The sequence below is a fragment of the Lampris incognitus genome, chromosome 20 (genome assembly GCF_029633865.1).
Source record: "Lampris incognitus isolate fLamInc1 chromosome 20, fLamInc1.hap2, whole genome shotgun sequence".
NCBI classification, from domain to species: domain Eukaryota; kingdom Metazoa; phylum Chordata; class Actinopteri; order Lampriformes; family Lampridae; genus Lampris; species Lampris incognitus.
This window is the reverse complement of record NC_079230.1, coordinates 24,455,881-24,600,059: the sequence shown is the minus strand read 5'-3', so window position 1 is coordinate 24,600,059 and position 144,179 is coordinate 24,455,881. Positions and strand designations below refer to the sequence as shown.

Genomic DNA, 144,179 nt, shown 5'->3' with positions numbered 1-144,179 from the left:
TCAACCTTAACACCTGGGAACAAGCAGCAAAAAACAGGGAGGCCTGGAGACTGGCTGTCCGTGAGGGTGCTGGGCACTACAACCATGACCTCCACCGTATTGCTGAAAACAAGTGCAGACTCAGAAAGGAGCGAGTTACCAGAAAGGTCCAAACCATATCCTCAACCACTTCTTCAAAACCTTGCCCACATTGCCCCAAAAATGTGGCTCGAACGTGGGCCTCTACGCCCATTTGAAGACCCACAAGGACCTAGAAGGAGGACAGTCATACTCAACCCTGAGTGACCGCCGATGACACCAATCACATGTATCACTGTCTTCCAACTGAACCCTATGAAAACCTTCTCTCTGCCTCACTGTTTTCCAACTTATTTTCTAAGTTTTTGCCATTGTGCATAACGGTTATGATATTGTTTTATTCACCGGCTTCACTATGGAGATTTCTCGCTCTATTTCTCTTTCATAATGTCTACTGGATTGATGCTTACTGTCACTGGCAAGGTTGTGGATGGCCTCTCGCCACTCTTCCAGTTCATACAGGGAGGACAGGAGGAGACAGCGACTCTGTGGGAGGACAGATCACATTTGGATTCATTGAATTTAAATCTATTTATTTTTTTCATCAATGCTCCTCTCAAAGCACACTCTCATTTTCAAAGTATCCCTGTGACCAAGAAAAGGGAGCGCAATAGCACAAGTTCAAGTTCAACTTTGTCACATGTATTTAGAATACAATGACATTCGTGTGCTCTGGCTCTCTCTGCATTAACACAAGGGACACACCATCCCCAAAAAATACAGCACATGATAGCACAACAATGTAAGGTGCATATGGGTGCATCAGCTGTTCAGCAACCTGACTGCCTGTGGAAAAAAACTACTACTGAGACGGGTGGTGTGTGATTTGATGCTCTGGTAACGTTTTTTAGATGGAAGGAGCGAGAACAGAACAAGAGCAGGGTGGCTGGTGTCCTTAACAATGTTTAAGGCGTTCCTTTTGCAGCGAATGGTGTAAATGTTATGAAGTTGTGGTAGTTCTACGCCAATAGGTTTTGCTGCTGTCTTTACAGTCCTTTGAAGCAAGCAGTCTGCAGTCCTGAGCAGTCAGGCTGCCAAACCACACTGTGATACAGCCTGTCAACACACTCTCCATGGTACTGCCACACAAGTTCATATGAGTTTTGATAATCATACCAAAACTCTTGAGACGCTTCAGAAAATACAGTGTCTGCTGTGCCTTCTTCAAGATGCAACTGGTGTTGAGAGACCATGTGAGGGTGTCTGTGATGTGTAAACTGGGAAATCTAAAACTGTCCACATTTCAACAGATGGAACATTAATGGAAATAGGAATGTGATTTTCTCCAATCTTTCTGAAGTCAACAATGATTTCTTGTTTTACTGACATTTTACTCAAATTAGAAAAATAGACAAAACATCTTTAATATAGAGACTGAACAAAAAATAATCTTTACCAAAAATAATCACATTTTATTGTTGTAATTGTTCAATTTTTCTATTTGATGGATAAAGATACATCACCACTTCTCTGGTGCCAAATGTATGAACCCTGTTCAGGAGCATAAGTGGTGTATGATGTGTATGAGAGACACTATGATTATTTGTTATGAATCAAACAGAGTGCCCAATGTGCTTGCATGAGTGAGTGAGTGTGTGTGTGTGTGTGTGTGTGTGTGTGTGTGTGTGTGTGTGTGTGTGTGTGTGTGTGTGTGTGTGTGTGTGCGTGCGTGTTTGTGTACCTTGCAACTGGGGCTGTGTAGTTCCAGGCGGTGGACAGGGGAGTACGTGAGGATCATCAGCTCTATCTGTTCCAGTTTCTTCCTTTGGCGAACTGCCATGTACTTGTTTTTACTCTTAGAACACACACACACACACATGTTTTACAACCTCAGTAACTCATCAAATTACTTCTGTTATGCCCTTGAGCAGAGCCCTTCACCACTAGGGTCATGAGAGGGTGTTACAGGAAAATTTGACAATTTAAAGATACACACACAGACACACACACATGCACTAACTCTTACGTACTGCACGGCTAAAAACGATGACTGTTACAATTATAATAAAACACACACACACACACAAACAAATGACAGGTTTTCAAATTAACATTTTGGCAACATGCCAAAAACAATTTCGGAATATTCAGCTTAATGCATTCTGTGAGATTCCATGCACACACACACACACACACACACACACACACACACACACACACACACACACACACACACCCTTGGATTTCATCTTCAACTATTCCTGTAACGAAGTGTGTTGTGTCTTAGCCCTTTTATTTCTCTTTCTTAATAAACTTGTATTGATGATTGATTGACCTTCGGAGGAGAAGATGTCCCAGAAGTTAACGAATTCAAGTACTTAGAATCAACAGTACAGACAGAAGGCGGTGGAAAGAAGAAAGTCAAGAAAAGGACAATATCTGGGTGGACTTCGTGGAAAAAGGTAGCTGGAGTACTTTGTGACAAACGGATGCCGTTGAGGGTAAAGGGCAAGGTGTACAAATCAATGGTCAGCCCTGCCGTGCTCTACAGCATGGAAGCAGTGACGACAACAGAGAGGGTAAAATCTACATTACAGGTAGCAGAGATGAACATGCCGCGTTGGTCCTTGGGAGTGACTAGAAAAGACCAGAAGAGAAATGAAGAAGTGAGAGTTATGTTCAAGATCAGAGGAATGGATGAGAAGCTGAGAGAGACTAGATTCAGATGGTTTGGACATGTACAGAGAGGAGGCATAGACTATATGGGAAAGAAGGTACTGGTCCTGGAAATACATGGCAAAAGAAAAAGAGGAAGACCAACGAAAAGATGGCGAAACCAGATAGAGCAGGACATGAGGAGGGTTGGACTGCGGGAGAGGGATGCGTCAGACAGAAAGCTATGGAGGGCAAAAATCCACTGTGGTGACCCCTGAGAAACAGGGACCGAGCCGAAAGAAGAAGAAACTTGCACTGATGGTGTTCAAGACAGGAAAGCAGAGGTTTAGCTTCAAAGCAGCCTGCAGTTCACAACTCAAGTCTTTTGTTTAATTCTGCATTTCTCCTTTGTATAGTCTCCTTTGTATACAGCAAATTTTTGTGTTCATATACCCCCATGTAAAGCTATCATGAAGCCTTATAATATGACAGGAAAAAAAACTATTCAAACCACCACAATTCAAAATAAGAATCACAAGTAAACGTATGAACAGGCTGCTTTCAGAAGTTGTGAAACCGTAAAAAACAATTAAAGGTCAGGTTGTTAAAAGCTTTGATACGTACACACACCGTGTGCTGCCGTAGCTGTTCTCTGAGGAGGTACATCTTGGCTCTCATGCTGTGTATGCGTGTGTGTGTCTGAGGACTTCGCTCCTGGTTAGCTCTCCAGTGCATTCTGAGACCAGCCAGGGGGACGTACCAGCAAAACCTGTACTGGGACTGCTTCCTGGGAGAGAACACGAACGCGCGCGCACACACACACACACACACACACACACACACACACACACACACACACACACACACACACACACACACACACACACACACACATACACACACACAGAATGATCACTCAAACCTGGCACAAAAGGTGAATCTATTTATATGCCTTTGAGAATAGTAGACTGAATACCTCAATATAAATGTGATAACATTTTGGGAGTGACCATAACATAACATAACATAACATATTTACATATGAAAAAATGTTGAGAAATGACCATTAGTAATGTGGATATGATGCCGAAGCAGGTAGAGACAATCGTTGTTTGTTTCACTCGGCTAAAACAATCAAATAAATTCAGAAAACTGTACCACTTTACTCTTATGCAGCCATTAAGACCAGGAAAACTTTTTTAGCTACTATATCATATTTCATCCATTCATTATCCAAAACCGCTTTTTCCTGCTCTCAGGGTCGCGGGGATGCTGGAGCCTATCCCAGCAGTCATTGGGCAACAGGCGGGGAGACACCCTGGACAGGCCGCCAGGCCATCACAGGGCCGACCCGGTCACACCTTCGATAATGAATCTTTTGTAATATTTTGATAGTATTACTGACTGAGGGATTGAACACAATATGATAATTGTTTATTGCACTACATTTCTTCAGGGAATGGATGATGCAAACCTGGCCAATCTTACAGGAGCTGTGGATATAGCTGTTGGAGAACTCAAGTCTCGCTTTAGCTGTTTGCTGGGTCTAAAGATCAAGCCTCCAGTGCAGTCAAATGCTTCAGGGTTTTCAACCATGATGCATGGCATGAAGGTCAAACCGAACTGCTGGACTATGGCATTGAAGAGGCTGATGTCCTTTTGAAGCATTTTGGTGATTTTCACTCCTACCTAAAATGACCATGGGTGGTCAAAATGACCGCTGGTTTTTAAACTCTATATTCTGTCAAGATAAATACCCAGTTGAGATATTAATGCGTTGCATATGTTAGTATGTCTGATGGGAAACGACTGACACCAAAATTAACATTTTAACAACTATAATACTATTTCTAAACAATTTAAGCTTTAGAAAGACATGGTTGAACTTGAATAGCAAAATTGAAAAAGTGAAAATATTACCTGAAAAACAAAACGGAAAACACATATTGCTAATCTAACAAACGTAACAAGGCCTACAAAACGTGAAATGTTAAAAAAAAAAAGAAAAAAGAACTGTAAATAAATATTGAAACAATCCCAAACAACGACTGGGACTTAAAAACTACAAGAACGACTGTGGGTGGTCATTTTGACCGCAGTGGTTTTTAAACTCTATATTCTGTCAAGATAAATACCCAGTTGAGATATTAATGCATTGCATATGTTAGTATGTCTGTTAAGAAACGACTGACACCAAAATTAACATTTTAACAACTTTAATACTATTTTTCAAACAATTTAAAATGGCCGCTGTCCAACGCCTGTAAATACTGCAACGCCTGAGTGGTAGTCATGGTGCGTCTGAAACGGCATCTGTACCCAGACATGTTGGCAGTGATCAAAAATCACGTTTAGACTATTTCTCTGCACTGGAGAAGACTAGTGTGTTTCTAGGACAGAGCAGTGAACTTCGTGAAGGAAATCATGCAACCAACACACGTCATAAATAGTGACATGATGAGCACGATCACGCGCAAATTACATACGGTCATTTTGACCGCTCATGGTCATTTTAGGTAGATCTTATCATAACTTTTTTGTGCAATTGATCTAAAACTCATTTTAATGCAAATATATGCAACTTTAGGACCATTCGGTGAGCAGCAGGTCTGTATCTTTTTTTTCTCCAAATTTATTAAACTTTGAAAATCCAAAACGGTCAAAATGACCAGCTTGGTCGTTCTAGTGTTAAAAAGTGAGTAGATTGACTTAAACTCACACATTAGTAAAAGGAGGTATTTGCCTCAATAACTTCTTCCCCTTATATTCACACTTCTCACTCTGCCCCACCCACCCCCACCTTATTTATTTTCGTAGAGGAGGGTGCAGCACCAACAAAGTGCAAAAGGAGTGGCAGAAACTGAAGGTCCTTGTTGCCAGCACCTTCAGCAACAAGAGCTACTGAGCTCTGTGGCAGACTCTTTTATCAAAAGATCCATAAAAACACGATAATAATAATAATATCTCTAGAATTAGCTGAATAAATTTTAACATACTGTAACGTGCATGGATAAGTAGACACGTTGGTCCTTGACTAACGGGTCGGACCCTTTAGTCGACTGGTTAACGTTGTCGCTTGCGGTGGGGGAGATACGGGTTCGCGTCCCGGCTGTGGCGGTTCCCGGACTGCCCCCTGAATTCGCTACAATACCTTTCACAGAACTTACATATAGGTGCTGCTTTACAGAACATCTTGCACTTGGGCACCACCGTGAGACAGGCTTCTCTGCGCAGAACAGAATTAAAAATTCTGTCCAGAGCAGTCCACATGTCTCCATCACAAAAGATCTCATTCGGATCAGTGCAGAGGGATGTGCACTGGAAACATTCGACCCACCAAATTCTGCAATCCATTCGCTTTCCTCATCTAAACGTTCAAGGTGGCCCAACTGTAAGGAGTGGCCACGGTTTATTTCTGAAGTTTGAATATTTTTGTAAAGAACCAGTTCAAAAGCCGGTCAACAACAAGTAAATGTATTTTGTGACCAAAACAATGTGTTTAGCCATCCACCTGTGTGTGCTACTAAATTATTCTTTGTGCTACCGAAATCTCTAGCTTGCTAGCACCAGTGCTACCACCTAAAAAAGTAAGGTTCTGCCCTAAATAATGTACCAAAACATATATAGTTCCATGTACTTTTATCCATCCATCCATTATCTGAACCGCTTATCCTGCTCTCAGGGTCGCGGGGATGCTGGAGCCTATTCACACCTAGGGACAATTTAGTACGGTCGATTCACCTGAGCTACATGTCTTTGGACTGTGGGAGGAAACCGGAGCCCCCGGAGGAAATCCACACAGACACGGGGAAAATATGCAAACTCCACACAGAGGACGACCCGGGACGACCCACCAAGGTTGGACTACCCCGGGGCTCAAACCCAGGACCTTTTATAAGTCTTAAAAAAATATTATTCCGAGTAATGCCCAACAGATTTGCTCACTTATTCTGTTGGGTACAGGTTGCTTCCCTGACATGAACAAGAAAAACACGAGTACAGCGGCAAGCATGCAGCCATGAAACAGCACCGACAACAAAAATGACTTCTGGCGTCTGGTGGACTCATCTGAGATCCAGTCCATTGGCAACTGTGAGAAGAATGGTGGCATGCTACAACCGCCACTACACTTCTGTCTAAATGCCTTCTCCTGGCCCATGTTCCTTCTATATCATATTATGATAACCAAAATCCCAGGCAATATCTAGTCTCATATCACAATACTGATATCACATTAATATACTGCCCAAATCTCTACTCATACACTGGATTGAGGACCACTGGGTTTGTGCATTGGTGTCAAACTTGGTGCCATCGAAAATCAAAAGTATGCAGAAGCTGAGTTTTCAATGAATTGAATCATTAGCAATTTGTTTAAGTAACATAGATGTGGGGCGTCCAGGTAGCATCTAGCGGTCTGTTCCGCTGCCTAACAACATGGGGATCGGTGGTTCGAATCCCCGTGTTACCGCCAGCTTGGTCGGGCGTCCCTACAGACACAAATGGCCGTGTCTGCGGGTATGCGAGTATGTGTCCTGGCTTCTGCACTAGCGCCTCCTCTGGTTGGTCGGGGCGCCTGTTCAGCGGGGAGGGGGAACTGGGGGAATAGCGTGATACTCCCCACACGCTACTTCCCCCTGGTGAAACTCCTCACTGTCAGGTGAAAATAAGCAGTTGGTGACTCCACATGTATCGGGGGAAGCATGTGGTAGTCTGCAGTCCTCCCTGGATCGGCAGAGGGGGTGGAGCAGCGACCAGGACAGCTCAGAAGAGTGGGGGAATTGGCCAAGTACAATTGGGGAGAAAAAGGGGAAAAATCCAACAAACAAAAAAAAGTAACACAAGTGTGTCTGGTTACAGATGTGCTTAATTAGTAATCTGGTGTTGTGTGTTCAAAGTCCACTAACCATGTCTCTCCCCTGCTAATTCAATTACACTCGCTTCCTGTGTAACAGCCATCCATCCTGTATCCAAACCGCTTATCCTTCTCTCAGCGTCACGGGGATGTTAGAGCCTATCCCAGCAGTCATTGGGTGGATTAATTTTAAAATTTTATCATTAACATTCAAAGCTCTTCATAATCTATCCCCTGCTTATCTCACAGACCTCCTTCAGACTTACACTCCATCTCATTCCCTGTGGTCTTCACCAGCAGGTCTATTGGCACTACCAGCCATCAACCTCAGCACAATGGGTGCCAGGACTTTCTCCTATGCTGCGCCCAAACTCTGGAACACCATTCCCCGTCACCTCTGCTTACTGGACTCCATTACAGAATTCAAAACTGCTTGTAAAACCACCTTTTTAAACTAGCATGCTCATTTTAGCAGCATTAACAGCATTAACCGCATCAAATCCATCTTTTATAACTCCTGCTGATGTATGCTCTATTGCTTATTGTGTGCTTTACTGTTAATTTTACTGCTTTGTTTTATTGTATTTGATGTAAGGTGACCTTGAGTGCCATGAAAGGTGCCTTTAAATAACATTTTTATTATTATTATTAACATCCAATCACTGTTAGACTCTTTGTCTCATGATGGTTGGACATCAGTGGTTCAAAGACCTGTCACTCACCCTTTGGCCCCCGCCTTAAGCTTGGCACAAAGCAGTAGGTCCGTGTAGAGGAAGAAGTGGCGCAAGTTACTCTGTCCCTCAGACAAGTCCACCACAAAGCTATCACGAATCATCTTACGCCTCTGTGGTGATGACACAGACACACACACACACACACGAGAATACGTGCACATTATGTTGTTAAATTGCCCCATGTTGTCATTGTCAAGTGTTTTGCTCACACGTTGTCTCCCTGTGCGTTCATACCTCAAACACTAAAACTTGCATCGTGCACATGTGCAAGGGCCTATGTGTGTTTCTCACCATGCCGTGGCTGAGCGTGACTTCTCGTTTACATTGTGAGCTCTCATTGACCCCGGACAGGAAGCTGCGGGACAGCCTCAGGGCCTCCTGTAACGCTGAGTAATCCCTGTGTTCCTCTGGCGTCATGTTCAAAAGCTCCTGCAGGGCAAAAGAAAACACTTTTCAGTTTAAACCACATCTTTCCTTCAAGACCTGTAAGATCAGGCTGCACTCATAACATTAAGAGATACCTAGATATTACCAGATTTCACAGCTGTGTTGAAACAACACCAAATGACATCAAGACATCAATGTGTGTCATGTATACCTTGAGGCAAATGGTACACACAATGCCCACAACACCAGCTAATGCATGAGGTATCCATCCATCCATCCATTATCCAAACCGCTTATCCTGCTCCCAGGGTCACGGGGATGCTGGAGCCTATCCCAGCAGTCATTGGGTGGCAGGCAGGGAGACACCCTGGACAGGCCGCCAGGCCATCACAGGGCCGACACACATTCACACCCAGGGACAATTTAGTACAGCTGGTTCACCTAACCTACATGTCTTTGGACTGTGGGAGGAAATTGGAGCACCCGGAGGAAACCCACACAGACACGGGGAGAACATGCAAACTCCACACGGAGGATGAACCCCCCCCCCCTTCCCAGGTTGGAATACCCCAGGGGCTTGAACCCAGGACCTTCTTGCTGTGAGGCAACCGTGCTAACCACTGCGCCACCGTGCCATCCTGCATGAGGCATGTTGATAAATGGCTATAACGAAAAGAGAACAAGAATAAGGCAAAGAGAAAGAGGACGTGGGTGACGAAGCAAAGGGGGTGAAAGGGTGGAGAATAGGTGGAGAGGATGGAGTGGAGGCTATCATCCGTGAAAGGAAATAATCATACTTGAGAGTGATCAAGACGGTGATCAAGTATGCAAAGTAATAAAAAAAAAACTTAACAAAGTGAATATGGACAGAAAGTGATGAAATGAAACAGAAGGCGTCTTCTTACGTGTAACACCAATGTGGTCTTGGTTACTCTGTCTAGAGGCTTGTACAGCAAACCTGGAGAAAGAAGGGCCAAAATCAAAAACAGACAGAGAAACACTGAAAAAGACACTCGCGCAAATGTACGCACGCACGCACGCACGCACGCACACACACACACACACACACACACACACACACACACACACACACACACACACACACACACACACACACACACACACACACACACACACATACCCTCAAAAGTGTATTGGATCCTGGCTTTGTTGTTAGACATCATGCTCTGTTAAAGACACAATAGGCAAGTGTTGGACAATGAACAAAGAACATGTCTTTGATAAATTTGACAAAGCAATTACAACTTTAAGAAGACACTGTTCCTTTAATTCCATCCATCTTCTACCAGCTACGCCTCTATTTTTTGCAGCAGCGATGACCTTAGGTCTCCTCAGGGCGGATAAAGTTCATCTTATCATCTATATTTCTATATTTCATTTACATTTTATCACCTGGGCCAGTGTTCGGAAGCGAGGGTCAGAGTTCATGCACTTCCGCACAATTTCCAAAGCCTTCTCATAGTTATCAATGAAACCACCATACACACCCAGCTGACTCATCTGCAACAATGAATGGACGAAGGGAATAATGAACGGGTAAGGACAAATCAGTGCTCTGACCTTTCATGCTCGATGGTGTTTTAAGCCCCCAACGTACTCTTCCAGGCAGCGCTGCATGGAAGGCACTCCCCGCCCCCAACAGTTTCAAAATGTTTTTTTTTTAAAATGACATATGCTTGAAATATAGTCAACACTAGCTGCTAGGGATTTTCTTTGCTGAACGGACACCTCAGCTAGTTGTCTAACTGTAAACAGATTGCAATGGTAGATTTTAGCTAACTATTTTAAGCCAAGGTTAGCTCAAATGCAGTCAATCTGTTCAAATAGCTGGCAGTGGTGAGCATTCAGTTTATGTTGGCATGTGCTACTTTTAAACTTAGCCGTGCAGGACAGAGTTTACTTAGTAATGGGCTAGCAGTTAGCGCTAGCTAAGTTCCAGGCAGCCAATTCATTTTTTGGGTGGTTATGAGAGCGACTTAGCAGTGCTATTGCTATGTAGTTAGGCATTAGCCTATGTCTCCCAGTCTGCTTATTTAAACAACTATGAGACAACCTAGTTTTAAGTGAGCTGCACAAAGGCATGGTTGAGTGGGTGTCTTCCCAAAACTCCTTTAGTTATCCAGTTGTTGCTAGATAAGTTATAAGACATCTAGACATAGCAGCTAAGTAAGTTAAAGCAAAACTGTCGCCAAAATGCAATTTAGGGTCTTTTTGTGAATGTACACGAGTCAAACTTTCGTTTAAAAGGATATTTACATCAAACGCTGCACTTTTAAGATTGACGTTTGTTTGAGTCGAACTCCTTCACTGCAGGAGGGAAAAAGTTGAAATTAGCACCAGTGCTGTGATTGGCTGAAACTGTAGGGGGCGGGGAGTGCCTTCCATGCAGCACTGCCTTGAAGAGTACGTTGGGGGCTTAAAACACCATCAAGCACATTTCATGCATTCATTAGCTTGGTGCACCTTGTGCATTCAATAAAAAACTGATAAAAAGAAACTTGGAAATCATTAACATACCATTTTTAAGAATAAGTCTCCCACAGTCAAGTCGAACCCTTGATTCATAGTTTCCATTTCAGAGCCAGAAGCTGTGTCCTCCTCTGGGTTTGAATTTAACCTGGCTCCCCGGTCTGGATGCAGGCTGGTCCTGGTGTCGGGGCCTGATTCTAGCTGTGTGTACGGGTCGAGGCGGGCCTTCAAACTGGTGTAGAAGAAATGGTGCATGTCTCTGAGCTCTGGGACCTGGTAGAAAACCGTTTGGACCTGCTGACTGGACAGAACCGGCTGGGAGGTCCCGGCCGAGGCCCGCAGTGCCTTCATAGGCTAGAATAGCGGGAGGGGGGGGTAGAGTTCAAAGGAATTTAGTTTATTGGTTTTATTCAACTTTTATTTGATCAGTCAAGTCATTAAGAACGGTTTATTTACAATGGTGGCCTGGCAGGAGGCACAGAGTCTCATAAGAAAAGGGGAAGAGGAGTTAGAAGTACAAAAGTACACATTAAGGCACCAGCTTGCATATAAAATGGATAAGAAGACATAAAAACACACAAACGAGAAGTCATATTTGGCAAGAGTAGCATGCAAAGAAGTGGGAAGACTGGGGAAAAAGATGATAATTGTTGATAACAGATGTTAGTGGTTTGAAGTGATTACAAGTATCTTATAAACGGTCTTAAACGCTAATTTGGGAACAAAATAGTCTGACTTTAGTGTTTTTAGCAGTTCACTTCAGTCTCTGGCTGCAGCCAACAGGAATGATGCTAGGCCAGGTTCTTAGTTTTATGAATTTTCAACAGACTACAGTTAGCAAAACAGGTTTGCAGCAAACAACAAGTGGAAGACCGCGGGAAATCAGAAAGTGAACAAGGAGATTTAACGAAAAAATTGCTTCTTATCGTATCCCTTTTGTTATATGTGGCCCCTGCTATCTGTATTTTGTGTGAATCTTGTTTATGAAATGAAAATAAGGTTGACTTGAGATTTGGAAATCAGGTTAGATGCACAGAGAAGAAGTGAGAGAACAACAAATAAAAGTCCAAATGAGAAACCGGCTGTGGTGAAATAAGCCTGTTGAGAAAATGGTGAGAAAATGACACGTTTGTTAAACGCTCACGTTTCTCACACCCCCACCCCCCCCACACACACACACCTGTGAACAGCTGAGTTTGTGGGTTTTTTTGTTTAAATAAAGGAGAATGGGGGCGGCCTGCGTGTTTTAGCAGTTCCTCTATTCAGATGGCAGCAAAGCTGAGAAGCAAAGAGTAGAGATGAGAAAAAAGAGAGACACCGGCCAGCTATCTCTGACTACTGACGGCCAACCTTAAAATCAACAACATAACTAAACCATACCAATGCAGACCCACCGACTCACAACTCGTGTGTAATACCATTCATTGCGACCATTCATTTCACTGCGGGTTATGCAACGCATGATCGTGCATGTGACAAATAAAACTTGAACCCTGAACCGCCAAGCAAGAAGAACACTGAACACACCAGAAACATTTCACTTTCCGATTCACTCTTGACATCAATTTTTATGAGTTAAATGAGTCAAACTGCCATAAATGTAGAAGCTGGGCTCGACTTCGTGGAAAATGGCGGCAAACCAGAAAGTGGAAACAAACCAATAAAAAGGATTGAGTCATCTATTGTTGTGCCGCCATTTCTCGCCAGAGGCCTTTAATAAATGGTCCATTTCCAAATTTGGAAAGTCCGTTCATCTCTCTGACACAGTACACCAGAAACCAGTCCCTCGACTTACAAGTCCTCCTGTCACAAACACACAACAGCCGTTTTAAGTGTCAGTGGTTGCTGTGGTGTTATATTCTCTGTTTTCTAAAGCGCTACAGACACTGAGTGGGTGGGGCTGTTTAACTGTCTGGTCTGTTGGTTTGTTCGGTTGTTTGGTGGAGCTGTTTAACTGTCTGGTCTGTTGGTTTGGTTGGCTGTTTGGTGCAAGTCAGAAAAGGAGGAAGTCATCCTCAATGGAGAAGTACAAGAATAACCATTAGAGGTCAAAAAAGGGAAGCCATTACCTGATACTGTTGCATATAATCTTGATATGGCACAATATTAACCACATGGCTAGGGATGTGCACACATCTGACAAGAAACACCTACACATAGGTACACAGATTTAAAACATGTCTGTCTGTCTGTCTGTCTGTCTGTCTGTCTGTAAGGCAGCAAGAAAAGGTGCATGCTTACACTTGCTCGGTAATACTGTGTGTATATGTGTGTGTGTGTGTGTGTGTGTGTGTTTACAACAAAATAGCAATATGAACGTGTGTGTATGAATAGCAACACGAATGTGTGTGTATCTGTGTGTGTTTGCATGTGTGGACATGTGTTTGTGCATTTATATGTGTGTCTGTGCATGTGTGTGTAAGTGTGTGCACTATGTGCATGTATATCAGAATCAGAAACACTTTGTCATTTCATTTCATGCAATTGCGCACATGAAATGAAACAAAACATAATTTCCTCCAGCCCACAGCAGTGCAACACAAAGACAAAAACACATATCCAAAACCGGCTGGGCGGCAGTGGTGTTGTACGTAGGGGCTCTTTGTACTGTGAGGGCTTATTGATTTGGCAGAATCTGCACTGTGTAACTTTCCGGTAAATGTCCAATCCGATGCTGGGCCACCAGACAGACATCTTGGCTCTTTCACGACACTTTGTAAGGCCTTGGTGCCCTTCGTGAATCCTGTGTAGGATGTCTTCCTGATACGCGGGGGGAATTACAATCCTGTCTTGGTACAGGAGCAGCCCGTCTGCCTCGGACAGCAATGCCCTCGCAGCGTGGTAGCCATGCAGATAAAAGGGCACGTGCCTCAGCCATCCCTCTCTGGTGTACCCGATCACCCTCTGCATTGTGTCGTCCTGACGCGTGGCCTGCTTTAACATGTCCAGCTTCGTGCTCGACACCGGTTTGGTTTCAATCACAGCTTCGACATGCGCATGCATATCCCCGTCTGTGTCTGCCCCGCGGCCGTCCTGGAGTGGGTTCCTGGAAAGGGCGTCGGCCACCACCAGCTGTGAACCCGGAACATACACTGCTCTGGGGTTAAAACGCATTAGACGAATTAGAAGCCGCTGGCATCTCGGCGGCACTTTGTCCAGATCATATGCATTAATGAGGGGGGCCAGGGGCTTGTGGTCTGTCTGTAAGCTAAACTCGGCTAAGCCTAACAGATAACGGGAAAACCGCTCACAGGCCCACACCCCTGCAAGGCAATCCCTCTCTAACTGAGAGTATCTCTTCTTTGCATCTGTGAGAGTTCTGGAGCAGAAGGCAACAGGCTGAACTTTGTCCCCCTGAACCTGCAACAGTGCTGCCCCCAGCCCCTAACTACTAGCGTCCGCGCTCACAATGGTGGGCCTTGCTACATCATAGTATGCCAGGGCAGGAGTGGAAGACAACATTGCTTTTACCTTGGTGAAGGCTTGCTGTTGGGGCTCCCCCCACTGCCACTCTGCGTCTTTCTTCAGCAGCTCACTCACTGGGTGTAGCACAGATGACAGTTCTGGTAGAAACCTCCCCAGATAATTTACCATATGCAGCCACTGTCTCACCTGCGGGACATTCTTGGGGCTCTGCATGTCTGAGATGGCCTTCACCTTGCCTGGATCTGGTTTGATGCCGTCTTTGCTGATGATGTGCCCGAAATATTGCAACTCACTCCTGCTGAAGCGGCATTTCTCCCGGCTGAGCTTCAGCCCCGATGTTTTGATTGTCTGCAGTACCGCCTCCAAGTTTCTATCGTGCTCGTCCTGGTCCTTGCCATACGCGAGTATGTCATCCATGACGACGACCGTGCCCTTGTGGTCTCTCAGCAGAATGCACATTTCCCTCTGGAAGATCTCCGGTGCCGATGTGAAGCCGAACGGGAGCCGCTGGAAACAGAACCGGCCTCTGGGAGTAATGAAAGTGGTTAGTTTTACACATCTGGGATCTAGCGGAATTTGCCAGAAGCCAGACGATGCGTCTAGCGTTGTGAAAACCCCTGCCCCTGCTAACTTGGGCATAATGTCCTCCAGCATGGGAAGCATAAACCGCTCGCGCTTAACAGCCTGGTTTAACCGCTTAAGGTCCACACAGATCCGTATCTGTGGGCTCGGCCACTTCTGTGATGATCCCCAAGGACTGCATGCATTGCAGCTCGTCGTCCACCGTTGGCATGAGAGGGAAAGGGACCCTGCGTGGCGTGCTGAGGGCATAAGGCTGTATATTGGCCTTAAGCTCATTCATGACAAGTTCACAATTAAGCAATCCCATGTCCCCGAAAACATCTTCGCTAACCCGATCTGTTCTAAAAACTAGGCCCATTTCACATGCAGCTCTAATAGATTGTTGGCATTTGGCCCTTTTATCACAAAAATCCCAATTTTGTGCATCTTCCCCCGTCTCTCCGTGCACGCCACAAATTTCCCCGCACACTGCAGTGCTCCCCCTGGGCTTCTCGGGTCGATTGATGTTTTAACCAGCTGTGGCCGTTCAGGCAGTGACCTATGTGCAGTCTGTGACATGGTAGTGATGTCCGCCCCCGTATCGATTTTAAAATTAACCAACTTGCCGCAGATCCACTTGCCACTTTCTCTCAAAATCCATCCTCTCTATGCATCCGAGGAAGTAGGGGCGGCTTTCACTTTCCGCTTCGCCCTCATACGCATCATCCTGGTAAACGACCTCCCTCACGTCTCTGGTTTTGCATACGGCAGCAAAATGCCCCAGCTTGTCGCATTTCCTGCAACGCCTGTTGCGTGAGGGCATTCCTGCTGCTGCCCGTGCACGCGATTACATCGGGGGCAGGCTGTTTTGGGCCGCTGTGCGTTTCCGTCGTCCTTATTGTAGCGGTTGCTAGCGTTACTGCGGTCGTGGTTGGTATTGGCGCCCTGTGCTTTGCTAACTGCATTCAGTTCACCTGTAATTCCTTCCGCGTTTTGCTGTTTAACCAGTTCGAACTGACGGGGGGCCATTTGCACCGCTTTTCCTAGCGTGAGCTCATCTTCCATCTGCAACTTCTGTGACACGTGTCGGTCAGCAACTCCGATCACAACTCTATCACGAATGTGCACTTCCTTTAATGCCCCGAACTCGCAGTGTTCTGCCAACTCATATAAACTCCTCCTCACCAAGGCCTCGACAGTCGCTCGCGCTGGTGAAAACATGCACGTTCGTGGATGACATTTCTCCGTGGTACGAAATGCTCGTTGAGTTTACTGACCACCCTGTCATCATCGTTAGCGTGAGAAGCCTCTTCGAACGTAAATGAATTAAAAATAGCTTCTGCATCTTTCCCCATTGCGTATATCAAGGAATGGACTTGGATCTCACCATCCTCCGCATTTAGCTTGGTTGCTAGTCGAAACCGGGAAAACCTCTGAATCCAAATCGGCCATGCCGCCGGTTGCGTGAAATCAAATTAAATTTCGCCATTCCTCGTCTCACCGGACCAACTCCGTTCCCGATTATTGAGGTAAGTGGAGTCAAAGATCTTCTGACACCATGTCATGTGCATAAACGACAGGCAAGGGAGTCGCGATTAGTACCGTGCTTTGTTCAGCCATCTGCTCCCAGTACTGAGTAGACCAATCCCAGAATGCCCCAGTACAGAACCGCGCTAAAACATATTGTTGCGTGCCCCTCCTCTTACGCACACGAACGCCAGCCAGGATGACTGTCAGAACTGCCGGTCTGCATGGGCTAGCAGTTAGCTTAGCTTGCCCCGCTTCCACGTCCTGTCAGACCGTCCCTCGGTGTTTCCCCTTTGGGCACAGCTCCGGTCAGGGCTGTGGTCCTTGGGCCCACGGGAGGCAGCAGACCAAACTGTCTCATCCAATCCAGCACCAGCTCTCCCAGCCAGACACTTTCAACACACCTCCCCGCACTCAACACGATGACACTAAAAACACAGTCAAGGCTAGGCGAGGCCGCCGCCAGACCACCCTCGGTGTTATCGGAACTGCCGGTCTGCATGGGCTAGCAGTTAGCTTAGCCTGCCCCGCTTCTGCATCCTGGCAGACCACCCTCGGTGTTACCTCTTTGGGCACAGCTCCAGGCAGGGCGTGGTCCCTGGGCCCACAGGATGCAGCAGATATGTGTAACTGTGTGTGTATGCGTGTCTATCCTTGTGAGTATTTATGTGTGTGTGTGTGTGTGTGTGTTACCATCAGTAATGTCTCCAGCTGACTGAGGTAGAGCTCTTCACTCTGCAAGAAGCGTAGCAAGACCACAAGCCTCCTCCGCAGCAGTTCCTCTGGGCTGAATGACGCCTGAATCAAAGACACTCGCAGGTAGAAAAATAAATTCTTCAAAGCAAAGAAAGACAAGACAATATGCACCCGTCAATACACGATGCAAAAGATGTCAGTAGTTGACCTCAGATACAGCCTAAGTCGTTTTCAAAAAGTAAGATTGCCAAGAGAGTTGGACAACCTGGGTCGGTCAAAGATTCATCTGACTTTCAGTCTGATGAATTCTTTCATAACAGTCTTATGTCCCATATCTTTTTATGCAACTGAAGATAAGAAATGTGGTGGGCATTGGGGTTTTTCATGAGCTTTTCATGTGTTTACCCAAAAACACATTATAATGGACTTGAGAAACACTGAAGGAACTTGAAATGTTTTCTTCCTGTTCAGTTTGATTGACAGGTGACCAGGCTAAGTGCCTCTGAAACTTCATTAAGCCTCATTCAGCATTAAAATCAAACCCCGTTAGAGATTTCCCTCATCTTTTTGCTGTCCTTTTTACTTCTTAACCATCACAATCTTCTTCTGCTTTCAGCGTGTTCCCTGGTATGAAGCCTCAACTGATCCGGAACGGCCTTGTCAATCGCATACTGATTTGGCAAAGTTTTACGCCACATGCCTTTCCTGACACAACCACTATGGACGGGAGCACAGGTAGAGCGCTGGATGCCATTCCGGTATTCATCGACTTGCACCCATGCCTGTTGCCTGTTCTTAACCATCACAATAAGAAAAAAACAAAAAACACTACATTAAGTGAACTATTTGACCACCAAAGACCTTTTTAACTACCTCAGAAACCTCTGCCAGGGATATGGGTGGGGCTTCCCCTGAGTCTTCAGACTGTATCTCCTCCACTGTGGATGTGTTAGCCAGGTTCAGGAGCTCCTCAAAGTGTTCTTTCCACCGCTCGACAACATACACAGTTCAGGTCAACAGTTCCCCTCCCCAGCTGAACACCGCCTGAGTCAAGCCCTGCTTCCCTTTCCTGAGTCACCAGATGGTTTGCCAGAACTTCCTTAAGGCCAACCGAAAGTCCTCCACCATAGCCTCGCCGAACTCCTCCCACACCCAAGTTTTTGCTCCCGCGACTGCCGAAGCTGCAGCCCTTCTGGCTTCCTGGTACCTGTCTGCTGCTTCAGGAGACCCCTGGGCCAACCAAGTCTGAAAGACTTCCTTCTTCAGCCTGACAGCATCCCTCACCACTGGTGTCCACCAGCAGGTTCTTAGGTTGCTGCCTCGACAGGCACAGATGACCTTATGACCACAGCGCCTGCCTGCCGCATCTACAATAGAGGCTTTGAACAGGGCCCACTCAGACGCCATGTCCCCAGCCTCCCTCGGGATACACGAGAACTTCTTCCGGAGGTGGGAGTTGAAGACCTCATGGACAGAGGCCTCCGCCAGACATTCCCAGTTCACCCTCACTACACGTTTGGGTTTGCCAGGTCTGTCCGGCAGCCTTCCCCGCCATCTGATCCAACTCACCACCAGGTGGTGATCAGTTGACAGCTCTGCTCCTCTCTTCACCCGAGTGTCCAAAACACATGGCCGCAGATCTGATGATACGACCACAAAGTCTATCATCGACCTTTGGCCTAAGGTGTTCTGGTACCAAGTACACTTATGAACTACCTTATGTGCGAACATGGTGTTTGTTATTGCCAATCCATGACTCGCACAGAAGTCCAATAACAAGGCACCACTCAGGTTCAGATCAGGAAGGTCGTTCCTCCCAATCACGACCCTCCACATTTCTCGATCGTTGCCCACATGAGCGTTGAAGTTCCCCAGCAGAACTATAGAGTCCCAAGGTGGCGCCCTATCCAGGACACCACCCAGAGACTCCAAGAAGGCGGGATACTCCAAACTGCTATTCGGTGCATAAGCACACATAACAGTCTCAGGTTGTGTGTGCCAACTTGAGCGGTCCCTCTAATATACTCATTCCTAATCATGTCCTTCTTCTACACTCTGTCTACACTCATATGTGTATGTCTACTCTCCTAACTGTGTACAAAAAAAACTTTAGGCTGATAGCTCCATTATTTTGATATTAGCTGCAATTTATTAGTTACTGCCTGGCGGGGATAATAAAGTGTATCTCTATCATTATCATTATTAATATTATAATTGTCAACAATTATCTGTAAGGGGGAAGAAAGCAGTGTTAAACTCACGTGGATGTCAGCCAGGTCTGTACTTTCTGTCTGTAGGGGGGAGAGGAGACAGCTCACCACCTCTTCATTAAACACATCCTCCTCCAGGACATCACATTCTGTCTCAGTTTCAACTGACGCTGTACACACACACACACACACACAGTGTCCATTCACGCATAGATAACACACATGACAGAACGAAAAGACAGCAAAACAGTTAAACAATTTTGCATCATAAAGTTTACAGAGATCAGCTTAGCTCCCAAATAAAAGATCCAGATTACAATAAATTCAATGGAATAGGGTTATTTTTAAATGAAGCGTTATTGACAGCTAATGGATAAATTAAGATCTCTGATGACTAAATGGTTTAAGTTCTGCAGTTTGGAATATCTACAATTAGAAAAAAGTCATATATATTGTTAACTTGTTTTGCAAAGGACTGATCCCCCCCACCCCCTCTCTCTCAGACGCACACCTACCGTCAGCCATTCCTATGCCTGGTATTTGGTTAAAGTCCAGATAATCCATGGCCTCCTGATAGACATCCATGGCTCTGAGATTGTGTGCATGCACATGTGTGTATATATATATATATACATGTATGCGTGTGTGGTTTGGTGAACTTCCTCTTCAAATATGATGACGTGCAAAACGGAAACATAAACAATGCTGTGATGTCTGAACTGGTCGACCATAGAAGGAGCTTTGCTTACCCTTTCAAAGTGAGTAACGACGATGTAAAAGCATTTATGTTTTTTTCTTTACAATTTGTATGTCGCAAATAAACTTTCTTGAACATGTAGAAAAAAATACAAAACATTTGAGCTTGCTATGCTCCCCCACCCATGACTGTATTTCAGCGATATTTGGGTCGTTTTTTTTTCCTTCACATATTAGCCAAAAAAGTACAATGCTGAAATAAACATCTTTTAATCGTTTTCCATTAGTATGGTCAGACGAGTTAATTCATCGTTTTGTCTTGTGCACCGTCGACAAACTCCAAGCAGTGCAATGCAAAAAGAGAAGTGTGCATTACAAAATGAGGGCGCTCCAATATTCCTGTTCATTCAGTCGTTTGTTCGTTATACAGGTTGAGGCGCAGACAATAATGATTTGTACTGCAATATGGGATAGGCTCCGGCATCCCCGTGACCCTGAGAGCAGGATAAACGGTTTGGATAATGGATGGATGGATATTTCTGGTCCAACTCTGCCCTCTAAAGGATAAAGGAGGCGTTACTAATTGTGTGCATCCATCCATGCGTTCATTCATTCTCACAGTTTACAATTTCATTGAGCAGACGTTTTTAGCCAAACCGACGTACATTTGAGAGTTAATACAACACAAGCAACGGTCTAGCCAGGAGGCGACAATGCAAGTAAGTGCCAAAAAAACAGGTTCACGTCCAATAGGACATGTACATAGGTGTCAACAGGCGGTGCACAAAGGCAATGCATAGGTTTTCATTCTCCAATAATTACACCAAACGTGAGGACACGACAGAATTTAGATCATTGCTGAATTGCAGTTGACTTCATATTTTGTATAGACGTGTGTTTGTGAGCTGAAATGGGTCCCCCCTTTTTTTTCTTCCTTCTTCTTCTTTGTACGGTTTATACATATATTTCTACATATAATTAGAACAGGTGAAAGGAACACTAGAACCCTGTTTTCCGTAGTAAACTATATTTTATGGACCCTCTCGCAACTCACCTGTATTCAGTTGCTCGATGTAATGCTTTCATGACCTTTTTTAATGCCAAAATTGACAACATTCATCAGCAATTGACCTCGTCAAACAATACTGCATACAGTTCATCTTATTCACCCTCCTGTGTTTCCCTCTGTTCTTCACTATCTAGTTTTAAACTCCCAACTGTTGCAGAAATATCTGGTCTTATTCGTAAATCCAAATCATCTACCTGTCAGTTAGGCCCCCTTCCTACTCATTTAGTAAAAGCCTGTCTACCTTCTCTATCCTCTTTAATAACTGATATCATACATTCCTCCCTTACCTCTGGTCTTGTTCCCTCATCTCTCAAAACAGCTGCAATAACTCTAATACTCAAGAAACCTGGTGCAGACCCTAAAATTTGAATATTTTTTGCCCAATCTTCTTTCTTTCTAAAACACTTGAAAGAACAGTCGCATCTCAGCTACATGCTCACTATCACTATCAACAATCTGTTTGAACAACTCCAGTCTGGTTTTCACTCCATGCACCCGACGGAGACAGCACTGGTGAAAATCACTAATGATCTTTTGATGGCAGCTGACTCCGGGCTCTTAACCATGCTCGTCGTCCTTGATCTGAGTGCAGCCTTCGATACCATCTCACACAGCATCCTCCTAGAAAGATTAGCTTCCATTGGAATAACTGGCACCCCCTTGACTGGTTTCGATCATATCTCTCTGGCCGCACTCAGTTTGTCCAACTTAAAAATTTAAGATCTTGGCTCCGCGGTGGTGTAGCGGTCTAAGCATCGGCTTTGTGTCGATGCAGTTGCCCACTGGGGACCGGGGTTCGCGCCCCGGTCTCGTCAGATCCGACTATGGCCGGACTCGATGAAGCAGCAATAATTGGCAACGCTGTCTTCGGGAGGGGGGCGGAGTCGGCTTGTGTTCGTCACATGAATGCGTCTCTGGGTGTGTTGGAAAAAGCAGTGGTTCGGCCTGGATTCACCTTGTCACGAAAGTGGGGAGGCAGTCTCCTTCGAGACTGCCAGCCGGAGAGATGCAGTTGGCGAACGCATGCAGTACGAGGGTGGGTGTTTGAGCTAAAATAGGGATCGATTGGCCACTAAATTGGGAGAAAAAGGGAAAAATCAAAGAAAAAAATTAAGATCTCAGTCCTTTCCCGTTACTGCTGGTGTTCCTCAGGGCTCTGTATTGGGACCCCTCCTATTTATTATTTACCTACTACCTCTCGGCCACATTTTCAGGAAATCTGGCATCCAATTTCACTGCTACACGGATGACACCCAGCTTTATCTATCCACCAAACCTGCCTCCACTCTTCCGCCCACTTCCCTTTCTGACTGCTTACTAGAAATTAAATTCTGGTTTTCATATCACTTCCTCAAATAAATAAAACCGAGGTCCTTTTAGTTGGCACTAAATCTACTTTGGCCAAAACTGATAGTTTTTCTCTTACTATTGACAGTTCCCCCATCGCCTCCGGTTAAGAGTCTGGGTGTCATCCTGGATAACACATTATCTTTTGAAGCCCACATCAACAATTTTACTCGGTCTGCATACTTCCACCTACACAATATCAATCATCTTCGGTCGCATAAACGCATGAAAATACATGAGAAAGGGGGGGGGGACACACCCCCGTGTACAAAGAATAAACAGATCTCAATCCAAATCCACTCGGTGTCATAGAAAGAAAAATGAAGAGAAAAAAAAGTAACAAGAAAGGTTCACAGATCAAACTTAAACCGCTAGCGCAACTCTTCGTCATCCCTATATCTCTTGATAATCAGCCTTTTGTACTTCTTCTTGAACTGCGTAATGTTTGTACTTAGTGTGTAACCGGTTATTTTTTCGCCCGGTGCAAGAAAATAACCGGTTACAATAGCCTGTTGGTGTGTTCACGATATCCTACACTGTTAGCTAGCCTTACGGCTCTTTTTTCGTAGTATACGTAATAACACCAGCCATTAAAGGAAATTGGGGAAATTAAATAACCGGGGAAATAATTAAAACTTGGTAAAATTACGGCAGTTATGAATCAATACTTTAGACACTTACTCATCATTTGCAGAGAGGGTACGGAGCCGTACAGCCGCGAAACAGAGGGAGAAGTCTCAAACGGCGCCAAAACAGAAATTCATTCCCTCCTCGCGCTGCGACATCGCTCGTGGTGTGTCTGGACAAATTTCCCCGCGCCACCCGCTAGAGCTCGCTCGCTGGCTGGCTGGCTATGTGTTAAGGAAGGGGCGCCGCTAGATGTAAGACTGAAACGGTTATTTGGTTTTTGTGTTCTCAGCCTGTCAAGTAGTGATGGCGAAACGAGGCTTTCTGGAGCTTTCAACATTTTTTCTAACCATTGTTAAAACATTTCCCAATACTGTTTTCCCCAACGTTGTCATGATGGGAAATTGGTTCAATACACTTCTCTTTTGGCTGTGATGCGCCGTCATGCTGTTTACTCAACTTCAGTTTAACTGTAATGTTAAATTGTTAAATGTTAAAAATAATTGTTAATGTTAAAGATATGTATGTCCGTTTGCAGCTCTGATAGTATAAGCTCTTTGTTTTCTCTTTTCTATAAATATAATAATAGATATATTTATAGAAATTCTAAATATAGTAAACATTTGATATATATATATAGGACAGGGGTGCTTGGTGTACAGGTTGATATTGGGGGGGGGGCAAGCCTATTAAATCTTGTTCCTGTTTCATTCTGTTCCGTTCTTACCAAACCACAGAGAATGGATGGTTAAAGCACTTGAACTTCCTTATTTTTGATTTTATTAAAATAGCAGTTTTGCCATTACATACGGCTCTAGCCAGCATTACTTTTTTGTCTGTGTCTCACCCTAAAAGTTCCCCGGAACAACACAAACTAGGAACAACTTATCCTATTGTTACAGTTCCGAGTTTCGCCATGATTATTTCAAATTGAAAATGTCTCTCTGTCGGCAGATACTATCTACCAATTGTATAAGAACATTTTATTTAAAATGTTTATTTGGGCCTTCTGCTATCCTGGCTAATACAGCCTGCCTTCTTGGGATGTTGTACGTGGGATCCAATTTTGCCACAAATGCCCCAAAACCAGGGTCATCCACAACAGACAGAGGCTGTGAGTCTGGAACAATGACATTTACAAGAGCGTCATCAAGCTCTTTCCTGTTGCCAACTTGAAGAGTCCATTAGGTGTGCGTTGCAATACGACACTTTGTGAAATAGAGAGAATGGGAATAGGCCTACATAAGTAGTATATGATAAGCCTTTTAATTAATTTTAATCAATTAAGTTTCCTTTATTAATCCCCTTGAAGAAATTCAGTTACTGCAAATGAACCCATCCTAGCTGTGATCTGGGTAACTAGGAGCAGTGGGCTGCCGTCTTGATGCAGCGTCCGGGGACCAACTCCAGTTCTTTTCCCATTGCCTTGGTCAGGGGCACAGACAGGAGTATAAACCCTCACATGCAAGTTTCTTTTTGATAGTGGGGGAAACCGGAGCACCCGGAGAAAACCCACCGCAGACAGGGGGAGAACATGCAAACTCCACACAGATGACGACCTGGGATGGGATGACCCCCAAGGTTGGTAAACCCAGGGTTCGAACCCAGGACCTTCTTGCTGTGAGGCGACAGCACTAACCACTGCGCCACCATGCCGCCCACACTACTAAATCACTATTACATCACTATTGTGGGTTTTGTTAAATATATTGTATAACACTGACGTTTTCTTAGCATGCCAGTTGGTAGTAGGACTATAAACGGATGCTGAGGCCTACCTTGTTGTTGACATTATCCCCAGTTCTCATGTTTTGACCTGTAATGCCTCAGCATTGAAGATGTATTATTATTATTATTATTATATGTCAGCTGCTGAGGGCAGAGCAAGCATTGAACCTGTAAAACCATCAATGAATAAAGTTAAAAATAATTTTAGAGTCTTCTGTTATGTATCTGTGGACCATATTGTACCATGATCTATGAGTTTTGTATAATGTTGTGATTACCTTGTTCGGGGGCATCAGCTCAAAATGTTCCCACACTTGGGATCTCTCTCTTGATGGCGCCATCATAAAAACACTCAGAAATAATCAAGTGATTCATTACGCAACGACAATCCACGTCACCCTCGACAACAACCCACGAAGAATGCATCATTTCCGGCCCTTTTAAAACGCCTTGACTCCCACCAAGTCTCACAGCTCCACCGGTCATACCGAACCAGTCCGTCGGTGTCAGACGTGTCCATTCTCTGATAAGTGACAAGGGGGGGGGGGCAATTTACCCTGTCAGTCAGTCAGTCATTCAATCAACCAACCAACCAATCAATCAATCAATCAATCAATCAATCAATCAAAGGGTATCTATTATAAACTTTATTGATACTGCCCATTTTGTATTATGAAATGCAAGGCGCTTTTTATGCACAGATAAGGCGTCATGATAACAAAAGAAAACAGTAAATAAAAATGAATAAAGGAAAAATAACACAGACCTTGATTTTTTACAGTGAAGCAAATATGAAAGAACCATAAAATAGATTGACGGTAACAATTTTTTCCCAGTTCTTTCAGCGCAGGACACTCGCACAGCTAAAGATATGGCGAACTGATTGATTGATTGATTGTTGACACGGGTTGTAAAAGGCAGCATTTCCTCGGGTAGCCTGGAGGGGGCACTATCGACTCTATACACGGCGCTGGTTCTGAGTAACAGCAACAACTGTGGTTGAATTATGTCATTGGGATACACTACTGAATATATCCATCTACCATCTATGTATGAAGTTGTATCTTGGTGTGATGAGTCCTTTCTCTGCTTAAATGTGTCTAAAACTACAGACGTGATCATCAGTTTCAGAAAGACTCCTCCTAGTCCTGTACCAACCAGCAGTAACGGTGCTGACACCGAGCTTGTGGGCAGCTGCAAATATCTGGGGGTTGTTCTTGACAAAAAACTATGCTTTGAAACTCACGTTGCTTCCACTTCACAGAAGGTCCAACAAAGACTTTGCTTCCTGAGGAAAAGGTGGACACTTAATGTCTCCTCCCAGATGAGGACTCTCTTTATAGAAGTCTTACTGAAACCGTTTTAACGTACTGTATTGTGGCTTGGTTTGGTAACTTGACTCTGGCCTATAAAAAAACGGCTTGATAGACTCATCAAATGGGCCAGCAAGATTTCAGGGAGAAGCCAAGCCCAGCTTACTGACCTTCATCATAGGAGGGTGTTCAGGAAGGCTACTTCCCTTCTGGAGGGCCAAGGTCACCCCCCTCCGGCCACAGTTTGAGCTGTTCCCTTCAGGTCGTCGGTTGAGGATGCCCTGTATTAGGGCTAAGAGATACAGGGCTCCCTTTGTCCCCACTGCCATCCAGTTGTTAAATGGTAGACAGTATGCATCTGGTTGTCTGCAGTCTGCTTGTTTCCTTGGTCTGTATATTTTATATTTTGTATTTGAACTACTTTGGTTCTCCTTGCCCACTATGTCCTGTTGTCAGTTCCACCTTGGCGTTTGTATGTTTTGTCTTTGTGTGAGAGTTTTTATACCGGCTGCAAACTAATTTCCCTACAAGGGACAATAAAGATACTTTGACCATCTATCTATATCTATCTGTCTCTCACACACACACACACCACACACAGTCTGTCCATCTATCTATTTCCACTCCCACGCCAGTGTCAATGTCCGCACTTCATCACCAGGTTATCCCCTCATCATGCCCTTTCCACATGTTTTCCATCTGTTTTTCCACATCTGGTTTTTTTTTCTCTCCCCCCTCGATGAAAACAAGCGCAAGAGTTGCTGGCCACAACTCTGCTGTAGAAGGGCTCAGAATCAAACCAACGCAACATTAAATCCAGTGAAAGGCCATGGGACTCCAGTCATGCTGGATGGATGTTATACAATGACGTGTGTGTTTGTGCAGCTGAGGGGAGAGGAGGCCGCTGTTTCTGAGGAGCACGTCCCATGACAGCAAATCAGCATAACGATAACGTGACGTCGTTCAAAAAGACAGGCCGCTGAGGATGGAGGGGTGGGTAAGTGCTATAAATGGGACAAGGCAAGCTGGTCTCTCCGTGTGAACGGATCCCTCTGAGCTTGTTGGAGCCTTTCCTCGGGTAGGAGTAAATACAACTAGAGGTGAGTGGACTCCTCCCTTCCTTCCCTTTTTACCAAAAAAAAAAAAAAACCACATTAGAGGGGGCGTCCGGGTAGCGTTAGCGGTCTATTCTGTTGCCTACCAATACAGGGATCGCCGGTTCGAATCCGGCTTGGTTGGGCGTCCCTACAGACACAATTGGTCGTGTCTGCGGGTGGGAAGCCAGATGTGGGTGTGTGTCCTGGTCGCTGCACTGGCGCCTCCTCTGGTCGGTCGGGGCGCCTGTTTGGGGGGGGGGATAGTGTGATCCTCCCACGCGCTACGTCCCCCTGGTGAAACGCCTCACTGTCAGGTGAAAAGAAGCAGCTGGCGACTCCACGTGTCGGAGGAGGGATCAGCAGAGGGGGGGACAGCTCGGAAGAGTGGGCCAAGTACACTTGGGGAGAGAAAAAAGGAGGGGGGGCCAAAAAAACTACATTAGTGTTGGTTGAAGCTTTCAGCAACTTGACTTTTGTGTCTTTCACAGTTTCACAACTTCCAAAAGCAACCGGATAATGCCATTACTCGCCATTCACGTGTTGAATAGTGTTTTCTGTCATATGAGCGAGGCTTCGTGGCAGCCTTACAATAAAAGTGTATTAAAAAAAGAGAAGTAAAAAGGTGGTGCGGTTCCTCGGTCACCTCACAGCAAGAAGGTCCTGGGTCCTGGGGGTAGTTCAACCTTGGGGGTCGTCCCGGGTGGTCCTCTGTGTGGAGCTTGCATGTTCTCCCCATGTCTGCGTGGGTTTCCTCCCACAGTCCAAAGACACGTGGGTCAGGTGACTCGGCCGTACTAAATTGTCCCCAAGTGTGAATGTGTGTCGGCCCCGTGATGGTCTGGCGGCCTGTCCGGGGCGTCTCCCCGCCTGCCGCCCAGTGAATGCTGGGATAGGCTCCAGCATCCCCGCGACCCGGATAAGCGGCTTCATCACAGGAATAGCTGAGGAGGAAATACAAGTATGCCATGTGTGTGTGTGTGAGAGCGAGAGAGAGAGAGAAACATTGAATCCAATAATTTTTCAAATCTCATATTGTTCCCCGTGTTACCGCCGGCTTGGTCAGGCGTCCCTACAGACACAACTGGCCGTGTCTTGCCAAGGCGGGAGCAGGGAGAGGACCCAAATGCAGACACCAAGGACAGGCTGGGCTTGAACAAAGCCTAATAACACAAACACTTACTAACAGCAGGAACAGACAGCGGGAAAGCTCACAAAATGACGTGGCGATCTGGCGACCGAGAGTCTGTGAGTGTCTCGGGGCATGGCCGGATTAACCCACCAGGGGGCCCCAGGGCACGCACGTCCATTGACCCCACGCCCCGTCAGATAGGCTACGCAAACAATACTAAACATTGTTAAATGTAAAACTAATGCAAATACCCAAGATGGTAGCTTGGGGGCCCTGCATCAGTAGAGACTACCTTGGGCCCTCCATCGCCACGCAGGGTTGGAATAAACGTCCCTTGTAGGGTATGACTAAGGATCCCTACTATACGCGAACACAATACCCCTGACCTTTTAGGGCCCCTCGTGGTCTGGGGCCTCCGGGCACTCGCTCGGCATGCCCGGTCCGTAATCCAGCCTTGTCTCTGGGAGTGTCTCTGTGAGAGTGTGAGACGAACCGACAAACAGCCTGAGCAACCAAGGCTACCCGGGGGGGGGGGGGGGGGGGCAATCAGGGCAATCAGGCGCAGGACCCGTAAAGCCAATCGGCGAAAGGGGAAGGAGAATGGGCGCAGGTGCGCAGGACAGGGCAGGAACCGGACAGCCAATCGGAGAAAGGGGAGGGAGATTGGGCGCAGGTGCCGCACAGCCAATCGGAAAAGAGAACAGGTGAGTGAAGCCGGGCAATCAGGGTCACTCAGGCACACGGGCGCCGGTGAACTGAAACACCAATCAGGGGATGGGAGAGCCCCGATGACCCAGATCACACACACCCATGACCTGTCTGGGGGTGGGAAGGCGGATGTGGGTACGTGTCCTGGTCGCTGCACTGGCGCCTCCTCTGGTTGGTCGGGATGCCTGTTCAGGGGGGAGAGGGGGAACTGGGGGGGAATAGAGGGATCCTTCCACGCGCAGCATTCCCCTGGCGAAACTCCTCACTGTCAGGTGAAAAGAAGCGGCTGGCGACTCCACATGTATCGGAGGCGGCATGTGGTAGTCTGCAGCCGTCTCCGGATCGGCGGGCGGGGGGCGAGGGGGGGGGTTAGGGTTAGCGACCAAGACGGCTCGGAAGAATGGGGTAATTGGCCAAGCACAATTTGAAGGAAAAAAAGGGAGGGGGAATCATATATTTTTTTTTATCTCGTCCGGTGTCTTTAACTCTTGTGTTGCCTTTTTTGTTTGCGATTTGTTTTGTTTTTGTTCTGACAGTTTGCGAGTCTGTTTGCAGTGTTGCTGCTTTACACGTGAGCGACACAAATCAGGTTTAACCCTGTCTGACCCTCTGTGTACAGTGCCGCATGGACGGCCATTCACATAAGGTCAACAGAGGATATTTCTGTAACCTGGACTATAGAAGAAGAAACGGCAGCCTGTGTACGGAAGTATCAGCAGAACTTTCACTACCATTAACCAGCAAAACAAAACCACAAAAGAAGAACGAGGAATTCAAGGGAAGGGAAGTCAAGCAGTGACTCGTCTGTTTTGCATTAAGATCAGTTTTATCTTAAATTGGTACCCCTTTACAATAAGACTACCCTTACATAGTGTTTAAGAATGGTTCATAATTAGTTTATTAATTGGGTTGTGAAGGCTTTATACATCGTTAATAAGCTGTGATAACACATGAGATAAAAAGGGCATCAGTGACCCGTAGCTTGCCAAGTAGTGAGCCCACATTTATCTGTACTGTTAAGCCTCAGATCTCGTTGGTTACTTAGCTAGCAGCTAGCAAGACCTGCTAGCAGCTAGCAAGCTGTGAGATATAACAGAATATAGATGCAAAGTGCAGCAGTAATTTGATCTTGCCAAATAGTTAGCCTGCACTAATGTATGAAAACTGTTATAACTTGTTTGTTATTGTTTATTAATGATGTATAAAGTGTTTATGACCTAATTAATAACCTAATTACAAGTCATTTATAAGTCCTTCATGAGGGTAGTATTATTGTAAAGTGGTACCCTTAAATCTCATGGTTCCTTTATTTAGTTGCAAATTTCTAGTAAGACGTTGATAAAATATTTTCCGTCCTATTAAATAAAGGTGAGTGCCAGTCCATTTAAAGAAATACATGAATAAGGGCAGAACTCGTGACCTTTGTTAAATTTTATTAAGTAAAGTCAAGCAAAGATGCAAAGACATACAACAGCAACCAACTTTAGTATCATAGCACCCTGGTGAGTTATTATGTGTGTGGTTAAGCTAAGGTGTGGGTGATGTGAACGGCAAAGAACTGACACACAGACTTAACATCCACAAGCTAAGGTAGAGGCCATATTGTCAGTTTACATTATTCTACAGTTTACAAGTATACTGTATGACCAATTAACACACTCCATTTACCATACATATCACGATTGATAACTACAAAAAAAAAGTTTAGCTATGTGTAGTTTTCTGCTCTAAAACTCAGGAATCTGCCCTTCAGCATTGGAACATAGAAAAACTGATAATATTACATAACCCTTTAAAATATACGCAATTCATTATGCAGAAATTCACACACAAGTAAAGTAGATGTAATTAAACTATGATGGCCAGCAATTACCAAGTGATATATGAGTAAAATAGGGGCTTTTGGTGGCAAGGTGGCCCAGTGGTTATCGCCTTGCCTCACAGCAAGAAGGTCCTGGGTTCGAACCCCAGGATTGTCCAACTTTGGGGGTCATCCTAGGTCGTCCTCTGTGTGGAGTTGCATGTTCTCCCCGTGTCTGCGATGGGTTTTCTCCGGGTGCTCCGGTTTCCCCCACCGTCAAAAAGAAACATGCATGTTAGGCTTAATACTCCTGTCTGTGTCCCTGACCAAGGCAATGGGAAAAGAACTGGAGTTGGTCCCCCTGGCGCAGCATGATGGCGGCAGCCCACTGTTCCTAGCTACCCAGATCACAGCTAGGATGGGTTAATTTGCAGTAACTGAATTTCCCCAAGGGGATTAATAAAGAAAACTTAATTTTTAAATTTTTCTATATCTCTAGTTTGCTTCCAACAAAGAGCTCAACGGTGGAACTGGTGGAAGATGTCTCCAGGTCACAACGGCAGTGAAGGCGGATGAAGGCTACAATAGAGGGTGGTCCCCAATCGCCTTGGTTCTCCATGCCATTGGTGTGTGGTGGCTGCAGGCGCATCAGCCTCTCCACGTAAAAAGCTGTCACGCGCAGGCGTCCTCCCATTATGCGGCTCCAGGATCGGGCCTCTACACCCACCTGAGGACCCAGAGGGACCTAGAGGGAGGTTGGTCATACTCGACCCCAAGTGACTGCCAATGATGAGTTTGCTTCCTTGTCATTATGATGTTAAATATAATCTACATCAAACACTGTGAGGGATAGATTCACCCAATGTCGGAACCCAGTGGCTATTGTCTAATGACGATTTGCCTCTTGGGACAACGGTCAATATTTCAGGCCCCCCAGTGTAGCTGCTGGTGGCTCGCTTTGGTTTCCCATTAAGACTTACTCTTATGTGCACCCGTCATCGTTTATGGCCCCGAGAGAATCCCCAACCCCTGTAATTTTTCCAAAGGCAATTGTGTAATCTGACTCTGAAAGCAGTTCGTTTCTTTAATTACACGAACGTTTCTCAACACAATACACAAACATCGATGCTTTTGTAGGTGTTTTAGGTCCAGCTGACATTTTGACCAACACGTTCCGCCTCTTTCACTCCCCACACGGACTTTTTACCAACATGCAACCAACGCATGAACCCGTAGAAATCACCGTCTACTCAAATGTGATTGGTCAATACTACCCGGACTGATACAGAAACGGAAACCAGAATGCTTCCCAACACCAAAATATAGTCCCTCGTAATTATAGTATTTTGAATTATTTTGTTTCAGAGGGCGCCTCACAGCACGAAGGTCCTGGGTTCGAACTCCAGGGCTGTCCAACCTTGGGGAGGGGGGGGCATCCCAGGTCATCCTCTGTGTGGAGTTTGCATGTTCTCCCCATGTCTGCGTGGGTTTCCTCCGGGTGCTCCGGTTTCCTCCCACAGTCCACAGACGTATAGGTCAGGTGAATCGGCCGTACTAAATTGTCCCTAGGTATGTGTGTGTGTGGGCCCTGTGATGGACTGGCAGTCTGTCCAGGGTGTCTCCCCGCCTGCTGCCCAATGACTGCTGGGATAGGCTCCAGCATCCCGCGACTCTGCATAGGATAAGCAGCTTGTTTAATGGATGGATGTGTCACAAGGATGAACACTGATTAGCTGTTAAACTTGAATATAAGGTTTTGAATATGGTGCTGCCTTCACTATGGTTATATGTCTCGACAGGACATTCAATATTCACCTTATATTCTAGTTTAGCTGATAATTACTATTCATCCACGTGACACAAAGGATTCAAAATACTACAAATACTGTGTTTGGTACAGCTTGATTTTTGAATTTATTCCATGCAGTGTTTGATTTACATTATATTGCTGGGATAGGCTCCAGAATCCCCGCGACCCGAATTCGGATAAGCGGCTTGGATGATGGATGGATGGATGGATGGATGGATGGATGGATTATAATGACAAGAAAGAAAACAAGAGATAGAAACACCCCTATTTTACTCATATATTACTCAGTAAATACCATCAATCATTGTTCAATTACACCTATTCGCTCGTAAGTTATTCAGGTAGTTCTGTGTAACGAATGGCCTGTAATCTGAAAGGGTTGCCGTATATTACTATGACAACGGGGTGCATACTGGTTTGACCATAACTGAAACTCCTGTCACTTGGGAATCAGCGAGACATTGACAAATGATTGATATCTGAGCCCGATTTAAATTTCAAGATATAATTGGGTCTAACTTCTCGTGACCTGCGTGGTGATGGGAGACGTAATGGGCTGCTGGACCCCCTTTATTTTCAACTCTCGAGCCATCTGGCACCAGACACAACCGTAGCAGCAAACGATCTTACAGAAGTCGTCACAATATGAACCCTGGAAAAAGGGAGAGGAAGAAAGAGAGAGAGAGAGAGAGAGAGAGAGAGAGAGAGAGAGAGAGAGAGAGAGAGAGAGAGAGAGAGATCAGGGAAAAATTAATCCAACAACAATTTCAAATAGAAACACAACCACTGCATCTACAACTCTGTGGCTGCAGATGTGAATCATGGGACATCATTTGAAAGAACTTCTTGATGGAAATGGAAGCGAGATAAAATTGTAGGAACCACATCTGAGTTTCACGAGGGATGGTTTGCAAAGAGACACGTATATACTGAACTGCTTCAATAGCCGGTAAGGAAACACACATTATTGCGTTCATGTGAGAGAGGTCAGTTAAGGGATGTACTGAGGAAGTAAAAGTAGGATCACGTTTTTGTTTTTGCCAAGTTCCTTTATACAAGTACATAGCAGACATTGTCCAAATATTTCCTGTCCTGCCAGAGATTATCAGCACCAACTTCATACTGTATTTTTATACCTAACAGACTGAAAATAATTTCTACTGGACTTCCAAGGTTAACGTTGAATGTTTACAGGCTCATTAACCACAAGAGCAAAATGGCTGATGGGCGTTCATCAAAGCTTATTGACTGAATGTATGGTGAAGCTAAATGAAAGGCGTTTTTTTATTCATGATAGAATATGACAAATTGTTTGCATATTTTTTTTAATTTTGAGATACTTTATTGATCCCCGTGGGTAAACGGCTCTCTGCATTTACCCCATCCTAGCTGTGTGGCTAAGAGCAGTGGGCAGCCGCCGTGCAGCACCCGGGGACCAACTCCAGTTCATCTTGCCATGCCTTGGTCAGGGACACAGACTGGACTACTAACCCTAACATGCATTTCTTTTTTGATGGTGGGGGAAACCCACCGCAGACACGGGGAGAACATGCAACTCCACACAGAGGACGACCTGGGATGACCCCCAAGGTTGGACAACCCCGGGGTTCAAACCCAGGACCTTCTTGCCGTGAGGTAAAAGCACCAACCACTGCACCACCATGCCAAATATCATAACATATTTGCACGTTGAAACCGCAGTTCCCCAAAAACACACCCTCTATTGTTCCCATTGTCTACGCCGAGCCTTGTGGTTAATGCCACTGCAGAGTAAAACACGATTTACTGCAAGTGAGGGGTGTTCAATACATGTGTCCTATTTTAACATCTTAAAAGATAACTTATGCACCTATGTATGCATGTATGTATGCATGTAAAGTGCAGTGTATATGTGTTAGATCTTTTTTTTTTTCAAAAGAAATGCAGCATCAAATAAGTGCAACCAACAAACATACAGTAATATCACTAACAGGAGTTGCGTGCGAAGTTTAAATCTAGGTCTTCTGCGTAGGTCTGCAAGAATCTCCAATAACAGACCAACACGATGAGCGGCAAACTCTTAATAATGTGAATTTCCTTTTCATGAACCAGTCTGAACTAAACAAACCATCGACAGCTCCCCTTTGCGTCGACCTCGAGAGATTTTGTTACCCACAATTCACATTTCTGGCTCCCAGAAAAATGGAGTAAGGCTGCATAAAACCTCGACGATGCCCCCCTGGCTGGAGAATAGTTTCCATTGCAAAACTGTGTACTTAGTAAGAAAGTTTGTTTACGCTGCAAAACAAAACCGCCACGCTTATTCAAATCTAAAGTGGGAACTTGAAGGCTCAGAGATTTATCAAACATCTCATCATTCAATCATGATTATTCAAACTAGTGTAACGTGCATGGATAAGTAGACACGTTGGTCCTTGACTAACGGGTCAGACCCTTTAGTCGACTGGTTAACGTTGTCGCTTGCAAAGTGAGAAACACGGGTTCGCGTCCCGGCTGTGGCGGCACCCGGGCTGCCCCCCCCCCCCGAATCCGCTACATTGGTGTCAGAAGTGGGATGGTGAGACCGTGAGGTCCTCGGAAGCGCGTGCGCCCAGAGGCGCGAGAGAGCTGATATGCCCGGAGGAGGGGGGTAGGGTAAGGTGCATGGATAAGTAGACACGTTGGTCCTTGACTAACGGGTCGGACCCTTTAGTCGATTGGTTAACGTTGTCGCTTGCGGAGTGGCAGACACGGGTTCGCGTCCCGGCTGTGGCGGTACCTGGGCTGCCCCCCTGATTTCGCTACACTGCTGTGTAACAGACGGCTCCCTCAATAGACCACCGTGCCTCTTCCTCATTTAGTTTGCCAGTTGGTGGCTTTAGTTGAAAGGCTGTTGAGACTTTGACACTGTCAACCATTATTCCGTTTATTCTGAATACGATTTTCAACAGGGCTGGGGATCGGCAAGTACCTCTTCATTTTATATCACTATGAACTTTTAGTGCTGATGCGATACATATTGGGATTTTTAAAATATCATGATAAATAAGTCTGTGAATGTTCTCATTCATCCAGGTCATGGTTATCCAAAGGAGTTGAATCCAGTGCAACTGGATACCAAGTCCAGTTGCACTGGATTCAACTCCTTTGGATAATCATGATAAATACTTTGATATGACATTACGATATTTTGATGGCACCGTTCCCTCTTAAAAAACAGGGAAAATAATCCAGAGAAAATGTGCAACAAAACGAATCTACTTTACGCCCCACAATTCAGATTCAAACATGCAGAGATGTAGAAATCATCACATCAGACCTCTTCACGGCATCTGTTCATTGTGTCTCCACACTGATTCAGGAGAAACACTACGACAGTAACATTGTCCAGGCTCAGTATCCCGATTGTTAAACCGGCTCGATCCCTCGATCCCCCCCCCCAAATAAACACACACACACACACACACACACACACACACACACACACACACACACACACACACACACACACACACTTCGTATTCAGCGGTCCTACCAATAAGTAGAGTTTGATTCAAGTTTAATTCAGCCGGATATATTATGTGCTAGCTGAGCGCTAACGCGTAGCCGCCATGTTGAAATCGCATCGTGAGCTCGATGGGAAGTCGTGCTGCGTTCAAGACACCTCAGGGGTTGGCTGTTGAAAGAGACAAATGTTTGACTCACTTGTCCATGCTGTTTACGTGGAAAACAACAACATGGATGTCCGTAGGAACATTTTTACTGGTGAAATGCATTTATGTTAAATATTTTTCTTGTAATGCAGTTTCCTTCTAGAAGAACGATATATATATATATATATATATATATATATATATATATATATATATATATATATATATATATCTGTCACAGTGGGAGCAGAAATTGAGAACCCAAACGCAGAAGCGGTAACAGGTTAAACAAACTGACCGGAAACACGAGGGTGTCAGGAACACGCATGACAGAACAATGACATGGTGGCGGCATGCCACTCTGACAACTAATGAACTAAACAGAACAACATAAATAAACAGAAACTCCGATTTCCCTGACAACCTGTTTCCTCTTTTTATTCTTTAAACTTGTGTATATGCTACTGTTTGTCTGAACGTAGTGTAACGTGCATGGATAAGTAGAGACGCTGGCCGCTGGCTGGCTGGCCAGTCTGACCCTTTAGTCGAGCGGTTAGCGATGTGTCCTGCGGTGCGGGAGATACGGGTTCGCTTCCCGGCCGCGGCAGTTCCTGTGGTTGCGTTGGCCCCCCGAATTCGCTACAGTAACAATGAAATTTTGAGGAAAATGTATACAAATTGCATAATCAACAACAGGTTTGCGGTAAATGGGTAACAGAGGAAAACTGGGGCCGGATTCAGGACTGGGATGGCGTTGTCTGAGCAGGACAAGACAAGAGTGCCTGTAAACTGCTAATAAGACACGTTAGTCCCTAGCTAACGGGTCTGACCCTTTAGCCGAGCGGTTAGTGATGTCCCCGGAAGCGCGCTCCGAAGAGACTTCTGAGGATCTGCACACTTCCGGATCCCACCGCTGCCACCAATGTAACCGGTTATTTTCTTGCCCGGTGCGGGATTCGATACGGAGTGTACTGCACCACAAGGCGACATCACTAACCGCTCGGCTAAAGGGTCAGACCCGTTAGCTAGGGGCTAACGTGTCTTATTAGTAGTTTACATTTCTAACCTGTAGTTCGACCGAACGTTCCGTTCTTTTTTACACCGGATGTCGTTTTTTTTTTAATATATACTCGTTCTGACTTTTCTTGAACGTAGCACCAGCTTTGATAAGCGTTCGGGGCTTTTTTTGAAGGGGGGGGGGGTTGCGTCTCACCTGGATGTCAAAGCGTTTCCTCATGGAGGAGCGCAGGGCGCAGGAGACGGCGAGGCAGCAAGGGTCCAGCAGCGGCAGGAGGAAACACCAGCCGAAGTCGTTGGTCGTCTTGCACTGCATGCAGGGAAAACACCACAGGCCACAGCAACCTAGAGAAGGACGGATGGAGACGGATGAGGTCGTCTTTTTATTTGTCCTCTTACAGAACATTTACTTTATTTGATGAAAGGTTTGAATTTGGGAGACGCGCCACTTGTATATTTGGAGGTTTTTTTTGTGTGAAATCACAGGAGAGAGCAAGAACAAGCCGGACCAGAAAGAAGGAAATAATGGATGAAATAAAGACAGAGTTACAAATGGGAAGAAAAACCACAGGAAGAAAGAACGTGCAACTATCAAAGAAGAAACAAAATAACAAACACAGAACGACTGAACACAGAAGAAACCCTTTTTTTTAATTATCTGCCAGTCATAACAGCTGCTATGAGCAGGAACAAAGCTTCAGCTTGTCCTCCTTTAGGGAAATCATAACAAAATGCAAAACACGGCCTTGTCCTCGCCTCACCTCAGCCCTCTCTCCCAATTCCCCTGACATAAAGTCTCCCTCGTATTTCCATCATTACATATCAGGCTGGACTGGACACAAAATGCTCCGAGCAATGATGCTAGATTGTATTAAAGCCAAATTAACACAGCCTTAAATCACAACACGGTCCCTGAGGGTCTCTACAATCACATTACATTCTTCAACAGAGGAAAATAGAAGAGCCGCCAACGTGCGGCACTCCCCTGTCCTCAGACTCTCGATTGAGATGAGAAAAATCAGGAGAAACAAATTGGGAGAAACCCCAGAAGGCGTATCAGAGGGCCGATCCCTCTTCCAAGACAGATAGACATGCACTTGGAGTTGAGTGGACAGGGAAGATAAGCAGTAACACGTTTACAATAACCACAAGCCAAACAATGCAGAATATAAATTTACACACACACGCACACACACACACACACACACACACACACACACACACACACACACACACACACACACACAAAGACATGTATGTAACCAGCTAACATCTACTTCAGCATCTCTATATTCTCTGCACCATTGAAAATCATCACCTCTTATTTCACCTGTGTGTAATCAACCCTTATATCTGAAGATTGTTGTGTTGTAGTGCTGTTATTCTATGTTAAGTACACTGAGAGAGCCATGAAACCAGAGTCAAATTCCATGTAGTGCAAACCTACATGGCCAATAAACACAATTCTGATTCTGGGACAATCACATATATACATACACACACACACACACACACACACACACACTTATTTATATATCTTTATATATACATATATAGGATGTGCACACACTGAAGCATCAGGTGTTAGTGTCCACGTCTTACGGGTATAATTACATAGAGTGCGGTACAAAATGGGAGGTGGGTTGACTTACAGGCACCCATATCCCCCATACAGTCAAAGAGGCCGGTGCTCCACGTCCCGGAGCCCTGGGTGGAGGTCACTCCACTGGCCCACTGCCGAGGCTGGATCTGGACGGCCATGTCTGAGATCCAAAAGAGCAAAAGAAATATATATACGATGTGAGAGAGCAAATTGTTGGTGATGCCAAAATGTAGAGATGTCGTACCGCGGCCTACCTGCTGAACATGAATGGCTAGATAGTAAAACGAATCAACGCAGGCATGAAGACAAAGTGACCTTCGAGCACGAACTATTTTATTTTCCGTCTTATCATATAGTAGTTTCCTGAATGTGTTCAATCCATCAACTTCTTCATCACAACAAAAAGTTAACAAAAAGCTGATCGTACACTCTCAAACCACCAAATTAAAACTAAAATGAACCCTAAAATGACATTTAAAAGGGATAAATGTGAGGGGGGGGGATAAAGCTAAACCTCCATCTGACAGGCTGCATGCCATATAAACTAGTCTAAAATGCTTCCTGATATAAGGATAATAATATTCATGGATGCACGGGCTGTGTCAGATTCAGATACAATTTCAAATTTGGTGTAAATCAACCAAATATTGAACTCAGCTGAAAGTCAGATTTTGCTGTAGTCTTACCTTCTCCGACGACTTGTAAATCACTTGTGTTTCCTATGAGAAAATCAACGGACTTCCACAGTTTGCAGGGAGGGAGGCTGGAGGACTAAAGACACGAGATCAGGCAACTACACGCGACACAGTTCCACGTGCATGTATATATATGAAAAGTTTAGGACACGCCCACACCCACAGGAGAACATCTGTGCATGGGATTGTGTTCATTGGCCAAGCCCAGGTCATCATCAATCATTAATACAAAATCAAACTTGGCTGAATTTACAAAAACGTCTCCTGTGTAGCACACCAGATTGCGTTGCGTCACCGTTAAAACCACTGAAGGGGCCCAACGAGGAGGAGGAGGGGGGTCCTGACAAGAAACGAGGGAAATATCACCGCTCCCTCTCATTGTGCAAGCTGAAATTCATCTTTTATCGCTTTGTCTTCAAAGAACAGACTTAATGAGGACATGAGTTAAAAAAACAAGACTGGGAACTTAAAAAAAAACTGCAATGTTGAATCCAGCAGCAGCAGCAAAGGTATTAGTATACGTGTATTATTACATATAAGAAGGCTAAAGTTTGTTATTATTATCATTATTATTATTGTGGTTTTACTTTCATAATATATTGCTAATACTTTTTTTCCCGATTTTCCTTTTCTGTTGTTGACTCGAAAGGACGTTTAAACCGATGCACCCACACATGCACCTTACATTGTTGTGTTGTCGTGCACTTTTCTATATAGTGTACATAGTTTATGTAGGTCTGTAGTGTAGATAGTGTGGGTTTTTTGGGGGGGGGTGTTCTTGTGTCCTTTGTGTTCAGGCAGAGTGAGACAGAGCACAAGAATGTTATTGTATTATAATGCACATGACAATAAAGTTGAACTTGACCTTGTTCTGCTTGTGATTGTTTTAATTAGTCTGTTTCTGATGTGAAGCACTCAGTTATAATTATAATGGTATGGACAATGACTGACAATGGCAGTGAATGGCTACAATAGTTGGATGGATGGATGGATGGATGGATGGATGGATGGATGGATGGATGGATGGATGGAAAGATGAAGAGTTGAGGCTCTGCTCTATTCTAAACACACAGCCTATAGGCCATCATTTATACCCACTTAATCTAATTGGGGATCACAGGAGGCCGTAGTCCATCCCAGCATGCATTGTGCAGAAGGCAGAGAGACATTTTGAACAGGTCACCAATCCATTTCAGGGGTCTCTCTGTCTGTCTGTCTGTCTGTCTGTCTGTCTGTCTCTCTCTCTCTCTCTCTCTCTCTCTCTCACTCAAACACACACACACACACACACCATGTAGACTCCACATAGACGAGCCCAACGTCATTTTGCTGTGAGGCGCTAACCGCTGATCAGCTCTTCGATCTGAGGTGTGTCTGTGTGTTTGTTCAGCTATATTTGTGAGGACCAATTTGAGTTTTTAACCATAGGAGTGAGGACATTTTTTTTTCATAGTGAGGACATTTTGGCCGGCTCTCACTTCTTCCAGGGTCTATTTTTGAGTCAGGACTTGGTTTCAGTCTAAGGCTACAATGGAGATTAGGTAAAGGTTAGGGTTAAAAGACAGGGAGTGAATGTATTCAGTGAGGATACCTGACAAGTACTATAGGAAAACAAATGTGTGTGTGCAGGGGCGTGGCCAACGGGGTGGCATGGGCTACCCCTCAAATCTAAGTGGCCACCCCAGGTGCCACCCCCACAAGGGTCGGAATGTGATAGGCCATTGGGCATGTAAGTATTAATTGTCCATGAGCAGTACATAGTAGTTTTCTTAACCAAACCTAACATTTTGGCCAACATTTGATGTTGGCCAAAATATCTATATTTAATTTTAGACATGCACATCTTCATTCATCCTCCTGAGTGTTGTGGTTATGGAGCACCTGATGTTATACCCCTCACTGGGGAGGAACCAATGTACCAGCGACATGTTGTTACCGGAGTAAATAGGGGAGTGCGTCCAAAGTTAGCAAAACAGTGGGCGGACCAAGATGCCTTCGCCCAATGGCCTATACGCACACAGTGGTGCTTGCATAATTCTAGTAAAATCTCTGCCAGCTTGTTGACTTCCACTCCACTCCCGCTATCCATACTGTTCATATGATTTTTGTCAAATGGTGATGCCGTCTCAGAAAAAGAGGTTTAAGTTTCAAAGTACCGACAGCACGACAGCTGAACATTGCTGTGTGCCTTTGTGCCAAGCCTCCAGTAAGTACAACAAGGTACTTAGTTTTCATATGTATCCCTCCGATGCGGAAACTATGCAAAAAATGACTGTCACTATCCGGAGGGACAATTTCACCATTAGCCACCATACCTGTGTTTGTAGCCAGCATTTTAAAAAAGAGGATATTCACGAGTCAAGGTCCGAGACAGGTCGGCGAGTGTTAAAGAAGGGAGCGGTTCCAGCATTGTTTGAGTGGAACAATTTCTCCATCCCACTTCCAAGATCAGGGGTTCAGGAGAGGAGACAGCGACTGGTGGCAGAGGATGACACACCGGATGAGGAGGCTGAAACAATCCTCGGGGACCATGACTACGCTTCGGCTCTGGATCCTGCAGTTGTCGATTTAGCTCTCGATGAAAACATGTCTCTTAGAGAGGAGATGCGCCAGCTGAGGACACAAATCAAGATGCTTACGATGAAGCAGCAGTTTGGCATTTGGCAAGACACTATCCCCTCCATCCCCAAAAAGGCCCAGCAGAGGATGCGTATTGTCTTGAGGACAAAATGTCAATCCTGTAATCTGTTTTATATTGTTAAAGTTGTTTGATATTGGTTTATTGAAGTCATTTCACTTTGTTCAATGATGATGAAATGAGTTATATACTATCTTGAGGATAAAATGTGACTCTTGTAAATAGCAATTATTTGTATATACACTACATGAAATCTGTTTTATATTGTTCAAGTTATTGAATATTGGTTTACTGAAATACATTCACTTTGTTCAATTTAACTGGTCACGTTATGTGATCTGCCACTTCAGTACACTTTAACAAATATTAGTGCACAACAGAAAATAACCTAAACATTTAAACACAAGAGTATTACATTATATACACTACTACTGACTATCTCTGTAACAAATTGAGCTGAGTAAGGCAGTGTGCGGAGAAATTCTCTATTGCAGGGTAGCATAGAGGTAAAAATTAAAAAAGAAATAGTAAATTTTTCTTTGATTGTGACTGTGATTTCTTTGTCTCTGGGAATCCTCTGAATGAACATGTCACCCTGTGTGTAGACAACAAAGTCACACCATTCAAATCCGGAAATTAACAGTGACTTCCTTAGTGTATGTGTGCTCTCACTGATCTTAATTTATGGCCAGTCCACATAACTCAAAACATTTGGGCATTTAATTTCAACAAGTTTTCAATAAACAAACAAATATCCATAAATAAAATAAAAGTACCATTGTTATGCTCACGCACCAGAACCCGACCCGTGTGGCGAAACCCAAGGCAGACAGACACGGGATGACAGTTGTTGTGGATTTTCCTTTATCCTTTAATGGGCTCTTGCCCCAGCAACCTCTGGGGAGAACAATCATCGGACAAATATTAAAGCAAACAGAGAATCTTTAATGCCTCTGCAGATGGAGAGACATAAGGCCACACAGAGGTTCATCTGTGAGGATATGCTCTGCCCCTGAGCTGGAGATGGTGGGTTTTTTTTTATAGAAAAATCGGCCGCGTCATACACTATGTTTCCTGCATCAACTAAGGTGTAATCTGACAAAGGAATGCAGGAAACATCTACGTTAATCACGTTCTGTGCCTCGTGAGTGTCTGCAAGTCTGTCGCACTTGTCTTTTGCTGTACCAGGCCGTTCCTGGGATGCGGCAACGGGGAGGCAAGCATGATAACAGTTGCTATGTGGCCCCATGGAAGGCACGCATTAGAACAATGGGTATGTGTGTCTGCAGTGAGTGAGAAGTTTCATACACACAGAGAAGTGGGAAAACTACAGAGTACATACGGAGTGCATTTTGGACTCCACACAGTTCAAAATTCAAAAGGTGGTTTTATTGGGGGAGGGGAATAACAAGGAAGGGATATAAGAAATACTGCCACTCACTGGCGTAACATATTTATTATGGGCCCTGGTGCAAGCAACCCTCGTAGACCCCCCCCCCCCGGTATCTCTCGCACTCGCTCACACACACACACCACCATAGGTGGGTTTAGCTGAACTCCCGAATAAACTCCACTCATGTTCGCCGCTCCATCAGAGCCCTGCCCACGACATTTCGATATATCAAGACCATTCTTTGTGATGCAACCGAGTATTTTATTTTGCAGTTCGCTTGCCGAAGTGTCAGATGTCTCCTCAAAACCAAGAAAAGCCTCAATCACTTTGACATCGATTGCTATATCCATCGGATCTCTTACTATTTTGACATATCTGAACACTTGGCTAAGCTGGTCTCGCTTTGACACATCTTGTGTGGTATCCATAATTACCGAATAAAACGGTGCTTCGTTAATTTCATCAGTGATGGATATCAGTTCATTTTGGATGGTAGGGCTGAGGTATTTGGTTGACCCCTCAGGCCGCTTGATTAGTTCTTGCAGAACAGGGTCGTAGCTTGCCATCCTCTCAATAATAGCGAGGGAATTCCCGCTGTTCGGCTGCCCCAACATCTCTCTATGACCCCGGAACGCCAAATTACATGTCGCCAAAGTGAGTGTGACATTCACAATGCGCTCTAGCACCCGTCTCCAAAAGAGCGCTGCATTACGCACGTCCCTCTCCATCTGCGCGTCAATTGTGCCATTGAGCTTCCACTGCTCATACACCACACAGGCGCCAACGTGGATATGAGAGGACTCGTGAGTTTCGATCTTTGCTGACAAATGCGCCCAATCATTGATTCCCTTAACCCAAGCATTGTTGTAAAATGGCGAACTACAGTCTCCAAATAGCCAGCACGGCTCACAGTATACCCTGTCTAATTGTGGAGAGTAGCAAAGCTAGCTACGGGGTCTTTTGGGCGAGTCGGGCAGGCCTTGATGTAGTGGCCCGGCCTCCCGCAGTAGAGGCAGAGGTTGTTAAAGTGTGTTGTTTCCTTCTACTAATGAGACTTTACAACTCGTTTCAACCCCACTGGGCTATAAACTTTAATAATACCTTCGGCACGTAAGGTTATGCATCATGCTCGGTCCGTTATTCCAGGTGCAACAACATGAACGACCCCTGTGTAAACAAGGAACTAAACAATGGTGTTTCTGTAGGCTATCTTATAAAGAATGACACACACACGAGTTGCTCAGTGCAGCCAAGTATAATCAAAGTGTTTTAACCTGTTCCTGAGCGCGGGTCATGTGTATCTAAGGTAAACTAGTGGATAGCCGATGGCATCGATCTATCTAGACCTGTAACAAATGATCCCTAACAGTAGTTCCTATTGTTACAGAGGTGGTCACGCATCCTCTGCTCCCTAACCACCAGCGGGAGCCGTGACCGACCCAACTGCATGGGCTCCTCCTCCGGCCTGGATCCAGAAGCCACCCAGGGTTACGAGGGGGAGTGTGAGGGTGGAGAGAGCCCGCGGGATGCTGACCCAGGGAAGGCACCGGTAGAACGGACGGGGGTTGGTCTATGGGAGGGCCCAGTGCGCGGGGCGCGTTCCTGGCGCCGCTCCCGCAGCCGTTCGTCCATCAGGAGGGCGAGGGTGACGAGCTCGTTGAAGGAGGCAGGGTGGTCCCGAACGATGAGGTCTTTGATGGGCTCGCTCAGCCCCCTCCTGTACGCGCTCTTGTCATCCCACCCACTGTCTGCTGCGAGTATCCTCACCTCCAAGGTATAATCTGCCACCGACCTGGCTCCCTGCTGGATGGAATGGAGGCGGCTGACAGCGTCCTGCCCGTCAGCTGTGGTCGAACACCAGACGGAACTCGCGGCGGAAGGCACCATAGTCCGAGGCGTCTCGTCTCCTCAGAGCGCTCGAATGTTTCCGGCACGTCCGAGCTGGGGGAGTGGCTTGAACGTGCCGGGGAGGCAGCTAGGGGCGGTGTAACCACAACAACCATGCTAAGAAAGTCAGTTACCATGGTTCTTGGTTTATGCCACGTCTGTTCAGTTTTTGTGCAGCTGTGTGTTGGGGGAAAAGAGGTGATCTTCAGCTGGAAATAACGTGCAGTCTGGTAAAGAAGTGCTGCCACATGGTTGCATAAAGCTGTACCTGCCACACAGGTACACTGGCAGCTTTGTAGCTGCACAGGATGGGAATTCCTAAGTACAATCTTTGAAAATACACATATCTGTTACAACACATACTGTACTTGCTGCAAGTGCAGTTAAACATTAAAACATTCTTTTTATAAGCAATAAATTGGTGAACTTTTGTGGTAAAGGAGAATACGAGTACAGTGAGAAAAATATGACTGCCGTATGAATTAATTATATGAATGAGAAAAAACCCCACAGTTGATATGCACTAATGTGTAAATCAAAACTTGTAACCAAATCATTACTCATCTCACTTTACTCATTTAAAATAATAGGGAACACAGAACGTGTGTAAAAGAAGTGACAGAATTCAGAACGCAACATAGTTTCTGTGAATCTCATTACTTTTACACACTAGGGTTATGTATGGGGTATCAAACTATACATATATTTAACGTGGCCTTTAACAGTATTAGATCCATAGCAGTGATATGATTCACAGAAACTTTATTGATTTGACGAACACGAACCAGTCTGCACTGAACCTGCAGGATAACTTTCCCTTACGCTCAAACTGTGAGGCCTTTGGCTTTTCCTGGTAGATCTATAGCACTCAGCCCTAATGCATAGTTCTCCTGTTCAATCCTTGTTTGAAACTGAGATTGACAATGACGTTAAGAAAACTGTAACAGTAAGTGACACATAGAAACTGTTATATTCTTTGGTAGAATAACCACATGACGTATTGCTTAATAAACTTTACTAAAAGAATTGCAAGGCAGACCGTTAGCTTCCAACATGCTCCGACAGGTTCTCAGTAGCAACTCACAACAACATTCAGAGTCAACCTAACCTACTGCTACTAGTGACCTAAGAATGCAGCGCCCCCTAGCGGTTGTCAGTATAACTCAATGTAATATAGGGTAACTAGATCGCTGAACGCAACAGAAACATAACGTTAGCAGAACTTATCACCACGCTAACATTGGCTGGTACAAAAACATGCTAGGTGCTAACATCACACGTCCAGCTGAAGATCACCTCATTTCCCCCAACACACAGCTGCACAAAAACTGACGTGAAGGCATAGTTAGGGAAGTCAAGGAAAGTGAGTTCTTCTCTGTCATTGCAGAGGAAACAAAAGACCTAAAAAAACTGTCTTTAGTACTAAGGTACTATTACAATGGTACAATACACATGAGCTTTTTTAGATTTCTAGAGAGGTAGTGAATTAGATGCAGCGGGGCTCACTCAAAAAATAAAACACGGCATGGAAAAGTATGGCCTTGAATACAAATCTAATCTTGCAGGTCAAGGTTATGATGGGGCATCAGTGATGTCAGGGAAATGCAGTGGGGTTGCAGCCAGGATCAAAGCAGAGGATAAACATGCTTTTTATGTGCACTAATGCACATTGTCTCCACCTTGCTATTGTTGATGCAGTGAAAGCAGTCCCTGAGGCTGACTGTTTTTTTTTTTTCATTGCTGCAGAAATGTTATGTGTATATGTCAGGCTCTTATGTTCATCAGAGCCGGCTGTCAGCTGAAGAACACATGTATCAAGGTGCACTGAGAGAGCTACAGAGGCTCAGTGATACCAGGTGGGCATGTTGCTACCAGGCATGTAAAAACCTCATGAACAGACTACCAGCTGTATTACGTGTACTTCAAGAGATTGATGTGGAGAACAGTGGGAAAAGATCTGTGGAACCACGGGGCCTACTTACACAAATAGACCTCACCTTTATTGGAACTCTAGCAGTATTTAGGAAGATTCTTGGGGTCACCAAGTTGCTCTCTTGACATGCTGCAAGCACTATCACTTGATCTAGCTAGATCCGTGGACCCAATCCAGGCACTACAGGGCACAGGAATAGAAGTGAATCATGTTTCAATGAGCTACGGCAAGCCAGTGTGAACACAGCAACGCAGTGTAATATTGCAGTTGAGAGGCTAATGAGAAAAGGTTACAAGGAGGGAGCTTCAGGCTTAGTGGGTATGTTGTAGAATCCACTATAGGACAACATAGGTGTAAGGAAGGGGGCAAGGATAAGTTTAGGAAGGTTGTATTTTACCCCATTTTGGATCATGTGGATGCAGAGATGAACAGGTGTTTCAGCAAAACAAACTGTGATATAATGGGGGGTATACAAGCACTGAACCCAAGCACTGAATCCACAAACCTGAGGAGGTTTATGGATGTGGTGAAGGAAGACGTGCAGGTGGCTGGTGTGACAGAGGAAGATGCAGAAGACAGGAAGAAATGGGAACAGATGATCCGCTGTGGCGACCCCTAACGGGAGCAGCCGAAAGTAGTAGTAGTTGTAGATTTTGTTAGACAGTTTGCCCTCTGTCACCGTAACAGGCGTGGTGTAAATCTTACTGACTGACAACTTAAAAAATGTTCTTGGCACTGATGTAAGGCAGGCTTGAAAGTTGTCCCTTTTTTTTAATAACCTCTAAACAGTGTATGCCATACTGTTAATCTTTAAATGTCCTGTAAACACTGTATGCCATACTGCTTATATTTAAATGTAATATGGATAGGACAAAAAAAATTGTTTCATATTTGAATGTTTAAAACTCTTAATACGGGCACTATATTGTACATATGTGGGAAGACGGCGGTGCAAACTCGCCCAGTAACGATTATGCTGTGTCTTTGTCCACGTTTACGTCTAAATTGGTGTCATCGAGTGAAGTTTTTATTTTGATTGTCGATTTCGCTTGGCCGGGAGAGCTTGGTCAGCTGCGTCCTGTGGGCCCAAAGAGGAAACACCGAGGGCGGTCCGACAGGACGCGGAAGCGGGGCAGGCTAAGCTAACTGCGAGCCCACGGCCCTGCCCAAGAGGAAACACCGAGGCGGTCTGGCGGCCTGCCTCGCCTAGCGTCGACTGGGCAGTGTTTTTTTTCTTTCTGGGTTTGGGTCGTCGTGCGGAGTGCGGGGGAGGTGTGTCGAAGGTGTCTAGCTGGAGAGCTGCCGTTGGATCGGCTGAAGGGGCCTGGTCTGCTGCATCCGATGGGCCCAGGGACCACGGCCCTGCCTGGAGCCGCGCCTGTGGGAGAAACGCCGAGAGCGGTCCGGCAGGACGCGGAAGCGGGGCGAGCTAAGCTAACCGCTAGCCCATACAGACCGGCAGTTCCGACAGTCACCCTGTCAAAAAGGCCCCCTCTCTAGCGGCGACTCTCACCGTAACGGCCCGCCTCACTCCCTCTCCCCCCGCCGGAAGTCCGCCTCACTTTACACGGGCTTTGGGCCAATCAGAGTTGAGCTCGGTTTACCCCCCCCCCCCCAGTTTCCACCCAAGGTAGTCTGAAGTCGGCCACACATTAAGGGCTTTACAGTGTGCTAACGGTTTTCTGGTGTGAAGTGCGTCTAGCAAAAGTGAGGAGAATGTTTGTTGCAGCCGCTATTAGCCAGTGAAGTGTTCGTTTGTTTTAGCCGATCTAAGGAGGCTCATGTTCGTGTACTCTGCCGACTGTGTGGCCTCATATTAGCGGCTATTGTTACTCACAGTTAGTCGCTGTAAACAGGTGTCTCGTCCTAGGCATGCCGTTAGGATATTGTTTGGTTTATGCTGGTTTACGGGTACTGACAGAATCGCGGACCGAACGGCCGCGCGTAGATCCGCTTGCTAAATAACGAGGCGCATGCAGTTCATTAGCTAGTTCAGCCACACCGGGATTGATGCCTTGCAGTTCAAGCGTGTTGCACACTACCGGCCACTAGAGGGTGGTGTTGCACCGCTGATGGGCGTCAATCCACTGTTAAAGAGGACTCAGAGAGCAGGGTAAGCGGTTCGGATAACGGATGGACGGCTGTTGTTTCATCCCCAGATACGCCTGTTTGATACTTAGCCACATTCTTTATCTGCTGTTCTCCGGCTGTATTACCTTGTGCAGTGTAAATGTATACCTTCGTGAAAGCAATGTAGTTTACATTTTCTGCATGTGCCTCTTGTTTTATACAGGTATCTGATTTGTTATGCTCATTTACACAGAATCACCGAGGCATCAAATTGTTGTACAAGCATTGTGGTTGCAGTGGTGGCAATAAAAACGGTAACATTGAAGACATCTGCGAGATTCTGATCGATCACCTGCAGCGGGTTCTCCTCGACTAAATCCAACACATAGCTGGGAAACTACAACTTTCCCACACACCCGGACTGGCGTTCGTTCTCTGGACGGTGGAGTTTTTGGACTGGGTGGACTGGGGTGGACTGTGTTGTTGGCTGTTTGTGTTTGTGGGGTATTTTTTGTTGTTGTTTGCCTTGCTCTCTCTGTTTTTTGGTGTTGTTTTTGGAGGTTTTTTTTATATGCGTTTTGGTCTTTTGTGCTGCACTGCTGTGGGCTGGGGAAACGGAATTTTGTTTCTGTTGTGCACATAGTACGTAAGATGAAATGACAGATAAATTGTTCCTGATTCCTGATCCTATGTTACGTTGGGGAAACGATTTAGCTGCTACTTTAGCTGTAGAAATGAGGAATAAACACCGAGCTGCAGCCTCTCACTGGGCTCAAGAGGCACTTTCTGCTGTTGTCAATAAAATTGTTCTGTGCAAAACTATATGGTACCTTTATGGTGGGTAACGTTCTTGCTTGTTGCATTGCGTCTACCACAGGCTATGTGCCTCTAGAAATGTAAGTTATTTGCTGTTGATACCTCACAGCACATGTAAGTTCCTTATTTTGCATTCGTTTTTACACGAAATACACAATTTTGTTATCAGTAATGTACTGTTTATTATTACCTGGACTCTATGGCTGTAATTTTTTACTGTTTTCCTTTTTATACGTTATTTAAACGTGCCACGCTTCTCTTAAGTCTTTGTCCCACCGAGGCCACGCCGTCGAACGTTTTATAGACCCGCCCCTTTGTGTGTGTGTGTGCGTTGGCGTGTGTGCGTGAGAGACTTGAGTGAGAGTGTGCGAGAGAGGAAGAGAGAGAGGAAAAAAAGAGACAGACAGATTGGGGAGCGGAAAAAAACTTGAACCGGCGTTCCCATTTGAACCTCGGCGCGCGCATACATACACACACACACATACACACGCGCGCGGGCGAGAGCGCAACTATTGACGATGCGCCATCCAGTCGCGTCCTTCCCCCGTCCGTCTCCTCTCTCGCCGCACAGCTCTACGATGACCGACGCGACCCCGGAATGATGTCACTTTTCAACGGCACCGGGGGACCAGATGTTATAGAGGACTACGCCTGCGTGCGGTTTTACGTGTCCACCGTCTCTTTCTCGATCCTGCTGTTCTTCAACCTCGTCATAAACTGGACCATCGTCTGCCAAGTGCGGCTTCGGGGACACGCGCGGTTCGTGCTGATCTTCCACCTCCTGCTGTCCGCGCTGGTCTACCTGGGCACGAGCAGCATCTTCCACTATCAGATACACGTGAAAGCGCGGCCCGGCCTGTCCTGCTGCCTGGCCATGGTCACCATTTTAATCACCAGCGCCTCCAATATCCTGCTGACGCTGACGACCATGGCCTTGGACCGATATTTCGCCATTTGCCATCCTTTGCGGTACAGTTCACTGTGCAGCGGTCGACACTGGCCCTGGTTGGTCGGGCTCCTGACGTGGGGGCTCGCATTGATAATCCCTCTCTGTCTGCTCCCCAGCACGGACAGAAATGCCACCGGGCCGGAGGGGGAGTGCGGACGCGAGCAGCTGAAGAAAGGCGAGCTGCAGAAGGTGCTGCTGATAACTTTGTGCACTTTGCTCATACTGTACAGTTATGTGCGGATACTGATGGAGGGAAGGCGCCTGGGAGTGCTGAACAGACGCAACAGTGTCGGATTCAGGACGATCGCCCTGCACTGCACCCAGCTGGCCGTCTACATCCTGCCCAACTTTGTCAACTTTCTGCTCGCGGTTCTCCTGAAACACGGACACTTTCAGCCGCAGATGAAGGAGCTCTCGTCGGTGGTGGTGTTTGCCTTCTTCAGCTTGGCGCAGTGCATTGCGCCGGTCGTGTACGGTTTGCGCAAAGAGGAGCTTCTGGAGGAGTTGAGCGTGAGGTTCCCGTGCTGTTCCCCCTACTTAAAAAGTATCATTGGGTGGACTGTGCATGCAAATTGGACATACAGCCACCCCAAACCACGGTATGTATGACAGCTTTGACTTTGATCCAAATTTGTGCCAATTTCATCTATATTGGTTTTACGCACACATGACGCACGACAGCGGGTGGACGGTGGGAGGTGTTGCTGAGGTGAATTTAATTAAACTTCCTATTCCAAAATACTTTAGATATTCTGCTGTAAATCCGTAATAAGAAATATATGTATTAGTTTTTTTTTAATTGGGTTGCTTTAATAGCATGCAGAATTTCCACGGCAATAGACCTAAAGAATTGCGACGAATTCGGAAAGTCGGGCTCCTACTTTTTAACAAATTCGTGTAACTTAATCTATGTGAAACAGATCTGTGCCGTTTTTTGTTTTTTTTCTCCACTAAAAGCCATTTGGTTTTACGGGTTTCCAGTTCTTCACACCCACTTCTGATGAAAAGGGCCTATCTGTAATAATTGCCTCGTTTCTGAGCTGCTGCTCTGATTGGCTGGCAGTAGTTTTGCTGGTTCCGCCCCCCCTCGACAGAAACAATCGCAATTCAGTCAGAGGCGACCTCGCTTTCAAAACGTGCGGACGTTTCCTGGTGTGACGTCACTCGGGGGGGGCGGGGCAGATCGGCCTGTTCGTTTGATGCAATTTCATCACTGAGTTTCAAAGTAGGTTTAATCAGTTCATCTGGATTCGTTTACTGACATAAGTTTCAGCACTCAGCTAAGTGAAACTGGCTGCAGGTATCCCCACCCTTTATAAACAATACAGTAGCGTGACGACCAAGTTTCATATGCAAATATGAGTGTGACCATTAACTATCGTTTCAATGGCCATGTGTACTATTCAGAGGATTTGGGAATGTCTGCAGTCACAGCATTGTAAGATGGCAACAGATGTACTCCTAGACCCGGTTCAGGGATGGTTGTTCCCTCTCGACATAGATGGCCTCTCTGGCTCCCCGTTCTATGGACCAGGCTGTGGAGAAACACAAAGAGGAGAAAAGTAACCTGGTCGACAGCATATGAATCTTTTCGTGGTGCTCAAAAGCTGTGCCATGTGCCATGGACGCCCTTCCCAGTTGGCTGATGGTTTAAAGAAGTGCAACCTCTACCATCTTTTAATGACTTTGTATCAACGCACTTGGCTTTATTGTGTTTGCCATGGTGACAGAGTAAGGGGGAAATAACATCTTTCTAACAAAAACTGCCTTTTTCATAGTAAAAGCCGTCATTCAGGTAGTGTGGCGGTTCTGATCAGCGCTCCAACTGCCTCAGAGGATCACGTCACTCTTAAACTCTGCACCCGCCAGATGGTTTTAGGATCGGGTTGTCTGGGCTTTCATTTTCTAACGTACTGTAGCGAATTCAGGGAGCAGCCCGGGAACCGCCACAGCCGGGACGCGAACCCGTGTCTCCCGCTCCGCAAGCGACAACGTTAACCAGTCGACTAAAGGGTCCGACCCGTTAGTCCAGGACCAACGTGTCTACTTATCCATGCACGTTACACTACTCTTAACTAAAAGGTTCGCTTCGTTGTTGATATTTACATGTCTTTTGGATTTTTTTCTTTACATTCACAACTTGTTTTCCGGTTTGACATTCATATCTTTCAACGTGCCTTTTAAATTTGTTGGATATCGGCGGAGGGAAAATAATCCCCCGTTTTGCCATTTCATCTGGTTCAAAAGTGTTCGCTTAGATTTTCTTCGTTTTCAGAAGGGATGTTCACGCTAACCGCAAATCCTCTTTAAACTCATCCTCGGGGTTCAATTGTTCACTGAGAAGTAACTTTGTATACAGTATTGTTATTAAACTGCTGATTCAAACGGGGCGTCCGGGTGGCGCAGCGGTCTATTCCGTTGCCTACCACCACGGGGATCGCCGGTTCGAATCCCCGTGTTACCTCCGGCTTGGTCGGGCGTCCCTACAGACACAATTGGCCGTGTCTGCGGGGGTTGAGTGTCCTGGTCGCTGCACTAGCGCCCCCTCTGGTCGGTCGGGGCGCCAGTTCGGAGGGGAGGGCGGTAGCGTGATCCTCTCATGTGCTACGTCTCCCTGGCGAAACTCCTCACTGTCAGGTGAAAAGAAGAGGCTGGCGACTCCTCATGTATCGGAGGAGACGTTTGGTAGTCTGCAGCCCTCCCCGGGTCGGCAGAGGGGGTGGAGCAGCGATCGTGACGGCTCGGAAGAGTGGGTTAAGTGGCCGGATACAATTGGGGAGGGGGGGAAAGAGGTCATCTATGAAAGAGGGAACGGGGGCGGTGCTAAGAGTACACCTGTCGCCATCTTACAATGCTGTGATTGCAACCATTCCCCAGTCCTCTGTGAGTAGTACACATGGCCGTCACATCCATATCTGCATATGAGACCAATTGTTGGTTTCGGTCGTTATGACACTGTATTCTTTATAAGGGTGGTGATACTTGCAGTCAGTTTTTCCACTGCATGGTACCTGCTCGACTCAACTCAATTCAACTCAACTCAGCTCAACTCTGCTCGCTTTTTTTTAAGTTTCCATTGGGCAAAAGTTAGGGATAGTACCTGGTACTTTTTTTTTTTTGGGTACCAACTCCGTCGAGGTTCCAAGTGAGCTGAGCCGATACTAAAAGGTGACATGAAAATACCACTATAAATAAAAAAATATATTTATATTTATTTATTTAAATGTAAATAAAATCTTTAAAAAACTAGTCAACACGCCCACAGATGACCAGCGGGGCTTCGCTGTGTGGGGGGGGGGGGGGGGGGGGACACTAATCTGCAGTGGAAAACGAAATCCCAAAAAGTAAAGCGAGTAGAGTCGAATAGAGCAGAGTCGAGTTGACGCAGTACCATGCAGAGGAAAAGGGGCATTAGATGAGTGGAGTGATTAAACGTGTCTGTCAGTAAAAGTTGCATCCAGATGAACTGATTCAACTTTGATTTTGTGACCTGGATTACTGAGCAGCATCAAGACATCACAGTACTTGGTGAGACAGAAACGTCGCTTGATCACCGTGAAAGCATGAAAATAGGGACGGCAAAATCAATCCAGGGACTAGACAGATATTGTTTTTCATAATACCCCCCTCCCCCCCATCCCTCTTTAAGCTTCATTTGCAATTATTCCTTTTTCATCTGTTTTGGAAATGTGAGTATATGGAGCAGCCGTCCCACCACCACATCCTTACAAAACCATGTTTTCTTTTTTTTTGCAAGGATATATGGAGCTCTTAGCCAAATGTCTTCCATCATTTTTGGGGCTTTCAGGTAACATTCAGTGTCGCACCAAAATCTGCAACCACTGAAAATAGTGACCATGCTCAGGCTGTGTAAAAACTGGGGGCCAGTCTGACAGAGTTTGGCAGCAGGCTGGCAGACATCTCCAAGTCCTGGCTAAGTCTAGGTGTGGGTAAGGTCTGGGTCGCAGTCTGGGAAGAAGGTCGTCCTTTCAGCCTGGCCAGCTAGTGACGACTATGAGGTGGCACTTTCTGCTGGTTCAGGACAACTATATGGTCACGATTTTCCACGGGCACAGGTCGGTCCGCTCATTGTTGCACCTGATGAGCGGCACGAGCGGTTGGGCGGCACGGTGGCCCAGTGCTGTCGCCTCACATCAAGAAGGTCCTGGGTTCGAACCCCGGGGTTGTCCAACCTTGGGGGTCATCCCAGGCCGCCCTCTTTGTGCAGTTTGCATGTTCCCCCCGTGTCTGTGGTGGGTTTTCTCCGGGTTCTTCGGTTTACCCCCAAAAAGAAGCATGCATGTTAGGGTTAATACTCCTGTCTGTGCCCCTGACCAAGGCAATGAGAAAATGTATAAATGACCAGGACCATCAATATGAAGAATAGAAAGATAAAAAAGAAAGGCTATACTAGTAAAAATTGTCAGATAGCATCCCTTCCGTTTCTATGCACATTCAGTCTGTTATCTTAACGCCAACATCTCTATCAGAGATGAGATCAGAGACACACAATCATAGAAAACAGAAAATGTTCAGTTGCAAACAAAGTGGAGTTTTGTGTTAAAATCTCTAATTCTCCTTAAAAAAAAGAAAAATCCCTGTTTATGAGGATCTTCTCTCTACTGTTAAGAAGAGCAATCCATGCTGCTCTGTCGTGTCCGTCCCTTCTTTTTATTCCTCGTGATTTACGATGAGGAGGATGGGCAGATGCACATTTAAAATTATTTCAAGTTCAGCATCTAATATTTCAGCTAATATTATTTGGGCAGCACGGTGGCCCAGTGGTTAGCGCTGTTGCCTCACAGTAAGGTGGTCCTGGGTTCGAACCCCGTGGTTGTTCAACCTTGGGGGCCATCCCAGGTCGTCCTCTGTGTGGAGGTTACATGTTCTCCCCGTGTCTGGGTGGGTTTTCTCCGGGTGCTCCGGTTTCCCCCGCCATCAAAAGAAACATGCATGTGAGGGTTTATACTCCTGTCTGTGCCCCTGAGCAAGGCAATGGGAAAAGAACTGGAGTTGGTCCCCGGGCGCAACATGAAGGCAGCAGCCCACTGCTCCTAGCCACAGGTCACAGCTAGGATGGGTTAATTTGCAGTAAATTAATATCCCCCTAAGGGGGATTAATAAAGGAAACTTAATTTCTTTTTTTATGTGAAAATGAATAGGGCTTATAGATCCAATTTACCAATCATTGTGCTTTTTAAATATACCGAATAGAATAAGCAGAAATGACATATGACTCGATTAGTACATGTTCGTGAATTTTTAAGACTCATTTCGCTCATGACTATGGCATGGATATAGCGACAACTCTTTCCAACCAGCCTTGAGTCATGATGGTCATTTCCTGCTAAAGTAAGAATTTCACAATTGTACCCTTAAGTGAGACTCCTTTGTCCACCTTTCCCCAGAGAAAGGACTCTGACAGCCCAGGCCATCATATCTATGGAGGAGCCCCAGGCTGCACTTGAGGACAGCGCGCCAGAGTCACTGACCAGGTCCTCACAGGACCCATGCTCATCTCAAGGCAACGTCTGACAAGAAATACAAGGAACTAAATAAGGAGACTGCCATCGGCACACTGGGATGGATGGCCATGGAGGTTTCCTGTCTGGTGGGCGAGAACGACGGGATTTATGGAATAATAAACCTCTGGCACCAGAAGCCCTTTTGAATGTTGACATAAAAGGTCTTGTGAATCTAAACTTTGAATCTGCCAATGGACTTCACTGATGGCAACAGTTTTAAAACTTTATTTATCCAGGGAGTGTTGACTGGACATGCATACAGCTGTGCATATACACATCTGCCAACGACCCAGTGCAACTCCAGTTTAGGGTCTGCTGCCTTGCTCAAAGGCAATTTTTCAGTAGTTGCTGAGGTGAGCCTTCTTTTTTTTTTCTTTATAAATTTTTTTCAACCAAGGTTTTTTTTCCAATTGGTTTGGGGATTCAAACTAGTTACCGTTTGGATTGCAAGTCCATTTCTATAGTAGCTATAGAGACGTCGCTGTACTTGTTGCTTTGGATGTGGAACGGCATTAACAGGTGAGATTTGCCCCACCTGAATCATCATAGTGATCCGTAGGTTTGAAAATATGGCACGAAAGAGCGATTTCCAATACTGCATCAGCGACGGGGTTATTTTCATGGACATCTGACTTTCAGACAGGTTTGCTTCATGCACTTCTGTTCAGATATGAAGTATGAACACTTTATTAAATAAAACCTTAATGTGTACGGGTATTTTTTTCCACAAAGGTCGACTGTTTATTTCCAGTTCATAGAATATGCCCAAATTTTCATCCATATCAAAGCAGTTTGCACGTGCATCTCATGCTCACTCTCAATTCCCCTTCAGACTAATTTTAGTATCATGCCAGAACATAGCTGTGTCCATCTTTAGTGTTGTTAAGCCTTCGTTTGGTTATTGTTGAGGTGCTACCACAAGGTCAGGTTTCACAAAAGAGTCTTTTTTTAGCTTTTGGTCAGACGTGCATGTGGTCATGTTTAACAGACTTGAAAACCCGCACCCTTTCTCTCCACGTGGTTGGCCAGTGCACACCAACCAATACAGATGGGTGGGTGTAGTAATGAGAACAGAACTGGCTGCAACGGATTGTAGAAAAGGCCCATGAGGAATGGCATAGATTGTGTTAAAATCCCAGGCACAAATCTCAATCTTGCTTTAGTCACTCCCTGTGGGGCTACAACAATGAATGTATGCTTCTTCTTTTTTTTCCATTTCTTTTAAATAAGAGGTTGTGTTTTGAGTAAACACTGAGCTCCAGCAGAGCCAGTTCGAGTACATGAAGCTGCTGAGGTGAGGGGAATTCACACCCTCAACCACAGGTAAACTGCTGGCATGCTGTTTCACATACATCCACTGGGTTTGTCAGTTTGTTTGTGTGTGTGTGTGTGTGTTTGTGAGGCAGAAAAAGGGAGCATGTTTTGAAGCCGCTGTAGTAGTTCTGCATTATCAGCAATTAGGACAAATTCCTATCAAGATGTCAGCTATATCTTGTTCCGAGCGTTGGTGCAGAAGTGAAACTAATCTGAAGATGACGCCAACCTCCGTGGAAGGGAGAAGGGAGTTCACTGCGTAAAAACAAACAACACAATGTCAAACATACAGGGTGGGAGCGTGCTTCTTTCTGAAGTCAAATATTTATTGTGTTGTTTGTATCACCGCAGTTGATGTGGCTGCCATGCTCTCAGATAAAGAGACCAATCGCCTCTGAATTCACACACATCAGCATCACACGGGTAGCAGCGAGAACCAGACTCTGTTCTGACCAAGACCGACAGTACTTATGAAAGGCAGAACAAGGCTGTATTAATATCTGGGCAATGTGCACCACAATGCAGCTTAGCTGGACACGTAAAAGTCCCATCGAAGGGGAGGATGAGAGGGCACACACGTACAATAATTTAACCCACTATGTAATATGTACACACAATCATATAAACACAATGTCTGGGTGGCAAACTTTTAAACCTATTTTTAAAAAAAGCCCTCCATAAAACAAGTATGCAGACAGTTATAGTGAATTACCTACAATTACAGTTAATGGTGCTGGCTACTCTGGGCTGAAGGGAGTAAACACTCGCACTTGGGTAGTTTTTGTGACAGTCATTATGAAAGAATGAGTTAACCTGCACATTTTCATTTACATCTCCACGAGTTCCCCTTTTGTTTTGTTTTTTTCCACACAGGCCTGGAGAGGAACTTTATACAGCATCTGTGGATTTGGTTTCTAAGGCAACGGCTCAATTCCTGATATTTATGTTGTGACAAGCATCGAGCCATATTAGCTTAGCATGCAGAAAGGCATGAGATATGTACAGAAACACCACTGCATTTACTGTGTATCAACAACAAAAAAGATCAGCAAGTTATCATGTGGTTAAATACCTGTCCTTTGAAATACTAGCTTTGCTCATAAATTTAGCAGCCTAAAAACAGGCAACCCCACAGCCACCTTTAACTGGCCTTCTATGTCAAAGCAGTATGAACACTGATTTAATCATCTCAAATGGACTGATTCAAACACAGACGGACATCGCTGATCACTTGGCACAGTCTCGAAAATTTCGAGTTTGTTCAGATCGTCTGCAGGCGCGAAGATCAAGACACAGACGGCGTGTTTGACAGCCCCACCTGCGCTTCCTGACTTCCCAGCAGAGTCACCGTGCTTATTTCCCTGTTTGAATGACATTCAACTCGTCAGCCGTTTTCTTAAACAAACAACACGGGAGCGTGAGTATGTGATGGAGTGGCAGCGCTCCGTCACAAACCAAGTAAAGGAAGGGCGGGGGTGGCGGTGGGGAGGGTACAAAGTTGTTACAAAAAGGAGAATTAATTTACAGAAGGGCCCTGGAGTCTGGTCAGAGATCCGGGGGGGGGGGGGGGGGGGAGACAACCGGCCTGAAACATAAGCGTGGCTTGTTTCGTTCAGAAACCCAGGGGGTGAGGGGTGACCACGCCTCCATTCTCCACGACAGCTGCAGAGATGGCCCGCAAGTTCTTGAAGATCTGTTTGGACTGGCCGGAGCGCAGAGTCTTGATGTCCTGCATGATCCTGTCATGGGCCTGGAGGGGTGGGGGTGGAGACGGGTGAGCAGAGGGAAAGGACATGCTGATGACAAATCAATAGGGCAAAGTTTGGAGGATGTAATCCTTACTGAATGATATCTTTGCTGCAAGTTATACTCTGTACTTCTTACAGTAGTTTTAGTTTTGTTTTATTTGCAGTGAAAGTAATTGCACTGAGTCTGACTTGAAACGTTGGGGTGCAATTTCCTCACAGGGAGCATTCTAGTTTCATCTTATCTAGTAATCTTATCTATCATTCTGAATAGTCTCAACATGCAACAGCACTTTAGCACATCTGGAGGATGTTTATTCAACACTTGTGCAGATAAATATATTCTCGCTATCTCTCACAAAAAAAAAAGTGTCAGTTTGGAGGGAAAAAAAGCATCCAGGAAACAAGACAAGTGTGATATGGTACGTTTTTTTTTGTATCAGTTAAAACTAACACCGGTAGGGTTTGACTCTCCGTTCTGTTTTTTTTCTTGGGTTTAGAGGAAATCTTGCAGAGGAAAAAGTCAATCAAGTTGCATTTTATATAGCGCTTTTCTAGCTGCAACAGCTATTCAAAGTGCAACCCCCCCCCCCTCGGTGCAACCTCACGAACCTGCTGCACAGATGTATCCTAAATATAGACTGAAATAAAAATGTGGCTAAAATTCAGTCAATATTTGGAAATGTTTCATCAACTGCACCTTCAGTTACTAGCTTAGTGCTTATTACCAGCTTTCGTTTAGTCTTGAGTGGATGAGAGTTAAATCATCATACATCTCGCACAGAGGCATGCAAACAATTGGTCCATCTTGCCACTGGTAAGATGAGCACATCGGATGCCATCTTAAACACGACAAGTCTCAGTGGAAAATTCCCCTCACTTTTCGGTTGCCTGCTACTTCTGTGGCTTTACACGCCGCCACTGGGGTGGAAGTGTGTTTCACCTAAATAAGCTGGGGGCCGAATGCTTGCATGCACCACACGTTAGGTGCAAATTTAAGCAAGGAAACCCCAACTCACCCCGTTTCCCACACGTTTCTCTTGTAGAGCCAAGGAGAGGAGGTAAAGGAGAGGAGGTAATTTTGTCTTGAAATCCCCCAGTTTCGCAGTTGGACCCATTTTAAAAAACAAAAAAAAGCAACCACAATATATTGAAATGAGGCAGATCAATCCGTTGATTTCAAGGTGCTTGATGTGTTTCAAGAAAGCCCCTGAGAAAAGGCGCTGGTTTCAGGAAGTCAGAGAGACTCCGAGGTCGTGCCTTGGTTCAAAGGACGAGAGTACTGAGATGATTTTCTCAGTGGTGTGGCGCTCATTTGTGAAGCATGTCTTACCTCCACACACCAAGTCTCACACAGCATCTTCTCATGTTGAGCCGAGGGGTGGCCCTGACTCAGAGAACGGGAAGCCCTGCAAAGGGTTAAGAGAAGAAAAAAAAAACATCACAAGTTTGAGTGAGACAGAAAAGGTGAGAAAGGCTAAAGAGAGAAAGAAAGCGCGACGTGGGTGGGGGGCACAGACAAAGACTAAATGGGACAGAGGGGGTAATCATGTTTAAATAAGTGAAGGAGATCTTGTTTGAATGTGGGTTTAAAGTATACCTGGACAGGACGACCACCATGGCGTACAGATCAATTGCACAATCGGCAACTCTCTTCAGGACAAACTGTTCATCTGTAACGGGTACACAGACACACTGTTGTCTCACACCCTCATATCAAACCACGGCAGGTTACAAATGACTCATTGTGGTTAGCGATAAACCTAAACCGCTGGTTATGCTTAGTGGGCTTCCTAGTAGTAGTGCTTCGTAGGTCCTCCTGTGAGCAGTGGTTTCCGAATATGTGAAGTACTTATGGTAGTCTGCAGGGGGCGGGTGACCCATCTGTATGAAAAATTGCCCAAGTGATTTTAAACTCACCTTAAAGTAGTTTTTTTTGTGGCCTTTTCCCCCCTTTTTCTACCCAATTGTATCCGGCCAATTACCCCACTCTTCCGAGCTGCCCCGGTTGCTGCTCCACCCCCTCTGCCAATCCGGGAAGGGCTGCAGACTACCACATGCCTCTTCCGATACATGTGGAGTCGCCAGCCGCTTCTTTTCACCTGACAGTGAGGAGTTTCACCAGGGGGACGTAGAGCATGGGAGGATCACGCTATTCACCCCCGGTTCTCCCTCCCCCCTGAACAGGTGCCCCGACTGACCAGAGGAAGCACTAGTATGGTAACCAGGGCACATACCCACATCCGGCTTCCCACCCGCAGACACCATCAATTGTGTCTGTAGGGACGCCCGACCAAGCCGGAGGTAACATGGGGATTCGAACCGGCGATCCTCGTGTTGGTAGGCAACGGAACCTTAAAGTAGTTAGTCCATTGTAACTGCGATATCCGAAAGAGGAAACAAACTGTGATCTTCCTGACAAGATACCTACACATGGGAAACACTGCGAGAGCCAACCACCTTAACCCTTCCCTGCTAGGCCAGGCTCCTGCCTACGAGCCTGGCATGAAACCACAAAGATGCTTTGGACTTTGGGACACCAACAAAGCAAGCACAGACAGACGGCTGAAAAGATTCAACATCGGGCCTGAATTCCCCCACAGACCATCCTCTGACTGGGTGACTTTTTAATCACAGCTTCTCCAAATTCACATGATTTTCTCTCTCGCACACTCATAAAAACATACACAGACAATCACACACACACACACGCGCGCACTCACCAATGATCTTTTTGCCATGTTTGAGCAACAGCTCCTCGATGACGGCTCCAAACTGCTCAATGGCTTTGACCGCCTGCAAAGGAAAAGAACACAATCTTAAGCAACCACAACCTTTTCCAAAGAACCGAAGAATAGCCACACATCAGTAATGTCAGACTGGTTAAAATTAAACTCTCCTAAGACCAAAATATCACATGTTCAAGTCTCCAGTGGCCATTTGCTTTAAATCATGTAACTGTCACTGAGGAACACTCAGCAATTATATATTACCACTTGAATCCACTCAAAACCTTGAGCTGACGACATTTCTTACATATCACACACACACACACACAAATGAATCAAGTATGCAAAACATACCAGTTCACCGCTTTGTGCCAGCTCTGGGTGAACGGTACCCTGAAGGGTCAGACCTGTGCCCAAACCTGCCTTTCTAGAAAGATAAAAAAAGACAAGGAAATGTTATTGTACTATGGCTGAGGAAGAAAACACTACAGCAGGGCCTCTTCTTCAGCAGCTACCAGGAACAGCATTTTTACTAGCGAAACCCTTCTCGTACATATTGGGGATATGCTGACAGACAGCGAGAGTGTGAACTGACATACTGAAAGTGAGGAATTGAGACAAATTCAAAGAAAGAAGTGTGTGTGAAGCAACCTCTTGGCTCTTTTGGTGATCTCTCCAGCCAGCAACCCGGCATTGCCCAGGGGATTCTTCAGGGCCTTCTGCAAGCCTTTCAGCTGGTTCCCAGCATTCTGCAGCGCAGGATCGAGGGAGACAGAAATGAGCAACCCCACACGCACACACATACACACATGCACAAACTTACCATTTGATGGTGCGTGATAGTTCAATCGTACAGAAATTACACAGGGATTACTGAGAACACATGTCGGTAATTTTTCTAAGAAAAATCAGTTTAGCTGTGTCTGATATTACACATGAGAAGTGCCTGGCTTACTTTGAAACAGGAAAGAAGAGAAAACTTCCTATCCACAGTTTGGCAAATTTACATTCTGCAAGATATCGCTGAATTTCACAAAACCGAGGCCGGCTGTGTGCGTTGCTGAGGTCAACACATATCGGATCGGATGACACTGAGAAACCGCCAGGCAGAGAAATTCAAGTCTGATGTTTGGCTACCTGGAAGCCGTTGAGAGCCACAAAGAGCCTGAGGATGTCATTGGTGCCCTCGAAGATCCGGAAAATTCTCAGATCCCGCATCACTCTCTCCACTCCAGAGTCCTGCAGATGTGAAAAAATAAAGATATAACGAACCTCTATTTTTTTTTAAACCATCCAATGAGAGCGCTGGGCCTGTTCTTCCCATCCAACCACAACAATCCTGTGATAATCACTAGATAAATCAGCAAGGAGGCTCTTCACTGAGACATAACAAAAACGGATCCTTGTCCGCTCACTGGAGCTCTCTAGACTAAGAAAACGCAGTTGGTAAAATGATTTTGGAGTCCACGTTATCATCTGCAGTTGGGGTTTCACAGGTTTGAGAATGGCTTGATGAGACAGCCTGCTAGTGACCAGCAAACATTAGGATGACTGTGGGGGGGATGCGTCTCTCACTGTATCACACAAGACAAATCGCTTTTTATCTCATGTGGCATTGTGTAAAAGAGAAGTGGTGATGAGACAGCCTGGTGGAAAACCTGTCTGGCACATACACAACAGTGTCTGTTAAAAGGAAGCGAGGCTATATTTAGCAATGCACAGAAAAAGTTTGCAGCTCCAGAGACCAGAAGTGAAGAGTTCACAGAGTTAAGGGCAATTCATAGTTTGCCATTTCGGTGTGATGAACTCAACCAGTGGCCTCGCGAGGTGGACAGATCTGTAGTGTTATCCACTCATAAGCCCTATCTGGCCATTAAAATCATTAGAAAGCAAACCAAAAGAAGGAAAATGCCAGCTACCGCCGCGTGCCATGACTAAGTGCACAATTAATGTCCGAGTGCTTTGTCAACACTGGTGTAAAGGTGCGGGTTGATGCTCGTCAAAGACGCTTCCATTCATTTCAATATAAAATACCCGCTCTGGCTGGATCCCCTCTCCTGTCAACTACTTGACACACCGTGACCGCTCACAACCCTGTCCTGTTTCCCAGCACTGACACTCACACAAGACGTGTTTTCTCTGGGTAGAGCAGCGCTAAAAACAGCACTCAGTCATGTCTGACTCGTGTCAGTGGGCACTTCCTGTTTTTTTGCCCCCCCCCCTTTCCCCCCAGTTGTACCTGGCCAATCACCCTGCTCTGAGCCGTCCTGATCTCTGCGCCACCCTCTCTGCCGATCCGGGGAGGGCTGCAGACGATCATATGCTTCCTCCAATAGTGTTCGAACACATGACCAAAAGTCACCAAAGATGTATTGTCGGCCATGTTGGAGGATAAGAACGCTGCGGGCGAATTGCACTTTCGCAGCAAAAGTGTCGTCGTCGTAATCAGACATGCCTTCAATTCGTTTCATTTATAAATGTGGTAATAATAGCGATAAATGTAAACACTTGTCGTTTTGTCGTGTTCCAAACATCATTACACACCAAGGAGAACGAGCCGAGGAGCTGTCAACTGAGCGAGGTAGGCTACGGCAGGCTGCTATCAGTCGAGATGGCCTACCTGAAAAGGTTTTGAAAAATGACCATGTTTGCAGTGAGCACTTTTTGAGTGGAGCAGTGGCACAGCCATGGGACAGGTGGACTCCTGACCGGGTACTGAGCTTAAAACCTGGACATGACAGATTTGAAACCCAGAACGATAAAAGTTGCAGCTTCATTGATGCTCATTGCCTTAAATGGGTGCTCCATATCTTCCTTCAATTTTTTCGCAATTTTAAAAGGAATGCTGGGATAGGCTCCATCATCCCCGCCACCCTGACAGCAGGATAAGCGGTTTGGATAATGGATGGATGGATGGCATTTACCGCTGCATCACCAACGTGCCTGACACATGAAGGCAAAAGCCATGTGCGTTTCACTTGAGTGCATGACAATTTGCCATTAAAGCTGCAGTTGGTAACTTTGGAGAAAAGAACAAGAGAGAGATTTGTACTTTTTTTTGGTTTTTTGCTTGAATATTGTTGCAGTTGTTGGCAATGGAGGAATTGGAAATTTACTAGGAGTCGATTCCAACGCTGCCTGAGCTTCGTTGTCCGCCATTGTTATGGCTTTCTCATGAATGCTCAGGAAACTCAGACAGCAACATGACTGACAAGAAGTAGGGACAGCCCCTCAACCTATCAGGGCGGCGAGGCCAGACAGAGGCCCTGATTGGTCAAAGCTTACGGGAGCGGTAGCATTTTCAGATTCCTGAATACAGAGGCAGGGGATAACACCAAGATCCCGATTTATTCTCAGACCACTTGTATTACCGATAGCTGAAAGGGTACTATGGCCTTTTTACCAAATAAAACACAAAAAAAGTTACCAACTGTAGCTTTAAGTCGTATCCACACTTCTACATAAAACAAAACACTTGCTATGTGCAAGCAACATTCACCCAGTGTGGCCATACAACCAGTACAGTGGGCAGAAAGAACGACACCATCTTCAGTTGTTGTAATCCACAGCTGGACAAGTGGATCGTTCATCCGTTGAGAATGCCCAACTTTCGCAACCAGAACATATGTCTTGTTTATAATACAACCAAGAATGCCATTAATAAATCCAGAAACCATGTGATTGTAGGCTTGAAGGCTTCGAAATGCTTCGAACTAATTTCTTTGTGTAAAAAGCTTGTGTCCAAAACAAGATGTGAAAGAATGTCACAAGATTCAATTGGTGGTAGACATTCTGGACTGAACTTCTGAGCAGTGGATCCATTCCAATCTTTTTTATCTTCTCTTGGTAGCAACTTTTCACATCTCCTTCGCGTTTATCTGCATATGCCGATAGCATTAGTTTCGCGTTTACATCGTCACTCGCCGTTTTCAATTACACAAGTCCTCCAACATGGCCGCGGCCTCGTATTGAAAACAGTGACGTCACGTGGACATACACTATACATTTGGAGTCGCCAGCCGCTTTTCACCTGACAGTGAGGAGTTTCGCAATGGGAACGTAGCACGTGAGAGAATCACGCTACCCCCCCCCCCCCCCCGAACACGTGCTCCGACTGACCAGAGGAGGCGTTAGTGCGCCGACCAGGACACATACCCACATCCGGCTTCCCACCCGCAGACACGGCCTGTCTGTAGAGACGCCCAACCAAGCCAGAGGTAACACGGGGATTCGAACCGGCGATCCCTGTATTGGTAGGCAACAGAATAGACCACCGCGCTACCCGGACGCCCTGGCACTTCATGTTTGTGTTATTTGAGTCAATGCTTTGCTTCTGTGCCGACACATGTTAGACTTAACTTAAACTGAGGTGACCATCGCCGTTTCCTTCTTGCATCGCTCAGTTAAAGGAAACCATTGCAGTGTCAGAGAATGACGCTCTACCCCCTGGCTTACTTTCTGCTGTATCTGCAACTATTATTGCAGTGGAACATGGCAGATCTTTGCAGGGAGCGATCTTCATTATCGAGTGTATTTTCAGCATCGCCGTTTAATCAAACTTCACCCACATATTTTCAGGTAGGCTGTCTAACACAAAGCTTATAACCGTCGTATTGCGTCACTTTAAACCTACTACATGGGGCTTTAGGGTTTGTATATGTGCGTGTGTGTTTTGTACACAGGTGCTATGTGGCTTATCAACATACCACACCAGCAGACTAAAAGTGTGCCGTTTCTCGGAATACGACATGCTATCTTCTCAATAAATAGAGCAGCAGAATAGACTCGACTTCTTATTTTCACTTGTCCGATATTCGACATACAAGTTCTAGAAAAGTAGAGTACAGCATATCAAGAAAAAAGAACATGTAAAGGTATTTGCTGAAATCAGCGATGATTCTCAGTTCAGAGAGGACGGATCAAGGCATTGTTGGTTTTGCATAGTTTCATAACAGGAGTTTGCCCAAGTGAGACAAATTTTCCAGCAGGTTATATATCCTGTCACATGACTTAAACTCAAAACAACGAATTTCTTTTCATACATCCGTTATCCGAACTGCTTATCCTGCTCTCAGGGTCGCAGGACGCTGAAGCCTATCCCAGCAGTCACTGGGCGGCAGGCGGGGAGACACCCTGGACAGGCCGCCAGGCCGTCACACAGGGCCGAGACATACACACACATTCATACCTACAGACTATTTAGTACGGCCGAGTCACCTGACCTACATGTCTTTGGACTGCGGGAGGAAACCACAGCCCCCAGAGGAAACCCACGCAGACATGGGGAGAACATGCAAACTCCACACAGAGGACGACCCAGGATGACCCCCAAGGTTGGAGTACCCCGGGGCTCGAACCCAGGACCTTCTTGCTGTGAGGCGACCGCGCTAACCCCTGCAGACAGACAAACAGACAGACAGACAGACAGACAGACAGACAGACAGATTTTCCCAAGCAAAAACAACTGGGGGGAAAATGAATGCACAGAGAAAGTAAATCACAGAACATGAATAATACTTGAATGACTAATAGTAAAAGATGATTAAAACTTTAAAGAGTGGTTCAAGTCACATACTCCCAAAGGGTTCAAAAAAATGTATGCAAACAGAATTAAACACCAATTGCCCCCCACTGACTGAGCAAATGGCTGTAGTGAAACCCCACCGTGCAATAAACTCATCTAAGTTGTTCATTGCATGTTTTTTTCATAAAAGCAAATTCATTTTCTGCTTTTGTGATCCCATCATGATGTCAGCCATGCTAAATTTCTCTTCTAGGGACGCCTGCTCGGTCAATGTCAGTCTGGGAAACATGCAAATCAATGAAAACTGAAGTCAAGAGAATGGTGGCATTGCCAAATTGTTAGCTGCACCTTGATACTTTGGATCCCCCTCCCTTTTTTCTCCCCAATTGTATCCGGCAAATTACCCCACTCTTCCGAGCCGTCCTGGTCGCTGCTCCACCCCCACTGCCGATCCAGGGAGGGCTGCAGACTACCACATGCCTCCTCCGATACATGTGGAGTCGCCAGCCACTTCTTTTCACCTGACAGTGAGGAGTTTCCCCAGGGGGACATAGCGCATGGGAGGATCACGCTATTCCTCCCAGTCTCTCCCCCCCCCCCAATTGGGCATCCCAAACAACCAGAGGAGGCGCTAGTGCAGCGACCAGGACACATACCCACATCCGGCTTCCCACCCGCAGACACGGCCAATTGTCTGTAGGGACGCCCGACCAAGTCGCAGGTAACATGTGGATTTGAACCAGCGATCCCCATGTTGGTAGGCAACGGAATAGACTGCCATGCCATCCAGACGCCCCTATACTTTAAATGTACGCGGGGTTAAGCACTCACCTTCATGAAGCCCATTCCACCCATGACCTGAATACACTCGTCGGTCACAGTCCATGCTGCCTCCTGTCACACACATACACACACACACACAAAGTTAGTACTCTGCATCCACCCAAATGTGATCCATGTTCAAGTTGATTCTCTCACATGATGGTCGGTGTGCTTTCTACACAAAACACGTTATTTTACATAATAAATAACCATGAAAAAGCGCCAATCTCTTGTCTATTGGCCCATAAACAGAGGATTCAAATCCTCCAAAAGAATGGAGCATTATATAGTTGGTGACTGTGATTATGTGTGTATAACAACGAAATAGGTGTGAGAGACAACAGTTTCATGGCAACACTAAACAACCACTACTTAAAGAAGCACAATTCAGGAAGGGTATTTTGGCTTTTTAATGCATCCTTAAACAACAAGTGTATTCCCTGAAGTATTTTAACTCTACTGGTTTAACAGTCTATTCATGTCCCTTTCACCTTGTGTTGTGTTCTTGTTATTTTATAGGCATGTTTTTATTTAGTTGACTGGTAGAACAATCACTGTGTTTTTTTAAAGGATGTACAAATCAATAATATTGCTACAGTTGAAACATCCCCAACCAATGAAACTGCTTTGCTGAAACCACATTTAGTCGGAATAGGTACTCACGGAGGCGAAGATCTTACTGATGGCGGCTTCAATCTGAAACTCGGATGCTCCGCTGTCCATGTTGCCGCTGATCATGTAGGCCATCGACTGCACACAGACACACAAAGGCCAACATCCACCTTTTTATTCAGACTCAAGGGAATAAGACCAACCAACCTTAAGACACAACCACAAGGAAGAGGAATGCAACCACACAACAGACCTTAGCATTTGACCTTACGTAAGTTTAGTACCACTTTAACTGTATCTATGAACATAGCGGGAAGTTGCAAAGAGGATTTTTACAGAGGAGAATGTTGAATACGCAGCTATCTGACCTCAGTGACATAGTGCAACATGGCCATGCGGGCCATCTTCTCCTGAATGGCTCCATAATTGTGGATCTTGTTTCCAAACTGGGTCCTGTTGGCTGCGTGGTCCACCTGCATGAATGACAAGAGATATGGCAAGGTCAGAAACATTAAAGTCGATCAACAACACTTCAGTTTTCTTCTGCAACATTTTGCCTCCTTTGGGTAACTTACAAAATACTACTACTACTACTTTCGGCTGCTACTGTTAAGGGTCGCCACAGCAGATCATCCATTTCCATCTCTTCTTGTCCTCTGCATCTTCCTGTCACACCAGCCACCTGCATGTCTTCCCTCACCACATTCATAAAGCTCTTCTTTGGCATTCCTCTTTTCCTCTTCCCTGGCAGCTCCATTTTCAGCATCCTTCTCCCAAAATACCCAGCATCTCTCCTCCACACATGTCCAAGCCATCTCAATCTTGCCTCTCTTGCTTTGTCTTCAACCCGTCCAACCTGAGTGGTCCCTCTAATATACTCATTCCTAATCCTGTCCTTCTTCGTCACTCCCAGTGAAAATCTTAGCATCTTCAACTCTGCCACCTCCAGCTCCTCCTCCTGTCTTTTCATCAGTGCCACTGTCTCCCAACCATATAACAGCTGGTCTCAGAACCATCTTGTAAACGTCCCCTTTAACTCTTGCTGGTACCCTTCTGTCGCAAATCACTCCTGACACGGTTCTCCACCAACTTCAACCATTTGATCCTTGGCTCTGCCTTCAGTCTCTTCCTCTTCTTGATCCAAAGTCACCTGACAGAACACCATCCGATACTACCTGGCTACATTCTCCCCAGTCACCATCTTGCAGTCACTCCTGACACTCTTCTCCACCCACTCCGCCCTGCCTGCACTCTCTTCTTTACCTCTCTTCCGCACTCCCCGTTACTTTGAACAGCTGACCCCCAAGTATTTAAACTCATCCACCTTTGTCACCTCTACTCCTTGCATCAACGGAAACTATGCTACTGTCGGGCAAGGGAGAGGAGGAAGGCATGTCCAGAGGTAGACAGAGAGGAGGAAGGGTAGGAATGTGGCAGTGAGTCCGAACCTTGAATGTTGGCACTAGGCCAGGTAAAGGGAGAGCGCTGGCTGATATGATGGAGAGAAGGAAGGTAGACATACTGTGTGTACAAGAGACCAGGTGGACAGGGAGTAAGTCCAGGAGCACCGGAACCCACTCTCTCACACACCTCTTTGGGTTACTAACAAACCATCCACCCATTATCCAAACCGCTTATCCTGCTCAGGGCCACAGGGATGCTGGAGCCTATACCATCAACAAACTAACAAACTGCATTCTGAAGACCAGTACAACGAGAAACACCATGGCGCAAATGAAATGTAAACATGACACACAGCGAAGGCTTCTAAAGGAGGAAGGAAAACAAAAAACCTCAGAAAACAAACAAAAAAATACGACACTTAACTGATCTTTCCTGTGCAGCATTGCAACAAAACATCAAGCCACCAAGTTCAAGATCCTTGTCGACTCTGAAAGGAACGGCATGTGGAGCTCAAGCTGTATATGAGTGTCACTTTTAACTATGACCTTTTAATGTAATGCTCTTGTAATAGCCGTCTTTGACATTGCTGTCACGTGTTTCTGTCATTTTCTCCTCATTTTACTGTAGAATTTCTTTATTTGGATTTGTTTACTCGTGGGTGAAAGTGCTTTGGTGTCGTACGTTCGAAAGTGCCACACGAATTAAGATTTATCCTACAAAGATCACAACTGTGACACGTTGCAGCTGCTGCTGCATCAGCTGAGAGAGGAAGTTTTGACAGTCTGCTGGAACACGACGCCGAATTGAGCCGAATTACAACAGTGAGCAGAGACAGTGATGCGGTCGGAGCGGAGACCACGTTACCAATTTGGCTAGCAGCAAAAACACCACCTCAGTATCTCAGGCGTGCCAAGAAGAACACTCAGTTTGCAACGGTAGTTTTCTGATTATGTCGATATGTGGAACAGGAACCAACCCACATCAAACAAAGAGAAACTCTCCATCTTGCTTGGTCTTATTATTAAATTAGGTCTATCCCAGCCTACATTAACCGATGAAAAACCCCACTTGCTAAATTGTGATGTCAGCATTCACATGATTAAAACCAGAGTTTGAATGTAGTGTTCTTCAAGACAACACTCCTTTTTGATTTCTTTTAAGAAAAGGCTAACATACGGGACTCTAGTGGAGCATGCACATAGGGAAGTAGTGGCTCAAATGTTTAGCGAGAAGGGCACCCAAAGTTATCCTGAAAAAAAATGACAGCATCAACAAACATTCAAGTGTATAACGCTGAAAAACTTGCAAGACATTGCTCTGTGAAAATAGATGACAGTGTGATGCATGATGGGGAATTTCCCACAGACCCACAACAAAGGAAACAGAGAAAGACATAAAACTGAAAGAAAAAAAAGAGGTTGGGTTGTTAAGCGAGACAAATAAGGGAGGAAACACACATTAGAAGTCAAAGAGTCTAAGTTAGGCTCAGAGTTAAACCTATGCCCATTTTTCACAAGTTGTAAAACATTGATTTACACTACCGTTCAAAAGTTTGGGATCACCCAAACAATTTCGTGTTTTCCATGAAAAGTCACACTTATTCACCACCATATGTTGTGAAATGAATAGAAAATAGAGTCAAGACATTGACAAGGTTAGAAATAATGATTTGTATTTGAAATAAGATTTTTTTTACATCAAACTTTGCTTTCGTCAAAGAATCCTCCATTTGCAGCAATTACAGCATTGCAGACCTTTGGCATTCTAGCTGTTAATTTGTTGAGGTAATCTGGAGAAATTGCACCCCACGCTTCCAGAAGCAGCTCCCACAAGTTGGATTGGTTGGATGGGCACTTCTTTGAGCAGATTGAGTTTCTGGAGCATCACATTTGTGGGGTCAATTAAACGCTCAAAATGGCCAGAAAAAGAGAACTTTCATCTGAAACTCGACAGTCTATTCTTGTTCTTAGAAATGAAGGCTATTCCATGCGAGAAATTGCTAAGAAATTGAAGATTTCCTACACCGGTGTGTACTACTCCCTTCAGAGGACAGCACAAACAGGCTCTAACAGGTACTATTTAATGAAGATGCCAGTTGGGGACCTGTGAGGCGTCTGTTTCTCAAACTAGAGACTCTAATGTACTTATCTTCTTGCTCAGTTGTGCAACGCGGCCTCCCACTTCTTTTTCTACTCTGGTTAGAGCCTGTTTGTGCTGTCCTCTGAAGGGAGTAGTACACACCGGTGTAGGAAATCTTCAATTTCTTAGCAATTTCTCGCATGGAATAGCCTTCATTTCTAAGAACAAGAATAGACTGTCGAGTTTCAGATGAAAGTTCTCTTTTTCTGGCCATTTTGAGCGTTTAATTGACCCCACAAATGTGATGCTCCAGAAACTCAATCTGCTCAAAGAAGTGCCCATCCAACCAATCCAACTTGTGGGAGCTGCTTCTGGAAGCGTGGGGTGCAATTTCTCCAGATTACCTCAACAAATTAACAGCTAGAATGCCAAAGGTCTGCAATGCTGTAATTGCTGCAAATGGAGGATTCTTTGACGAAAGCAAAGTTTGATGTAAAAAAAATCTTATTTCAAATACAAATCATTATTTCTAACCTTGTCAATGTCTTGACTCTATTTTCTATTCATTTCACAACATATGGTGGTGAATAAGTGTGACTTTTCATGGAAAACACAAAATTGTTTGGGTGATCCCAAACTTTTGAACGGTAGTGTACAACAAGCCAAATATTCTTGTACCACTTGAGTATTAGTCCAGAAAAACAGGTTGGATGGGTGTCCTGAAATTAATAAGCTCTCCCTTCACCACATATTACCCCCCCCCCCCACACACATTCTTTAGTTTTCTGTCCTTATTAATCAGACTAGCAGTGAAAAGCTGCTCACCGCTTTGGTGAGAACTCCCTTCATAGTGCCAGACAGGGCAGCGGCCATGCCAAAACGTCCGTTGTTCAGGATGTTCATGGCCACCTTGAAGCCGCCGCCCACCTCGCCCAGCACGCAGTCGGCGGGCACGCGCACATTCTCAAAGTACACCTCGGCCGTGTTGGACGCCTTGATGCCCATCTTCTTCTCTGGAGGGCCGCTGGTTGAGAGGAGACGGAAGGATGGAGAAAAGAATAAATTGAAAGAGAGAGGTGGCACAAGTTCAGTGCGTGGGGGCAGGTGGATGGAGAATGGAATGAGAGAAGAAGAGAAATCAATAGAGGATTTTAAATGAGAGTGAGGTAAGACACTCTCAAGCCTTTCAGGGGATTCATCACTTTAACACGGAGCATGACATAACGGGAGTCATTTAGAAATTCTGGGCCTGTCTCAACACATTTTGTGATGGAACAGCGAGTAGTTTCACACTGCAGTCCACTCACTGCGTGACTCCACCGAAGCTCCTCTCCACGACGAAGGCAGTGATCTTGTCTTTCATCTCACCCGTCTTGGCATCCTTCATTGGGGTTTTGGCAAACACTGTGAAGATCTCAGCAAGGCCTCCATTGCTGCCAAAACAAGTGGTGGGAAGTTAGTTTTGGTGACAAATAAAAGGACCCTCGTGGAAATGGCTGTCGGGTTGCACTCCTGGGTGAGTGGGGCAGTACTGCCCCCTTGTGATTAAAGGAACACAAACATACCGGAAGACAGAGAGAAACAACCAATACAGACTACAGGACAAAACCAGGTGATAATACATGGTTAGAGAGAAAGAAAAAGACAGTATGTGAAGTCACCTGATCCAGATCTTGCCTCCATTGAGAGTGAAGTACTGTCCGCAGGGGGACTGCACAGCTATGGTCTTGATAGAGGCAGCATCCGAGCCACTGGCTGGCTCAGTGAGACAGAACGCCGCAATATTCTCCCCTGGACACAGAAACACACAGACACCCAATTTTCAAAGACACACGCATACACACACACAAAAAAAACAAAAAAACAAACAAAACAAACCAATGGTTTAAGCATTAAAGTTATTTCTTAATTCCTTTAAACTCTTACCAACTTAGACATTTTTAGATGTGTACATACTCTTTGGATGCTAAATACTCTTCAACAGATGTCCTTGCAAATTTAAAACGTTGTTTTATGTCTTTTCGAGTTTCAATCGTTTGAACACCTCAATAAGTCAAGTTGCTCGAACGTGCAATATCACTTAGCGAAACATAAACACAAAAAAGGGGGTTAATGGCAGCCAGTTAAAATGTGTGTTTTACCTGTGGCAAGCTTGGGCAGGTACTTCTCCTTCTGGGCAGGGTTCCCAAACAGCAAAATGCCCTTGAAGCCGATGGATTGGTGAGCACCGAGTGTGATGCCAACGCCCAAATCGTGCATGCCGACGATCTCAACCAGCCTGGCGTACTGCGATAAAGAATTGTGTTTGATAAATGTCACTGTTGGGTGCATGTACATATTAAGATCCCTGTTTGAAAAGCTGAGGTTGTCACTTGTAGGGTGCTGCTTTGAAATCTCACCCTGGAGGTTGAGAAATTAACAGTGGGGAAGCAAATCAAAAAGAGTTCTTTCCTCTCCAGAAACAGAGGAGTGCAGTAAAACTAGTTTTGTTTAAGTATCCCTTAAAAGCCCCTCCAGCTGCCCAGCTGCTCTCATGGTCCAAGTGGGTTGCTCCTAGGTGTGTGTGTGTGCCTGTGTGTGAATAGTTTGCATAATTGTTTGTTTTAGAGTAAATATCCTTCATCCTGTATCTATGCCTTACACCACAACAAGGATCAAGATTGTCAAAGACTGGAAAGAAACTTCCCAGCGTCTGCTGTAGAAAATCATGTGAATTTTGTTCTCTCTTATTTTGTACAGACCACATGTCCATCTGTGTCACTAAACAATGATCGGGGATCAGTTACAATCACCCAGCAGACCCAGAGGTTAGATTTTTAGTGTTAGGAGAGACATATTTCTGGGTCATCACTTAGAAGGAATCAGATGTGTACCTGTGTATTGGTGAGGCCGAGACCCCCGAGGTCAGCCGGCACCTGCAGGCCAAAGGCCCCCATCTCCTTCAACCCTTCCATGGTGTGATCCTCCACCTTCTCCAAGGCATCATTCTTTGCGGGGTCGTTTACCTCCTGCACAGGGACAGCAGAGAGAGGAAAAAAAGAGACAGGCAAGGGGCGTCAAAAAATAGTGTCAAGAAAGGAATGGGCGGTTTTACTACAGGCAAACATGGTGGACTTATTCACAAACTACAGCACTATATGCAGGCTCGAAGATTATCGTTAGCACTTACATCAAAGAATTTGCCTACTGGCCCCACGAGTTCTCTAAGGAACTGGTCCTGCTCCTCATTCAGCACTGTATTAGGAGACAGAGGTCATTACACTACAGCCTTCTATCATCATGTGGCATATTTACAATTACATGCTGTAAATAGTAATTATACTCTGTATTTATACCCAGAAAATAGTAAAACAAAGTTGGTTCACCTGAGGGGAAGGGGAAGACCTGGGTAGTAGTGATCTGCCCTTTGAACATGTTAACGGCAAATGATTTGGACTCCTGTAGGGGGAAACAAAAGTCAGCCTTAGCATTGGTTGTGCCATGTTGCCCAAGTTATGTCAACAGGGAGCATTATTAAAACCCATTGATGCATTATAACCTTGATATTCTATATTCATCAAGCTTGCTAAAACAATGTATTTTGCCCTGACCAATTATAATTGTGACTTATTTATGGTTCAGTTGCCAGTTTGAATGGGTGAGGCCACCAAATACAAAGGTTGGAAATTGACAAGATTTCATTAGGGTCTAGTACTATTTCCTTCTCAACAATCTGAATCAATAATATATTTTCATATTAATGTATTGCTTACTAATACACTTCCCTATTGTTATGATTTGATTATAAGGTTGGACTGAATAAATTGTGAATAAACATGGGAGTTGGAGAGTAAAATCAACATACTTGAGTGTTTGTCTTCTTCTCCACCTTGGAGGTGGATGCATCACTACCAACTGCTGCCTTCTCCAGCACCGCCTAAAGGACAGGTGCGATAGATAGAAAGAGAGGGACAGAAGCAGAGGGTAGGGGAGACATCAAACAATACTGTTTTGAAATAATGGATCCTAACAGACAGGAACAGAATGAAAATAAAGTATACCTGTAATAACAATACATCCAAAACAATGGCACAGCTACAAAACAAAGGTAAAATGATATTGGTACAGACAAGATTGACTGTTGTAGTACATTCAGTGGTCACATGTCAGTATTATGAGCTAAAATTCCCATGCCTGGCAGTTTGAACGATTTCCCCCAGTGTACTGTTCCAGCTTTGTGTGCTGCCAAAAAAGGGACATGATCTAGAGGCCTTAAATGGGTGAGAGGTGATGCCAAGGACACAGTGACCCAGTGGAGCCACACAACAGCAGTATAGTAGGCAACTCAATGAGTACGGCTATATTTCCACTGCACCTGAGTTTTCAAACACTTAGTAGTTGAATCTATTAACATTAGAAAGTTATTGACTGAGTTTATTCCATAGCACTGATTGCTGTAGATACAAAAGATGAAGATGAAAGATGGCAGCTATGACATTTTCCTGCTTCATATTGCTATTTAGATCTAAGGGAAAGAAACAAGGTTATTAGCTGTATCCTCTCTATCTCTCATGATATACAGATGTGACACATTTAGCATAATCAGCAATGCATCCATAAATACATTTTCCACTTAGTACTGGAAAATGGTTCATCGCTTGGATTGGTGTAAGCAAGCTTTTTTGGCGCGTTTTTGAGCGCATCGTTGCATCCCAGCGATCATTATGCGGTCCTCGTCATTACTTATCGCACGAGGGGCTATTCGCTGCATGCCTCGTTTGTCATTATATAGCTTAAGCAGGTTATAACACTGTTCAGTAAGCAGGAAAGCCATCTTCCATGAGGCATTTCTTCACAACAAGAGAACGGCACCTTATGAAAGAGGTTTGTCACGTGACCACTGAACTTTCCCCCAGTTTCCGCCCGGGTTGGAGGGGAGGGGAGGGGTGCTGTCATCGCGGGCAATTTTCCATAACAAGGACAATAAACAACAGACATAACAAAACCTGCTTGTGTTTGTATAAAGTGTAAATATGAAAGATAATTTGCAAGATTGCACGTCTACCTCTGCAGCCTGGCTTGCGTACGGACGAGCATTACTCTGGACAGCAACCACAGCCCCAGCTTGACGTCGAGCCCTGCATTGAAAACAAACGGCAGGTCCTGACGTGTAAACCAATGGGGGGGGGGGGTTCATCCCGCGCTGGTTAAAGGCAACTAACAGTGAGTCGGTCCAGACGGATCTCTTGACTTACCCGGCCAGCACCGGCGGAGTCCGGAGAATGGCGCCGCACAGTGCGGGGGACTGGCTCACTTTACGAAGCAGCATTTGTGTTTTTCCTTCCGAGTCTTCCACGCGAAAATCAACCGTGCGACCGGTTAGGTGCGACCCGCTTTGTGTCTTGAGGGCTTCGACTGCTTAAAATACAACTTGTGAGACGCAAAGTGGTGCGTACGAGCGAGGGCGGTCCGTTTGCGGCTGCCGGAGCCGGCGTCCTCTGCTCCAGAGAATGAACGGTAAAAATCGTCCCTCCGGGGAGAAAAATGAAAGGGTGTCCGATTAAAACCACGGTTTTACACGAACTGTAATGAAACAGTCACTGTCACACAAACCGTATTAAATCGTATGTCTTGTCCGACCCGTCCGACTAAATGACCCACTACGCCAAAAGTATCCAACTCTCAATTCTTTTTTTTCCTCTCGACGGTGCGTTTCCGCTGACGTCACCACTTTCTCGTGCATCCTGGGATATGTAGTTTACAATTACTTACCCGCCTACAAAAAACTACAACAACGACATCCAGAACTTTGGCAACCACAAATAAGATAAAACGAGATTGAATGAAATTTCGTTTCTCACATTTCTTACACCTTGTTTGTCTTGTCAGGTTATATCCGCGAGTTGGACAGTAGGTACGTTTATTTCCATATAATTCCCCAGGCAAGCTTGTTTTCCAACAACATCATGAAATGAACAGTGAGAGAGCCCTGTCAAAATGACGCCCTGTGGAAAATGAAATGGGCCAACAAGCAGCACAGGAACTGACAAAAAATGCAAAACGATAGCATAGTCTTCGCACCATTAACCTGCAGTGCTAATGCACAGCTTCCCTAAAGCACTTACAAGAGGCAAGAGGACACCCTGGAAGTAGTACCAATGTTAATATTCTGGAGGTGTAGATTTCTTTTTTTTTATGCTGACTGTTATTGTAACAGAAGAAAATTGCACGCAAAAAAATATTCTCAGCGTATCTGCAACTTCCGTTTTCAATTTATCATTATAGCCACAGTATGCCATAGACTCCCACTGATAACTTAAGTCTCGATTCTCTGCCTGTATGAAAGAGCAGTTCGTGTTTGTAATTATTGTTTGGTCCATCCCTGGCAACAACAGCAAGAGAAAGCTTAAGTGCCCCTACTGAAAAATAAATTTAACCCTGAATAGTATATAAGTATCAAATTTATTCTCAAATACACAAAACAAAGGTGATGATATGAAATCAAACAATGTGACAGTTCCAATGTCATTCTTTTGAAATGCTGAGTCTTCATTTAGCACCTTTATGATTTGGTTATACAAGATCTATATAGTCACTCATACAAAATCGAAATAGTTGAATATTGTGGGTCAGTAAGATACAAAATACATGTAGGGAGCTGGAGCATTTGGGTCACAGTAACTTGAAGATATACATTGTATGCAATCCCATAGTACCGCTTTCTGCATCACCCTTCTTTAAACCTAGTACCTTTACTATTCCACAGTCCCGTACAGATTCACACGGTACTCTTCACAATAACGGTCATTTGACGACTAGGCCTAGGCAGTGCTTACTAAACAGGTTGGCTGCCATTATTTGACCTACTTCTTTTCACATTAAAGCTTGCTATTCTGTACTGTTGCATCTACATGGGAGAGGTGGTTATATACAAAGAAGTTCATTTCAAACTTGATGTTGGTGCACCAACTTCATTCCAAAAATGATTTATTTTTTTGTACCCTTTGGGAGTGTAACAGTCTCATAAAATTTTGAAAAATAAGGCACTTTTGATATACTCCTGGTTACCAACAAAACTGTCAAAGAATGTTGGATGAAAAAAAAAGTACTCCAATGATGACTTCTGTTTAGAAAAGTAACAGAGTGTCGTGTGGTGCCAGCAAATATGGCAAATTATTGTAAATATATGCTTTCAAGAGCATTTCCATTCCAAAAGACCGAGTACTTGGCACCCTCTAGTGTATAAATGTGGTTAGTGTACTTCCTGGTTCGGCAGTTATGCTTTTGAACCATATCACTGACTTGAGAAGCGCTTCTGCACAAATCAAAGACTTAAATGTTTGTAGTGATTGCAGGCTGCAACTCTGATCTGCTCTTATAGGCAGTGTGTCCCCATTAAGCCAGATAATGACACTTCAGTGAAAGTCCTCTCCTGTTCCCCTGACCTGGCTGGCTATTGAGGAAAAACAAACATTATGCGTACAGCTCACTCAGTTTGAAAAACACACACAGCCATACAGATTAAAAGAGCCAGCGCAAACCAATACATCCAGCTTAACTGTGAACATGATACCGATGAAGTTCACTGATTCGCTTACAAGCTGTTGACATCAGAACAGAATGTGGCCATTTTGTTTATGTTTAACTGTGTGATTGCACATCTTGATAGTAACCTGGTAAAAGGGGGTAAAAACTAAACTTCGTATACAAATTTGGCAAGAAAATGTACTTTTACTGTGCAAAGATATTCTGTGATGTTTTTTTTGTTTTTTTTTTCTCTGCCAATATAAAACTCTTTTCTCACTAGACTTGAAGTAAGCAACCACAATCTTAGTAGGCCCTTGAGAGCTCAAAAGCTACCACCAGATACTCAGTCACATAGACAAGTGGAACTTGCACACTGGCTTCACATGAATGGAAAATTCTTGTCTGCTCTCCTACTACATGACATCCACAAAGAACTCACTGGGGTTGCCCATGGCCAAATGGAAAGACTGGCGCGAAGCTGTCAGCTCTGGGGGTACAGAGCCTAGGTCACGGGTCGGGGGTGCACCGGGTGGGCCACCTGGTGTGGAGGAGGGAGGCGGGGGTAGGGCGGGATGCATTGGGGCTGTGGGTAGCTGCTGTGCGTGTGGAAGCGGGTGAGGCCCCATGGCTGGGTGAGGGTGCTGAGGTACCATCATCACCATCATGGGATTGTAGGGCAGCGGGATGCCAGGTGGGAAGGGGGACAGGTGGGGTGGCTGGGGCATGCGGTGATGATGTGAGCGCTGCGAGGAGGCGTGGCTGTGCTCGCTAGGAGTGGCTGAGCCGTGACCACGCCTCAGGCTGCTGCGAGTGGAGTATTCCGATTCGCTGCCACTACCAGAGCGAGAGTCGGCCCCACCTCCTTCTCCGGCTCCACCAGAAGGAGACTTCTCACCTCCCCCCACGGTGCTGCCAGGGCCTTTACTGCTGCGACGCCTCTCCCCCTCGCTCCTTGTTGACCCGCTGCTCCGGCTCCCTGGGGACAGATACACACCTCCATAAGACTGGATTCAAACACTGAATCGGGGAAGCTGTGATGTCATAAATTGTCCTCGTCCATCAGTCACAGAAAAAGACATTTATGACGCAGTTACATCCACCCCCATCCTTTCAGATCTACCCATGCGTTCGAGGTTGGCCTCATTTCCTGTTAATGCTTACCTTCACTGTGCTGGCTGCCGGTGCTTCCGGGGGCATAGCTGTAGCTAGTGAGCTCGTGGTAGGGTGGTGGTTGGCTGGAATAGGGATGCGTGGGGTAGGGCTGGTAGGGGAAGGTGTGCATCAGGGGCCACGGGGAGGCACCTGGGAGGGGCAAGGGAGCAAGGGTGTCCTGGTCAGAGGCCCCACTGGAGCCATCATTATCGTTCAAGGAAAGGTTGGCCATATCTGGGAAAGATAAGGTAAAGTCAAGTCAAGGAAAGGTTATCTGTACATGTCTGTGAATGTTCTCATTCATCCAGGTCATTGTTATCCAAAGTAGTTGAAGGGGTTGAAGGAGTTACAGCTGCATTTTAAATTTTAGTAAACTAGGTAGCCATTCTATTCAGTGACAAACTCAAAAAGTAAAAATCCTGCTTTTTTTTTTTTAAACAAGCTTCAACACCAGACTTTATTCATCCACTATCATGGGGATCTTACTCGTGACATTTTCTTCCGACTTTTCCCCTCATAAACAAAGCTACATAATCTGTTGACCGTAAGGCTTGCTTAGCTTGGTGGAAAAGCATTTCCCTCTGGTTTTAAAGTGACATTTTTTTTAAAATGTTTGGAGTGACAGTGTAGGTCTTTGGTTATTGAGGACATTCCATGACTGAAAGAAATCAGAGGTTTGATGCTTTCAACAACATGTCCATTAGCAGCCATGCGTTCTATAGCAGTGTGCTGAAACATGACAGTCAGCCCCACATGCTAATTCATTACAACTTAGTCCTGAAAACAGTGTTATCTAAATGCCAATGACACAAATGAATAATCGCTCCTCCACGTGTAAGTGAACTACTCACAGTTCTCACAGTCACTGAAATCTCCAAAGATGTAGTAGCACTGTTCGGAGAAGGTGATCTTGTTGACTGTGTGTCGGATGAAACCCGCTTTCAGCAGGTTGCTGGCATATTTCCTGGCCTCGCGGCGGTCCTGAAAGCCTTCAATATGGTGGTACAGCCACTCTACCACATCTGAGCCTGTAGGTGTGCACAGAGGCAGCTTAACACAAACATGTAAGTGATGTGTGTATAGACAAACACACACACACAGAAAAAATTCCAATACAACAGCTATGAGCATATTTCAAGAGCACAAGCAACAAATATCGATAGATTGAGAGGCAAAAGTTAAATGGGGAGCTATTAATAGTTTTAAACGCTCATGTTTACCAGAGATGAGTTTAAAAATTTAGGCACAAACATGAATACAAGGAGACTAAATAAGTAAATTGTTGTCACAAGTTCTGAGTGGCCAATTGTGTTTTGGCTTTGCACTTTTGCCAGCAATTTAGCCTTGTTAGTCACAAGATGATAAAACGAAGGGAAATACCGTATACTGTGACTTCACACCGAATCTCAGTGTCTATTGCAGTCTATAGCAAAATTAACAAATGATTTAGCACTCACATAACTTTGCTATTCTACTTTAACAGAGTATCTTGTCCTTTTTAATGATGTATAGGGTACGTTTACAAATGTGAAGTATTGCAAAGCTGCTGAATTTTTTTTTTCTGATCTCATTACTAGTTTCTAAAAATGAGACTACAGATTGAATGAAACTCCTGTAACATTTATTAATGAACAACAAGAATGCTTTAAATTCTGTTAATTTTCTAAATTTATTTAGTTTAACAATATTTTTACTTTCTGATAGTAACTGGCAGGAAAATCTGTGAAAAAAAAGTGTTGGTTTGAAACATTACTTAAAAGCAGTGGTCACTTGCCACGGCTGTTACAGAATTACCATTTTGTAACGCTTTACAAACTGAGTTGCTTAAACAGTGAGAAATGAAAAGAATTCAAATTAAATTCAAATGCCGTATGGGGTGAAACCTATTTAAAAGTAAAGAATGGAGAGGCATGGAATCTATGCAACTTCTCAATGTGATTTACTTGCAGGTGATTTCAATTTAACAGACGTCCTCCATACTTGCGTTTTTTTCCTCTGCAAGTCATGGGTTTTCAATTCTGGGAGCATAATGCCTGCAGTTGTACAGATCGGAGAGGGTACAGCAGCTAATGCAACTAGCGAGCGTTTATCTCTAAGTAGCATCTTTTTCAGGTCCTACCAAGGAAGGCGTTGGGAATGGTGATCTTCAGCCACATGCGATCCCTGACCTCCAGGCCAGACTCCGGAGAGGCCATGGCCTTGGCGACTGATGCCATATCAGAGTGCAGTGACAGGTTAAAGTCATCAAAGCCTGGAAAGAGGATTAAATGACGTGAAAGAAGAGGGAGAGAGAGAGAGGAAAAAGAGAGATTTTTGATTTTCAAAAATACTTAAATAAAAATGACAAAAATGTTACAAAACACAATAAACAGGATAAAAATCAGCACAGTCGGTAACATAAGATTCACAGAATTTAAAGAGAGAGAGACAACAGACAGACAGTGAGACACAGACAACAGAGAAAAAGGCATTAAGACCACGAAGGAGGTGGATGGGAGAGGGGGAGATTAGGGAGATCAGAGAAATAAAAGTGTGCAAATTGGCAAAGATCAGGAGACAAGTGAAGGGGCTGGAAAATGGGAAGAAGAAAAATGGGATAGGCATGGGGGACATCAGAGAAGAAAGCAAGGCAGACATTATTCATCCAGTGAAATAAAAGAGCCGGGACAAAAGGAGAAAGACAGATGTGAAAGGTAATTCTTGTGCCAAGGTCACCAACAGAGGTACCTGGCAGATTACAATGGGAAAGAGATACTTATGATAATGAATGACAGCCAGGCCTTGAATGCCAATAGACAAAGAAAGCAGACGTTTACAAATGAAAAATGGATATAGAGCTATGTCAGGGGACAGTATAGGCTGCCTGAAAAACAGTAGGGAATAAAGAGACAGAGTAAAGACTGAAGAGGAATCACAACACGTGGAAAGAGGTAGGATTAATGCTCACGTTCTGTTTCAGTGACGGAGGATGAGGAGGTGATGGTGCTGAGGGATGAGCTGCCTGGATATGGAGGGTAAGCCCCGGTCAGAGCCACAGAGTGGCTGACCCACGCTGCTGGGTCTATGGGTCGGATTGGCTCATCTGCACAGGAAGAGGGGTATGAGGGTAAGGTTACAAATCGGGACATTGGTCCAATGCATTGTTTACCCAACAATAACAGAATAAAGACACGCTTGGCAACAGAATTGTTTCAGAGCACTCACTGCGGGGCAGGGTGAAGTAGCCTTGAGGAGAGGGGTCCCAACACTTGGCCACAGTCAGGATGATAGGCCTGGCAAACCAAGTGGTTCAGAGACCCTCATTAGCATCATCAATCAGAAGAACATTCTCCTTATGCTGGTCCAAATGCAATGGTGTGGTGTGATAAGATCTGAGGTGTTGAGTAAGAGGGCCGGCCACTCACCCGGGCTTGTGTACGATCTCCCTGAGAACCCGTACTGCATCATCATTGCTCATATTCTCAAAGTTGATGTCGTTCACCTTGAAGTGTCAAAAATTAAAAAAAGAAAATATCAGTCTGAGCTGACAGGTTTAACAAAGGAGTTCTTTTTTTTGGTTGGACCAGCTGGCGGGTCCCTGACTGAGCGACCACGTTAGCATGACTGAGTGAATGATCATGTTTGACACGATTGGGCCACTGGATCAGGTGACCAACAACGTTACATGATTGGTCAGCCGAGCGCCGAGAGGCATGAAGGAGAGCACACAGTACCCCAAATAACAGTCACTCTGACAAAACACTCACTGGCGAATTCACAAAAGGATTGTGCGGCTTTTGTGGCCACTAAACCTGTAATTCTCAAAGCACCCGCAAAGGGTGAAATGCACCCTTAACTGTGCTGCCAAGTAAATAGCATCTCGGTTCTCCAGTGCTATTTGCACGTATTTAAATTAGGTAATGTACATACAATTGGCCCCTTTCTATGCAAATGAGCCTAACTGCAAAAAAGTCAAATTCCCAAACACCAGCATTACCAGCCACATGCAGTTAAAGTAAAAACTATTAGTTCCTTCAGAGAGTCGGTGTTAACAGACGCCCAGACTTTCCAGTGATGATGGAAGCAATGATTGTAGACAGGTGAAGACATTGTCATGCCAAATGTGCTCGTGAAGGGATATTTTGCAGGGGAATATCAATTTTTGATTTAACTGAGATTGAAATCATTCGCAGATACATGTTGCCAGGTCAAACAATTCTTGCTATACTATAACCTCAAGGATGACACTGAACCTGCCAACTGTGTTGGCATAAAGCCACTATTTATACTTTGCTACATGGATAATTGCAATCAGATGCAAAACAAAGGCAAATTGCACTCAGGTGCAAGACTTTATGGGTGTGGTTGTGCTGTGACATCATTCATGCAATGTCTTTTGTTAATCGGATCTTGAGACAGGGCAGATAGCTGTTGCAAGTGATGCACAATTCATGGCGCTATCAGCGGCCACAACCCAATTTTTGTGAATTCGCCTGTCAATACAGTGAATCTTAGTAAAACGAGATATAACTGTGCATAGAAACAGATGAAAGAGGCAGGGTAGTTAACAGATAATTAGAATGAGTACACTTACAATAAGATATGAGTGGAAAGTATTGTTCTTGCAACTGCATTTATAACCTTTTTTTATTTTTTTACTCGAATGTAGCTTAACCATGTCTTGTGATATGTTACTTCAGTACACTTAAATAACAAATATTACTTGGACCACTACAGAAAATTGCAGATGAACATTTGATATCCAGGAATTCACAGTATAGATCCTAGAAGCTGCTGTAAACCGGAGTCAAATTCCTTGTATGCACACTTGCACACTTGGCCAATAAAGTTGATTCTGATTCTACCACTGACTATCCCTGAAACAAACTGGCCACATTTCAAATATTGACCACACATGGTCCAGCCATGTGCTAGATTTTGACCTAGTCTTGTTGTCGAGGGAAATAAATCATCTAAACTAGCATGTCCATTCATTTGATTTTGCTGAAGGGTCCCAGAGCTGAAAATTTTCTACATATTTACACACCTTCCATCCCCCCACTCGCGCAAAAAAAAGAAGAAAAAAAGAAAAGAAAAAAAGAAGCTCACCATCAACTAAAACAATTAATCCATGAGATTGCCCCAGGAGGAAAACTGCTCCTAAGAGCTCAAATTAGACTCCTGCCACGAGTACTAACTCCACAAAGAAATCTAACATCAAATCCTGCAGGAAATGCTGATCTAAACAGGAATGCAAAGAAAACTCTTAACCATGGGTGGCAGTGCATTCCAGTTCAGATTAGCCCGTGGATCTGTTTTCCTCACCTGCAGCAACATGTCCCCGGGTTCGATGCGTCCGTCCGCTGCCACAGCTCCTCCCTTCATGATGGAGCCGATGTAGATGCCCCCGTCCCCTCTCTCGTTGCTCTGACCCACAATGCTGATGCCCAGGAAATTGTACTTCTCTGTGTTTGAGAGGGAACGGGTTGAAACATAAGGGGACACATATGCTTCTGAATAGCCATTTTCCCCAACGGGCTCAAATGAAAGGGAGTACAAGACAATATCTGACTATGAGTGAGAAGGAAATGAATACATATGGAGAATACAGGTATTTTACTAACAGTAAAAAAACAAAATCCCTACCTCCTTTTTTTGGTGTGAGACAACTATCATTAATTTCTGAGTTACTCGATGTTGGCAACTACTCTCTTCATTATTGATAAATCAATCTATTCAGTTGATCAATGACAAATTGATCAACCATTTTGCGTGCTTTTGTTTTTGTGTGCCTTGTCACACCTTAGGAGGTTAGCAGTAGTTGTATTAACATTCAGACACAAGAAGAGCAGCTGGGCAGAATCATACTGACCCATGTTGAGAGTGACGGTGATGATATTGAGGGACATGGTGGAGTCTGTCACGCTGCTGAAGGATGAAGCCTGGGGTCAAAACAACAAAGGGATTACCAGAAGACACACGTGTGGACACAGCCTAACATAAATGCAAGGCTATTCAATGCAGACTCTTTCTCCCAGATCATTACCCAAGTAGCACTTAATTTTAACCTGAGGGACCTGACTTATTTAAAACAGACATACAAATGCACTTACACATAATTTTATTTTAATTTGCGGTTCTTACCCTCTCCAGGCGTGGCGGGCGCTGTTTCCTGCGTCGGCGGTGGCGTTTCAAAAGTCTGGAGGCCGTGCTTTGCTCCGTTGAGCTGCTGAACCTACAAGTTCAAGGGTCAGCAAAAGGTGAAAGGTCAGGGGGGAAACGAGCGAGCTTACATCTTTAATAGCCTTTTCTAACAGTTTCGTTTCTATTTTCACTTGCAGGAATTTGAACCCCCGACAGAGTGGCTCACTGAGGCTGTATGGAAGACAATGCTCATCTGAGATTTTTTTAAACAGATGCATACATTAATCTTTAAAATGAAAAGCCTTGCCAAGACACAACCAGTACCAATTTCTGATTATCTTTTTAGAACATCAAACAGAATCAGTACCAAATTTATATATATAAAGTCAGATTATGTTTGTATGTTCGCTTAAAACTCCAGAAATACTCATTGTAGAACAAAAAGAAAGGTATCTTTAGAATCAGCACTTTCAAAGGATTGCACAGTTTGAAAAATATTTCAAAAACCAAATAAAATATTAATTTATTTGCAAAATTTGAGTGTATTTTGCGCGTTCTGCTTGTACTTAAATAAAACTAATGTCTAAAACAAGCATATGGATTGACTGGCACATGCACTAATTTTTAAACAACAGCAAAAGTGATGCAAATAAAGTCCAGAAAAAGAGTATTCACTCATGAAAGAGTCAGACATGGAGCTCCAACGTCACACACAGCTAGGCCTCCCTACATTTTCCATGATTTTCTAAGGAGACTTAACAGGAGACTGCCCTAATTATATTAGCTGTTTATCTCTGTTTTGTTTAAATGCTCATTTGTCTTGTGATACGTAACGTAATAATGTTTTTACTGATCTAGCATGCATACGTTTGTGCTTCATTCACAATGCCATTTCCATATACACAAAAACCCAATAAAGGGTCTTTATTCTGAAAAACACAACTGCCTCAGTAAGCCATTAACATGAGGTATGAACTAAAAGCATCTCTCGATTACACCAGTACATACATATATATATATATACACAACAGAGTCCAAAAAATGATGATTAATGCTAAACCCTCATTCTGCAGCAGGCCCTTAACGTTGAGTTTCCCTTCGGTCTTTAAAATCCACAGCCAGCGTTTCTGTTGCCGCGATAACAATTTGACAAAAATATTGGCAGGGCAGTTTCAGGTTCGTTTCAAAAATGCTAAGAATTAATTTTTTCCCCCCATCCATCCATTATCTGAACCACTTATCCTGCTCTCAGGGTTGTGGGGATGCTGGAGCCTATTCCAACAGTCATTGGGCAGCAGGCGGGGAAACACCCTGGACAGGCCACCAGGCCATCACAGGGCCCACACACACACACACATTCATACCTAGGGACAATTTAGTACAGCCAATACACCTAACTTACATGTCTTTGGACTGCGGGAGGAAACCGGAGCCCCTGGAGGAAACCCACGCAGACACAGGGAGAACGTGAACACTCCACACAGAGGATGACCCGGGATGACCCACCAAGGTTGGACTACCCTGGGGCTCGAACCCAGGACCTTCTTGCTGTGAGGTGACCACGCCAACCACTGCGCCACCATGCCGCCCTCTTTCTTTTTTTTTTTCCAATAATATTTCTATGTAAGCAACAACTTCGCCAACACCGTGTGAGCGTCATCCATCCACTTTCTGCAACTTGTCAGATGGTGGGCAAGTGTTGCAAAGTCGTGCAAAAACTGACAAAGCAATAGGGCAATAAAGGTGTTCACATGTCTAAACAGTATTAAAAACAACGTGAAACAGCATTCAGAGTGTATCTTGCTTCCGTAATGTCATGTATTTCCCAGGAAATCAAGGTGGGACAAAACATAGGGAGGGATGCAATTTGATGCTTCACAATGTGATCTGATCAGGGAAAACAAATTATGATCTCATTGGTTGGAGTATTGCTTATCCCCCTGCTCGACAGTTAAAAGGATTGGATTTTGATGTAAAATAAGTAAAAAATTGTATTTTTGTTGGGGATTTTGGCATAGGTCATTGAACAGGTGCGTAACATGATTGGGAAATTGAGCTAATGAGGTAAAATGTCAATCCTCATTTCACATTGTCAATAACCTGATTAATATTGGAATACTCCAGGTTTGAATTAAAATGTATGTACACCAGCTATGACGGCTATGTTAATCAAAAAACTGTTCCCATGGCCAGGTCCTATTCAGAACATTATCTTCATTCAGATTAGTATCAGAATTTTGGTATGCACGTAAACATAGTAATTCTGCCAATTTTACATCCCAGATATGATATTCAACAAATCCTATTGACCTGAATTGATCAGCAATACAATCCCCCCCATTCACTGATAACACCCAAGTAGTTCCTCTTAACATCCCCCCATTCGTTTTCCTCAGTTCTCAACCTGCTCATGGTGTCGTCATCCTCAGAGTCACAGAAGCTGGTGGTGTCTAGCTCACTGCTCATCACTGTAGTGGAACTCTCGTAGCCTGCCAGGTGGCGCTCTAGGCGGGTCTGGCCGTTCACACGTGGCCCTGAGTAACCAGAGGGAGGAGTCAGAGAGAGAGAGAGAGAGCGAGAGAGAGAGAGAGGATATTTGCCACAAGCTTTCATGTTTGATCATGTCAACTCCATGTCCCCAAGCAAGATTTTTTTTTCCTTCATAAATCACAAACATTCTGCTCCCAGTTATTCTCTTCCCTCCATGATCCAATCAGCAACTATTGTTTGCTTGGACGATGGAAGCGTGCCTAATCTTGATGGCAAAAGAATCTCAAATGAGAAGTAAGGAGTTTAGTGGAGCATTTCCAAAGCTGCTACAGTCTGTTGATGTGGTTCTCACCGTGCGGCTCCATGTTTTCTCTGTGCCGTGGCCTCTCTCTCCTAAAGGAGACCACAGACTCTGTTTCAGTCTGGTCATCCAGGGTCTCCACGCTGCCGGCTGCATTGGGACTGTGTAGGCAGAGTGAGGGAGGAGAGGAGAAACATCCTGAGCATTAGAGAAATATAAAATGTTAAATTATTCACGTGAAACATATCAACAAAGGAAACCGACTTTGTTTGACCCCTAACATGAATGACTCCTGTACCCAGAGTTCCAACATCCAGTTTTGTTATTCAGGAGGTAAAGAGTTATAGAATAGAAGATTATGGGTTTGTTGGTTGTCAACTGAACACTTTTGGCCAGCTGTCAATATTGTAACAAGAAATGTCAAGCATTATTTTTCCTTTAATGTACTGACTCACTTACAGTAAATTTATGTTCAATGTCTTCACTTTAGATTTATCATTATGGATACCTTTAACTTCAGTACAGAAATCTGAAATCTAAACATATCGCTCAGATATGATGTGGCCAAATCACTGTGTGTCTACAACACTTGTTGCACATCTCCAATGGTTGTATTCATGTCAATCAATGTCTGCATTATGCATGCATTACTTTTCCCCACTCTTCCTCCCCACTGCTTTACATTATTTCTAGGCACATTGTGCTGGACTGCATCCAGACTGTGTAAGATCTTGATAACTGTGGGAACCGAACACCCTTCCAAATGTTAGATCTGATTTTCACACGTCTAAACCTGTCATTAGTTGCTTTCAGGAATGATGAGATGATAAAAATACCATTCATGTTTAAGGTATAACCAGGGTTTCATGGCAATTGTGATGGTAAGATGCCATCACCCAATATCTCTACATGGAAACAAAGCCTTTCTGTGACGGAGAGGGGTGGCACCAACAAGACACCGAATATGAGATGAACAAATTTGAAACTGCTGCACTGTGGTCTAGAAGAGTGGTTCTCAACTCTGGTTCTTACATGCTGTGCCAGGTCTAAAGAAAAAACCCTGATTAGACAAGTTGGAATACCTGGCAAAATAGAAAACCCAGCCATATTTGGGATACCTGGGGAGTTGAGAACCACTGGGGTGTGGAGTAGAACCAGCAAGCCTTTTTTTTTCAGGATATCTTAATACAAATGACCTTACTATATGGTCCAGATGAAATACAAACCTATGAAAAAAGTTCCAGAGCCTGACCGACACTGGATTTTTAAGACAGATAGCAATTTTGATATTTGAGGATTTAAAAATCAGATAATGATATCCATCAATTCCATCCATTATCTGAACCGCTTATCCTGCTCTCAGGGTCGCGGAGATGCTGGAGCCTATCCCAGCAGTCATTGGGCGGCAGGCGGGGAGACACCCTGGACAGGCTGCCATGCCATTACACAGGGCCGACATACACACACACGGACGCACACACACACACACGGACGCACACACACGGACGCACACACACACACACACACACACACACACACACACACACACACACACACACACACACACACACACACACACACACACACATTCATACCTTGGGACAATTTACTATAGCCGATTCACCTGACCTAGATGTCTTTGGACTGTGGGAGGAAACTGGAGCACCTGAAGGAAACCCACGCAGACACAGGGAGAACATGTAAACTCCACACAGAGGACGACCTGGGATGACCCCCAAGGTTGGACTACCCCGGGGCTCGAACCCAGGACCTTCTTGCTGTGAGGCAACCATGCTAACCACTGTGCCACCGTGCCGCCCTGATAATGATATATACATTCATTCATTCATCATCAGCCGCTTCTCCGGGGTCGGGTCGCGGTGGCAGCAAGCTAAGTATGGCACTCCAGACATCCCTCTCCCCAGCAACGCCCTCCAACTGCTCCTGGGGTATCCCCAAGGCGTTCCCAGACCAGACATGTAGTCCCTCCAGTGAGTTCTGGGTCTACCCTGGGGTCTCCTCCCAGTTGGCCATGCCCAGTAAACCTCCAAAGGAAGGCGTCCAGGAGGCATCCTAATCAGATGCCCGAACCACTTCAACTGGCTCCTTTTGACGCGAAGGAGCAGCGGTTCTACTCCGAGCTCCCTCCTGATGTCTGAGCTCCTCACCCTATCTCTAAGGCTGAGCCCAGACACCCTACGGAGGAAACTCATTTCAGCTGCTTGTATTCACGATCTCACCCTTTCGATCACTACCCAAAGCTCATGACCATAGGTGAGGATTGGAACGAAGATTGACTGTTAAATTGAAAGCTTTGCCTTCTGGCTCAGCTCCCTCTTCACCACAACGGTCCGGTACAATGTCCAACATTACTGCTGACGCTGCACCAATCCTCCTGTCAATCTCCATCCTACCATGGCCTCAGACATGGGAGGTGCTGACTCTCATCTCAGCCATTTCATACTCAGCTGCAAACCACCCTAGTGTGCGCTGGAGGTCACGTTTTGATGAAGCCAACAAAACCACATCATCAGCGAAGAGCAGAGATGCAATTCCGAGGTTCCCAAAACGCACACACTCCTCACCTTGCCTGCGCCTTGAGATCTTGTCCATGAATGTCACAAACAGAATCGGAGACAAGGGACAACCTCGGCAGAGTCCGACACCCTCCGAAGACGTGTTTAACTTTGTGCTGAGAATGCGGACACAGCTCTGCTCCTCTCTTTACCCGAGTGTCCAAAACATACGCCCGCAGATCTGATGATATGACCACAAAGTCTATCATCGATCTTCGGCCTAAGGTGTTCTGGTACCAAGTACACTTATGAACTACCATATGTTCGAACATGGTGTTTGTTACGGCCAATCCATGACTTGCACACAAGTCCAATAACAAGGCACCGCTCGGGTTCAGATTGGGGAGGCCGTTCCTCCCAATCACGCCCCTCCAGGTTTCTCCATCATTGCCCACGTGAGCGTTGAAGTCCCCCAGCAGACACAAGGCGGAGCCCTATCCAGGACCCCACCCAGAGACAGAGACGTAAAAACCAGGTCCAGAAAGTAAATGTCCAAACCATGTATTTGCTCCAACCATGTTACTAAACCAGCTGATTTAATTAGCTGGTTTTCCCTACCTAGTTGAGGAGTGGTGTTGACTAGAATCTGCTGGTGTAGTGCATGAGTGAAGCAAATACATGGTTTGGACTTCTTTCTGGACCTGGTTTTTACACCTCTGCCCAGAGACTCCAAGAAGGCTGGATACTCCGAATTGCTATTCGGTGCATAAGCACACACAACAGTCAGAGCCTTCCCCCCAGTGACTCGCAGTCGTATAGAGGCGACCCTCTCATTCCCCGAGGAGAACTTCAACACGGCGGTGCTCAACCAGGGACTTGTGAGTATCCCAACACCTGCCCGGTGCCTGTCACCTTGGCCAACTCCGGAGAAGTAATGAGTCCAGCCCTTCTCCAGGAGTTTGGTACCAGAGCCCATGCTATGTGTGGAGGTGAGCCCAACTATATCTAGTTTGTACCGCTCCACCTCCCGCACTAGCTCAGGCTCCTTCCCTGCCAGAGAGGTGACATTTCACATCCCAAGGACCAATCTGCGATGCCAGAAGTCGGCACGCCCCGGTCCTTGCCTTTGCCTGCCGCCCGGCCTGCATTGCACCCTACCCCAATGCTCATCCCCGCGTGTGGTGGGTCCATGGGGTGATGGCTCTATGTTGTTTTTTCGGGCTGGGCCTGACCGGGCCCCATGGGCCAAGGCCAAGCCATCACATGCTTGCCGGCGAGCTCCCTTCCCAGGTCTGGCTCCCGGAGGGGGCCCCGATTTCCCTTTTCCGGGCGAGGTGCTGTAACTCTGCTGGTGTCAATTCATTGGGGTTTTGTGGAATCACTCTTAGTCTGGCCCCTCCCCTGGGACCAATTTGCCTTGGGAGAACCTACCAGGGGCTACTGCCCCCGACAACACAGCTCCCAGGATCACCGGGACACACAAACCCCTCCACCACGTTAAGGTGACAATTCTCGGAGGGGTGATAATGATAGATCGGCTGATATTCTTTCTTTTTTTTCAGAAACACATAATAACATAAAGATTTTCCTTAACATTTTTTTTATGTTTAACTAAATAAATCTGTTTGGCTACCAAGCCATATTATATATTTGTTCAGCTCATGTTTATTTACATACCCCTTCTGGTTCAATAACTTCCAATGCACTGACTAACTAGACATGCAAGTCACGGATATATTTTCCGTTGCTTCATTTAGGCAGAATATGTTAAATGCTGGTTTAACTGCTCATTAATGTTAGCAGTCTTGCACTGATAAATACGACATTAGCTAGCTTTGTGAGTAACTTAATTCAGCAATGGACAGCATTATAAGCTGCTGTAAGCAATGTTGCCAGAGAACTTTTAGAAGTGATGAGGGAGAAATGATAGGGCCGTTGTTTGTTTACTCGCTAGAACAGCCACACTGTTTCATAAATAAACCTACAATCAAATTTGTCGCCAGCTTAGCCTACACCACTCAACTACAGTAACGTTAAACCTAATTTGGATGTTTTTATGATTTGGACTGTTGGTACCAGCTTTCACGTTACTGTAGTCAGCTATGACTGACATGAATGTTGTCAGGCTTATTTAGGCTAAGAGAGTGATGGGGGGTATTTATTATTATTTAAGTAATTTATTTCACGTAACAATTACCAACTTACCATGAACACAGATGATCTCTGTCGTGGGCTATTCTGCTCAGTTCTGCTTGGGTCAAATGATTGTTGCGATTTGTGGCATTCCAAACATGTGTTTTGCCACAGTGGAGTTGCAAACTATGCCAGGACAACACTCATAACATGGCTGAAGGATCCATCTTCCGCCTCTCCGTTTCTTTTTTAACCAACCAATTATGACTTAAGGCACCCTTAAAAAAAAAACTCTAAAAAAAACAGTCACGCCAACACGCATCTGGTCTTATGGGTTGTCATTTATCGGCCATTATAAATGCTGATATCGATTTATCTGCAATTACCTCATATCAGCTGATAATATGGGCACCGCGATTTATCGGTCAGGCTCTAGAAACAACATCTAAATAATGTTATGCTGTGTCCACACTGTGATACAGATTTGTGGCACTGTCCAGCTAAATTGGAATCCCCTATGTCTTGTGTCAATATTGGCGATCTAGCTGTTGCACACTTACACAAATTGCACTAGACAGGATGTTAACTTTTGGCTATGATATGATTACTATACAGTGGTCTATTATGTCTGTAGATTGTCACATTATATCTGCTGACTCTCTTTGTAAGTCACTTTTGATAAAAGTGTCTGCAAAATGAGAAAACGTGAACGTCTATTCATAACACAAGCTGAAGAATCAGCAGGCTATCTGTACATCTTGACAATATAATATGTTGGAAGTGGTTCCCATGGCTGGCACTGTTCATAACAGTGGGCGGGCCGGGCTAAGATCATGTTCAAATGGGCTGTTGTATTCTCACTAATGGTCAGGAACATGATACTGGGGACGAATGAGGTATTTTGGAAGGGATACAGTACATACAGTGTTATGACTAAAGGAGAGGTGTGGGTTTGTGTTTACATGTGTGTGTTTTGTAACTGGAAGAAGAGGTGAATTGTGCAACTCTGTACAATGAATTCTAAGTCTTCAATCAAACAACATTGCTGCGTAGTCACTGCCAAAGTCATTATGCCTGCCCATGTACAAACACAATTGAGTCTTTTGTGTCTAATTAAATGTTGTTTGTGTGCATCTCACTGGAAAGATGGTGGTCTGGAGTCTCCGATGCCCCCGGTTCTCTCAGCGGGTGGGGGTGGAAGAGGCGGGGGAGGGGGTGAGGGCTGGGCACAGACCTCCGCAGGGGGTACCACCGCCACCGGAGGCTCTGCTGCTGGAGTGTCGGAAGATACCAACTGACCGGAAGAAAAAGGAGAGAGGAGAGAGAGACAAAGACAGAACGAGAGAGATGAACAAAGAGATAAAATAAATCCAAGATGAAGGTGATGAATAAGAGCTATAGCAGGGAAAAAGGGAGGAGAGAGGAGGAAGTGATGGAGAGGAAAGTGAGAGAGAGAAAGAGGGGCGCAGAAAACAAAAATATGAAAAAAAAGAGAAATTGGCACCAGAGAAGCAATGGTACAAATTGAGATTGAGTGATGGGAGGGAGAGAAGAGAGAGGGTGAGAAAAGCAGAGGAATGAATGGCAGTAGAGAAGGGGAGTTTGGGGTGGTGGGGGGTAAGATGTCAATTACTTTCACACACAAACGTTGTGTTCTTTTCAGGCAGACGTCTCGGGGGCATATTGAAACGCTATCCTACACTTAACCTGTCTCTCCTCATTATAAAGCTCAAGTGTGGGTGCCCAAACACACCATACACACATGCAAAGTAACACACACCGCAGCAATTAGGTCGAACGCTGCACGGCATCTCATTACCTGAAAACCTTAAAAAAAAAAAGGCTTACACAGTCAGGGGAAGAGAGGTAGTAAAGACCAGCCTACCCAACAAAAATGAACATAAAAAGAAGTTGCGGAGAAATATGCCAGTTCTATTAACTACATAAATGCTGGAAACATCTTGACAAACCTGAATTTAAAAAGTTTATAGGTACTGGGTAGTGACGAGTGTATCCACATGCATAATTTAGGTATCTATATTTGAATTACAACCCGATGACTGGTGATTCCATTGATTTTCAAAGTTCTGAGCATTTCCCTCAGTCCAGATAAACAAGCCCCTAACGCGCTGCTTTATTGCCAGTTGGAACAAATTCAGCCCACAAGAGTCAATTAGCCTGTGCAGGCTGACATTTGCCTACTTTATTGAGTCGCTCTCCACCCTTCGGTACCCGCTAATAGTGTTGCGTGACTATGGAACACTTGCTCCTCTGGGATCTCTCCATCCATCTCGAATCATGGATCACATATCAGTCCCTCGGTTCTCCTCTCTTTGTTCCCCCTCTTTTAATCCACTCCCCGGTTCTTATGCACTTAACAGATGCTCCTAAACCTGGCTAATCGGCCCAAGTCCCAATGTTTTGTCTCCACTCAAGTGAAACCTATGCAGATCTGAGTGGGATGGGTCTTGAGAAGAAAAGGAAAGGCTGAGGTTAAATCTGGCACTGTACTGTAACTGGCAACATGCTGCGCTGCACTGAGCTGGCAGGCAAATATATTAATTAATCCTGAGAGGTTAAACCACACTGGCAAACCTCGGCCCACCTCCTGCTTTGTTTCGGCAAACTGACCGCCCGATTAGTGCCACATGTTCTTTGGCTGGAGTATCACAATGACATGCATACTTGGTTGATCGAGTCACGAGTCTGGGAACTTTTTATGTCGATATAGAGCCATGTGAATTTTTGGAATTACAAATTGGCTTCACTAAACTTCGCCTGTCTAAAGCTCTACCCATCAAACTGGTGAGCTTATATTCTGCTTTTTATGACCATCCGGGTTTCCTACTGTTTGAGGAAATCCTACCCAAGTAAACGTCGACAGATTTGTAGTGGGATAAAGTTGGTCTGAACTGGCGATTTTTACGTTTTTGGCTTGCAAGCCATATAATTGTGGGGCATTATATGCCATTGTGGGGCAGGCTAAGCTAACTGCTAGCCCATGCAGACCGGCAGTTCCGACAGTCATCCTGGCTGGTGTTCGTTCTCCTGGACAGTGATTTTTTTTTTATTTTTTTTTTTTTAGTTTAGATATATGTGTTAGTTTGGATATACGTATGTGTTCTTGTAGTTCTTGGATGTGTTTTTGTCTTTGTGTTGCACTGCTGTGGGAAACAATGTTTCATTTAATTTCATGTGCACAAGTGCATGAAATGAAATGACAAAGTGTTTCTGATTCTGATTCTGATTGCTATTCCATTTCACCATCTTTTGACACAGGCATGTAAAAATAGAATGATGAACTGTGACATCAAATAATGGTTTTTATTATCTCCGCCAGGTGGTAGCCTGGAGGGAATTATGCGTTTGGTCACGTGTGTCCACGTGTGCGTGTGTGTCTGTCTGTGGGTAATCTCGCAAGCTACTGGACCTATCAGCCTAATTTTTTTTTTGTGCCGTTATGAGTGTATAATGAAGAACATCTTGTGGTTGCAGTGATTCAAAGCCTGTGAAAAACGTTTACTTTCGATATCACTGCTCCTTCCTCTTTCTTCACTCTCTAGCTTGCCTGACTAATGCTGCTCTCTGTTGCTGCCCAACCTAAGTCAATCATGCGCATGTGCGACTCACATCTATGGTTGAGTCAGATCGGGCGGCAACAGTGTCAAAACCAAAACATTATGTATTCGGCTACATATGTATTCGAGTCCTGAAAGTAAACGAGAAGTTGATTGTATTTTGCAAGTATCGCTTTTACACTTCCTGGTTGTACATAACTGAATTATATATATGTCCACGCTTGTCTGGTGGAAGGAGCTTAGGAAAGAGAGGGGATGGGAGGAGGGCTGCAGGAGGAGGGCTGTATTTTCAAATTCTGGCGGGGGTTTTTTTGTTTTTTTGTTGGCATTTTCCAGAAAACTGCCTATCCCAGCTTTAACAGGGGAAAATGTGAGGTGGCAGCACAAAGCATAATTATGCAACTGAAAATATGGAAATTGGTAAACTTTAATTTATGTCTACTAATCAATTAGTCATGAGTTGAAATTTTGTTTAGGTAAGTCTGGGGGTGAGGGCAGGAAAAAGAACCGCTGGATTTCAGCTGAAGGACCTTGCCTTTAAAATTTCCAGGGGAGCCATGCTGGCGAATGATTTACATTCCACCAAGTAACAGATCCAGAGCTAGGGTAGCTATCTAGACTATGACATCTGAACACAAACACACCCAAAAGTATTTCATTTATGATATCTTACCCATGACACCACTCTGCCGTTGAAACATGGCAGCTTGGCACTCTCATCGGAAATCTCCTCCTTCACCACTCTGGAAAAAAGAGAGTGAGAGAGACAGAGGAGATAGTAGGCAACTCGTGTATATGACTGCCATAAATCAGCACAGCGGATATTAAGGTAGAGAACAGACACACTCAGCTTGCTTGCACATGTAAGTGAGAGATGATATGAATATGGAGTTTCTTCTGCCACTGTGATGGGAAGTAAATATATATTAAGATAAATAAATAAAACACACTCTTGCTCCAACTGTGCCTTTGTAAATTACAAGGCCTTATCGCCAAGAGATGAACAGATACACGATCCTCCTGACAGTGCAAACAAAATGTTGTCGTTTTAAAGTTTTGTTTTGTATTGTTAGTGCTAGAGATAGTTTACCCTGATTAAGTTTTGGTTCTTACATTTGTGCCATGACCCAAAAAAGTATGTTTTTGGGTTCACCATGTGTTCCTGTGACGGCAGAATGACAACACAGGACTGAACTAACAATAACCTTTCAGCGACTGCCAGAGCTAGGGCTCTCCTTCCACTCGTAGCCATAGCTCTTTCAAGACAGCCCTTTACATCTGTGGGGCTGTTGGTCCCTCCTCCATCGTTTTCTCCCATGTTTGCCAGAAAGACAAACAGTCAGTCTTGGCTATGTAATTTCTGCCCGGCAGACTGCCACTATGTTATTACAGCAGTTTACTGGGAGTGGGGAGGACGAGGGCTACATAGTGGGACACTTAACTGCTCGAGCTCCTCGAGGCTTTTTTCAGGTTCATTTGTCACTGTGCCTCCTCTTATGTGTGAGAGTTGGTCAGACTCCACTGGGGTTTGTAAGCAGCTGTTGAGAGCTGGTTTTGTGGGCGAGTGTTAACGTTGGGCCAGACTGTTGTGGGTATGGGGAGGGATTGTTGCGGGAACCTTAGTCTTGTGTGCACGGGTGGTGTGTGCGGCTAGTTAGCCAATGTTTAGTTAACAGGCTGTCTTTGCCCCTTCTGATCTGCTCGTCCCTCTTTCTTGCACTCCATGAGGAACTCCTGCCCAACCACAGATGGGTGGATGCAACATTCTACCCCTGAGAAAGTAATTGTCTTCATACCTTCGCCATCCAAACAAACAAAGTGACCTCAGTCCGAGCCATTTCACACACATACTAAAATGACTCTAAAACACACACACACACACACACAGGGCTGCACGATATATCGAACATTTACCTTCATCACGACATCAACATGCGTGATGTACGTATCGCAAAAGACTGCTTGAACTGCAATAAATGGTATATGCAGTTTGTGTTGACTTTGGTGCCCCTTCTGGAAAAAAGGTGTAAGTGTCAGTTGGCTGATTCCGCCTCAGTAACAACAAAATATAATATAAAAAATAAAATTCTAACATTAGTTACTCACTCTGCAAAACTGGTAAGACATCAGTTTTAAATTGAGACTGTTACATAATCATTTATAATATAAACAGGGGTCGACCGATGAGGTTTTTTTCAGGGCCGATACCGATATCGATTATTGGTACGTTATGGCTACCGATAACCAATATTTGGGGCAGATATTCAGTTGCGGAAAATGTAAAAAAAAAATTTGCCAAAATTTACAGCAACACAAACGCCAACACAAGGCTGCCTTTAAATGAGCATATGTTTAATAGAAAATATTTAAAAAAGATAAAAATGAAGTGCATGATGTTCAAGGCACTATCTGACAACAATTTAACAATTTAATGTAACAATCTGAGTGGAATTCTTTAGAACAAATTTAAAGAAATAATGAAAATATGCACAACTAAATCGAAGCCCAAAAAAACTTTAAACTATTAAGACTCCACATTCATAAAAGACAACAATTAAACCAGCAGCACGCTACCGCTCTATGCTACCCCACGCTGCATGGGGAGCACGAGCTGTCCAGTAGTTAGCATAAAAACACATGGAATTCGACTAACGATTCATGTGTTAATGACAGTGTTGTAGTACTCGAGTCCGACTCGAGTCCTGATCAGGACTCGTGACTCGACTTGGACTTGAGCACTGATGACTCAGACTTGGACTCGAGCACAGACTGCATTCGGACTTGGAAGTTGGGAGACGAGGACTCAGACTTGTTAATTGATAAAGACTTTTTTTGTTTTTGTTTGGCTGTTGTGTCACAAAGTAAATAAACTCCCTTTGAAATGGTGACAGATTTGTCGTTTTTGTTTAATGTAGACCTTTTTATTTGTATGTCAGCTTTTTTACGGTGCCAGAGTGGAGCACTGGAGCCCATCTTGGAACTCGACTCAGACTCAACCTTGATGACTCGGGTAACAGGGACTCGACTCGGACTCTTTGGGGACTCAGGCTTGGACTCAAACACTGGGGACTCGAGACTCGAGGTATAGTAACTCGACTACAACACTGGTTAACGATGCAGTAATTTCTAAACTAGAAGACATATATTTCATGCAAATCACCAAGCAAAGTACAACCATTGCTTGATTGACACATTTGCAAGAACGGTGACATAGTTAGGATAATTACCTTATAAAGGGAAAGTTAAGACAGACACGTTGCTTTCTTTCGGTTCAATGTATTGAATAAGGAAAAGTCAGCGCATGCGCCCCTCTGTGGCAATCCTAGGCATTACCAATCAAGCGATGAACCATGTACCCAGAACAAGTCGATCTCAGATTAAATCTAAAGTACTGTCACATTAGCCATCCATCCATTAACCAAACCGTTTATCCTGCTCTCAGGGTCACGAGGATGCTGGAGCTTATCCCAGCAGTCATTGGGCGGCAGGCGGGGAGACACCCTGGACAGGCCGCCAGGCCATCACAGGGCTACTGTCACATATATATGACATCAAAATATGTTGTACATGATACCACGTTTGATGACCACCGCTCTTATAGCAATGCGTCACCACCCGACCTCATCGTCTGGGATTAACAAAGTTGTATATGACAAGAAAATATGTTGTACACGATACCGTTTAATGACCGCCACTCTTATAGCGCGTTCATGCACAACACTGACAATAACACCTAAAATATCACACACTAGCTTTTTTCTTTTGGCCTAGTTACATTTGAAGGTTAAGCACAGTAGTGGAAAGTGTGTTCTCTGTTTGAATTGACAACCTGTTGTCAAGTTCATGTCGGACTGACGTTATGCTCTTTGGTGTGTGTGTGAGTGTGTGTGTGTGTGTGTATATGTGTGTGTGTGTGGGAGGGAGAGAGAGACATTGAAATTAATGTTACAGAGTGAGTTTTGTTACTAATGTTATGGCATGCTTTTCTTACCAACCGAGTGGGATTTATGGCATCTGTCATGCTCCTCTTACCTTAGAGAAGTGGTCTGGCTCCACGATGCTTCTCTTCTGTGTTTGTGTTGTTGGAGTGAGTGTCGTGCTGCGCTTCAGGAGAGTGAAGGCTGCGTCAGAAGCACGCATATTGTGCAACGGACTTTTTTTTCTTTTCTTTTTTTTTTTTTTAAATCGGCTGGCCGATAAAAATTATGCCGATAACGATAATATGAAAAATGACCAATATCTAAGCCAATCCCTAAATATAAACTCCTAGTAGCTGCTTTAAATAGGCCCATATCTTCTGTTAAAGTGATGAAGAAACTATACTGCCATGCAACGAAGTTGCTGGTATTTGTTCATTGTTTATATAGCCGCTGTAGCCAGGTGCATTTTTTTTTTCAAAAAAAAACCATGTTGCTGGAATGGAAATAATGCATTTCATTTTTTTATTCAGTGTGCATAGGCTGCTCATTGTCTGAGGTCTATGTTAGCAGCAGTCCTAAAGCAGAAAGACATTAACACTGTATACTTCAATATCTGTTTATTTATCGGGAGTCATATCATCATCGCAATATTCAACAACGTTATCGCATATCGCATGTTTTCCTAATATCGCGCAGCCCTACACACACCACTCGCAAATATGCTGTGCCCCACTAGAACTTTAAAACCTCAAGTTCCTCACGCCCTTCCTTGTGCTCCTCCTCCTCTCCTTCAGGACCTTTAATCTCCACACACCCCAGAGAAACACCCACACAGCCTCTCCTTTCTGGTCCATGTGCTAATCTCACTAATACCATTTCCTTTGTAACCCCCTGCCTACACAAGCAAACAGCAGAATACCTCTAAGGATGCACCACCCAACTAGGTCTCTCCCTCCATCTCCACTGGTTTTGTCCCAGACAAGCAACTGGCCTCAGTCCAGCCCCATGTTCTCCACACCGGTCCTGGCCTGATCTGCTCTGCTCCATGTATACCCCCTACCACACACCCACACACAGAGCTCCGGTCGACAGCTGGCCTCATACTAAAGCAAATGAAAACACACACTCTGTTACACAGTCCTGGGCTGGGGGGAGCAGGCATTGATTGGACAGCTGACTGTGAGTTGTGTTTGAAATATTTCATCTGAACCCAGTTGGAGAAATTCAGATGAGAAGAGTGCTATGCTAGGTGATACAACTTCTGTGAAAAGTTGGGGAAATTTCAGGCATCTTGGAAAATAGTTTTCCTAGCCTCTCCTGAGGGTTTGATGTGGGTGGTTCTTTTGACATCGGCTATTTTGCGTTTGAAAACAGTGAGACTCTTGGCACATTTACCATTACCCAGTATGTGCTATAAATAAAAGAATAAAACCTATAGAGCACCTACATCAAAATCTAAATTGGTGAATATCTATTATACAGTGAATATATGTTATAAAATATAAAGACTGTAGCAAAATTATGATACTTGACAGTGATATTTCCATGTTGAGAAATTGGGGCCCATGAAAGAAATTGGGGTGCCACTGTCATCTATGACCACTGGGTTTTTACAGATATTGATTAAGACATGTATTCTGCAGACAATGTCTCACATAATTATGGCATAAAATAAGCATAATCACTTCAGATGAAAAAAATACACAAAGACTTTCTAAGGAACACAGATATAAACATTATTACCTATGCCTTGTAAAATAAGTCATAGCTCACAATTTGAGAACAAATTTGAGGGATATTTTCAAAGGATATGTCAAGCTTTCTCATAACCTTACAAGAAAATTTTGAGGGTCCATCCAAAGTCAGGAATTTCCCGAGCCAGTAAAAAGCATCAGCCTCAAAATTGAACGTCAAGCTCTATTCAGCTAAATTCAACTCAGCCATTCCATCTTTGCATTAAGGTTGACGTTATCATAATGGGGAAATAGCCATGGCTTAATACACATACGGGGCAACGACGTATTTATCATAAGACCTGGGGGTTTCGTTTGGTGACAGTCATACATTCCATTCCAGGAAAATGCACTACAAACAGCAGCCACTTGAAAAATAAGATTAATTGAGAGGGACAGCTCTTTCAGACTAAAAGAGTCTAGGCTGGGGAAGAAAAAAAGCAGAGGGAGGAAGCAAGGGAATGAAAGGGTGGCTGGCAGGCCAAAGTGTTAAAGGGAGACAAAAACCTGGCTTCTCTCCCAAAAGAAAGAAAAGCCCAGGGTTTCACATGATGATGGAGTGAGGGAGGGAGGGATGAGGATTAGGGGGGGGGGGAGAAAAGCAGCCGAGAGAGGGAATGCCTTCCATTGTAATGATGGTCTCCGAAAAATGTCCATGCCTTCTTGTTCTGAACAATTTGGGGTACCACTTGGATATTCATCACGCCTTATAACAACAATGGCTGTTTCAAATGGAGGATGCACATGATAAATAGCTAGACAACCTGATTTGATGGCTTCATTCGAGTTTGCTTCTCCTTACTGGCCAAATCAAGGCGGCCACCGTTGAGACTGCATGTCTTTTTCGAAAGTAACAAAACACAATCTCCCATTATTTACTTGGTCCTCTTGTGATTCCAGATCAGCATCTCAGCTTATTAAAGTTCAAGAGCAATGCTTCTGCAGCAACATCCAGATGTCCTTTCACAAAACTATCAAGCAAGTCTTTTGGAAGTTCCCATGAGTTCATGCCAAACTTTGCAATGGACTCCATATTATCACTCATCATTTTGCATGAAAACCTCAATTGCTCTTGTGCTCAAAGGGTTGGTAAACCTTTCTGGTATCTTTGTTTAACTGCAAACAACAGCAAGGCACACTTCTTGTGCAAAGCAACTACCACTCACCATATGTGGTGTCCAGCACACTTCAGGAGTGTTAAACTTTTTTCTTTTTTTTTTAAAACTTTTTTTCTGAGCTGAAAACATGCAAACCTCAACTCTAAATTTCCACGGTCTCTTCCCAAGTCCTGGCGCATAGACTACTATAGACAAAGCTTCCCCCCCCCCCCCCCATTGTTTTTGAGATAGAAACATATGCAAACCTCAACTTTCCGTGTGCACAGTCACCCACCAACTCACCCGAAGTCCTGGTCCATAGACTTGAAGAAGAACTTATAGTTGGGTTTGTTCAAGACCTGTTTGAAATCCAATAAAGTAATATTCTCGGCGGGGATAGGTATCTTCACCAAATACGGCGTCTCCTCTTCATCGATATGATATATTATTTTGGTTTCCGCCATCTCAGCTGTTATTTTCTTAAGCTCTTCTACAATAAAACAAAAACAAAAAAAAGACAACTATGAGGCGAGGTGAGTTAGCCTGATGGCTAGTTAGCTAGCAGCTAGCTCGGTGGGCTAACGAGACCGGAGAGGTGAAACGATGGCCACCGAGTTTCGCTACGAGTTTAAAAGATCCTCGCAAAGCGGAGCGCCTATTGTTCTTCCTCCGGGGAGTGAGAAAACCCGCAATCCCCTTTTAGTCGAGGGGCTAAAAACCAAATCCAAACGCCGCATTCACACGAACCGACAACCGAGAACTTTTTTCCCCCCAACAAAAACATACAGGGGAGGGGGAGGGGAGGAGGAGGAGGAGGGGGGTCTGAAAACTTTTCACCACTTCGCGAGCCAACGCGGCGTGTGACGTAACGTGACCCCCCCCCGACGACGTCCTCCCCCAGCGTGCCCACCCCACCCCACCCCACTCCACAAGGAACAAGCTCCACTTCGCATCTTTTCATTTTCCAACAATGTTTATTTATAGTTTTCCGCAAAGCGCCGTCTCCGTGTAACGGAACGACGGAATATGGTCTAATCGTGCGCTATTGTTTCTTTTCAGAGATCAACCTATGCCACGAGTTTGATCTTCATTAGGATAAGTGTTTGTAAACCTGATTTATCGGTCTTTCGCAAAAAACGATGTTGGACAGAAGAAAACCGAGTTTGTTGCTTAAATGTTTCTCAATTAATGAGCAAGGCCTGGATGTGAAAATCCATCTGTGTGTCCCCCTCAGTTAAGGTCAACCTGTATAGCAAGGTGACATTTACATGAACAACAGAACAAGAACTGGAGAAAAAAAATGAAAGGACAACATAAAAATGAAACAAGGGTACGTACAGTTAAAAGCATTTAGGATAGTTGGGATAGAGAATCTACCATGTCTATATATTGCCATACATTCAACCAGGTGCTTAAATGGCCGCCTTCTTGCAGAGGATGCAACACCCTACACCTCACGCCTTGTCCATCATGTGAGATGAATCATTGTTCTGGGTGTGTGTATATAAAAGGCTCCACACACTTTGAAACTTCAGTTTATCTGTGAGTGTACATTTTTTTTCTGAACATGAACATGCACACAGTTAAGCCACTGTGCAACTACCCATTTCTTCCATGTTAACGCCATAACTTTTTGTTTAAAAAAAAACACCAAAAAAACTGTCTAATTTTTAATCACAAAAAAACTTACATACTTTGAAACACAAAAGATGAAGCTCTCTAAAGATGAACATTTTAGACATTGAATAAATTGATTCTAGTGCAATTGCATGGGCATCAGGGTATCATTTACATCTATATTTACATTTACTCATTTGGCCGACGCTTTTATCCAAAGCAAGGTAAAAAAGATTTAACAATTAGCGGATGATTCAAGTGTTGCCAACATAACATCATATAGAAGAACTAAAGTGCAATTATATCATAGTAGCAATATGTAAAGTAGTAGTAGAGGTTTGTTTACCCCATAAATTATAGTCTTACTATGTGAAGTAGTAGTAGCACATTTGCTACTTATATTACAGTAGTACTACATGAACCCAGCCACTGAGGATGCACAAGTCAGTGCATTTTTAGTGCTGGTGCCAAGCCCGGATCAATGGGGAGGGGTTGTGTTAGGAAGAGCATTTGCCAAATCAAATACACGGATCATAAATCAGATTTCCGTACCAGATCGGTCGCAAGAGAGGCGGGATTGAGATGGTTTAGACATGTGTGGAGGAGAGATGCTGGGTATATTGGGAGAAGGATGCTGAATATGGAGCTGCCAGGCAAGAGGAAAAGAGGAAGGCCAAAGAGGAGGTTTATGGGTGTGGTGAGAAAGGACATGCAGGTGGCTGGCGTGACAGAGGAAGATGCAGAGGACAGGAAGAGATGGACACGGATGACCCGCTATGGTGGGAGCAGCCGAAGAAGAAGTAGTAGTACTATATGAAGTAGCAGTAGTAGTACATTTGCTATTTATCATATCATAGTAGTACCGTATGAAGTAGTAATAATAGTTTTCCACGTGGTAGTTATAACATTGCCAACAGTGCATGTCTTGCCAACTGTGTTAGTATCAGTGTGCCTTAGAGCATCAAAAGGTGAATAGCAGAATCAAAATATTGAGATTTAAATTGCCACATATCAGTAAAATGGGTATATCATCGCCATAAGAACGTTAAATGTCAAGTGCAGGTAGAAGGACAACAGTAATAATAGTGTCCGAGTAAGTGAGGGCACAATAACTGAGGGCAATAGTATCCTTGGGGGTAATCTCTTTGTGAGAGTAAAAAACATATAATTGGAGCTGTAGGAAAAAAAAAATCAAATTGACAGAAAGACAAATGGATACTCATATTCATGTTTTTACCTTGGCAAACTCCTTGGAATTTTTTTTATCTAGACACAGAACGGTGTAAAAGTGAGGAGCCCTTCATTAATCTGCATGAAAAGAAGATCCTTATTGTCAAAACAGTTTGTCAAGATAAACCGCAATTAAGCTGTCAAAGAGGGATGATGTATGGACCTGTAAAAATCCACATGGGCTCTGAACGACACACTAGAGGAATGTTGGAACAAATGGAGAACGATCTGTTTAGGCTCAGTTCGTGAGTTCAATTCATCAGTTAACTACCACGAGAGGGGACCCTCCATCAGCCTATGGAGAATAAACAGAATAAACATATGGTACCATCACAGAGCATACAGTCACAATTGTAAAAAAAAAAAAAAAAAGAATTTCAAAATAATATCAATTATTATGCTGATTCACTCTTCACAATTTGAATCGGTAACACCACTTACTATAACATATAGGATACCATACTGTACATTTATTAAACAAATACATATAGAGTATAGTGGATTTCCCCCCGATCCACATGTCTAGAATTAGACAACATGCTAAAAATGCACATCAAGCGCTATTAATAAAAAGTGCATCAGTTGAAAAACCGATGGCACATAACGGTCTCATGAGTCATTATAAACTCAAGACATATGAGTACAGATTTAGCCTGATTTAGCAGCGAAGTTTGACCAGATAAAAAAAAACCCTCCACCACTGCAGAACAAATGATGAATTATTACATGTTCCTCACGAGGTATTATTTATTGTTCAGTGTTCACTTTTAGGATATGCACACTCCCCTCAGCCTTACAGGTCCAGTCCAACAATTTTGATTCTGGCAGACATGTTTTATTGTCAAATATTATGTTAGGGACATGTTTTTTTTCCAGCTTCAGAAGTATCATTACTCTTCTCTGAACACAAGTCAATTTTCAGGAGGTTGTGGCCCCGAGCTCACACAACTCTACTGATAGATAGCTCGCTTGCCAACTTACATGATGTTGCTAGGCAACAATTTGAAAACAGACCTGATGGTAATGATAATTCATTGACTGATCATTCAAATCAGGGTATTAGATTGTGTAATTTATCCCTAGAAGCAGAATGGTCTTCTGAAACGGTTTATTCTGTTTGATAACCTGTAGAATAGTTTCTTAAGGGGACTTAGTCATATTTTTACAACGAGAGTTCTGATGTTTTGGGTAACATCACATTAAGAAACCTTCTGTTAAAAAATATGAGATCGACACAAGATGATTTTCATTGGACCGGACCTTTGAAAATCTTGGTACGAGAAAGATAAGGAAAAGGAGGAGAGGAAAGGTGACTATCAAGGTGAAACTGGGAAAGTCTCCTTTTACCTCACAATCCCCTCAATGGTAAGAGAAATTTGGCCCCAGCAGCACACCTGTCACGCAGGTGACCACTAACACAACCCAGAAGACAAGTGCCAACAGCTGCAGGCAGAGGAAGGTCTTCCGCTGTTGTTGGATGACTTCTATCTCCTCCACCGTGGGGTTCATCTGCTGCACGCGCAGGCTGACAGTGGGCAGGATGACGCACCCAGTGTCCCGGCTTTCTGGCTCCAGGGAGAGCATCATTCTCTGGGTGACCGTGCCCAGGTGGGCCGCCATTGTCACGGGCAGCCGGAAGGCCATGGGAGGCAGACTTGCCAGTATGCGGGAGTTGCAGGGCAGGGAGTGGGCGTCGCCCCTCTCCAGTGAGGTAAGGTGGCGGCAGAGGGGGCAGGGGATGGCCAGCAGGCGGTGGGGGTCCGGGGTTTCGCAGGGGCAGAGCTGAATCTTCTGGAGACACTCGGTGCAGAAGACGTGGAGACACTCCAGCATCCTGGGACATTTGTTGTACTGGTTGTACTCCTGGTAGCAGATGGGACATTCCACCTCCATGGGCTCCCCAGACGTTCCGCCATTAGCGCTTGGTACTGCGGTGGCTGGCTCCCCCTGGTGGGGCACTGAGGCAGGGTCCATAATCATGGAGGGAAAGTGTGGGTCAGACGATGTTTGGATTTGAGGGCTGGGAGTTGAGGCACAGCTTGTGTAGGACTAAAGCCGGGGCCATCGAGTCACAGCGTCTGGTAAAACCTGGAAATAGAAAAAAATCTTGAGACCCAGCTGTCCCCAACTACGCCTGTGTGTAAAAGTGTATTCAGAGGGGAAATCAGGCTCCAGGAGGCTTGGTTAAGGCTGGTTTAATGGGGCAGGATCTGCTCCTTTGGGAATTCTGCTTGGATTTTGCTTCCTCTTAGTTTTATTTTTTATGAAGAGATTCCAAGGCCCATGAGTCATAGCATTCATCCATTTAACTACTTAGCCTTCCAAGTATCTAACCCCCCTTTTCCATTGCAGTGGGGGTCTGTGCAGTGTGCGCTCGCCTGCAAGACACACTCAGACCATGTCCAGGAAGTGAAGGTATGAAAACAAATCAAGAGAGGGCCTGTGAATGGAAGCAATTATTCCGTTTTAATAGGTGCGTAGTTTGTGTGTGTGTGTGTGTGTGTGTGTGTGTGTGTGTGTGTGTGTGTGTGTGTGTGTGTGCATCCCACTCTCCCCACTCATTGTTTTCATGGCAAGTATTACTCGCCAAGGGCCAGTTGCAATGATGCCATGGCACCGACCGACAACAACCCCCCCAGGCTCACCAACAACTCTGTGAACTGCTGAGCTTGGTAGGTATTCAAAAGAATACCACCATAAAAGCATTGTGCGTGTGTGTGTATGTGTGTGTGTGTGTGTGTGTGTGTGTGTGTGCGTTCATGCGTGTGTACGTGTGTGTTTGGCAGTGTAGTTAGTAAGTTCAGTTTAAGTGCGGATTCCTTGGCCCTGGTCCAGTTATTCTACTCTCGATATCTGTGGGCTAACACTTGTGGGGGAGCCGAACATGCATCCCCCACACAGATCATAACCAACGACTGACAAATAGTGCAGATAGCTGATACCCAGAAGACACAGCATGCGCAGTACAGTTTGTTTCTCACAAAGCTCTTCTGAGCCTCACCACCCTTCACAGAAACCCCTCTGAAGTTAATCAGTCATCTCAGCAGGGTACTTAAATGGAATCCATGGGCAAACAAACAACTTGGCGCTCACAACTCTGCACCAGGACAGGAAACGCTGCGCTTCAAATTCATCGAAAAGCACAGATATAACTTGAGCTTGTAAATGTTGAACCGAGCAGCATTTTGCCGCAATGATGCATCATCTGCATGCGTGACACAAGGCAGGTTTGCGTGTTTGTTTTGCAGTTTTACACAACCTTGTGATTTTCATATCAGAATGTGAGATGGTCCTTAAACTATCGTTTGGATTAGCTTCAGTTATCAGTCACCCTTTTCATCCTCGTCCTTCAGTCACGTGGGACAGTCTCTCCCGGGAGCTGTTGCTTAGTAGTAGGCGTCTCTTTTTGCATTATTTATTGGGAGCAGAAAGCCTGAGCCGCTTTCATTTACAGGGCCAACTTACGTTTGGGGGGAACAGAGGTGAAAATATCCACTTGAATGTACTCTTCTCTATCAATGTCCTCACAGCAAAAGTGCATTGATTTTAACAGGCGGCTAAACTCTTTCCTTCACCAAGTTCTATAAGGGACAGGCAGGTGTTGTAACTGGTAGGCTTTAATGTTGGAAAGTGTAAATACGGCATGACTTTGCATAAGTAATCAATAAATAAAGCCGTGCTATTTAAAGTCAATCGACATTTTCTCATTTGGTTTCTCCGTCAGGCTACGAGCAAAAATGAAAATTACAGTAACATGCACAAGGTACGTATTATCTCCCCACAGGAATTGGCAAGTAGAATTGGCAGGTTAACTATATATAAAAGTGGTGTAATAGTGTATTTGCAGTGTAGTTATCCATAAAATAGTTTTGCTTAGCAGAGAATACAGTGAGTTATTAGCTTCAAACAACATATGTTATTTCAACATAATGCAATAATATAATTATACATAATATATATATATAATATAGATGCAACTGCCACAACATAATTCCTACTAGTAAGTTCTACTAACCTTATTACTAGAGCTCCTTTTTAAGAAAATTAGTTTCAATACAATGGTCAATAAGCATTTAAACTTTTTTTTTAATTCATTCAAAATGCACCATTTATTTCCCCTAAACCTGTTTAGGGTCACCCTTGACAGAGAGCGGTGCACACCGATTGTGATTAGATGACACTAAATGACATAAAAATACCAAACTTCCTATAGTCTGTGTAAAACCTGTGATATTGGAGCGATGAAATCATCAGCAGAGAGATTACAAGGAAGCTGTTACCAAGTACTAAAGATATGAGAGGAGCTTACCAGCTGCACAGAACCCTGGTCATGGTGAACTGTGGTGCCCACCCCGTGCTGCTTCTCATTTATATGCTTCATAGTTTCAGTCATTTTTATGCATATTAACTCTTCACTTTCTTCCTTAATAATCTGTACTGATCTATGTGCTGGCTGCTTGACAACTTTCTGTTTTCACTCCGTCTCTCCTGATCTAACCTATCCCTTAACATCCTCCCATCTTACTCTCGGCCCCCAAGGGTCAGCCCCTAGTTTACTAAGCATTAATTAAACCCCCTGGTAACACACAGGTAAACCAGGGCAACTCAAGATGCAATATGAAGGATTGGACACTAGGGGTTTCACAAAACAGTCAACTATCAAAACCACTAGTCGACACTGTGCACACTTATAGGCTAATCGTTCATCTGTGGTTTTAGCACTGTGCGGTAATAAAGCAGTGGCAATGCATTTACAGCAGATATACTGCTGGGAGCGCTGTGGTTCCAACATAGATTTGCAGGAACAATAATTTTGTATGTTGTGCTGAGAAAGAAAGACTCTCACTATCCCTGTGTTTCAGTTTAACGGGGTCCCCCTCCATTTGTCTCAGCAGCTGTACTTTGCCAATTACCCCACTCTTCTGAGCCATCCCGGTTGCTGCTCCACCCCCTCTGCTGATCCAGGGAGGGCTGCAGACTACAACGTCTCCTCCGATACATGTGGAGTCGCCAGCTGCTTCTTTTCACCTGACAGTGAGGAGTTTCACCAGGGGGATGTAGCGCCTAAACCGACCAGAGGGGGCACTAGTGCAGTGACCAGGACACATACTCACATCCGGCTTCCCACCCGTAGACACGGCCAATTGTGTCTGTAGGGACGCCCAACCAAGTCAGAGGTAACATGGGGATTTAAACCGTGTTCACTGGTGACTTTAGTGACGGCAGCTGTTGAAAACACGAACATAACACGTAATGTCCACCTAAAAGCCTTCAATTTTATTTTGATCGATTTTAAATACACATTCATCTGTGTTTAATATCTACGCTAACCATTTACGTAAGTTTTTTTTGGGGGGGGTCCCCCTTCCCCCTTTTTCTCCCCAATTGTATCCAGCCAATTACCCTACTCTTCCAAGCTGTCCCCGTCACTGCTCCACCCTCTCTGCCAATCCCGGGGGGGCTGCAGACTACCACATGCCTCCTCCCATTCATGTGGCGTCGCCAGCTGCTTATTTTCCCCTGACAGTGAGGAGTTTCGCCAGGGGGACATAGCGCCTGGGAGGATCATGCTATTCCCCCCATTAGCTGCTCGGCTAATCTGTATTTTTCCCCACATTGAAAGTAACTTCAAGAAATTTTAATGCTTCTTGTTGGCAACACTATTTACATAATGTACACTGTGCAATTTGCAGATCTGGGAAACCCGGAGCACCCCAGCTGATTTCAGAGACACAAACCTTGTGACCACTTTCTGAAAGGGTTCCAAGGAGTGTGTGGCAATTACAGAGGAATTTCCCTCCTCTCAACAGCTGGAAAAATTCTGTCGCGGATCCTTCTGAATCGTCTCACCACCCTGGCCGAAGAAGTTCTCCCCGAATCCCAAAGTGGTTTTCAATCCCACAGTGGAACCACCGATATGATCTTTGCAGCACGACACCTCATGGAGAAGGCAAGAGAACAACAGAAGACAATGTTTTTCATCTTTTTCGACCTCAAGAACGCGTTTGATTCTCTTCCGAGAGCCATTTTGTGGGACGTGCTATTCAAATTTGGATGCCCTGACCACTTCATCCAGATGATTTGCGCCCTCCATGATGACATGAAAGGCTGTGTCTGTTTCCGTGGAACCCTTTCCAAGCCTTTCCCCATGGATTGTGGAGTAAAGCAAGGCTGTGTTCTAGCGCCTACGTTATTTTCCATGTACCTTGCTGCTCTCTTGCAGAAGACAGATCGGTCACTCGACGGTAAAGTCAACATCCATTACTGCTTTGATGGCAGCCTGTTCAATCTCCAGTGCTTGGGGTCTGAGAACAAGACATCCACCAACGTCATCATCGAGCTTCAATATGCCAGTGATAATGCTGCTCCTGCCATGACTCCAGAAGGTCTTCAATTGATCATCAACTCCGTTGCTCAGGCCTACGAAACGTTTGGCTTTCCTGTGAACATCAAGAAAACCAAAACGCTTGCTGTTGTGCCTCAGGATACTCCAGGAGTTCCGCTTCAAATCACCATCCATGGCCAATCTATAGAACAAGTTCAATCCTTTCAGTACCTTGGAAGTATCCTCGAAAAAACATGCAGTCTAGAACCGGATATCACCAACAGACTGAAAGCTGCCCACACTGCCTTCGGCTGACTTTCTCACCGTGTTTTCTATGATTGTGATCTCAAGACATCAACCAAAATCATGGTTTACAGTGCAGTGGTTCTTTCAACCCTCCTGTATGGCTGTGAAGCCTGGACCCTCTACAACTACCAAATCCGTAAACTAGAATGCTTCCACCAGCAAAAACTGAGAAGTATTCTGGGAATTTCCTGGCAAGAACGGGTCATCAACAATCAAGTTCTCAAAAGAGCCGATCTCCTTTCCATCGAGACGACAACAGAACGTCACCAGCTGCGGTGGCTTGGCCACATCCAGAGGATACCAAACGACAGATTCCCGAAACAAATACTACACTCTGAACTGACTGAAGGTCAAAGAAAAAGAGGAGCTCCCAAAAACGCTACAAGGACTGTATCAAGGGAATGCTGGTCACCTTCAACATTGACCCTAAGAACTAGGAAAAAGTAGCGGAAAATCGAAAATACTGGAGAGCTGCCTGCCTGGCTGGTTCCATCAAGGCTGAGACTGTCAAACGAACACATGCGGAAGAAAAGTGCCGCCGCCGAAAAATCCACCAAGAACAGAGAGCTGCAGGAACAGGTCCACCCCTACTATCCCCTGTCCACACTGTTCCCGTCTCTTTTATTCTCACCTTGGACTGTCAAGCCATCTTCATTTCAAGCTCACACCTTAATTTCTTGGAATGGATGCTCAGACATGACAGACGCCTACGACGACGAATGTACAATTTACATAATGTAGGACGAAAAGGACAAGATGAATATATACTGTATTGAACATTCATCCAACCATCCATTATCCAAACCGCTTATCCTGCTCTCAGGGTCGCGGGGATGCTGGAACCTATCCCAGCAGTCATTGGGCGGCAGGAGGGGAGACACCATGGACAGGCCGACAGGCCATCACACAGGGCCAACATACACACACACACACACACACACACACACACACACACACACACACACACACTCATACCTAGGGACAATTATAGTATTGAAAATTCAATTTTTAAGATAATTTAAGGTTTTTCAACAGCTGCTGTCACCACAACAACGATGTAGTTAAACTAGTTAAACCAAAACATCTGGAAAAAAGCAGTCATGTTGTTACTGCAGTCAAACATTATCTCCAGCTCAGGGTTGTGGCTAGATGGGATATAGCCACGGACGGAAGTGACGCAAAATCTCGCTGGGCCTATTTCGTTGCTATGGCGATTGCTATGCTATAGCTATAACCCCAGTTCAGACAGGCTGCTGGGGGTTTAGTCCAGTCAGATTGCAGCTCATTTGTAAACAGCCTCTCAGAGCCAATTGAGGACTCTGCTATTTCATCTACCCCCAGGCTGGTCCCGCCTACATTAGTTAACCTTTACTGGTTGTATTGAGACATTTTTAATGAGAATTGATCATTGTTATTGGGTGAAAAAAATACATCTCTCGCGATTAATCGACTACTCGACTACTTTTTGGGAGTAGTTAATGACTACTAAAATGCAGCAGTCATGAATGGCCTATTGGACATCACTAACTCCTCTAACTGTTCTCACCGACTACATCAAAAAATATTTTATCTGCTTTCACAGTCTTCACAGTCAGTATGACTGACAACAAGTGTAAGACAGCGGAGAAAATGGGTTGAGAGGGGGCGTCCGGGTAGCGTAGCGGTCTATTCCGTTGCCTACCGACACGAGGATCACCGGCTCAAACCCCCATGTTACCTCCAGCTTGGTCGGGCATCCCTACAGACACAATTGGCCGTGTCTGTGGGTGGGAAGCCGGATGTGGGTGTCATGGTCGCTGCACTAGCACCTCCTCTGGTCAGTCGGGGTGTCTGTTCAGGGGGGAGGGGGAACTGGGGGGAATAGGGTGATCCTCCCACATGCTACATCCCCCTGGTGAAACTCCTCACTGTCAGGTGAAAAGAAGCGGCTGGCGACTCCACATGTAGTCTGCAGCCCTCCCTGGATCAGCAGAGGGGGTGGAGCAGCGACCGGAACAGCTCGGAAGAGTGGGGTAATTAGCTGGATAAAATTGGGGAGAAAAGGGGGGGGGGTTGAGAAAAGACCAAATCTGAATTGTTATGACAAAAAAACACAACATTTCTTACAAAGCTTTGATTGGCATCCACCTTGGAAAAATTAACTAGATCGGAGCCTTTCCCGATGCTTGTGATGACATCATCATCCTTTCCTCCACGATTTCTCTGGCTAGGCTGAGTCTACTGACGTCATAAAATGCCACCAGACATTTGCAGGTTTAAAGTTTCAAAGCTGTATCACAATGAATTTATCTCTTCTAGTGATGATTCATAAGTAAGACATGTTGTCTGTGAAGTCATTAAGTAAGTCATTGAACAAGAATAAATTGTTAGTCAGTTATTGTACGTGTATGTTTGCATGGGCTCAACTATCTTCCTGTCGACTGTTAAGAGATAAGCATGTGAGTTATTAACAGACAAAATCACCTGAGTCACTTACAACACTGTGTGTCCCAGCTTAGCTTAATGACTCATTTTGACAATGTGACCACCTCTCATTTGTATCTGTTGGACAACTTACAACTTTACTATTATAGTTCCAGCAGATCACAGTCTCTTATTGCCACCCCCCCCTTTTTTTCTCCCCAATTGTATCCGGCCATTTACCCCACTCTTCTGAGCCATCCCAATCGCTGCTCCACCCCCTCTGCCGATCCAGGGAGGGCTGCAGACTACCATATGCCTCCTCTGATACATGTGGAGTCACCAGCCTCTTCTTTTCACCTGACAGTGAGGAGTTTCACCAGGGGGATGTAGTATGGCAGAGGATCACACTATTCCCCCCCGTCCCCCCCCCAGAACAGGCGCCCTGACCGACCAGAGGAGGCGCTAATGCGACGACCAGGACACATACCCACATCCGGCTTCCCACCCACAGACATGGCCAATTGTGTCCGTAGGGACACCCGACCACGCCGGAGGTAACACGGGGATTCAAACCGGGGATCCCCGGGTTGGTGGGCAACGGAATAGACCACTACGCTACCCCGACTCCCTTGCTGCCATTTCTAAGATGGGAATCTATCGGTGGTGTGTAAGCTTCAGGTTGCATTACAGTGTGCCAAATTAAACAATATGATCGAGGTCAAAAGGTCATTCTCAAAATAGAATATTACAGATAGCAAGGAATACTCAAAAACAATTAACATTACCCATTACTCTCACTTATTCCATGGTTAGTCTACAAGATCCATGGAATATGGAGTTAAAACATATCATTTCACCTAGCAGACAGGATTTGGACAGACAGTCATAGCTCTTGCAGTTATCAGATATTATTCCATGTTGTGAAAAATCACACCTGCAACTACATAACAGAAGTGCCTTATTTGCTTTTCTGCTTTTTGGAAACCTTAAACTAAATTTCATCCCCTTGCATAAGATGGCGTTTGCGGGTGTCCGGGAAGCATAGTGGTCTATTTCGGTGCCTACCAACACGGGGATCGGCGGTTCGAATCCCCGTGTTACCTCTAGCATGTGGGTACATGTCCTGGTTGCTGCACTAGCGCCTCCTCTGGTCGGGGGGGCTGGGGGAATAGCGTGATCCTCCCATGCGCTATGTCTCCCTGGTGAAACTCCTCACCGTCAGGTGAAAAGAAGCGGCTGGCGACTCCACATGTATCGGAGGAGGCATGTGGTGGTCTGCAGCCCTCCCCCGGATCAGCAGAGGGGGTGGAGCAGCGACCGGGGCAGCTCGGAAAAGTAGGGTACTTAGCGGGATACAACCGGGGAGAAAAAGGGGGGGAAATTCATGTACATGTGCGCATCTGTATCTGCGTGTGTGTTTACGAGAGGGTTTCTCTCTGTGGGACGCTTGTGAATTACACTTTTCTGTGATTTTTATTTACATAGTGAGTCACTTTGCACTGCATGCACTACTTCTGTTTGTTTTGTTGCTCTTTTTTGATGCCAATCAAACTTCCTTGAGCAAGAACTGCACTCCATAAAGTTCAACTATTTATAACTCTGATAACCGGCGGTTAAATAACTTACTATTACTCAGGCTAGACAATGGAAAACACTTTCACAGAAACTGTCAAAATGAGTCATCGATACTCGATTTGGTCCGTGTCTCGTGATCCACTGCCCTTTGGCGTCTGGTTACTGCCTAGTTACTGAAGACATCGACATCCGGACAAACCGCCTTACCAAATAGGAAATCAATTACAGCATGAAGGCAATGCCTCCAAATGGTTTAGTTAATTGCGGTTGAATTTCGCACGGCCTTCCGATCAGATTTACTCTGTAACGTGAAACGGGGCGCGCGTGGACAGAACCGCCAGAGCTTTTCACTGTCAAAGAGATTTACAGCGTGGTTTTCCCTCCGTTTTACTGCACCCTCACCACAAGAAAACACGGTTTGTGAAATACTGTTCCGCAAAATACAGAATGAGGTGTCATGTTGCGTCGAAAGCAAAACGCCAGAGACACAGGAGGGCAGACCTCGGCTGAGAATAAGCTGAGGTTTAACGGTCGAGTTCCTCCTCAAATGCCACCGGAGCGTGGCACGTTACACAACGCATAATGTGGCTGTACAATAACTTTGCAGGGAGTTTTCCCTTGAGGGCGAGGTTGAAAATTAAATTGTTTTTCGTACAAACACCCTTACTGTAAGTGCACCGCAGGGGTTAGGGATGGGGGAAATGAGAGCATAGCCTAACAGGGCACGTCTGAAAAACACACACACTCACACACAACACAAATCCTTTCCCTCTCAGGGGGCGGAAATCACCATTTAAGGAGGACGGCTGATAGGCGCTGGACTTTATTTAAAGATCACCCGGGAGATGGAAGGGCTGACGTTATGCAGTCTGATTCGGCAAACAGCCCGGAGTGTAGCAGTTACTAAGGGAGGGGCCCCGAGGTTTCTGGGAATGCCCCGAAGAAACAAGATTGCATCATAAGCGTTTGAAGAAATGGTTGTGTGATAGTGTAAAACTGGAAGCGGCATCTTGCGGTGTGGCAATCAAGGTTCAATGGCGGACATTTTCTCTTGTTATGCATTATAATCATGCAGAGGGGGTGATGATGTCTTGTTCATCACAAAATCGAATCCCTAAAACTCAACAAATGTCGAACTGTCATAACTTAAGTGGTCTTTCACCTGGATGTCACTTGATCCTGTGTGTCTGAGAGCACATGTATGCCTATATTATGTTATACCATGCAGAAAGTCTTATCCCACAGAGGGGCATCTGGCCTTTCAGCCCACTTTCAGTGACATCAACAGAGAGAATCCATGTCCTTGTCCTACAGTTGTCAGTAGATAAACACGTTGTGTGTGTGAGTGTGTGTGTGTGCACGTGCGTGATTTTGTCTACATTTCACTGCATCAGTGAGCTTTCATCCCAAGCCTATGAAGGTTTTTGGCAGGCCCTCAAACAAGAGTCCCACCTACACCCACGCACTTCCTTGAGCAAGGCTATATAAGTCTGGGCAGCTCATCGACTCCCATTCAAAGCTGAGCCAGCTCTCACGACAAACACAGGCTTCCCAAACACATCAGCATGTATTCAGAGCTCGAGTGTGGAATTTGTTATCGGCCCTACAACGCGGGTCGGCATTGTCCCAGAGAGCTGCACTGCAAACACAGTTTTTGCGAGAGCTGCCTGGTGACCCTCTCTCAACCCCAAGGCGGCGTTTCATGTCCGGATCGAGACAAGTTTATCGTCTGCCCGCTTTGCCGACAGATCACACACATCTCCGGTGAAGCAAAAATTAAACTGGCACTTAGGGTTGACGAGGACTTACTAGAACGGCTGTTGGCAGCAGGCGTCTCCGAGGGCGGTGCAGAGGATGAAGATGAAGACAAGAAAGGTGAATGTTTTGAGGAGAGTGACGTCCAGAGTCTTCCCGAACCGGAACAGGGATACTCATCTTCCGTTTCTAGACCCGGCAGGCTACGGCGGTCTTTGACACGAGTCTGGGGGAAGATCACGGGGACTAGCTATAGCCTACATCAGAGAGACAGAACAAGTAAGTAAGCGGAATATATGATACATGTAATACAATACAGTGGTCCTCAATCGGGTCCTCATGTACCACCAGTACTGTTGATTTCCTATTCTTCATTACATTCACCTGTTGCTGTGGTTATTTCAGCTTACAGGTTTTAGAGCTGAAACAACAGGTGAATGTAACGAACTACCAGGTAGAATAGAAAACCAGAGCTCTGTTTCCTCATCCACTACATATGAAAACCCTCATTCAGTACATACGAAAAACTCAGCTGTGTCCTCTATAGGGGGTAATAAATGGAGATTTCAGACACTACTGAATCATCTTTTGGTGGCTTCTTCTCGTGCAATCACACGGTCTTTGACAGTGAAAATATTGCACGAAAAGAGGCATTGTTGTATTTTTAGCATCAAGTGATGTACATATGTTGGACTCTACATTTTCAGTTGCACTGTGGGACTTTTTGAGGGCACTAAATAGTGAATAAATTTCACAGTTGTAATGCAGACAATCAAACAAAATGGAGGAAGTTGGGTATTGTACACTATAGCGTATATAGCGTGTGCTTTTGGACACAGCTCAGAAGTAGCCTACTGGTGGTACCTGAGGACCTGATAGAGAACCGGCGCTATAACTCAATGTTGTTGTTTTTTTTTACAAATTTTAAATGTCCTATGCTTTGCTTTTTCTGTGTATGTTGAAGGAGTAATTTGTTCAGATTTGTGCGATTTTCTTACCAAGATGGTGGGACTAGACTGGGCACAGAGGATGATGGTGCCATCCTAATGTGTTGTTTCTCCTCTCATCAGATCGCATCACCGACGATGAAATGAAGGACCTTGCCATAATGGCTTGCTATGTGTTTTAAGAGGACTGCTGCTTCAGATACCCTGGATAATATAATAAGGACCACGTGGCCCAGCCTGCTTTGTATGAGCCCACTATTTCTGGTAGCCGATGTGTAGATTGATGACATTTTCCTGGCAAAATTGGTGTCCAAGGAGGAGGATGGACAAGTTAATTTATGTTTATCTTGTAACTTTCTTATTCATGTGTAACTATGTTAAGTATTAGGACCGTACGGATCCCGAACCAAAGCTTGAATATGGCTGACTGTAAAACAAACAACCAATTACAAGTGAAACATTTGGAGGAAATGTTAATCCTTGATTCCAGTTTGAATTTTTTTGCATTATTGGTGCTTGCAATTAAATTTTTAATAATGGAGTATATGTGTAATATTTATTCTATTGATGTGTTCTTTTAAACTTATATTTAAGAAAAATAAACATGCAAAGCAATGCTTTTTATGATTCAATGCAATATTTAAGCCCCATATATATGAGGTTTCTTCCTATTTTTTCTCCCTGTTAAAGGTTTTTTTAGGGAGTTGTTCCTTATCTGACGTACGGGTCTAAGGACAGGATGTTGTGTTGCTGTAAAGCCCATTGAGGCAAATTTGTAATTTGTGATATTGGGCTATACAAATAAAAGTGACCTGACTTGACTCTAAAGGACAAGGCATTTCTTACAGCCGGATGCAGTGTGGAGTTAAACAATTCAAAATGTGCACTGACATTATTAGACTACAGTCACTTCACCGCATTTAGACCCACCTTAAATTGAAATATTGTTAAAGGACCGTAAAGTGTTTAGGGGTGCCTGTTTACTACAAATGGCATATACCTAAATGACACTTTTCCAAAGTACACCTCTTACATAAATAAATATACACTCATTCATTCCATATCCATAAAGGATTATGGATCCAACCCTGTTTCAATCCAATGTATACAAAAAACACACAAAAAAACATGTATAGGAATTTACAAATAATCAACATTAATCATGTTTAATGCACATATTGGCTCCTCCATGGGGATTGCTCTCTTGTGCTTAATGTACAGCTAGATAGGCTGAGAAGGATTTTGATTGGTTTTGAAGTTGCCTTAAGAAACTGCTAGCAATTGTTAGCGTAGCATTGGCTGATTTGCCCGACGTCTATCGGATGCGCATGCGCGTTGAGTGCAAAATGACTATGACGCGTAATATGGAGATTAACCCCCAAAATAGCCATTTATACCAGTATATCTTTTTGATACTATCCATATAGTTGTCAATGGATATTATACATTCTTTAAAGTTGCTGCAACATTCAGATGTTGCATTTGTGTAACAAAATGTAATCATGGTGTCTTTGTGAATTAATATTCCAGCCAAAAGTGGTTTCTATTCATTTCAGTATGGTATGAAAATCCTCATGTGTGGATCGAGGGACTTGTTTGAGACAGATTGCCTAATTCATCGAAGAGGACATTTTGTCACCTTTATTTATTTCAAAGTAATGTTGTAAACCCCGGAAGACCCCCCAAATCAATGCAAAGTTTAAAACCATAAAGGTGACTAAACGCTCACTGTGATGGATTATCTGTCTCTGGCAAGGTTCAAGTCCCTTCAAATTGATTTATGGCTACCGTGCTGAAATGAGCGGAACCCAATGGTCGCCCGGAAGTTAAAAAAAAGAAAAAAGAAAGAAAACGCATTCAATAACATCGAAGTCGCTGATACTGGCAAACCGGTTGGGGGTAGTACATATGTCTACACGATTTGCTGTAAATGGGCCTAAACGTGCAAAAACACCGGTTAGATTCTTTACGGCCGCATAAAAAGAGCGGGAGATGTGCGTAAAGACGCGTTCCCGCCTAGAAAACTGCATGACACGTCAAGACTGTTAAACGCAACACATTTACAATAAGGAGGAAGAAGAAGAAGAAGAAGAAGAAGAAGAAGAAGAAGAAACGCTATCTCCAGAATTCAATGGCGAAGATTAACTGTACGATAACCAAACCTGGTTAGAAGGGAAAGTTCCAGCACCGTCTCTCCATTCTCGTGTACTAGATTGTGCGTGGGCCACCAGCAGGTGGACGGAATTGACTCAATCAAACGGGTCATTAGAGACCGGAAGCTCCGAAGAGAAGAAATTGTTTGGCGAGCGAGGCACTTGGATTCATAAGAGGGGGCGAACGCGTCCATTTGAGGTCTTTCACGTTTTTAAATACAAATCTGGGTATTCGCAATCAAGCATGTCCGTCAGTGTTGCTCTTTTATCAAAGTAAGTGACCTATCGTCGACCATTTCGGATGCTATATTTGACAAAACACGAAGATGATCGGTGATCATTTTATCGGTCACCTCTTAACGTGTGAATTGTGCCGACCCTTGTTCTTGCAGACTGTTTCGCTGTGTGGCGGTCTGCTCAGCTTTCACGGTGTTTATCCGATCCTCGGATGCTGCGAGAGGTAAGACCGAATATACGTGTTTTAGTGTACTGTGGATGAAGTGGTGTCATGACGTGTGTTTTGCTCAAGATCTCTTACCTGGCATAACTGGATCGATACCAAGGCAGAATGAAAAGCGCGTTTAGTTGAACACATGACAAACGAGGGCTGTGTCCAAACTTGGAAGTGTATGCCATCTATTTATGTGGTAGCGTCTAGTACTGGGCTTTTTTTTTTTTAAACCGTTATGACTCAGAAACTTTGTCATTTCATTTCACGCACTTGCGCACAGGAAATTAAACGTGGTTTTCCCCAGCCCACAGCAGTGCAACACAAAAACACATATCCAAAAACTACAAGGACACATTAAACTAAAAAAATCGCTGCCCAGGAGGACAAACGCCAGCCAGGGTGACTGTCGGAACTGCCAGTCTGCATGGGCTAGCATTTAGCTTAGCCCGCCCCGCTTCCGCGTCTTATCAGACCGGCGTTTCGTCTTCGGGCGCAGCTCCGGTCAGGGCCGTGGTCCTTAGGCCCACAGGATGCGGCAGACCAGGCTACCCTCAGCTGATCCAACGCCAGCTCTCCCAGCCAGACACATTCGACACACTTCCCCGCGCTCCACACGATGACACTAAAAATACAGTCAAGGCTAGGCGAGGCCGCCGCCAGACCACCCTCGGTGTTATCCGAACTGCCGGTCTGCATAGGCTAGCAGTTAGCTTAGCCTGCCCCGCTATGAGACCCAACGTCAGACTGTAATCTACCAAAGCGCGCCGGAATCATTTCAGAAGTGTGTGTGTGTGTGTGTGTGTGTGTGTGTGTGGGGGGGGGGCAACAATGAAATATATATATATATATATATATATATATATATATATATATATATATATATAGATGCGTGTGAAGGGGTGTACTGTATAGTGCTATAAGAGCGCACCGGAGAGCAGCTCCCTATGCCTGCATTTGAGGTTTTAATACAATACAGCACGTTATTGAAGACACGTGTCCGCCCCATCTTTTTACTATGTTGCAGTTGGGCAATCTCAATGCAGCGTTCTGTGTTGAGCTTGAGAGCTGAAGTGATGCATTGTATTCAGTTTTGAAACCCCACTCCTTCTGCTGCCTGCCCACGGGGTAGCGGTATAATTCAAACATAAACCAGCTAGTGCATGTGGGGATTAGATACAAACATTTATTGTTCAATTAGCCTAAACTATGAGTTTACAAGACGGTAACACTGTAGTAGCAAGCATGCAATAGCAACGGTAATGATGCCATGTGTTCAACAGCGCATATCCATCCCAAAGCCATATTTAACGGAAAAACAGCTTACTGCTTCATCGTCGCATTCCTCACCAAAATGTGAATATTCTTCCTGATTTGTCTGCGTGCTTTATTTGACCTAATTTCTTAGAGTGGACGGTAATGATTGAAACGTCTTTTTACCCTAAGTGTTGCAATATAGGGGAATTAGCGGGGATGCAGGGATTCCTGACTTTAAAAAAAAATGTGGAAAGAAGGTAAAAGTGGGGGGGGGGGCAATGGCCTCCTGGTCTCTATTTATGTCTGGGATTTTGAATGAAAACTGACTATTAAATTTAGGTTTCTACTTGGAGCCAAATGCACACTTAAAAATGTTGCAGCACCAAAACTGCACTTCTAGCATAAGGGTTGATGTTTTGTATCTACGTACATCTCTTAACAGGTTGTCAGCACAAGAAATACAGCAGCTTACTTCATATATTACTTTTTATTTTTGGTTTTTGTCTTTCAGCCAGAATCACAACTGCTCAGGAGGAAAACGGAGGGAAGCCTGATACCTGGAGTCCGTTGTACAATCTACACATCAGCGACAATTATCATCCATTCACTAAAGGTCCGCTTCCCATTTTGATTGAGAATGGATTTGGTGATGATGATGAGATGCAAAATGGGCATCTGAATAGAAAAGACTCTTTACTTAATGAACGACGGCCAGCCCAGCCTTTGTTCGGTAGCATCGGTTATAATCAAAGAAGCTCAGATGACCGACACATCCACTTCCAGCCGAGAATCCTCAGGGGGAATGGTGGATCTGGCACAAATGTAATGGGGTCACCGACCAGCTTTCACAACAGTTATTCTCGTCACAGAACACAAACCACTGAGGGACAGCGGACCGGGGTGAAACCCCCCCTTCTTCCCACACAGGCAACAAGCACCATTAAAATCAGCAGCGCCTTTGGCAGACAGCAAAGTGCACCCAGTAGCCGTGATTCAATCCAAAAGTTTTTCCGACCAGGGAGTCTTTCCGGTGGTCGTCGACCTGTCCTCCATAAAGCAACTCAATGGGGTAATTTTACAGTTGTCAGTCCTCCCCATCATGGCTCCAATCTTCAGTCATCTGAAAACCCCAATGACTTGTCAGGAACCTATAACCAAAGGAACATCCCTCAAATTAAGTCATTGGTGATTATTGAAAGTCAAGGTCATGATCAGGCCAATTATATTGTTCCCGAAACAGTTTTGCAATCCTCTGACCCCTCTCTGTTTTTGTCCCAGAGTGACGGTAACGTTTCACCACAAAGTGCAGTGATGCATGACAGTAAGAGTTTGATTTCCAGGACTTCTACACAAACAAATGAATTTGCTCTGCCCAGAATGTGGACTGTATCAAACGGCGTTCAATCAGGGCACTTTCCAGTAATTGCAAGTCATCAAACTGTGAGTCATGCACCATCCATCAGCAAAAGCTTAGACAACTCTGTCAAGAAACTAAGCCCTCGCCCAGAGAAACAGTCAACACAGATCACAAATGTCTATGGCGCACACCCATTAAGCAACAATGAAAAACCCCCATACAGACCAGTTCAGTCCTATCTCTTCAAGGACCCCCAGATCGCCTCGGTCAGACATGAGACAGTCAACAGTGACCGAGAGAAACCCAGAAATGAAATGAACACACCTCTCTCTCCTAGTGTTCAAAGCCCCCCTTCCTCATTGGTGTACAGCAGTCATTCATCTTTTAACCAGTTAAGATCATCAGATAGAGAAGACGCAAGCAGTGAAGTCCAATATCCCTCTATCAATTCCAACATATATCACAAGGCCAATGTGGCCCTGCATGGTGGGCTGAGCTACTCCAATACAATCTCGGATGTCTCAAAAAGTAAGATTTTAAGCAAACCTCAGTCAGTTAACACCGCTAACATGCCACCCTCTCCAAGTTCAGAAAAATGGAAAGCCATAGAAAGGTCTGTCACTGTACCGCTGGTGTTTGCCCAGGCAAGTTTTGACCCTGACGGTAAGAAACCTGTTGTCAGGAGCTCAGTTAACACGCTCCAACACCCTCGGTTCATGGCGGACTTAAAACCTCCAAGATCTGTGAATAACATCCACGGCTTCAGAGGTTTGGAACATCGGCCTCGGTGGTCAACTCACGATGAAAAGGAAGAGTCAAGCCTTCTTCCGTTTTCCTCCAAAAAAAACTCAAATGGAAAGGCCAACTCTCAGCCATACGTATTCGATAAAAACACAGACGGTGTTAAAGAAAGTGTGACCAGTTCTTTCCCAGTTTTTCAAAAATATCATTTTGGCCAGAGACGAGGAGCCGCTGCTGAGATGTCTCTGGCCAAAACAGAGAGGACACCTACTGGTTACTCTGAGCCAAATGCTGATGTGAATGATGCAGCGAAACCTGTCTCTAAAAGCTCAGCCTTTGATCTTAATGGTGGCTCTTTCAGGAAATCCAAATTCAAGACATCTGCTAATGTCTTTGCCTCTCTCAGACGCCCAATTCAACCCAAGTCTTCACCTTCTCCCACCAGTTTGTTAGATAATGTCCAAACCGTGCCTGTTTCTAAACCAAGGTGGGGCAAACCAAGTTTTAAGGATGTCTGGCCTACACAACCTAAGAACAATGCAAACTTGGGCTACGACTCAAATCTCAGACAAATGCAGAACTACATAGGAGGCGGTGCTGTCAGAGGATTCCCTGCCGTCCGCAGTGCCGGCTCCAAGCAGAAAGAGGGTGCCAAAGCCTCAGACATATCGGCAATCAAAACTGTAGAGTCCACTGCAATAAAGACTGGTGGTTTCAGATTTAGCAGTTTACAATCCGGGCAGCCCAAACATGGTATAAACCACAGACGGTATGAGCCTTTCTCTTTAAAAGTTATGCACGATCCGAACCCAGAAATTAACCGTAAAAGTTCAGTTCAGGAAGAAGAGGATGTCCTCACTGCTGGTGGTAAAGACACCAAGACGGAGGTAATATTGCAATCCGGTTCGATCCGGTCTATTCCAGATTCCAGCAGACCACCAGAACATGAAACCCCAACTGACGAATCCACCAGTCACCATATTTTCCAATGGAAATTTAAACCAGAAATTTCCGTTCTTGGCCCCACTGAACATGATGGCATGACCTCCGAGTCCAATGTGAACTCAACTTATGAAATGTCAAATATCCTCACAGGTAAAACTTTCTCTATTCACCCAAGGACAAGGGGGCATGACGGCGATCAGGGGTCAAAGGTAGTCAGTGGAACAAGCGTCACAGGGGGCCATCTTGGGTCAAATGCAGATAAAATGGCTCCTGCTAAAACCAAGCCCATTTCTACGAATGTCACATCAGCACCGGATTTGAATAGCCAGACCGGTGAAGGTGTTGAACTGTCTCTGAAGAAGACAGAACGTACTGAAAGCGTGAGACATCCAGTCAATAAGCCAGATGGATATAAAAACAAATGGAAATCGTTTGCTTTTCTGAAATTTCCATCAGCTCGAAACAAAACAAACAAAAGGCCCTGGAAATACGAGGAACATAGGACAACTACACCGGCGCCAGCTCCCAGAAACTCTTCAGCTCATCCTAAGTCGGCAGGGGACTTAAAAAATCGTCCATCCTCGACTGAATCCACCCCAACCCAGAAACAAATGACACCCGGTGTTTTCAAACCATTACCATTGAATGCGGCTGTTCTTGGGGGGATAAGAGCCACTAATGGCAGGGCGATAGGCAAACGTGTGAAGGGCAAGCTTGTCAAAGAGGAAAGCCGCGCCGCGTCCGCCAATTCCACCTTTCTCACCAACGACACAAGAGCGGTGCCCATCACCAGGGGATCCAGACCCCCACTCAGGGTTGAGGCATTTACCTATGATGATGTTCTAGGAATCACTTCGTTTAGTGGCGTCAGGACTGTAACGGCGTCCAACGTCATAGATTCAATCAAGCAAAATGCGGGGGCCCTCGGTAAGGGCCCATTAAAACTCCAGGATGTTGACGCATACTTGGATGAGAAGAACGCCGCGGCCTCCCTCCTACACCCTGGACTAGACCAAGTAGGTGGCAGAACAGTCAAAAGAGAAGAAACGGAGGGGGTACTGGGAGACTTCATTGCTGTGGACAAGGGCAAACTGGGAGTCGAAAATGAAAGGACAAATGAGGACGGAAAACGCACACCAGCTGGCGGTGATGACGACGCGGCGGGGCAAGAGGCTGGGACAACAATGGACCCTCTTCTGGAAATGGAGGAGGGAAGCGGAAGTGTAAATGGGACAGATGTTTTGCCAGCTGTCTCGTCCGATGCCTCAGAGAAAACCGGCACTCCTACAGGGGAGATGTTGGAGCTGGATTACTTGCGAACGTAGCGGGCAATATTTCTCAAGTCTGAACTGTCCCAGTTGTTAGAAAACTAATATTTATGAACTTGGAAGAGCTTAAATGACTTTTTAATGCCAGGTAGCACTGAATAAATGTTTAAAAACAAAGTATGCTTTTTTTCTTTTTTTGGTGTTTGTTCACTAGGGCTTGAAATTAAATTTTCTGGTTTGTGGTAAAAGGCCTGAAGGATAATTGATGCACTCTAGCCACTCTTAATAGTCTACAATTTAATGTGGAATGTGTCCTTTAGGCCAAATTTCCTTGAGGAAAAGGGGTTATTTGTGTTTGGAAGTTTAAAGATGCAAAAATAAAGAAGGTGGGTATTATCCAGATCTGGCGCCAAAAGGATGTGAATGTTTTCTTTAATCCATTTTATCATCATCTGACCTGATATTCTTAAGTACCAGATGGGGTGTACCTCCGCAGGAAGAGTTCATGTGACGTTCCTAGCACTCACTATGTCCAGTGCTGTGGGCCTCTGGCTCTTACGGAGTTTAAAACACTAAGAATTACTTTCAAATACTGTTTGAACCGTATCTGAGACCATCACATTTTCATGAAATTACACATTACGATGTTGACCTCAAATAAATCGAGAAAGGTCTAAATGATAGCTTTAGTTCATCTGTGTATCCGAAGTTGTAAATATCTCCGCTCCTGGGAGCAATTAGTAACCTCAGAGGGAAAGCTGTAAAGGTCAATCATAGTTTTGTGAGCATAGTTTGACTTGCTTGGAAAAACACCTTGCATGTTCTTGTCATGCAAAGTATTAATTAGGAGAAGAAAAAAAACTCAAGGATGAGGACATATCTCAGATGTTTGTCAATGTTTCCCTCCATTCCTGCTATTCCAGTAGTCAGATGGTGGTAGTCCAATGTGCTGACGCAGACTTTCCATTCCAGAGCTTACAAGACCTCAAGGTTGACGCGCTATGAAATGGAAACTTTGACCATCCCCTTTAGCAGTTTTTTTTTGTTTCTTTAATAATGCTGCCAAGTAGTTAAGTCTACAAAGAGGGTTTAAGGAAAATAAGTCATCCTGGGGTTTGTTCCCATTGACCTTAGTTATCACGGGAAGATAAAAGCTTCAAAAACAGCTGTTATTTTGGTTCAAAATGATCCCAGCACTGCCGCTATAATCTCATCTATATATCTTCAGCGAATGGTGGATTTGCTCCAAGATGTTAAAATTAAAATGTATAACGGAAAATAATTGCTTTACCTCATCATGCGTTACAGTATGCGCAGGTGTTAGATTCTCCACTAGATGGCGATAAACGGCTATATTATTCAATGAGCATTCTGAGAGTTGTAGTTCTCATGGTGTAATGCCTCCGTGATTCGCTTCTATGCCGTCATAGAATGTATAATGTATAACGTCGGTTTAGCAGGACATCCAAAGCGTGCTTAACACGTAGACGCTGCTAAACTCTCCCAACAGAGCGGCACATCCATTAAACCCGTATCTTCACAGAGTTGGCAAAGCTGTCGTCCAAAGACCAGGTTCCCCCCAAACCAAACTGGGATGTTACCACATCCAACCAACTGACCCCAAATTAGCCAAGTATTCCCTTTCAGGGGCATCGGGTCCACGCTAGGCCCAAATAGCAATTCCTAACAAGTCCATTCACAACACGTGACCCCTCACCTTTTCCCATCCAGCCAGCCCCACCAAAATACCAGTTCGCCGCTTGTCCTCAACTGCCATTCTGCAGCAAAGGGGCCCCCAGAATGAGGGGAGGGGAGGGGGATTGAGGGGATCTGCCAATCAAAGTGAAATACATTGTACATTGGATTAGCGTCCCTCCCGACTGCCTCAATACCCGTGGAAAGAGCCACCGTCTGCGTTCCCATACAGGTCCCCCTCAGAGTTGAAAGGCATTAAGGTGATATGATGTAGGGGTTATGTTTTAAAGTTTCCACGTGCTGGTATGCCTCTCTGACTGAGAACAATGGAAAGCTGAGGGTTTGACCTGCAGGCCCCTTTAAGAGTCTCCTCCGTGGGGCCTTTTCTGTTCCTGTGTGTGCATGTGTGTGTGTGATATGTAGGCTGCTTCTATCCAGAAATGTGTGTTTCCTTGTACTGTCGCATGTGTGTGTGTGTGTATCACAGACATTGTGGTGTTCTCTTGCACGATGGGCCTCCCTCTCAACTAGAGGGGAATTCTGTACCATGTGTCTGCGGTTTTCGGGGCGCTTTCAAGGAAAATAAAGCAGAGGCCTCACAGTAAGCCCCCACCCCCCACCGCCACCACACACACACACACACACACACACACACACACACACACACACACACACCAGTCCCGCTCCTCCTCCATCGTCCTCTCATTTTTCTCACTCCATGTGAAGCTTCTCGGTGTTTTCGACCACCTCTCTCACCGGTCCAGCCAAAATTCCACAAAGCAACACAGCTAATTTCGAACGTGGCTCGGATTTAAGACGAATCCATAATCATGCCAACGCTCACTCATATAGCAGAAAGGGGGGCAATACGGAGAGAGGGAGGGGGAGAGGTAGGGAAAGACAGAGAAAGGCTTTTTGTTTGGCTAAGTACACTGTGAAAGAGGGGGCGGTGAAGAAAGAGGGCTGGAAATACATTAGAAAATGGTTGCATCTGCTGTAGCATTTGCTCTGTAGATGAGATTACCCCACATGTCAAGGACTGGTACCACTGTGTGTGTGTGTGTGTGTGTGTGTGTGTGTGTGTGTGTGTGTGTGTTTATGTGTATTTGTATAAAGTTTTGCTGAGTCCACAGTGATTACTTTGGCCCTCAAAATTACATGGAAGGACCCGAAGATACCAAACAAAAACCCCATTCCTGTATCTTATTTACATACAGCAAAAAAGAGAAAGTGGAGGAAAAAATGCCGAGGGTAAGCAGGAGCTGCTTGCAGTGGTACCCACTGTAATCCGCCGTGATTCAAAGGACTTTACTAGCTCGGCTAAACAAAGGTTTGCTTACAGTAGAAGACGCGGTCAAACTGTCCGGCGAGGCTACTTCCGCATAGAGCTGACCAATACGGTTCATATGATATCAATATCGCGATATGAGACCAGATTTTGGCTATCGTAACATCGCGATACTTCCATTCCATCCATTATCCAAACCGCTCAGCCTGCTCTCAGGGTCGCGGGGATGCTGGAGTCTATCCCAGCAGTCATGGGGCGGCGGGCGAGCGGGCGGGGAGACACCATGGACAGGCCCGCCAGTCCATCACAGGGCCGACACACAATTGGATATATGAACGAGGAATTTTCTGGAACAACTACATAAAATGGGTGCTAATTACAAGGTCTTGATCTCTTATTTAGATAAGTGTTTTACTGATAAATACGATTTCCTGACCGCTTTAAACTGAATGAAACGAACGGACAAGAAAAGACGTGAGAGGTGAAGTTCGCCAACGCAAAGATTTTACAGTGTTGAGGCGTGCCCATACCATCCCAACACTACCACACTTACGTCAGAAACACTGCGGATGACACGCCCCCTTACCATAACATCGCTCTAAACCAGCCGGTCGCTACCGTGTACTCGGAATAAGTGTCAACGATGGGAAGGAAGCAATTTACAGCATGGATTATGTCCACATTCCCACATCTGGTTCGGGAGAGGGAGCTATTTCCGTGTCGTCCACACAGCCAGCTTCCTGTGGTCTGCGCCGGGGAGGAAGTCATAAAGGCAGGAAGACTTCCTGTATGGCTGCCAACAAGAAGCGGCATGGACTCTGCGCGCTCCATAGGGCCCGCGCTTACGGCTCGGAGGCCACAGAAATAGCTCTCCCCCGCCATTTCACAAAGGCAAATACACATATCTTACACCCAGATGTACTCCCCTCACCAAGTGCTCCAAATAAACACTAAATCACAGCTTCCCGTTCGAGCGATATGATCGTTTGGGAAACGGGGTTGTTGGAAAAACCCTCCTTCGGATCTTTGAGATGCTGAAGCAGAGTGAATAGAGGCACAAGGGTCGGCTGCTTTTTGCTTGTTTTTTTTTTGTTTTTTGTTTTTTTCCTCCCCACAATGATTTTCTTTTGTGGTGAGGTTTTATTGGCCCTTCTGTTATCATCTCAGCTGTAAGTGATTGGTCGCATCGGTCTGTGTTCACCCCTATTTCTCAAAAGAGCACAAAATGAAAACACACTTCAGTGTATGTCAAGTGTGGTGTCTGCGGACGTCCACGTCCACCACTGTGTGCGTGCGTGCGTGCGTGTGTGTGTGTGTGTGTGTGTGTGTGTTAAATATACTTGTAGGTGTGTTAAAGGGACTGAGTGTTTGGGTCAGGGCCAAATGATGCTGCACCACAGTGGACATCCTTGTTCCTTGTTTGATTAAATTAATTCAAAGGTCTCTCTCTCTCTCTCTCTCTCACACACACACACACACACACACACACACACACACACACACACACACACACACACACACACACACACACACACACACAGTGAACTGGCTGTGAGCCAGCATGTGCACAGCAGACCCACCTGTCGGCTTCAGGCTGTTGCATCTCCCTCATTTGAACTCAATGTCCTCTTGCCTTGGCCCACCCACTATCCATCTATCTTCTCTCCTTCTCTCTCCCTCTCTCTCCCTCTCTCTCTCTCTCTCTCTCTCTCTCTCTCTCTCAAGCGGGGATGTTGCCGCCACAGCGGAGAGGCGGGCATTGTCACCCTCACGGTTGCCAAGACGACAAAATGGCGGCTGAGCTCAAACTCCTCATCCACCCCCCCAGCAACCCCAACCTCTCGTTCTTTTTCCTCCAAGAGCAACGTCAAACCCTCCTCCTTCATCTTCGCCTCACTCTCCACTTCTCTCCAACGCGTTACCTGGGGACGCTTTCACACACATCCCTCATTTGCTTTAGATGCGGAACTTTCTGAATACTTACAGTACAGTTACATTTACTCATTAGACGACACATTTATTCAAAGTAACTCACAACAGAGTCAGAAATTAAGCAGAGAAATTCGAGTGTTACCAACTGGCATCATAGACTGCTGCATCTTAATATCATAGTAGTACTATATGAAGTGATAGCAGTAGCACATTTGCTAATAGTACTATATATGAAGTAATAGTAGTGGCACATTTGCTACAAAGTAATATAATAGTACTATATGAAGTAATAGTAGTAGCACATTTGCTACAAAGTAATGATATAATAGTACTACTATAGTACTATTATAGTACTATAACAGTATAAAGGGTCATATAGTAGTATTATAGTGTACATAATAGTACAAATAAAACCTACTTGACTATATTAAGTAATAATAGTAGTATATTTGCTACATAGTCAAGTCAAGTCACGTCAAGCCAATTTTATTTGTACAGCCCAATATCACAAACGACAAATTTGCCTCAAGGGGCTTTACACAACATCCTGTCCTTAGACCCTCACATCGGATAAGGAAAAACTCCCTAAAATGAAAAAAAAAATTTAACGGGGAGAAAAACCAGGAAGAAACCTCAGGGAGAGCAACAGAGGAGGGATCTCTCTCCCAAGACGGACAACGTGCAGTGGATGTTGTGTTTACACAATTTACACAATACAACCCTGAAAGAGGATAACAGAATTATAATGGAATTATAAAACATATGAAGAATATGATGAGGAGGATGCCAAGCAGTGGCAGCCCAACACCCGAGCCGTGCGACCACCATCACCATGCAGTAAACAGGGAAAAAAATAGTTACACGTCTTAGTGAGAGAAGGATACAACATTAAAACAGGATAACACAACTATATGGATTTATAAGATATATAAAAAGAAAATGTGACGAGGAGGATGCCAAGCAGTGGCCAGGTGGCGACCACCGTCACCATGGAGACCTGGCAGGAGGACAGACTGCACGTGCACACAAGGGAGACTCACATGACACCATTCACGCGCAGAAAAGGAGAAAGGGGAAGACATCATTCAGAGAGAGAGAGAAAAAGAGAAAAACATGTGAGAGAAGAGAACAGTTTGCAATGGTCAATAATCTATAACCTTGTCGGCAGAACAGTGCTTGGTAAATTCATTGAGACAGAAACCGAGCCGCCATGCAGTACGGGTTGTGAAACGTTCAACTTAAACACGTGATCAATGGTCACACCCATATTTGCATATGAAACTGGTCGTTGGTTTGGGTCGTTAGGCCCTGTACTGTTTATAAGGGGTGGGGATCCCTGCAGTCAGCTTGGACTGAAGAGGCCACTTAGCTGAGTGATGAAACGTATCTGTCAATAAACGTTGTATCCAGATGAACTGATTCAACCTTCTTTGATTCAACTTCAAGGCAACTAACTGTAGGCTAAGGTAAAAAGACGAGTTTTACGTTTGGATTGAAATGACTAAATAGACTCTGATTGTCTTATAGCAGCAGGCAGGTTATTCCACAAGAACGGGCCCGATAGGAAGAGACCCTGCCAGCAGCTGACTTCTTCTTAACTTGGGTACACACGCGTCCGGGTAGCGTGGCGGTCTATTCCGCTGCCTGTCAACATGGGGATCGCAAGCTCGAATCCCCGTGTTACCTCCGGCTTGGTCGGGCGTCCCTGCAGACACAATTGGCCGTGTCTGCGGATGGGAAGCCGGATGTGGGTATGTTCGGGTATGGTCACTGCACAAGCGCCTCCTCTGTTTGGTCGGGATGCCTGTTCGGGGAGGGGGGGGAACTGGGGGGAATAGCATTATCCTCCCACGCGCTACGTCCTCCTGGCGAAACTCCTCACTGTCAGGTGGAAAGAAGCGGCTGGTGACTCCACATGTATCGGGAGAAGCATGTGGTAGTTTGCAGCCCTCCCCGGAATGGCAGAGGGGGTGGAGCAGCCACCAGGATGGCTCAGAAGAGTGGGGTAATTGGCCAAGTACAATTGGGGAGAAAAAAATCGAAAAAACTTTGGGTACATGCAGGAGCCCTGTATTTTGAGAGCAAAGAGCTCGAGATGGAATGTACACTTTAAGGAGGTCAGATAGCTATGATTGGGCAAGCCCATTTAGGATTTTATAAGTCAGCAGAAGCACCTTGAAGTCTGATCTAACATGGATAGGAAGCCAAGGAAGGGGGGTAAGAATTGATGTAATATGGTAGAATTTCCTAGTTTTAGTTAGGATTCTAGCTGCAGCAGTCTGAACCATCTGAAGACTTTTAGTACTAGAATGTGGCAGACCTGAGAACAGAACATTACAGTAATCAAGTCTGGATGAAATAAATGCATGCATTAGAGTCTCTGTATCAGTCAGGAGAGGAGAGACGGAATTTTAGCTATGTTACGTAAGTGAAAAAAGGCAGTCTTGGTGATTTCTTTCATGTGCTTATCAAAGGAAAGGCTGGGATCAAACGTAACACCAAGATTTTTGGCTGCCACACTTTGTGAAATCACAGAGTTGTCGAGTGTTCTCATTACTTGATCAAATTGGTGTCTGTCTAGCAGGGCCAAGGATCAGCATCTCGGTTTTATCCGAATTTAAAGGCAGAAAGTTTAGTGACATCCAGTTTTTCACAGCAGCCAAGCAGGCCTCTAAATTAACCATTTGAGTATGATCTCAGCCCTATAGGCACATACAGCTGAGTATCATCAGCATAGCAATTTAATTTTACTCCATAACTGCGTATAATTTGGCCAAGAGGTGAAATACAAAGAGAGAAAAATAGAGGGCCAAGAACTGAGCCCTGGGGTACATCACATTTAACACCAGATAATTTTGATGTAATATTACTATAGTAGGCACAATGTGTTCTTCCAGATACGTAGGACTTAAGCCAAGAGAGAGCTAAGGCAGACACACCAAAATTACAATTTAATCTGTCTAATAGTATAAAGTGGTCAGTGGTGTCAAAGGCTGCACTGAGGTCTAGTAGCAGAAGCACAGAAGTGGAATCAGAGTCCATAGCTAGTAAAAGATCGCTCACCACTCAGGTCAGAGCAGTTTCAGTGGAGTGACAGACCCTGAAAGCCGATTGAAAAGGTTCATTTTTTTTTCTATATGGGTTGAAGTAGTAGTAGTAGTAGAAGTAGTATATTAAGTAGTAGTAATAGTAGCACATTTGCTACATAGTAATCATATTATAATAGTGCTATATGAAGTTGTAATTGTAGTGGCAAATTTGCTACAAAGTATTCATAGTGGTAGTATATGAAGTAATCATAGTAGCACATTTGCTACATTTGTTACATGGTAATAATACGACAGTAGTACTATATGAAATAGTAATAGTACCACATGTGCTATATAGTAATCATAATAGAACTATGTGAAATAGTAGTAGTAGTTAATACATTTGCTCCATAGTAATCGTATCACAGCAGTATTATGAAGTAGCAGTAGTAGTGGCACATTTGCTACAAATAATCATAGTGGTAGTATATGAAGTAATAGTATCATAGCGAAGAGTGTATGTCAAGCGTATTTCATGTAGGTACACCTTCATCAAGAGGCAGAGAAAAGGAAATTCAAAGTACAAAGAAAATTTATATTGCATCAAAATAGTGAAACAGATAAGTTGTGCCATAGGAGCATACTGTCTAGTATAGTGTACTGTACTCTACAAAATTATACTGTCATCTGTTGACAGAAACTCAGGAATCGAGGACTGGTCCTATGCCGGCGAGCAGAAACAAGCCGGTGTGTGTTTGCAGTTAGACGTGGGGACACCGCCCCTCACCTCAGGGTGATTTCTGAGGTTTGTGCCAAGGTTAACAAGTTCACATTGAATTTACCCATTCATGAAGTGTGGCTTTCTGGAGCGAGAGAGAAATACAGAATCCAACTGTTACTCAAAATCTGATGGTGCATTAGTGATATTTGTTGTGAATACATTTTAATTTTTTGAGCTCAGAGCAGGGTTATAAATACCTCTGGGAAATGCTTTACATAGGATGGGAGTGAACAGGATTAAGCTGTAAAGAGGTCAGGATTTAAAAGTAAAATGGGAATGGATATGTTAACCCAGTGATTTTTTTTTTCTGCCCACTTTGACTTGTTTGTGCCTGTGTGTGTTTGTGTGTCTGTCTCTCTATATCTAGAGACCTACTGTATCTTGCAGACTTGTGTATTTGTGCATGTGTGTGTCTGTCTCTCTCTCTCTAGAGGCCTACTGTATCTTGCAGGCTTGTATATTTGTACATGTGTGTGTCTGTTTCTCTCTCTCTAGAGGCCTACTGTATCTTGCAGACTTGTATATTTGTGCATGTGTGTGTGAGTGTGTGTGTGTGTGTGTGTGTGTGTGTGTGTGTGTGTGTGTGTGTGTCTATCTAGAGACCTACTGTATTTTGCAGACTTGTGTATTTATGCATGTGTGTCGGTCTCTCTCTGTGAAGGCCTACTGTATTTTGCAGACTTGTGTATTTGTGCATGTGTGTGCGTCTCTCTGGAGGCCTACTGTATCTTGCAGACTTGTGTATTTGCACGTGTGTGTGTGTGTGTGTGTGTGTGTGTGTGTGTGTGTGTGTGTGTGTGTGTGTGTGTGTGTGTCTCTCTCTCTTTCTGGAGGCCTACTGTATCTTGCAGACTTGTGTATTTGCACGTGTGTGTGTGTGTGTGCGTGTGTGGGTGTGTGCGTGTGTGCGTGCGTGTGTGTCTCTCTCTCTTTCTGGAGGCCTACTGTATCTTGCAGACCTGTGTGTTTGTGCATGTGCATGTGCATGCGTGTGCCCTCTTCCCTATTCATTCCAACAGTGTCTCAGGTAGGATTGGGTTACCTGGCCATCTGCGGCGGAGACGGCGGCCATGACACAAGATCCCACACAGCGACACCAATATGGACCCAATTAATACAAGAGCCGTGATGAGAGACGTGCGGGGAGGGACGGCCGCTCGGATTTATCATGGCCATAAAGTGCCTCTAATTAAATTGAACTGAAACAGAGCAGCGGGGGGGGGGGGGGGTGGCAAATTAAGATGGTGGTGAGAAAGAGTGTGTGCGTGCGTGTGTGCGTGTGACTGACAGCTCACACACACTCACAGTTGTTGTGGCAGTTGGTCAAATTACCGGTAAGACGAGCCATTAAGTGTGTTGGCGCCCCGCCAGCCTCGGCTGGAAACGATCTTATCAATGAGCGCGGTGGATGTGACTCGCACAGTTCAAAGACTCGGCGGATAACAATCAAACTATTAACATCCTGTGTTTTGTCAATCGCTCGTAAAGCACTTTGGATTGCGTTTGAGTTGTTTGAAAGGTGCTCCATACATGGTTTGATTTATTGATTTATTGATATTTTCTTTTCCATTCATTTATGACATGGTCACGCGAGTGTTTGTGTGTGTGTGTGTGTGTGTGTGTGTGTGTGTGTGTGTGTGTGTGTGTGTGTGTGTGTGTGTGTGTGTGCCTCCATCCCCATCCACTTGACTTTGTGCAAATGTTTACTTGGATATACACGCCTTGGCTAACAAAAAGTCAGACTATTCAGTAGTAACTGTCAGTGGAAGCCATCCTTCTTCTGTTTCTGATGCAGACGTTTCCCTTTTCTGTCCTTACAGTTACAGTTACATTTAGTACCCATTTAGCCTTTAGCAGATATATTTACCTAGATATATTTACATTTTCTGTCCTTACAGTTACAGTTACATTTAGTACCCATTTAGCCTTTAGCAGATATATTACCTAGCGTTTAACTCATTTTGTACACACTTGGTGGAAAGCAATTAGCGGGTAAATTTGACTGGCGTCTAATCATATCATGGCAGTACTATACAAAATAGTAGTAGTAGTTGTAATAGTAGTAGTCCATTTGATATCGTAATCATAGTACTACTATAAGAAGTATTGTCACATTTGCTACATAGTAATCATACTGTTAGTGTGAAGAAGTAGTAGAAGTACATTTGCTACATAGCAATCTTGGTGTTAGTATTTGAAGTAGTAGAAGAAGTACATTTGCTACATAGCAATCTTAGTGTTAGTATTTGAAGTAGTAGAAGTACATTTGCTACATAGTAATCATAGTGTTAGTATATGAAGTAGTAATAATGGCACATTTGCTACAGAGAGAGTAATACTAAATGAAGGAATAGTAGTAGTACATTTGATAGATAGTAATCATATCGAACTAGGACTATTTGTCATATTAGTACTATATGAAGTGTAGTAGTATTATATTGTTAGATAGTAATTATATCATAGTAATACTACATAAATTAGTATTATATTTGTTAGATAGTAGTCACTTCATAGTAATACTACATGAAGTAATAGTATTACATTTGTTTGATAGTAGTCATATCATAGTAATACTACATGAAGTAGTAGGAGTAGCACATTTGATAGCTAGTAATCATATAGTACTACTATATGAAGTATTTGTTGTAGTAAATGTATTATTACTGCGTACATGATGTATCTCAGCCAAGATCCACACTGAACATACACCACCCGAGAGGGTAAGAATACAACTTTATAATCGAACTTGGCCATTTTCCACGACCTCATTAAAAGCTTTCCGATCAATTCGTTGATCAATTCAGTCATTTTCCGCGCGAGGAAAACTCGTGTACAGATTTCCAGGCATCACGTGAGCCGCGCATTACAGAAGACCCTGTTCCACATCCCCGAACCACACAAGAACCACGACTCCTTTTGTTGTTTGACTTTTTTTTTTTAGTCATCTTTTTTCTCTCTCAAGCAACAAAGGTGAAATTGTCTACATCACAGGCAAATATTACAATAATCCCATTCAGTACCATCCGTTAAGGGAAAAGGAAAGGGAGGCCGGGACAGAAAACACTGTAGGACATCAGCCCTTTCCAGCCCGCTTTAAGAATACCCCCCGCAAATCCCCCCCCCCCAAAAAAAGAAAACATGGCAAGGAAGGAAAAACGTACAACCACTTTAAACTCCGCGACCCCCTTTTTGCCTGAGCTTCATTCATAATACATCGCCACATCCCACGTGTCAACACAACAGGCTTGTCTAGCAGCCAATGAATGGAAAGATGTCGCTGTCCTGTAAAGATGGCGGGGGAGGGGGAGGGGGGGATGAATAGGAAAGTAAAAGAGGAGGGGGGTTTTTTTTCTTTCAGATGTGGTCTGGGGGGGGGGGGGGGCGTCTGAGAACCATCCAATTCCGATTGTGCGCTTTCTTACAAAGTACCGTCAGCCTTTGCGGTGGGGTGGAGGTCTGCTGAGTCACGACCAAGGCCCGCTTCAAAGTGACGCGGATGAAAACATTGTGAAATTCATCATCGTGTGCTTGCTTGCCTTTGTGTGTGTGTGTGTGTTTGTGTGTGTGTGTGTGTGTATATATATATATATATATATATATATATATATATATATATATTTGCGCGGTGAACAAAAAACCTCATCTGAACGACCGAGCACAGTCAGGCTCAAGTTCAATTGTCCCCCCCCCCTCTTGTTTTTCCTCTTCTGAAGCGAACTGGGAGCTATTAAGGGCAAAGGGACCTCCGATCCCCATCTACTAGTAAGTAGTGAAGCTGCATTGTTGTGCTCCTGGCCCCGGTGGCCATGTGACGTGGGTGAGAAGTTCATGAGGGACCCGGGGCAGGCAAACACATGAATACGCTCTGGGACTGCATGGGTATTAACCAAATAAGACCCCACCCCACCCCACCCCACCTAACCCCGCCCCCGCCCAGCCGTGGCCTTTCTCTAATATCCATGCATGTCATTCAAACTTATTCCCACTGGTCAGTCAGAGGCCAAAAAAACCCCAAAACAAAACAGGTTAACTAAAGCATACAAGGGCGCCCCCGTAGCCGAATGGTTACAGCTCGCCGGTTCGATTCCGGCCGGTGACCTTTGTTGCACGTCACACCCCTCTCTCTAGCTCCCCCCCCCATTTCCTGTCCGTCTTTCACTGTCACTGTCTAATAGAGGTAAAAATACCAACAACAACAAAAAAAACCAAAACTAAAGCATTCAAGAGTTTCACAACAGTCTGTCTCAAAGTGTCGCACAACCACTGTGAGGCGAGATATTTCACAGTACCCCCCCCCCAAAAAGAAAAATCACCGGGAGAGCAGGCAAGGTAACATTTCCAAAAACAAACAAAAACACCAAAAACAAAACGTTGGAACTGAAGGTTGCTTTCCGTTGTTGTCGCCACTGTCGCGTCTTCAGGGAGGACCACGGCGAAGTCGGTTCAAAGTCTCTGGTTGCGTTTTGGCACGGACGGCCCCGGGGGCGAGATCCTCCATGACCAGCGTGACGTTGCGGCCTGCAGACCTCCTCCGGTCAGGGTCACAGGGCCGCAGTCGTGGGTCCAGTCGCCCTCGTGTTAAGTCATAGTTCATCCTCAACATCAGCAAACACCAACGGCGTACTTATACACAACTGTACAACGGCGAGGGGGGTGAACAAAAGATGCAAAAATAGACTCGATATATATATACATATATATCTGCTTGAACATCCCTAGTAGTGCTAGATGCAGGGGTCAGGGTGGAAAAACAACAGACGAATAAGACAGACAGGCACTTAAGTGCTAATGCATAGCGAAGATACAGTAGAAGTAACAGCAGAAAAGAGAGAGAGAGAGAGAGAGAGGGAGGGGAGGGAGAAAGGGCAGGGCACCGACCGACACGTGGTGGCCCTGAAAAACGAAGATCGGTGCCGGTTGACGGTCAGTCCACTTTCAATTCAACTAATTCTGAAAGCAGATTTGGTTTAAAAATTTTCCAAAAGTCTTGAAAAATTCTCATCTTAAAAAAAGGCTAGCTATCGCGAGACTTTGGCGAACCAACAGAAGTGTGTATTTAGAATAGCCTGTATCGAGAAGAAAACCGACCCTCCTTAATTCCGATAGTAGCACGCAGACGAGCCTTGGCAACCGGCAACTCTGTCCTCCGTTAAACATACTGTAGATTAGTTAGCAACCCGAGACAATGGGGATTAGACATGTCTGTCTGAAGCTAAGAGTGCTATAGTGGGATTGCTTAGCTCCATATCAGGGGGGGGGGGTCGCGCCCTGAGCCGCAGTCAGCAGGATGGACGACTTATTCCCTGG

The 144,179-nt window shown here is 44.8% G+C and overlaps 6 protein-coding genes across 7 annotated transcripts; 2 read left to right on the top strand and 4 right to left on the bottom strand.

Moving 5' to 3' along the window:
* Nucleotides 1–33,387: 33,387 nt before the first annotated feature.
* ponzr1 (plac8 onzin related protein 1) lies at nt 33,388–39,946 on the bottom strand. Its single transcript, XM_056300349.1, has 4 exons — nt 39,823–39,946; nt 39,186–39,296; nt 37,730–37,878; nt 33,388–33,536 (listed from the first exon to the last, which is right to left on the bottom strand). The coding sequence occupies exons 2-4, from the start codon at nt 39,292–39,294 to the stop codon at nt 33,399–33,401; spliced, it is 396 nt and encodes a 131-aa protein (XP_056156324.1). The 5' UTR covers nt 39,295–39,296; nt 39,823–39,946; the 3' UTR covers nt 33,388–33,398.
* An 11,060-nt stretch (nt 39,947–51,006) lies between these two features.
* On the top strand, nt 51,007–57,068 carry zgc:194312 (uncharacterized protein LOC794943 homolog). The gene is made up of 2 exons (XM_056300129.1): nt 51,007–52,116; nt 56,926–57,068. The coding sequence occupies exons 1-2, from the start codon at nt 51,167–51,169 to the stop codon at nt 57,050–57,052; spliced, it is 1,077 nt and encodes a 358-aa protein (XP_056156104.1). The 5' UTR covers nt 51,007–51,166; the 3' UTR covers nt 57,053–57,068.
* Nucleotides 57,069–59,950: 2,882 nt separating this feature from the next.
* acadvl (acyl-CoA dehydrogenase very long chain) lies at nt 59,951–78,938 on the bottom strand. Of its 2 annotated transcripts, XM_056300128.1 has the most exons (20): nt 78,506–78,938; nt 78,316–78,388; nt 77,116–77,187; nt 76,637–76,709; nt 76,441–76,505; nt 76,145–76,279; nt 75,413–75,557; nt 74,933–75,062; nt 74,579–74,704; nt 74,097–74,295; nt 70,157–70,261; nt 69,840–69,926; nt 69,186–69,248; nt 63,968–64,069; nt 63,482–63,579; nt 63,185–63,257; nt 62,825–62,897; nt 61,702–61,774; nt 61,435–61,510; nt 59,951–60,106 (listed from the first exon to the last, which is right to left on the bottom strand). In XM_056300128.1, exons 1-20 carry the CDS (start codon nt 78,577–78,579, stop codon nt 59,969–59,971), a joined length of 1,980 nt encoding a protein of 659 aa, XP_056156103.1. In that variant the 5' UTR covers nt 78,580–78,938; the 3' UTR covers nt 59,951–59,968. The 2 variants fall into 2 exon arrangements, 1 of the variants encoding a protein (XP_056156103.1); XR_008812166.1 differs by lacking the exon at nt 61,702–61,774 and having other exon boundaries at nt 59,970–60,106.
* A 766-nt stretch (nt 78,939–79,704) lies between these two features.
* Nucleotides 79,705–106,607, bottom strand: dvl2 (dishevelled segment polarity protein 2). The gene is made up of 15 exons (XM_056300051.1): nt 106,124–106,607; nt 99,744–99,813; nt 96,632–96,786; nt 90,895–91,004; nt 90,457–90,586; nt 88,053–88,143; nt 87,781–87,850; nt 87,234–87,373; nt 85,334–85,410; nt 85,134–85,201; nt 84,877–85,011; nt 84,049–84,180; nt 82,781–82,957; nt 81,939–82,163; nt 79,705–81,753 (listed from the first exon to the last, which is right to left on the bottom strand). The coding sequence occupies exons 1-15, from the start codon at nt 106,282–106,284 to the stop codon at nt 81,191–81,193; spliced, it is 2,304 nt and encodes a 767-aa protein (XP_056156026.1). The 5' UTR covers nt 106,285–106,607; the 3' UTR covers nt 79,705–81,190.
* Nucleotides 106,608–110,026: 3,419 nt separating this feature from the next.
* On the bottom strand, nt 110,027–110,641 carry si:ch73-335l21.2 (RING finger domain-containing protein). The gene has a single exon (XM_056300203.1). The coding sequence runs from the start codon at nt 110,639–110,641 to the stop codon at nt 110,027–110,029; it is 615 nt and encodes a 204-aa protein (XP_056156178.1).
* A 10,159-nt stretch (nt 110,642–120,800) lies between these two features.
* si:ch73-335l21.4 (E3 ubiquitin-protein ligase-like) lies at nt 120,801–122,519 on the top strand. The gene is made up of 2 exons (XM_056300623.1): nt 120,801–121,310; nt 122,102–122,519. Exons 1-2 carry the CDS (start codon nt 120,842–120,844, stop codon nt 122,158–122,160), a joined length of 528 nt encoding a protein of 175 aa, XP_056156598.1. The 5' UTR covers nt 120,801–120,841; the 3' UTR covers nt 122,161–122,519.
* Nucleotides 122,520–144,179: the final 21,660 nt, after the last annotated feature.

What these genes read in the sequence shown, in the direction of transcription:
- ponzr1 (XM_056300349.1), bottom strand. Translation starts at nt 39,294, where the DNA reads ATGGCCGTCCAGATCCAGCCTCGGCAGTGGGCCAGTGGAGTGACCTCC. An exon ending in TATGGGGGATATGGGTGCCT is followed by an intron (nt 37,879 to 39,185) that starts GTAAGTCAACCC and finishes GTCCTTCTCTAG; the next exon opens with GTTGCTGTGGCCTGTGGTGT. An exon ending in GGAAACGCTTTGACATCCAG is followed by an intron (nt 33,537 to 37,729) that starts GTGAGACGCAAC and finishes CCCTTTTTCCAG; the next exon opens with GGTTCATATTGTGACGACTT.
- zgc:194312 (XM_056300129.1), top strand. Translation starts at nt 51,167, where the DNA reads ATGATGTCACTTTTCAACGGCACCGGGGGACCAGATGTTATAGAGGAC. An exon ending in TACAGCCACCCCAAACCACG is followed by an intron (nt 52,117 to 56,925) that starts GTATGTATGACA and finishes ACCTTTCCCCAG; the next exon opens with AGAAAGGACTCTGACAGCCC.
- acadvl (XM_056300128.1), bottom strand. Translation starts at nt 78,579, where the DNA reads ATGCTGCTTCGTAAAGTGAGCCAGTCCCCCGCACTGTGCGGCGCCATT. An exon ending in ACTCCGCCGGTGCTGGCCGG is followed by an intron (nt 78,389 to 78,505) that starts GTAAGTCAAGAG and finishes TTTTCAATGCAG; the next exon opens with GGCTCGACGTCAAGCTGGGG. An exon ending in AGAAGAAGACAAACACTCAA is followed by an intron (nt 76,710 to 77,115) that starts GTATGTTGATTT and finishes TTCCCCCTACAG; the next exon opens with GAGTCCAAATCATTTGCCGT.
- dvl2 (XM_056300051.1), bottom strand. Translation starts at nt 106,284, where the DNA reads ATGGCGGAAACCAAAATAATATATCATATCGATGAAGAGGAGACGCCG. An exon ending in TCCAGACCACCATCTTTCCA is followed by an intron (nt 91,005 to 96,631) that starts GTGAGATGCACA and finishes CTGCCTACACAG; the next exon opens with TCCCAATGCAGCCGGCAGCG. An exon ending in GAGATCGTACACAAGCCCGG is followed by an intron (nt 85,202 to 85,333) that starts GTGAGTGGCCGG and finishes TTGGTTTGCCAG; the next exon opens with GCCTATCATCCTGACTGTGG.
- si:ch73-335l21.2 (XM_056300203.1), bottom strand. Translation starts at nt 110,641, where the DNA reads ATGGACCCTGCCTCAGTGCCCCACCAGGGGGAGCCAGCCACCGCAGTA.
- si:ch73-335l21.4 (XM_056300623.1), top strand. Translation starts at nt 120,842, where the DNA reads ATGTATTCAGAGCTCGAGTGTGGAATTTGTTATCGGCCCTACAACGCG. An exon ending in ACATCAGAGAGACAGAACAA is followed by an intron (nt 121,311 to 122,101) that starts GTAAGTAAGCGG and finishes TCCTCTCATCAG; the next exon opens with ATCGCATCACCGACGATGAA.